General features: G+C 50.8%; 1 protein-coding gene and 1 pseudogene across 1 annotated transcript; both read left to right on the plus strand.

Annotated features, from left to right (window-relative positions):
- The first annotated feature begins 30,347 nt into the window (after nucleotides 1-30,347).
- On the plus strand, nucleotides 30,348-30,578 carry LOC139275440 (U2 spliceosomal RNA; annotated as a pseudogene).
- A 3,834-nt stretch (nucleotides 30,579-34,412) lies between these two features.
- On the plus strand, nucleotides 34,413-121,204 carry slc6a7 (solute carrier family 6 member 7). Its single transcript, XM_070891678.1, has 15 exons — nucleotides 34,413-34,736; nucleotides 62,744-62,966; nucleotides 71,884-72,015; nucleotides 73,083-73,231; nucleotides 78,280-78,329; nucleotides 80,171-80,309; nucleotides 82,126-82,260; nucleotides 87,310-87,413; nucleotides 92,988-93,112; nucleotides 95,753-95,865; nucleotides 101,017-101,151; nucleotides 109,716-109,815; nucleotides 111,924-112,042; nucleotides 117,340-117,513; nucleotides 120,598-121,204. Exons 1-15 carry the CDS (start codon nucleotides 34,653-34,655, stop codon nucleotides 120,757-120,759), a joined length of 1,944 nt encoding a protein of 647 aa, XP_070747779.1. The 5' UTR covers nucleotides 34,413-34,652; the 3' UTR covers nucleotides 120,760-121,204.
- The last annotated feature ends 18,913 nt before the right edge of the window (nucleotides 121,205-140,117 follow it).

Consider the following 140,117-nt stretch of genomic DNA (forward strand, 5'->3'; position numbering starts at 1 on the left):
GGAGTGCTGCACTGTTGGAGGGGCAGTACTGAGGGAGTGTTGCACTGTCAGAGGGGCAGTGCTGAGGGAGTGTTGCACTGTCAGAGGGGCAGTACTGAGGGAGCGCCGCACTGTCGGAGGGGCAGTACTGAGGGAGCGCCGCACTGTCGGAGGGGCAGTACTGAGGGAGTGCCGCACTGTCGGAGGAGCAGTACTGAGGGAGCGCCGCACTGTCAGAGGGGCAGTGCTGAGGGAGTGCCGCACTATCGGAGGTGCAGCACTGAGGGAGCGGTGCACTGTCGGAGGGGCAGTACCGAGGGAGCACCGCACTGTCGGAGGGGCAGTACTGAGGGAGCACTGCACTGTCGGAGGGGCAGTACTGAGGGAGTGCTGCACTGTCGGAGGGGCAGTACTGAGGGAGTGCTGCACTGTCGAGGGGCACTACTGAGGGAGTGCTGCACTGTCGGAGGGGCAGTACTGAGGGAGTGCTGCACTGTCGGAGGGGCAGTACTGAGGGCGTGCTGCACTGTTGGAGGGGCAGTACTGAGCGATCGCTGCACTGTCGGAGGGGCAGTACTGAGGGAGTGCTGCACTGTCGGAGGGGCAGTACTGAGGGAGTGCTGCACTGTCGGAGGGGCAGTACTGAGGGAGTGCTGCACTGTCGGAGGGGCACTACTGAGGGAGTGCTGCACTGTCGGAGGGGCAGTACTGAGGGAGCGCTGCACTGTCGGAGGGGCAGTATTGAGAGAGCGCTGCACTGTTGGAGGGGCAGTACCGAGGGAGTGCTGCACTGTCAGAGGAGCAGTACTGAGGGAGCGCTGCACTATTGGTGGGTCAGTACTGAGGGAGCGCTGCACTATTGGTGGGTCAGTATTAAGAGAGTGCTGCACAGTCGGAGGGGCAGTACTGAGGGAGCGTCGCACTGTCAGAGGGGCAGTATTGAGGGAGTGCTGCACTGTCAGAGGGGCAGTATTGAGAGAGCACTGCATTGTTGGAGATGACATCTTTTGGATGAGACATTAAACTGAGGCCCCGTCTGCTCTCTCAAGTGGACGTAAAAGGTCCCACGACACTATTTCGAAGAAGAGCAGGGGAGTTCTCCCCGTTGCCCTGGCCAAAGATGATCTGGTCATTATCAAACTGCAGTTTGTGGGAGCTTGCTGAGCGCAAAATATCTGCCGCGTTTCCTACATTCCTACTTTACAACTTCAAAAAGTACTTCATTGGCTGTAAAGCACTTTGAGACGTCCTGAGATGGAGAAAGGCATTGTGGAAATGCAGGTTCTTTATGTTATGTATGTAAACCTGTAATTACCAAGTCTAACCACCAGAGGGCTTATCTCCTGGAGTCCCAAGCGATCCCACAATCCCTTGGGAGCACTTGTATATAAGGAGGCCTCACAGGCTGGAGAGGCACTCTGAGATCTGTAATAAAGGACTGCTGTCACACTTACTTTGAGCTTGTAGCATCTAGCCTGACTCTTTATCCAAGACATAACAACTGGCGACGAGATACAGATAATGAACCCCAGCGCAACAATGCAGAGAACTGTGGGCATCCTGGAGAAATTTTCGGAGGGAGATGATTGGAAAACCTTTGTGGAGCGACTTGACCAATACTTCGTGGCCAACGAGCTGGAAGGAGAAGGGAACGCTGCCAAACGAAGGGCGATCCTCCTCACCGTTTGTGGGGCATTAACGCATGGCAACAACCTGCTCGTTCCAGCAAAACCCACAGACAAGTCGTACGATGAGTTGTGCACACTGGTCCGGGAGCATCTAAACCCGAAGGAAAGCGTTCAGATGGCGGGGTATCGGTTCTACACGTACAAGAGGTCTGAAGGCCAGGAAGTGGCGAGCTACATCGCCGAGCTAAGGCACCTTGCAGGACATTGCGAATTTGAAGGACACTTGAAACACATGCTCAGGGACTTCTTTGTACTTGGCATTGGCCATGAAGTAATACGTCGCAAACTTTTGACTGTAGCAACCCCAAACTTGAGTAAAGCCATAGTGACAGCCCAGGCGTTTATCTCCACCAGTGACAATACCAAACACATTTCCCAGCACACTAGTGCTGCTGCAAGTACTGTGAACAAAGTAACATTGTTTTTGAATTAAAATGTACATGGCAGGACTTACACGCCTGTAGCTGCACGGCCGCAGATGACTCAGATCCGCCATCAAGGGTGGTGAATACAAGGCCATTAACACCTTGTTGGTGCTGCGGGGGTGATCATCGATTCCATTCATGCCGCTTCAAAAGATACGTTTGCAAGGGCTGTGGAACAGTGGGACACCTCCAACGCATGTGCAGGCGAGCTGCTAATCCTGCAAACCACCATGCAGCAGAGGAGGACAGATCCACGGTAGATCATGATGATCCAGAGCCTCAGATCGAGGAGGCAGAGGTAAATGGGGTGTATACAATTACCACAACGTGTCCCCCGATAATGCTGAAGGTTGAATTAAATGGACTCCCTGTGCATGGAGTTGGACACGGGGGCAAGCCAGTCCATAATGAGTAAAAAGACTTTCAATAAGTTGTGGTGCAACAAGGCCTCAAGGCCAGTCCTGACTCCCATTCGTACCAAACTTAGAACGTAGACAAAGGAACTGATTCCCGTAATTGGCAGTGCTACTGTAAATGATGGAGCAGTGCACAATTTACCACTCTGGGTGGTACCAGGCGATGGCCCCACGCTGTTCGGCAGGAGCTGGCTGGGAAAGATATGCTGGAACTGGGACAACGTCTGAGCACTTTCGTCCGTCGACGACACCTCATGTGCCCAGGTCCTAAGCAAGTTCCCTTCGCTGTTCAAACCAGGCATCGGGAAGTTCCAAGGAGCAAAAGTGCAGATCCATTTGATTCCGGGGGCGCGACCCATCCATCACAAGGCGAGAGCGGTATCTTAAATGATGAGCGAGAGGGTGGAGTTCGAGCTGGACAGGCTACAACGAGAAGGCATAATTTCGCCGATCGAATTCCATGAGTGGGCCAGTCCGATCGTTCCAGTCCTCAAGGGAGATGGCACCGTAAGAATCTGTGATGATTATAAAGTAACGATCAATCGTTTCTCACGACAGGATCAATATCCGCTACCAAAGGCAGACGACCTATTTGCGACGCTGGCGGGAGGGAAAACGTTCACGAAGCTGGTCTTGACCTCGGCCTACATTACGCAGGAGCTGGAGGAATCTTCGAAAGGCCTCACCTGCATCAACACGCACAAATGTCTTTTGGTTTACAACAGATGCCCGTTTGGGATTCGATTGGCTGTGGCAATATTCCAGAGGTACATGGAAAGCTTACTGAAGTCGGTCCGTGCACCGTGGTCTTCTAGGATGACATCTTGGTTACAGGTCGGGACACCGTTGAGCACCTGCAGACCCTGGAGGAGGTTCTTAGTCGGCTTAATTGTGTGGGGCTCAGGCTAAAACGCTCGAAGTGCGTTTTCCTGGCACTTGAAGTGGAGTTCCTGAGGAGAAAAATCGCGGCGGACGGCATTAGGCCCACCGATTCGAAGACTGAGGCAATCAAGAACGCACCGAGATCACAGAACGTGACGGAGCTGCGGTCGTTTCTAGGACTTCTGAACTATTTTGGTAACTTCTTACCGGGTCTTAGCACATTGTTAGAATCCCTGCACTCTTTACTGCGTAAGGGAGATGAATGTGTCTGGGGTAAAAGCCAAGAAAATGTCTTTGAGAAAGCTAGGAAGCTGTTATGTTCAAACAAATTGCTTGTGTTGTACGACCCATGTAAACGTTTGGTACTAGCATGTGATACGTCGTCATATGGTGTCGGGTGTGTATTGCAACAAGCTAACGAATCTGGGAAATTGCAACTGGTTGCTTATGCATCCAGAAGTCTGTCTAAGGCCGAGAGGGCCTACAGCATGATCGAAAAAGAAGCGTTAGTGTGTGTTTACGGGGTAAAGAAAATGCATCAATATCTGTTCGGGCTCAAATTTGAATTGGAAATCGACCATAAGCTGCTTATATCCTTTTCTGAAAATAAGGGCATCAGCCCGCATCCAGAGATGGGCGCTCACGTTGTCCGCATACAGCTACGACATCCGCCACAGGCCAGGCACAGAAAACTGTGCCAATGCTCTCAGTAGACTACCATTGCCCACCACCGGGGTGGAGATGGCACAGCCGGCAGATTTAGTTATGGTAATGGAAGCATTCGAGAGTGAGCAATCACCTGTTACTGCCCGACAGATTAGAACCTGGACGACCCAGGACCCCTTACTGTCCTCAGTAAAAACTATGTGCTCCGTTAGAGATGCAGGAAGAAATAAATCCGTGCCAGCGGCGCAAAGATGAAATGTCTATACAGGCAGACCGCCTCCTATGGGGTAATCGGGTAATTGTGCCAAAAAAGGGCAGAGACACTTTCATTAGTGATCTCCACAGTATCCACCCAGGCATTGTAATGATGAAAGCGATAGCCAGATCCCACGTGTGGTGGCCCGGTATCGATGCAGACTTAGACTCCTGTGTGCACAAATGTAATACATGTTCCCAGTTAAGCAATGCACCCAGGGACCGCCACTAAGTTTATGGTATTGGCCCTCCAAACCGTGGACTAGGGTTCATGTCGACTATGCAGGCCCATTCTTGGGAAAAATGTTCCTTGTGGTTGTAGATGCGTACTCCAAGTGGATTGAATGTGTGATACTGTCGGCAAGCACGTTCGCTGCCACCATTGAAAGCCTGCGGGCCATGTTTGCCACGCACAGCCTGCCTGATGTCCTTGTGAGTGACAATGGGCCGTGCTTTACCAGTGCCGAATTCAAGGAATTCATGACCCGCAATGGAGTCAAACATGTCAAACAGCGTCCAACGGTCAGGCAGAACGAGCAGTTCAAACAATCAAGCAGAGCTTGAAAAGGGTAACTGAAGGCTCACTGCAGACTCACTTATCCCGAGTCCTGCTTAGTTACTGCACAAGACCCCACTCGCTCACTGGGATCCCTCCCACAGAACTGCTCATGAAAAGGGCACTTAAGACAAGGCTCTCGTTAGTCCACCCTGATCTATACGAACAGGTAGAGAGCAGGCGGCTTCAACAGAATACATATCATGATCGCGCAAATGTGTCATGCGAAATTGAAGTAAATGATCCTGTATTTGTGTTGAACTATGGACGAGGTCCCAAGTGGATTGCTGGCACAGTTTTGGCCAAAGAGGGGAGTAGGGTGTTTGTGGTGAAACTCGAAAATGGACTCACCTGCAGAAAACACTTGTACCAAACCAAACTCAGATTTACGGACTATCCAGAACAACCCACAATAAACTGTGACAGTTGGAACTGGTGCTCTCCACTCTCCCGTCCTTATATATATCGGTAATTAACTTTTAGCATTGTTGCTGCCAATTTAAGTGTATCTAAGGGTTAAGTCATGGCAGGAGAGCTCGGACACGTGTTATGCTCCTCCTGTACTATGTGGGAAGTCAGGAACACTTCCGCTGTCCCTGACGACGACGTGTGCGGGAAGTGTGGCCGCCTCCAGCTCCTGACCGACCGCGTTGCGGAACTGGAGCTGCGGGTGGATTCACTCTGGAGCATCCACGATGCTGAGAATGACGTGAGTAGCACATTTAGTGAGTTGGTCTTACTGCAGTTAAAGGGTCCACAGCCAGATAGGGAATGGAAGACCAACAGGAAGAGCTGTGCAGGGAAGGTAGTACAGGGGTCCCCTGCGGTCATCCCCCTGCAAAACAGATACACCGCTTTGGGTACTGTTGAGGGGGATGACTCATCAGTGGAGAGCAGCAGCAGCCAAGTTCATGGCACCATGGCTGGCTCTGCTGCACAGGAGGGCAGGAAAAAGAGTGGGAGAGCAATAGTGATAGGGGATTCAATTGTAAGGGGAATAAATAGGCGTTTCTGCGGCCGCAACCGAGATTCCAGGATAGTATGTTGCCTCCCTGGTGCAAGGGTCAAGGATGTCTCGGAGCGGGTGCAGGACATTCTGAAAAGGGAGAGTGAACAGCCAGTTGTCGTGATGCATATAGGTACCAACGACATATGTAAAAAATGGGATGAGATCTTACGAGACGAATTTAGGGAGCTAGGAGTTAAATTAAAAAGTAGGACCTCAAAAGTAGTAATCTCAGGATTGCTACCAGTGCCACGTGCTGGTCAGAGTAGGAATCGCAGGATAGCTCAGATGAATACGTGGCTTGAGCAGTGGTGCAGCAGGGAGGGATTCAAATTCCTGGGACATTGGAACCGGTTCTGGGGGAGGTGGGACCAGTACAAATTGGACGGTCTGCACCTGGGCAGGATCGGAACCAATGTCCTAGGGGAGTGTTTGCTAGTGCTGTTGGGGAGGAGTTAAACTAATATGGCAGGGGGATGGGAACCTATGCAGAGAGACAGAAAGAAATAGAAGGGGGACAGAAGCAAAAGATAGAAAGGTGAATAGTAAAAGTGGAGGGCAGAGAAACCCAAGGCAAAAAGCAAAAAGGGTCACATTACAGCAAGATTCAAAAAGGGCAAAGTGTGTTAAAAAGACAAGCCTGAAGGCTCTGTGCCTCAATGCGAGGAGTATTCGCAATAAGGTGGATGAATTAACTGCGCAGATAGCAGTTAACGGATACGATGTGTTTGGCATCACGGAGACATGGCTCCAGCGTGACCAAGGCTGGGAACTCAACATCCAAGGGTATTCAGTATTTAGGAAGGATAGACAGAAACGAAAAGGAGGCGGGGTGGCGTAGCTGGTTAAAGAGGAAATCAATGCAATAGTAAGGAAGGACATTAGCCTGGATGATGTGGAATCGGTATGGGTGGAGCTGCGGAATTCTAAAGGGCAGAAAACGCAAGTGGGAGTTGTGTATAGACCACCAAATAGTGGTAGTGAGGTTGGAGACAGCATCAAACAAGAAATAAGGGATGTGTGCAATAAAGGTACAGCAGTAATCATGGGCGACTTTAATCTACATATAGATTGGGCTAACCTAACTGGTAGCAATGCGGTGGAGGAGGATTTCCTGGAGTGTATTAGGGATAGTTTTCGAGACCAATATGTCGAGGAAACAACCAGGGAGCTGGTCATCCTAGACTGGGTGATGTGTAATGAGAAGGGACTAATTAGCAATCTTGTTGTGCGAGGCCCTTTGGGGAAGAGTGACCATAATATGGTAGAATTCCTTATTAAGATGGAGAGTGACAAAGTTAATTCGGAAACTCGGGTCCTGAACTTAAGGAAAGGTAACTTTGCCGGGATGAGGTGTGAATTGGCTAGATTAGACTGGCAGAAGATACTTGACGGTGGATAAGCAATGGCAAACATTTAAAGATCACATGGATGAACTTCAGCAATTGTACATCCATGTCTGGAGTAAAAGTAAAACTGGGAAGGTGGCTCAACCGTGGCTAACGAGGGAAATTAAGGTTAGTGTTAAAACCAAGGAAGAGGCATATAAATTGGCAAGAAAAAGCAACAAACCTGAGGACTGGGAGAAATTTAGAATTCAACAGAGGAGGACTAAGAGTTTAATTAAGAAGGGGAAAATAGAGTACGAGAGGAAGCTTGCAGGGAACATAAAAACTGACTGCAAAAGCTATAAATATGTGAAGAGAAAAAGTTTAGTAAAGACAAACGTAGGTCCCTTGCAGTTGGATTCAGGTGAATTTATAATGGGGAACAAAGAAATGGCAGACCAATTGAAGCAATACTTCGGTTCTGTCTTCACAAAGGAAGATACAAATAACCTTCCGAATGTACTAGGGGACAGTGGGCCTAGTGAGAATGAGGAACTGAAAGATATCCTTATTTGGCGGGAAATTGCGTTAGACAAATTGATGGGTTTAAAGGCCGATAAATCCCCGTGTCCTGATAGTCTGCATCCCAGAGTACTTAAGGAAGTGGCCCGAGAAATAGTGGATGCATTGGTGATCATTTTCCAACAATCTATCGACTCTGGATCAGTTCCAATGGACTGGAGGGTAGCTAATGTAACACCACTTTTTAAAAAAGGGAGAGAGAAAACAGGTAATTATAGACCGGTTAGCCTGACATCAGTAGTGGGGAAAATGTTGGAATCAATTATTAAAGATGAAATAGCAGCGCATTTGGAAAGCAGTGACAGGATCGGTCCAAGTCAGCATGGATTTATGAAAGGGAAGTCATGCTTGACAAATCTTCTGGAATTTTTTGAGGATGTAACTAGTAGAGTGGACAAGGGAGAACCAGTGGATATGGTGTATTTGGACTTTCAAAAGGCTTTTGACAAGGTCCCGCACAAGAGATTGGTGTACAAAATTAAAGCACATGATATTGGGGGTAATGTACTGACGTGGATAGAGAACTGGTTGTCAGACAGGAAGCAGAGAGTCGGGATAAACGGGTCCTTTTCAGAATGGCAGGCAGTGACTAGTGGGATGCCGCAGGGTTCAGTGCTGGAACCCCAGCTCTTTACAATATACATTAATGATTTAGATGAAGGCATAGAGTGGAATATCTCCAAGTTTGTGGATGACACTAAGCTGGGTGGCGGTGTGAGCTGTGAGGAGGACGCTAAGAGGCTGCAGGGTGACTTGGACAGGTTAGGCGAGTGGGCAAATGCATGGCAGATGCAGTATAATGTGGATAAATGTGAGGTTATCCATTTTGGGGGCAAAAACACAAAGGCGGAATATTATCTGAATGGCGGCAGACTAGAAAAAGGGGAGGTGCAACGAGACCTGGGTGTAATGGTTCATCAGTCACTGAAAGTAGGCACGCAGGTACAGCAGGCAGTAAAGAAGGCAAATGGTATGTTGGCCTTCATAGCTAGGGGATTTGAATATAGGAGCAGGGAGGTCTTACTGCAGTTGTACAGGGCCTTAGTGAAGCCTCACCTAGAATATTGTGTTCAGTTTTGGTCTCCTAGTATGAGAAAGGACGTTCTTGCTATTGAGGGAGTGCAGCGAAGGTTCACCAGACTGATTCCAGGAATGGCTGGGCTGTCATTTGAGGAGAAACTGGATCAACTGGGCCTTTATTCACTGGCGTTTAGAAGGATGAGAGGGGATCTCATAGAAACATATAAGATTCTGACGGGACTAGACAGGTTAGATACGGGAAGAATGTTCTCGGTGTTGGGGAAGTCCAGAACCAGGGGACATAGCCTTAGGATAAGGGGTAGGCCATTTAGGACTGAGATGAGGAGAAACTTCTTCACTCAGAGAGTTGTTGACCTGTGGAATTCCCTGCCGCAGAGAGTTGTTGATGCCAGTTCATTGGATATATTCAAGAGGGAGTTAGATATGGCCCTTACGGTTAAGGGGATTAAGGGGTATGGAGAGAAAGCAGGTAAGGGGTACTGAAGGAATGATCAGCCATGATCTTATTGAATGGTGGTGCAGGCTCGATGGACCGAATGGCCTACTCCTGCACCTATTTTCTATGTTTCCATGTTTCTACCTTTTGCGACCCTCCAACATACACACACAAGCGGCAACCAACCCAGCGGTTGACCACGAAGCAGAACCCATCACCCGCAGCAGCCCAGCGAGGGCCCAACAAACGGCTCACCAACACCAGCATTTGCACCGAGACGATCAACCAGGGAAAGGAAGGCCCCAGATCGACTCACATTGTAAATAGTTACACTATTGACTTTGCGGGGTGGGGGGAGTGTTGTTATGTATGCAAACGTGTAATTGATGCAATAGTAAGAAAGGACATTAGCTTGGATGATGTGGAATCGGTATGGGTGGAGCTACGGAATACCAAGGGGCAGTAAACGGTAGTGGGAGTTGTGTACAGACCACCAAACAGTAGTAGTAACGTTGGGTACAGCATCAAACAAGAAATTAAGGATGCATGCAATAAAGGTACAGCAGTTATCATGGGTGACTTTAATCTACATATTGATTGGGCTAACCAAACTGGTAGCAATGCGGTGGAGGAGGATTTCCTGGAGTGTATTAGGGATGGTTTTCTAGACCAATATGTCGAGGAACCAACTACGGAGCTGGCCATCCTAGACTGGGTGATGTGTAATGAGAAAGGACTAATTAACAATCTTGTTGTGCGAGGCCCCTTGGGGAAGAGTGACCATAACATGGTAGAATTCTTTATTAAGGTGGAGAGTGACACAGTTAATTCAGAAACTAGGGTCCCGAACTTAAGGAAAGGTAACTTCGATGGTATGAGGCGTGAATTGGCTAGAGTAGACTGGCAAATGATATTAAAGGGTTGACGGTGGATAGGCAAAGGCAAACATTTAAAGATCACATGGATGAACTTCAGCAATTGTACATCCCTGTCTGGAATAAACATAAAACAGGGAAGGTGGCTCAACCGTGGCTAACAAGGGAAATTAAGGATAGTGTTAAAAACAAGGAAGAGGCATATAAATTGGCCAGAAAAAGCAACAAACCTGAGGACTGGGAGAAATTTAGAATTCAGCAGAGGAGGACAAAGGGTTTAATTAAGAGGGGGAAAATAGATTACGAGAAGAAGCTTGCCGGGAACATAAAAACTGACTGCAAAAGTTTCTATAGATATGTGAAGAGAAAAAGATTAGTGAAGATAAACATAGGACCCTTGCAGTCAGATTCAGGTGAATTTATAATGGGTAACAAAGAAATGGCAGACCAATTGAACAAATACTTTGGTTCTGTCTTCGCGAAGGAAGACACAAATAACCTTCCGGAAGTACTAGGGGACAGTGGGTCTAGTGAGAAGGAGGAACTGAAGGATATCCTTATTAGGCGGGAAATTGTGTTATGGAAATTGATGGGATTGAAGGCCGATAAATCCCCGGGGCCTGATAGTCTGCATCGCAGAGTACTTCAGGAAGTGGCCCTAGAAATAATGAATGCATTGGTGATCATTTTCCAACAGTCTATCGACTCTGGATCAGTTCCAATGGACTGGAGGGTAGCTAATGTAACACCACTTTTTAAAAAGCGAGGGAGAAAGAAAGCGAGTAATTATAGACCGGTTAGCCTGACATCAGTTGTGGGGAAAATGTTGGAATCAATTATTAAAGATGAAATAGCAGCGCATTTGGAAAGCAGTGACAGGATCGGTCCAAATCAGCATGGATTTATGAAAGGGAAGTCATGCTTGACAAATCTTCTGGAATTTTGTGAGGAAGTAACAAGTAGAGTGGACAAGGGAGAACCAGTGGATGTGGTGTATTTGGACTTTCAAAAGGCTTTTGACAAGGTCCCGCACAACAGATTGGTGTACAAAATTAAAGCACATGGTATTGGGGTTAATGTACTGACGTGGATAGGGAACTGGTTGTCAGACAGAAAGCAGAGAGTTGGGATAAACGGGTCCTTTTCAGAATGGCAGGCAGTGACTAGTGGGGTACCGCAGGGTTCAGTGCTGGGACCCCAGCTATTTACAATATACATTAATGATTTGGATGAAGGAATTGAGTGTAATATCTCCAAGTTTGCAGATGACACTAAACTGGGTGGCGGAGTGAGCTGTATGGGGGACGCTAGGTGGCTGCAGGGTGACTTGGACAGGTTAGGTGAGTGGGCAAATGCATGGCAGATGCAGTATAATGTGGATAAATGTGAGGTTATCCACTTTGCGGGCAAAAACGCAAAACAGAATATTATCTGAATGGCGGCAGATTAGGAAAAGGGGAGGTGCAACGAGACCTGGATGTCATGGTTCATCAGTCATTGAAAGTTGGCATGCAGGTACAGCAGGCGGTGATTAAGGCAAATTGTATGTTGGCCTTCACAGCAAGAGGATTTGAGTATAGGAGCAGGGAGGTCTTGGTGAGGCCTCAGCTGGAATATTGTGTTCAGTTTTGATCTAATCTGAGGAAAGACGTTCTTGCTATTGAGGGAGTGCAGCGAAGGTTCACCAGACTGATTCCAGGGATGGCTGGACTGACATATGAGGAGAGACTGGATCAACTGGGCCTTTATACACTGGAGTTTAGAAGGATGAGAGGGCATCTCATAGAAACGTTTAAAATTCTGACGGGACTGGACAGGTTAGATGCAGGAAGAATGTTCCCAATGTTGGGGAAGTCCAGAACCAGGGGTCACAGTCTAAGGATAAGGGGTAAGCCATTTAGGACCGAGATGAGGAGAAACTTCTTCACTCAGAGAGTTGTTAACCTGTGGAATTCCCTACCGCAGAGAGTTGTTGATGCCAGTTCATTGGATATGGCCCTTACGGCTAAAGGGATCAAGGGGTATGGAGAGAAAGCAGGCAAGGGGTATTGAAGGAATGATCAGCCATGATCGTGCTGTTGTTACCTTTTGCAGAAGAAGCTTTCGAAGAATCGGGCCGAGCAGCGGTGCACGGGTGGGGCCCACCAGTGATGTGTGAGCTGACCGACCTTGAGGACTCATGGCGATCCACCCCCGGCAAGCACCAGCAGAACCTGATGTGATGCCACTTGAGTAAAGTACACACCATTGCGTGATGTAAAGTCATTAGATGGCACTCCCACTCATATCCGATCAATATATGATAGATGATCGATGAAAGTGTTATCTAATTAATGATGGGCTCATGAAAATCATGGTAATGCAGAATTTGGTTATGTTCATTAAATGTGATGTCTGTGATTATTTTTGTGGCGGTAGAGCTGTTGTTGTGCATATGCTGTGTGTAGTGTTTGAAACACCCTGTGATCCTAGCACCCCCTTCTCCTCTAATAACCTCATTTATATTTTGTAGCTCAGCCAACAACATAGTCACAGGCAACACCACCGAGGCAAGGTGCGAATCCAGCGCTGGCTTCGGTGGGGGATCAGCATTCTGCAGGGGAGGAGCCCCGAATCTCGGCCGTGGAGCTGCAGGGTGCCCTCTCCACTGTCGACAGTGCAGAGTTTGAGGAGCCTGCAGCAACAAGTTCCCTCATGTCTCCAACACTGATGTCATTTAGTCCTCCTGCAGCCACGTTCTCCTCCACCCTGGAGGTAGCGGGCCCGAGCACTTTGCCGCAGGGCACCCCAAGTGTCTCCATGCCAGCGCCGACCCCGTGGAGGTTGGTCGGACACAACAGGACTGCTCCACGAGCGGCAGATCGAATGGGGGGCATGGTTAATTTGTCCAGGAGTGTTGACATAGGTCAGCAGATCCTCCAGACAATGGGGGCATATCCCAACAGTTGGCCATATCCACGACCATGACAGAGTACGTGCCGCGGATAGCGGTGGCCCTGGAGGTGATAGCCAGGAACACTGGTGCCACAGGGCTTTCAGTGGTCCCAGAACGCGGCACTGAACCCCAAGGTGCCGCACCCCTATTGCCAACGACACATGCGAGCCAGGAGGAAGTTCTTGCTTCTGGCTCAGAGGCCGTTCGCTCCTCGGGACCATCCTCTCCAGCATCCGGCCAACCAGCGGATCCACCGTCATTCCCCCCCCCCCGCAATGAAGCAGCATCTGAGGAGCACTTCGGCAAGTCGGCTTGGAGTCGGGAGGGGAAAGGGTAGAGGTGGGGAGGAGAAGCGGGCGTGGCGGGGGATGGGAAGTGAGGTGCATGGCCGTCGGAGTTGTAGTTCTGAGAGTACTTTGATGTTGTTGTTGCTATTGAATAAATGTTGAGGTTTGGGGGAGGGGGGGGGTACCTTGTCTTTTTGCATTTGTGTTCTGTGTTTGAAGTCTTGTTGGAAGTGTTAAAAATGTAATAGATGATATAAATGTTTTCATTTTGTTGTGGGGTGGGGTTTTTTGTATAGTTCTCAGTATGAATTAATACACATATTAAATTAATTTTATTTCACATAACATTGTTGCGCATTTTCACAGGTAAGACCGCTTCTCCCGGTAAGCGCGTGGGGTGTAAGTTCTCCTCCTCCTCAGTCTGCCACCTCTTTGAATAGGCACATAATGCTCTTCAATAAACCTTCTGTCATCTCTAGTCTGCAGCATGTGCGTAGTCATCGAGACAGGCTGAGAAATGACAGGCCCCATTACAATAACTATCAGTATTAGACCTATTGGTCACAAACAATAAATTTACCTACTAAAACAAATGAAATAAATTCAATTCGTCCACAGTATGATAAGGTGTTTGTTCAGATGTTCAAATCACCTTAAAATAACTCCCAAATTACATCAAAACTCCCCAGAAGTTGAAGAAGCTTTTTTTATGAAAACTCCTCCGATTTACAAAATGGCGTCCATGCCGCTGGGTTTAGTACAGGTGAGGGCAACTTTTTCTCAGCGTTTGGTTCGGCAAGCAATATTTTCGACGATATGTGGGCGAGATACCGAAAGTAACGTTCGGCGATATTATGGGCGTTAGTTTCCATTTTTCCGACTTTTACGGCAGGAAAAAATGGGCGGGCGATATTATTAATTCTCGGCATTAACTAAATGCCGAAAGTAATGCTGGGCAATAAGTGAGCGATAAATGGGCGTTAGTTTCCATTTTTTTGCGTAATGGGCGATATCTGCGCGGTATACCTCATCTCAGCGTTAAAATGGATGTTGAGTGAGCAGTAGCAATGCAAAACTAATGGAAAGTCTAGCCCATAGTCTTTTATATCACTGTTCAGTCCTGTCCAGTAAACGGATTCTCTGGCACGTCGAAGAGTGCTTTTGACGTCAGTGTGAGCAGCATGAAGTTGCTGACGGATGTCGGATCTCTGGGATTTTGGTATGACACGGCGATAGCCTTTGAAAACTATGCTATCCTGTGTTGTGAGTTTATCATGAACTTTGAAATATGCATGTGTTTCAGGCGGGCATTCATGTGTGGTCTTTGGCCATCCCGTTGTGATTTGTTGTATGACCAGTTGTCGTGTGGAGTCGCTTGCAGTTGTGTGTTGTATGGTAGTCAGTCCTTGTTTGGAGAGTGGGAGAAAGTCCACCATGTGGATGCATTCCATTGCAATTTCTGTCAGTGATCTCTCGAGGTATGTGCCCGAGAGGATGTCTGCTAGGTACATTTCTTTTCCTGGTTCATACTTTATTTTTACATCACATTGGTTGAGCCGAATGAGCAGACGTTGCAGTCGCTTGGGTGCTGCAGATAATGGCTTGTGTCGTATAGCAACCAAAGGCTTATTGTTATATATGCAGACTATAGATATACTCTCTATGTAGTCACTGTATAGTTGCACAAGATGGAGACTTGTTTACCTGATGTACTATCAATAAGGTTTACACGGTGTATATACTATGCTGGCACCACTAGAGGGTGCAACTGGTGGGGACCGGGGTTTCCTGCCCTGGTGGCAGGGGCTGTACAAAAGGGGAGCCACCATGCGGCTGCCTCACTCTGGAGTTACGAATAAAGGACCAAGGTCACTACAGTTTGAGTACAACACATTGCCTCGTGGAGTCATTCGTAGGTACATTATAGACATAATACTTATGGTCTGTCCATAGCGTGATCTTGCGACCATATACATATTAATGGTTTAGTTCCATTCCTTTTTGATTTGAGAGTATCACGTTTCTGCTGGAGTGAGCGCTGGGCTCGCGTAAGCGATTGGTTGTCCCTGTTGCAGAAGGACGAACCCAAGACCCTTGCTCAAAGCATCTCCTTGACCTTCGGTTGCAAGTTTGTGGTCAAAGTACCTGAGCACCGGAGAATCTGTCACGCGCTGTTTGATAGCTTCAAACGCTTTGTCTTGATCTTCAGTCCATTTCCAGACCGTGTCTATGAGTAAGCCGTCGCAGAGGCTCGCTGAGGTCTGAAAGATCTGACAAGAATTTTGCGAGGTATTTTGTCATGCCAACAAATCCGCCAGTCACCTGCGATGGAGGTGGGAGAGGAATGTGCACAGGAGTTGGCACCGTGGTGGTCATGATAGCTCGCTACAGTTTAGGACTTTGAGTTTGTCATGTATGCAGTTCAAGTACCCAGAGGACCAGAACAAGTCTTAATAGTAAAATATCGTGGCCATGTAATTGTAGAAATACTTTTTCAATCGAGGCTCCACAATAACTTATGCAACTTTAAGTTTACTTTACTAATGCCTCTAGATTATTTTACAAGCTTATGACGATTTATCGCCTTTCACGGATCCACGAGCAACGTGTTGCAAGCACGCTCTGCACTGCATTGATTAACGTCGATTTCGATCGGCTCGAAAAAGTCTTACTGTTCCAATATTTTGGTTGTAGATGCGTTCAACGAAAGATCGGAAGTATCCCACTTCTGACACTGTAGTGAAGTATTTCACATAAACACGCGACACTAGGTCTGTGTTCGAAGATTCAAGCAATCTTTATTCGCACCGGTGGGGGGTGATCTCCTATGGGTCTAGCCAGGTCACTGTACAACGATACGTAGTTTCAAACAACTTTTTATACATTTAAATGTACATGCTCAACCTTGTGCACGATCCTTTGGCACAATGCGATTAGTTTAAAGCCCGCGTGCACAGTGATTGGTCAATTTCCTTCCACGTCACATAACGTCACTCACCTCTGTTTTCTGCCTAGCTCACATAACATTAAGGTACCACCTCCATAACTGAAGAAGCGCATGACTGATGTGGCCACAATCTATTGTCATTAGCCCGACCTTTGCTCAGGCCAGGTGCTATCCTGTTCACAGTTCACTTCTGCCCCATTGTTCTGCTTTCCTACCCTCCTAGGGCCCCCTGCGGTTCCAACTCTAAGTCATGCAGCTTACCTCGGGTAGTTGTTGCAAAGTCAACATATTATTCTCAGCATTAGCTCAACTGCCTTTTAAGTGATCTAGAAGCTGACCACTGCAAACTGCCCGTTAGTTCATCTGAGCCCCGAGACTCCTTCTTAACCCTCATCATCACGGGCAGTCCCTTGAAATCGAGGAAGACTTGCTTCCACTCCAAAAGTGAGTTCTCGGGTGACTGAACAGTCCAATACTGGAATTACAGTCTTTGTCACAGGTGGGACAGACAGTGGTTAGAGAAAAGGGTGGGTGGGGAGTCTGGTTTGCCCACTGCCTGCGGTTGGTTTCTGCATGCTCTTGGCGACGATAACCCTTTAATTATAGCAGAGCTCGAAATCTCCATTTCACACACTATGTTTTTTATAGCCTCTTGAACACTCTGAGTTCAACATTATTGATTTCGGAGATCTCAGACTGCTATGTGGAGCTTAAGATGGCATTCCTTCACTGACCCTCTCATTACAGTTCCCTATACCTCCTAGCTAGAGGGCGCTCTACATTATATCGATACCTCCTAGCTAGAGGGCGCCCGACATTATATCGATACCTCCTAGCTAGAGGGCGCTCTACATTATATCGATACCTCCTAGCTAGAGGGTGCTATACATTATATCAATCCCTCCTAGTCAACATGTGGACCATTTCCCATATCTCGGGACCTCTTATCAACAAAGAGCAGACATTGATGCAGAGATTCAACATCGCCTCCAGTGCGCCAGTGCAGCCTTCGTCTGTCTGAGAAAAAGAGTGTTTGAAGACCAGGCCCTCAAATCTACCACCAAGCTCATGGTCTACAGGGCTGTAGTAATACCCGCCCTCCTGTATGGCTCAGAGACATGGACGATGTAACATAGAAACATAGAAATAGGTGCAGGAGCAGGCCATTCAGCCCTTCTAGCCTGCACCGCCATTCAATGAGTTCATGGCTGAACATGAAACTTCAGTACCCCCTTCCTGCTTTCACGCCATACCCCTTGATCCCCCGAGTAGTAAGGACTTCATCTAACTCCCTTTTGAATATATTTAGTGAATTGGCCTCAACTACTTTCTGTGGTAGAGAATTCCACAGGTTCACCACTCTCTGGGTGAAGAAGTTTCTCCTTATCTCGGTCCTAAATGGCTTACCCCTTATCCTTAGACTGTGACCCCTGGTTCTGGACTTCCCCAACATTGGGAACATTCTTCCTGCATCCAACCTGTCCAAACCCGTCAGAATTTTAAACGTTTCTATGAGGTCCCCTCTCACTCTTCTGAACTCCAGTGAATACAAGCCCAGTTGATCCAGTCTTTCTTGATAGGTCAGTCCCACCATCCCGGGAATCAGTCTGGTGAATCTTCGCTGCACTCCCTCAATAGCAAGAATGTCCTTCCTCAAGTTAGGAGACCAAAACTGTACACAATACTCCAGGTGTGGCCTCACCAAGGCCCTGTACAACTGTAGCAACACCTCCCAGCCCCTGTACTCAAATCCCCTCGCTATGAAGGCCAACATGCCATTTGCTTTCTTAACCGCCTGCTGTACCTGCATGCCAACCTTCAATGACTGATGTACCATGACACCCAGGTCTCGTTGCACCTTCCCTTTTCCTAATCTGTCACCATTCAGAAAATAGTCTGTCTCTCTGTTTTTACCACCAAAGTGGATAACCTCACATTTATCCACATTATACTTCATCTGCCACGCATTTGCCCACTCACCTAACCTATCCAAGTCACTCTGCAGCCTCATAGCATCCTCCTCGTAGCTCACACTGCCACCCAACTTAGTGTCATCCGCAAATTTGGAGATACTACATTTAATCCCCTCGTCTAAATCATTAATGGACAATGTAAACAACTGGGGCCCCAGCACAGAACTCCGCGGTACCCCACTAGTCACTGCCTGCCATTCCGAAAAGTACCCATTTACTCCTACTCTTTGCTTCCTGTCTGACAACCAGTTCTCAATCCACGTCAGCACACTACCCCCAATCCCATGTGCTTTAACTTTGCACATTAATCTCCTGTGTGGGACCTTGTCGAAAGCCTTCTGAAAGTCCAAATATACCACATCAACTGGTACTCCTTTGTCCACTTTATTGGAAACATCCTCAAAAAATTCCAGAAGATTTGTCAAGCATGATCTCCCTTTCACAAATCCATGCTGACTTGGACCTATCATGTCACCATTTTCCAAATGCGCTGCTATGACATCCTTAATAATTGATTCCATCATTTTACCCACTACTGAGGTCAGGCTGACCGGTCTATAATTCCCTGCTTTCTCTCTCCCTCCTTTTTTAAAAAGTGGGGTTACATTGGCTACCCTCCACTCGATAGGAACTGATCCAGAGTCAATGGAATGTTGGAAAATGACTGTCAATGCATCCGCTATTTCCAAGGCCACCTCCTTAAGTACTCTGGGATGCAGTCCATCAGGCCCTGGGGATTTATCGGCCTTCAATCCCATCAATTTCCCCAACACAATTTCCCGACGAATAAAGATTTCCCTCAGTTCCTCCTCCTTAATAGACCCTCTGACCACTTTTATATCCGGAAGGTTGTTTGTGTCCTCCTTAGTGAATACTGAACCAAAGTACTTGTTCAATTGGTCTGCCATTTCTTTGTTCCCCGTTATGACTTCCCCTGATTCTGACTGCAGGGGACCTACGTTTGTCTTTACTAACCTTTTTCTCTTTACATACCTATAGAAACTTTTGCAATCCGCCTTAATGTTCCCTGCAAGCTTCTTCTCGTACTCCATTTTCCCTGCCCTAATCAAACCCTTTGTCCTCCTCTGCTGAGTTCTAAATTTCTCCCAGTCCCCAGGTTCGCTGCTATTTCTGGCCAATTTGTATGCCATTTCCTTGGCTTTAATACTATCCCTGATTTCCCTTGATAGCCACGGTTGAGCCACCTTCCCTTTTTTATTTTTACGCCAGACAGGAATGTACAATTGTTGTAATTCATCCATGCGGTCTCTAAATGTCTGCCATTGCCCATCCACAGTCAACCCCTTAAGTATCATTAGCCAATCTATCTTAGCCAATTCATGCCTCATACCTTCAAAGTTACCCTTCTTTAAGTTCTGGACCATGGTCTCTGAATTAACTGTTTCATTCTCCATCCTAATGCAGAATTCCACCATATTATGGTCACTCTTCCCCAAGGGGCCTCGCACAATGAGATTGCTAATTAATCCTCTCTCATTACACAACACCCAGTCTAAGATGGCCTCCCCCCTAGTTGGTTCCTCGACATATTGGTCTAGAAAACCATCCCTTTTGCACTCCAGGAAATCCTCCTCCACCGTATTGCTTCCAGTTTGGCTGGCCCAATCTATGTGCATATTAAAGTCATGTATAGAAGGCACCTCAAGTCGCTGGAGATATATCACCAACAATGACTCCACAAGATCCTGCAAATCCCCTGGGAGCACAGGCGTACCAACATCAGTGTCCTCGACCAGGCTAACATCTCCAGTAATGAAGCACTGACCACACTTGATCAGCTTTGCTGGGCAGGCCATATAGCTCGCATGCCAAATACGAGACTCCCGAAACAAATGCTTTATGCGGAGCTCCTTCATGGTAAACGAGCCAAAGGACGACAGCAGAAATGTTATAAGGACACCTTCAAAGCCTCCCTGGTAAAGTGCGACATCACCACTGACACCTGGGAGACCCTGGCTGCAGACCGCCCGAGCTGGAGAAAGTACATGCAGGAGGGCGTTGAGCTCTTCGAGTCCCAACGCAAGGAGCATGAAGAGGCCAAGTGCAGGCAGCGGAAGGAGCGCGCGGCAAACCAGCCCCACCGCCCCCTTCCCTCAACGAATGTCTGTCCCACCTATAACAGGGTCTGTGGCTCTCATATCGGACAGCTCGGTCATCAAAGAACTCACTTTGGGAGTGGAAGCAAGTCCTCCTCGATTCTGAGGGACTACCTATGATGATGATGATGATGACCTCCTAGCTAGAGGGTGCTATAAATTATATCGATACCTCCTAGCTAGAGGGCGCACTACATTATATCGATACCTCCTAGCTAGAGGGTGCTATACATTATATCGATACCTCCTAGCTAGAGGGCGCGCTACATTATATCGATACCTCCTAGCTAGAGGGTGCTATACATTATATCAATACCTCCTAGCTAGAGGGTGCTATACATTATATCGATACCTCCTAGCTAGAGGGCGCGCTACATTATATCGATACCTCCTTGCTAGAGGGCGCTGTACATTATATCGCTACCTCCTCGCTTGACGGCGCTATACATTATATCGATACCTCCTCGCTAGAGGGCGCTATAAATTATATCTACCTCCGAGCTCGAGGGCGCTATACATTATATCGATACCTCCTAACCAGATGGCGCTGTACATTATATCGATACCTCCTAACTAGAGGGCGCTGTACTTTATATCGATACCTCCTCGCTTGGCGGCGCTATACATTATAGTGATACCTCCTAGCTAGAGGGCGCTCTACATTATATCGATACCTCCTCGCTTGGTGGTGCTATACATTATAGAGATACCTCCTAGCTAGAGGGCGCTCTACATTATCTCGTTACAGTGGCCTCTGTTGGAGAGGGTGAGGCGGTACATGTAAAAATCGCTCCATTCACCACCGCCAACAGAGCCTTACCCCGACACTCAGTCTGCTGCAGATTTGCCTGCCCTATAGAATCACAGAATAACACAGCGCAAGAGGAGGCCATTCGGCCCATTGTTCCTGTGCCGGCTCTTTGAAAGAGCGATCCAATTAGTCCCACTCCCCCCATCACTTTCCTTTGCAAGTATTTATCCAATTACCTTTTGAAAGTTACAATTGAATCTGCTCCCACCGCCCTTTCAGGCAGCGCTTTCCCGATCAAAACAACTCGCTGCGTAAAAACATCTGCCCTCCGGTACTTTTGTCAATTATTATCAATCTGTGTCCCTCTGGTTACCGACCCTCCTGGCCCCGGGAACAGTTTCTCCCTCTATACTCGATCGAAGCCCCTTATGATGTTGAAGGCCTCTATCAAATCCCTCCTTAACCTTCTCTGCTCTGAGGACAAAATGCAAAATAAAAATAAAATCAACAGTTAGAATTGAAACGAGCAGAGCTGACAATAAACGCCTTATCCCAGTGAGGTGGGTGTCGCCAGCGCAGTGTGCTGAACTCCACTAATTTACAGTATGTTGCTGAACAAGTTTTACAATTGGCCTCAAGCAGAGCAGGTTCCAGAAAGCACAATAAGCTGGGCTTTGTGGAGAGACAGTAATCTGGGACAAAACTAGTTGGTCCTCGGAAAAATATGGGTCAATAAATGAAAGCCAGCCCAAATTTGTTAAAGGCAAATCGTGTTTGACTAACTCGATCAAGTTATTTGATAAAGTAACGGAGAGGGTTGATGAGGGTGATGGCTTAAGGGGAGATTTGATCAAGGTGTTGAAAATGTGTTTGATGGAGTAAATAAGGAGAAACAGTTTCCAGTGACGGGAGGGTCAGTAACCAGAGGGACACAGATTGACGATAATCGGCGATGGAACCAGAGGGGGAGATGGGGAGAATGTTTTTACGCAGCGAGTTGTTGTGATCGGGAACGCATTGCCTGAAAGGGTGGTGGGAGCAGATTCAATAGTAACTTTCAAACGGGAATTGGATAAATAGAAACATAGAAAATAGGTGCAGGAGCAGGCCATTCGGCCCTTCGAGCCTGCACCACCATTCAATATGATCATGGCTGATCATGCAACTTCAGTTCCCCATTCCTGCTTTCTCTCCATACTCCTTGATCCCTTTAGCCGTAAGGGCCACATCTAACCCCCTTTTGAATATATCTAATGAACTGGCCTCAACAACTCTCTGTGGCAGAGAATTCCACAGGTTCACAATTCTCTGAGTGAAGCAGTTTCTCCTCATCTAGGTTCGAAATAGCTTACCCCTTGATAGAGAATTCAAACAGGCTGCATTCAGACAGGCTGTGAGAATAAACAGACTTCCCAGTCAGAGCTGCTATGTGAGTGGGAGCATGTTGCATTAAGTCATTAATCAACTTGACATTTTAGGACCTTTGGTAGCGAGCCAATTAAAGGTTAACAGAATAGCAATTGAGCCAATAAGGTCAAAGAAGGCGCGTTCTTTTCTGTAAACTGATCAGGTATATGAACAGCCATTTTATACATGTGGTCTCAGTAAGACAAAGGAACTGGCAATCAGCCAGAAACTTGCTGCTGCCAGAATAAAAGTTATGTTAAAACTACAACCGAAAATTAAGAGATCTAACAATTTTGGCGTCATGAAAAGGATCGCTGAGGGAAGAAACTGAATTTTGGACATCGGACCTACATACTGAGGTAAGGACTCCTCTTTATAAAAGTCCTCGGTCAAAAGTCTAAATTCGCCTCTCCTTCTACGCGATTTCGAAAGCCTCCGGTTTGCGAACCCTCCGGTTGGTAGTCGGCTCGAGCTCCCATAGACGTCTAAACTTCGGCGGTGTGTTAGTTAATTAATCACCGACCCACTGATCGGCTGGAAAGCCTACGACTCGAGACCCCAGTAAAGAAATCAGTATTATGGCAGCAGGAGATAAGAGCAAAGAATTGCCTACAACTGTTAAACGTGGGCAGGTACCACCTGAACTTTCGATAGATGAAATCCTCCAACAGTTGAAAGAATACATAGAGCAACAATTCGACTTATCTAAAACCTGTATTAAGATCGAACAAAAGTACGGAACCTCCAAAGGACAATGGTCCTTGGATGAGATTAAAAGGGTCTGGGGAAAAACGACCCGTATGAAATGTCATGTATCTTACATTATTATATATAACTGTATCCTAACATGCTATACATGACTGTAATAAGATATGACCTGTAACCACCAGCATACCTTACCACCAGGGGTGTACTTGCAAGAGACAGGTATATAAGGACATGTCTCAGGCAAGTGCAGCATTCCAGAGCTGTGAAATAAAGGTGCAGGTCCAGAGTGACCTTGATTCACTACATGCCTCGTGTGAATCTGTACTGAGGGGACAGGACTTTACAGTGGCGACGAGTTATGGGATTACAGAATCCACAGAATGGCGAACAATGGATCAGATGAAAAGTACAATGCGAGAGACAATTGGGAGGACTTTATAGAAAGGCTCCAGCAAAGCTTTGTAACCAAAGACTGGTTAGGTGACGATAAGGCAAACAAGAGAAGAGCCTATTTCTTGACCAGTGGCTCGAAAACATACGCTTTAATGAAGGATCTGTTGGCACCCGAGAAACCATCAAGCAAGTCGTTTGAAGAATTGAGCACACTGGTAAGCGACCACCTGAAGCCAGCGAGCAGCCTACACATGGCCAGACACAGGTTCTACAACTACAGACGCTGTGTGGGCCAGAGCATACCCGACTTCGTGGCGGAACTTCGGAGGTTGGCTAGTTTATGTGAGTTCTCCGATGAACTGAGGAGAGAAATGCTGAGAGACTTTTTCATTGAAGGAATAGGCCACGCAGGCATATTCCGAAAGCTCATAGAGACCAAGAACCTGACCTTAGAGGCAGCAGCACTGGTTGCACAGACATTCTTGGTCGGGGAAGAAGAAACAAGGTTGATTTACAATGCAGGTACGACAACTAACGAAATATCGGAACAAGAATTTCACAGCACTAAACAAGCTGCTACCCCCACACACAGACAAAACCGGGAGAACAGGCTCTCGACAGGAGGCAGAAGCCATCAAGGGCCACAGGAACGGCCGTTCACACCTCATCAACCCACAATGTGAGCAATCAACTACAAACTGAGAGAAGCTCAAGAGAGATCAGCCAGACGCAGCTCATTCTTTGGGAACACTTTGAACAATGGAACAGGTCTGTGCTGGAGGTGTGGGGGTGGGCGCTCGTCAAGGGGATGTCGATTTCAGCAGGCTGTTTGCAGAAATTGTGAATATACAGGGCATTTGGCCCGCATGTGCAAAAAAACGGCAGCTCTGCTGGTAGACAAATCGGATGGGTCGGAAAGCGGACCAGAAGATGGTGGGGACAGTACCCGGGACACTGATGTACAGCGGGTCAACACAATCAATGGCCGCTGCTCCTACAACAGGACGTCTCCTATAATGATGAGAGTCCTACTCAACGGGATATCTGTCAACATGGAGCTGGATACGGGAGCGAGTCAATCTCTCATGGGCGCTCAACAATTTGAACATCTGTAGCCGCATAAAAGAGACAGACCAAAACTCACAAGGGTCGACACCAAACTAAGGACCTATACCAAAGAAATCGTACCAATCCTCGGCAGCGCCATGCTCTCTGTCACACACAAAGGGACAGTGAACCGACTTCCCCTGTGGATTGTCCCTGGAGACCCCCCAGCACTGCTGGGGAGAAGCTGGCTGGCAAAACTAAACTGGAAATGGGATGGTGTCCATGCCATGTCATTAGAGGAATGGACCTCCTGCTCAACAGTTATAAAGCGATTTGAACATCTCTTTCAGCCAGGTGTGGGCATTTTCAAAGGGGCCAAAGTCAAAATCTACATCACACAGGATGCTAGACCGGTCCATCACAAGGCCAGAGATGTATCCTATGTGATGAGGGAAAAGATTGAACACGAACTAGACAGGCTACTGTGGGAAGGCATTATATCACCTGTGAAATTTAGCGACTGGGCAAGTCCCATCGTCCCAGTCATGAAGCCTGATGGATCCATACGAATCTGTGGGGACTACAAATCTACCATAAACAGAGTCTCCCTACAGGACCAGTACCCGCTGCCCAGAGTGGAGGACTTATTTGCCACATTGGCTGGAGGTAAACTTTTCTCAAAATTAGACCTCACATCTGCGTATATGATGCAAGAATTGACCGAGGAATCCAAGCTACTCATCACCATCAACACATATCGAGGCCTTTTCATGTACAATCGATGCCCATTCGGCATCAGGTCAGCAGCTGCCATATTCCAGCGCAACATGGAGAGTCTGCTCAAGTCCATCCCGGGGACGGTTGTATTTCAAGACAACATACTTATCACAGGCAGGGACACCGATGCCCATCTCCATAATTTGGAGGAAGTACTAAAGTGGTTGGATCGGGTAGGCCTACGAGTCAAGAAATCCAAGTGCCTGTTTCTCGCACCCGAGGTTGAATTTTTGGGCAGAAGGATTGCCGCTGATGGAATCCGCCCAACAGAGTCCAAAATAGAAGCAATTCGCCTGGCACCCAGGCCCCGGAATGTCTCAGAATTGCACGCCTTTCTCGGGCTACTCAATTACTTTGGGAACTTTATGCAGAACTTAAACACACTGCTGGAGCCTCTCCATGCGCTACTCAGGAAGGGGTGCGATTGGTTTTGGGGGGACGCCCAGTAACTCGCCTTCAATAAGGCACGCAACCTTCTGTGTTCCAACAGTGTTTTGACTTTCTTTGACCCAGGTAAAAAGCTAGTTCTCACATGCGATGCATCAGCGTATGGGGTCGGGTGCATTTTACAACATGTCAATAGTGCGGGCAAATTACAACCCATAGCTTATGCCTCCAGGTCACTTTTGCGGGCGGAGCGTGGGTACGGAATGGTAGAGAAGGAGGCGCTCGCGTGCGTGTACGGTGTCAAAAAGATGCACCAATACCTTTTCGGGGCCATGTTCGCGTTAGAAACTGACCACTAGCCCCTCACGTCCCTCCTATCTGAGAGCAAGGCAATAAACGCCAACGCCTCGGCGCGAATTCAACGGTGGGTGCTCATGCTGGCATCCTACGACTATACCATAAGCACAGACCAGGCACAGACAACTGTGCCGACGCGCTCAGCAGGCTACCCCTGGTGACCACGGAAGGGTCTGACAAACAGGACTGTGAGATAGTCATGGCAATCAATGCCTTTGAGTCCACAGGTTCGCCCATGACGGCTCACCAAATCAGAGCCTGGACGGCCAGCGACCCCACGTTATCCTTAGTAAAAAGATGTGTCCTAACCGGTGACTGGGCAGAGGCTCGCGAAGCCTGCCCCGAGGAATTTAAACCCTTTCACAGGCGCATGCATGAGCTATCACTACAAGCAGACTGCCTGATGTGGGGCAGCCGAGTAGTCATGCCTCTGCGAGGCAGAGAGGCATTTGTTCTGGAGCTCCACCGCGAGCACCCGGGGATCATTCTTATGAAGGCCATAGCCAGATCTCACGTCTGGTGGCCTGGTATTGACGCGGACTTGGAGCTCTGCGTCCGAAGGTGCACCATTTGTGCCCAACTCAGCAATGCCCCAGGGAGGCTCCACTGAGCCCCTGGCCCTGGCCTACCAAACCGTGGTCGCGGGTGCACGTAGACTATGCGGGCCCATTAATGGGCAAAATGTTCCTCGTAGTTGTAGATGCATTTTCAAAGTGGATCGAATGCACCATTTTAAACTCAAGCACAACCTCCACCACTGTGGAGAGCCTCGCAACCATGTTTGCAACGCATGGAATCCCTGACATATTGGTCAGTGACAATGGTCTGTGCTTCACCAGCGCAGAATTCCAAGACTTTATAATTGATCACGGCATAAATCACATCAAGACGGCACCGTTCAAGCCGGCCTCCAACGGCCAGGCGGAGATAGCAGTGCAAATCATTAAACAAGGCATGCTTAAAATCCAAGGTCCCACACTGCAGGGTCGCCTGTCGCGACTGCTGCTGGCATACAGATCTCGTCCGCACTCACTAACTGGGATCCATCCCCCCACCCGTGCAACTGTTGATGAAAAGGACTTTAAAAACAAGGCTCTCATTAATCCTCCCAGACATGCACGAAATCGTTGAGGCAAAGCGCCGTAAGCTGACTGAGTACCATGACAGAAATTCGAGGGGGAGATGGAATGAGATAGGGGACAAAGTGTTTGTACTAAACTATGGCAGGGGTCCCAAATGGCTTGCAGGGACAGTAACAGGAAAGGAAGGAAACCGGCTACTGGTAGTACAAATGGACAATGGCAAAACCTGCTGGAGGCATGTAGACCAAGTCAAAATCAGATTTACCAACACCACTGCGGAACCAGAGGCAGACTACAATGTGGAACTCGCACCACACCTGGTGGACAGACAGAGGGAACAACCTGAGGAAAGGGCAATCCCAACAGACAGCCCAGGCGAGTCAACAACAATCACACCAATCGAAACAGACAGCCCAGGTGAGATATCAGCAACCACACCCAAAGCAAAACAGACACCAAGGCAAACAACTGAACCACAACTCAGACGCTCCACGCGAGAACATAGACAACCTGAGAGACTGAACCTATAAAGACAATAAGACCTTGGGGGAGGGTGATGTCATGTATCTTACATTATTATGTATAACTGTATCCTAACATGCTATACATGACTGTAATAAGATATGACCTGTAACCACCAGCATACCTTACCACCAGGGGTGCACTTGCAAGAGACAGGTATATAAGGACAGGTCTCAGGCAAGTGCAGCATTCAGAGTGACCTTGACTTCACTACATGCCTCGTGTGAATCTGTATTGAGGGGACAGGACTTTACATGAAAAATAAAGAGCGAATCAGATGGTCCCTAGCCATGAAACCCGTTCCCAACATGATCGAGAACTGACCAGTACAAAGGACCAATTGCAAGCGGTTTGTGAACAGCTGCGACAGAAAAAGCTTGAAAATGAAAAGTTGGAAGTGGAAGTTAAAGATCTTAAAGGTGAAATTAAAGAATGGAAAAAATTATTAGGTCAAGAGACAGTAATAGGAAAAGGAAAATGTATCGGTCAATTCCCAGGGTACCCATGTTTGGATAAATTAAAAGCGCAAACCCGAAGACACGACCGAGGAATAGATGCGGTTTCTGAATCCTTCGACAATACAGTGTCGGAGGAGGATGAAGAATTAGGGGTGCGCTTTGCCCCGTTTAAAAAAAGACGAGTTGTAGTCAAATCAGAAGAGACTGCGGATGAGGGCGGAACCAAAAAAACGAGGAAAAGGGTGTATGGAGAATATTTAGTTCATGATCCGGCAGACCCAGAGAAAATTGATAAATGGTCCAAGGAATTGCCCAATCCAAAGAAAGGGGGAGTGAAAAAGTGGGACCAATTGGACCGCTTAAGAAATATATATCATCTTCATCCCTTGGACGGAGTGCAAATTTTGACCATAATGGTGCCAAAAACACAGGGAAGAAAATTGCACGACAAGGTAGAAGAAGCTTTGGGGCAGGATGATCAAGAATTAGACGCAGGATGGGAGGCGATTAAACACTGGCTGCAAGCCTTCAGTCCAGCTAAGAGAGACTGGGGAAAAATTGCAGCCTGCCAACAGAAAGGAACAGAGGAGGTCCTGGAGTATGACGAGCGGTTTAGATGCATGTGGCTAGAACATTCGGGTATGAATAATACGGATGAGGAAATGGATGAACAAGTGTTTGGACCCCTGAAAGCAGCTTTCGTGGCAGGTCTAAAGCCAGAACTGTCCAAAATGCTTAAGGTAGTGTTACCGGGCTGGGAAGGTAGAGGAACTAGCTTTGCAGCATTGGTGGATCGATGTAACCAATTAGAACGGGATATGGGAGCTAAAGTCCGAGCTGTCCAGGCTATGGGATGGAAATCCCAGGATTCCGATAAACAGTCATTAGCAAAATTACCCGGAAAATGTCATTATTATGGGAAAGAAGGTCACTGGGCCAAGACGTGCAGGGCAAAACAGCAAGGTCGTGGCCGGGGAAGAGGACGCAGCCAGGGATACAATTCAGCCAACAAGCCGGGCTTGTCATAGGATAACGACCTTATAGAAGCATTTAAGCGACTGACAATACAATAGAAGGAGTTACTTGGGATAGCAAAAAACGATTAGAGCCCGCCCTGGCCCCCCTCCTCGCATTAATACAACAAAGGGGAGATGGGCTATATATAACTGTGAGGGTGGGTGATAAGGATGTGGACTGTCTTTTAGACACAGGGGTGGAATTCAAATGCTTACCCCTACAATATGGAGACACCTTGCCGTTGGATGGTAGGGCACGTACAGCCTATGGAGTTGGAGGCCATAAAATGGAAATTAAAAGGACACCACCAATACTTATCGGGCTGGGTCCACATGAACTAACCACGCCGGTCTGGATAGGCCCAGTAGATCAACCCCTTTTGGGAATGGATGTTCTAATCTAAGTAGATTCATCGTTGCATTTTGAGGATGGTCGGGTGACATGGTCAATTAGAACTTTGAAGAAAAAGGAATTGAAGGAATACCTGATATGGGCTAAAGATAAGAACGATTGTGGCCTACTCCAGATGAAGCCTGTGGCATTTACAGGGACCAAGCCTCCATGTACTAAACAGTATCCCATCAGTCCAACTGCCATCGCGGGAATCTTACCGGTTATTCAGCAATTGGAGAAACAAGGGGTGCTTATTAAAACACATAGCTCCTCCAATAGTCCCGTGTGGCCGGTTCAAAAATGTAATGAGACTTGGCGTTTGACTGTCGATTATAGGAAAGCTAACCAGTGTATTGATCAAAAAGCTCCTTTGGTCGCAGATCCCTCCACCATTTTTAATGCCCTCAAACCGGAACATAAATATTTCTCGGTTATAGATATGGCCAACGGATTTTGGTCGGTGCCTCTGGCACCGGAGGTTCGACAGTGGTTTGCTTTCACGGTCCAAGGACAACAGTATACTTGGACCCGATTACCGCAGGGTTTCCACAACAGCCCTACAAAGCCATTTGCGAGAATTACCTCCCCTGTCATCCACAGTCATCCAATATGAAGACGATCCCAGGAGTCTGGGTGTATGTGAAAAAGTAACATAAAGAATCTCGGCCTTTTGGCTAAGATCTGCATAACTAACCTGACCAGCCACCATGACCTCCGGGTGGTTTCTCCCTGGTCAGGAAGGTATATGCTTACATTTTTGTAAACAGGAGGTGGGTGGGATGGCTTGACCCATCCACCTCCACGGAGGTGTGTGGGGGACCTGACCCATCCACCTCCATGGCACGAACCTGGTATTGCAGTACTTCCAGGAACGGTGCAGTGGCTCTAGGCCTTTTGGCTAAGAGCATTGGCGCAGAGTGATCCTTGACTGGTGCAGGGTGACCTCTGGCGTTTGTGACTTGACAAAGAATTGGAAACGATTGGCTACGAATTTATTTTAAAAAAAAAAATTAAAAAAAAAGTAACATAAAGAACCTTTGAGTGCCAAGTGCGAGGGACCTTACCAAGTGTTATTGACCACCTAGGCAGCTGTTAAAGTCCAAAGAAAGAAAGCCTGGATCCACGCCTCACACATTAAACGAGCACCCGTAACTGAAGCTGAAACCTAATAAGGACAATTACTTTTTGCCAAAATGTATAAATTTACTGTATTACTGACTGTAGGTATTCTAGGCATAGGCCTACTTCTTACTAGCCGACCCTCTGCACCAAAGGGAAATAGTAGGGTAGCAAGGGAATTACATGTAAATACCTTTTTATATATGTCATACATTTATGCCAAACAAGATAACATTTCTAGTTGTTGGGTGTGTGCGCATATTCCTATTCACTCAAAGGGAGGGATTCCCTTGAGGCCAGTTCCCTTGAATATCTCGGAAATGGCTGAGTGGATAATTAATCAAAACAAAACAGGCAATGCGTTTCAGAATACGGAAGCCTGGGCACGTAAATGGAAGTCAGCAGGTTACAATCTCACTACCTTTGAAGGGGGATACTAACCGTGGTACAATAATTCCAAACGGCCCCCATTTTTTGTTATCACTAATACAACGGGAATAGAAGACCGGGGGAATCAGTCTGTCTGATTAGAAACATCAAAGGAGGCCAAAATATGGGGCATAGTAACTGCTCCCGGAATTATAATGTAATCAAGCCACGGAACCGTCCAAACTGGGCCGACATGGGAGTTTTTAATGTAACGGGGATTCTGAATAAAACAGATGGAAAAGCCTGGACAGGCCCCGGAGTGTTGCTGACAAAGAAACAGCTAACATTCATTGCCTATTATGGCACCTATTGGGTGTGTGGTCACAAGGCCTACCCTTGGCTGCCCCAGAATTGGATGGGATCCTGCTATTTAGCCTACATTGTGCCTTATATTTATCATATAAAGTCACTGTCGGAACATTTACACCGTCCTAAGAGAGCTATCACAGAAACAGAGAGGTTCTTTGCCATTCTGATCCCCAGGTATGGGACCGCCAAACTGGCAAGGGAATCCATTAACATGGCATTCGTTGTGGAACGAGTAGCCAATGATACCTCAGAGGCCCTCGTTAAAATCAATGCAGAAATGGTAGCAATCCGCACAGTAGCCCTACAGAATAGACTGGCCCTTGACTACATCCTGGCTGAAAAGGGAGGTACTTGCACCCTACTCGGAACTGAGTGTTGCACATATATCCCAGATAGCTCCGAAGAAATTACCCACTTAGCGGAGCATATCCAAAAAGAGGTAGAAAAACTTAAGCAACCCCCATCATTCACTTTGTGGAGCGGAGCCACTGAATGGCTAAGTTCAATAGGAACTTCATTGGTGGAAGGTTTAATTCTATTCGTTGTAATTATTTTACTTTTATATTGTTTGTTTATGTTGATTAAATGTTGTTGCGACCAGGCGGCTGTAGCTGCTGTCCCGCAGGTGAGACACCTTGCAGGTCCCAGCAGACCGTCTGTACGTGGCACAGGGGTATGTTATGCTTAAGGGAAGGTTGTTTACTGGTTGAATTAAGATATTGATTTGGATTAAATTGGAATAAGGTTAATTAAGCTACTAAAACCAGACTTCCATTGTGGCCACGATGGAATTCGGGTTGGTGTAAATTTGTGTGGAAGCGACTAGTCCGGACATGTGGCAAAACACATCAACAAATTTTAGAAGGAAACTCTATTAACATGTATGAAATTATTTTGTAGAATGTTTAACCAGTGATTCCTGATGTTTTATGATTCAGTTTGTGAAAGAATCAAAGGGGGGATTGATAGAGAATTCAAACAGGCTGCATTCAGATAGGCTGTGAGAATAAACAGACTTCCCAGTCAGAGCTGCTATGTGAGTGGGAGCATGTTGCATTAAGTCATCAATCAACTTGACATTTTAGGACCTTTGGTAGTGAGCCAATTAAAGGTTAACAGAATAGCAATTGAGCCAATAAGGTCAAAGAAGGCGCGTTCTTTTCTATAAACTGATCAGGTATATGAACAGCCATTTTGGCCATGTGGTCTCAGTAAGACAAAAGAACTGGCAATCAGTCAGAAGCTTGTTGCTGCTGCCAGAATAAAAGTTATGTTAAAACTACAACCGGAGTTCACATTTCATTGAAAATTAAGAGATCTAACACCCCTTATCTTTAGACTGTGACCCCTGGTTCTGGACTTCCTCAACATCGGGAACATTCTTCCTGCATCTAACCTGTCCAATCCCATCAGAATTTTATATGCTTCTATGAGATCCCCTGTCATTCTTCTAAACTCCAGTGAATATAAGCCGAGTCGATCCAATCTTTCTTCATATGACAGTCCTGCCATCCCGGGAATAGAAACATAGAAACATAGAAAATAGGTGCAGGAGTAGGCCATTCAGCCCTTTGAGCCTGCACCACCATTCAATAAGATCATGGCTGATCATCCACCTCAGTACCCCTTTCCTGCTTTTTCTCCATACCCCTTGATCACTTTAGCCATAAGGGCCGTATCTAACTCCCTCTTGAATATATCTAACGAACTAGCCTCAACAACTCTCTGCGGTAGACAATTCCACAGGTTAACAACTCTCTGAGTGAAGAAATTTCTCCTCATCTCGGTGCTAAATGGCTTACCCCTTATCCTTAGACTGTGACCCCTGGTTCTGGACTTCCCCAACATCGGGAACATTCTTCCTACATCTAACCTGTCCAATCCCGTCAGAATCAGTCTGGTGAACCTTCGCTGCACTCCCTCAATAGCAAGAATTGCAATACTTGAAAAGGAGAAATTTGCCTTGCTGTGGGGAAAGAGCGGGGGGAGTGGGACTGATTGGATCGCTCTCTCACAGAGCCGGCACAGGCTCGATGGGCCGAATGGCCTCCTCCTGTGCTGTATGATTCTATCTCACTTTCTGAATACTTTTCAGAAATAAGAAAGGGCACAGCCAATTAAATACTTTTGAAGTGTTGTGATGTGGGGAACATTAGCCAATTTGCATGCAGCAAGATCCTGACAATCAGCAAATGAGCGCAATGACCTGTTTCAGTAGTTTTAGCCAACTTCTTGACTTCTCTGCAGCTTTGACACGGTCGACAGCACCATCCTCCACCAACCAACAGTGCAGAGCTCCCTCAGTACCGCCCCTCCGACAGTGCAGCACTCCCTCAGTACTGCCCCTCCGACAGTGCAGCGCTCCCTCAGTAATGCCCCTCCGACAGTGCGGCGCTCCCTCAGTACTGCCCCTCCGACAGTGCAGCGCTCCCTCAGTACTGCCCCTCCGACAGTGCGGCGCTCCCTCAGTACTGCCCCTCCGACAGTGCGACACTCCCTCAGTACTGCCCCTCCGACAGTGCGACACTCCCTCAGTACTGCCCCTCCGACAGTGCGGTGCTCCCTCAGTACTGCCCCTCCGACAGTGCGGCGCTCTCTCAGTACTGCCCCTCCGACAGTGCAGTGCTCCCCCAATACTGTACTGAAAGTGTCAGCCTTGATTTTGTGCAAGGACTCGGGAGTGGGACTCTAGGGGTGAATGGCCTCCTCCTGTTTTTAAACGATTCCATTTCGGTGAACATACTGTTATTTTGTGTGTTTTGTATTTTCGCCCTCCTGCTACAGAATTAAAATGTTCGATAGACTCCAAACATATAACTAATGCAGAAGAGTTGTTGTAAAAGCAGTTCCGCCCTCTCCTGCTTTGCATTATAATACCTGTGATAAACACAGTGGCCTCCAGGTGTTTATTACTGTCTCCGTGGAGACAGGTGTGGGATCGATTTACAGGTGAGACAGTGTTATCAGTGTCTGGTTGGTGCTGGGTGTAGTTTCCTGTCACCATCACACTCTCTGGCTCTACCTGTGGATTCTGTTCCCCCCTCCACCTCCATCTTATTTATCTCTTTGATGTCAAACGGGAGCAACTCACAGACGTTCTAAATGAGGCTTCTTGAAAAATGGGCCAGTTACATGAAGAACACAGACAGCATCAGCCAGGAAATCAAACCATCAGGAGCTCAACAGGTGAGAGGGAAACGGGGAGGGAGGGAGGGAGACGGGGTTGTCAAGGTAGATGGAGATGGGGGGAGGGGGAGAGGAGAGGAACAGGGGGTGGGAGAGGAGGTGGGCAAGGGAGATGGAGGAGGGGGAGAGGAGAGGGACGAGGAAGGGAGAGGGACGAGGGAGGGAGAGAGTGATGGAGGGGGGCAGGGGGAGAGAGAGAGGGAGGGGGGCGGGGGGGAGAGGGAGAGAGTGATGGAGGGGGCAGGGAGAGCAAGGGGGGAGAGAGTGATGTAGGGGGCAGGGAGAGGGAGAGAAAGAGGGGGAAGAGGAGATAGTGATGGAGGGGGAGAGAGTGATGGAGGGGGGTAGGGAGAGCGGATGGAGGAGGGAGGAGAGAGAGCGAGAGAGTGATGGGGGGAGGGAGGGAGAGGGTAATGGAGAGGAGAGGGAGAGGGTGTGTGTTTGCTCAGTCTGCCTTGAATCGTGCTGACTCCCATCAACATTCAGTCAGTTCGAGGATCACTTGTAAACAGGTTAAGGAAGCAGGGCGTGACTGGCGATTGGTCAGACGTATATTGCAGCAGCAGTGTCTTTGCTGGGAACTGTTTGGAAGAGTGCAGTGAGGGAGGCAGAAACAATAACCCCGGGGGTATTTGCAATGCAGAGAGGGAGGGGCTTTGACAGAAGCTGTGTTGCAGTTTTAGAGGGTGCTAACTCGCTATTGGAGGGGTAGGGGGTGAAGTGGCTGGTGTTGGCGGGGGGGGAACGGCTGATCACCATTGCTCGTCACGCACAGAGGACTCGTTTACCTCCTCGCCTGTGGTTTAGCATTTAATGACTGCAGGATGATCAGGGCGGGTTTACAAAACGTGTTTGGGGGACACGTCACAGGTAGTGACTCACCGGGTGCGATTGAAGTTGTGAATGTGAACCGGTCTGATCACTGGCCCGTGCTCATTCCTATGCATGAGAAAAGGAACACTAATCTCATTTTCAGTAACTAGTAGGAACAAGCAGGTGACCTTGCATCAGCACATGCCTGCGGCTGGAATTTGCTCACCAGAGAAAGAAACACCTGGCTTTATACAATCATAGAGCGACACAGCACAGAAGGGGGCCATTCGGCCCATCGAGCCTGTGCCCGCTCTGTGAGAGAGCGATCCAATCAGTCCCACTCCCCGCTCTTTCCCCATAGTCCTGTTTAAAAAAAAAACATTATTTTCAAGTATTTATCCAATCCTCCTTTTGAAAGTTACTATTGAATCTGCTTCCGGCTGCCCTTTCAGGCAGTGCGTTCCTGATCACAACATTCACAGCCCCAGGATGGCCCAAAATATTTGACAACCAATGAAGTACTTCTTGGAATTCTCGTTGTCATCATCATCATAGGCAGTCCCTCGAAGCGAGGATGACTTGCTTCCACGCCAAAAAGGGATGCGTTCACAGGTGTTTCAATGAAGGACCTAATATTCCAGATCCCGAACTACATCCTGAAGGGTGGAAGATGCCTGTGCGTGGATTTTTTTAACGTGGTGTGACCGTTGCACACCAGCCACCACACGGGCTTGACAGAGCTAGGTCTTGGTCCAGTGGCAAGGATTACCCAAGACAACTGGAGACCAGCTCTGCTGCACAGACCTAGTGCGCACATATCGCAGTGTGGGCTGGGCCCGTGCTGCCCCTGGGCCCCTGGCCCTGAACTCACGCATCTCCAGGGCCCCCATCACATCCCTCCACAGTCTCTCGCCGCTCCTGTGTACCTGCCCACACTCCAATCACCGACCTGGACCTTGCTGACGTCACAGTTCTGGTTGTAATTCCGTGCAGCAAGCTCCCACAACCAGCAGTGTAACAATAGAAACATAGAAAATAGGTGCAGGAGTAGGCCATTCGGCCCTTCTAGCCTGCACCGCCATTCAATGAGTTCATGGCTGAACATGCAACTTCAGTACCCCATTCCTGCTTTCTCACCATACCCCTTGATCCCCCTAGTAGTAAGGACTTCATCTAACTCCTTTTTGAATATATTTAGTGAATTGGCCTCAACAACTTTCTGTGGTAGAGAATTCCACAGGTTCACCTCTCTCTGGGTGAAGAAATTCCTCCTCATCTCGGTCCTAAATGGCTTACCCCTTATCCTTAGACTGTGTCCCCTGGTTCTGGACTTCCCCAACATTGGGAACATAAATGACCAGGTAATCTGTTTTCTTAAGTGGTGGTGGTTGAGGGATAAATATTGGCTAGGACACTGCGGAGAACTCCCCCTACTCTTCTTCGAAATAGTGGCCATGGGATCTTTTACGTACGCCTCAGAGAGCAGACGGAGCCTCGGTTAAACGAATACTGAGGGAGCGCAGCACTGACGGAGGTCTTTCGGATGAGACGTTAGACCGAGGCCTCATATGTCTTCTCAGGTGGATGTAAAAGATCCCATGACACTTTTTGAAGAAGAGCAGGGGAGTTCTCCCTGATGTCCTGGGCCAATCTTAGGCAGTTCCTCGGAGTCGAGAATGACTTGACTCCACGCTAAAAGTGAGTTCTCAGGGGACTGAAGAGTCCAATGCAGGACCTACAGTCTCTGTCACAGGTTTTGCCCTCCCGGATGCTCTTCCTCCACTTTGAGCAATCTTGGGCCAGGGACTCCCAGGTGTCGGTGGGGATGTTGCACTTTATCAGGGAGGCTTTGAGGGTGTCCTTGAAAAGTTTCCTCTGCCCACCTGGGGCTCACTTGCCGTATAGGAATTCCGAGTAGAGCGCTTGTTTTGGGAGTCTCGTGACTGGCATGCGGACAATGTGGCCCGCCCAACGGGTCTGGTTGAGTGTGGTCAGTGCTTCGATGCTGGGGATGTTGGCCTGAGTGAGAACACGGACGTTCCCTGACGACTACATGTGCGGGAAGTGTATCCGCCTCCAGCTCCTGACGGACCGCGTTGCGGATTTGGAGCTGAGGGTGGATTCACTCTGGAGCATCCACGATGCTGAGAATGACGTGAGTAACACGTGTAGTGAGTTGGTCTTACCGCAGGTGAAGGGTCCACAGCCAGATAGGGAATGGGTGACCAGCAGGAAGAGCAGTGCAAGGAAGGTAGTGCAGGGGTTCCCTGTGGTCATCCCCCAGATACACCGCTTTGAGTACTGTTGAGGGGGATGACTCATCAGGGGAGGGCAGCAGCAACCAAGTTTATGGCACCATGGCTGGCTCTGCTGCACAGGAGGGCAGGAAAAAGAGTGGGAGAGCGATAGTGATAGGGGATTCAATTGTAAGGGGAATAGATAGGCGTTTCTACGGCCGCAACCAAGACTCCAGGATGGTATGTTGCCTCCCTGGTGCAAGGGTCAAGGATGTCTTGGAGCGGGTGCAGGACATTCTGAAAAGGGAGGGTGAACAGCCAGTTGTCGTGGTGCACCTTGGTACCAACAATATAGATTTAAAAAAAGGGATGAGGTCCTACGAGACGAATTAAAGGAGCTAGGAGCTAAATTAAAACGTAGGACCTCAAAAGTAGTAATCTCAGGATTGCTACCAGTACCACGTGCTAGTCAGAGTAGGGATCGCAGGATAGCTCAGATGAATACGTGGCTTGAGCAGTGGTGCAGCAGGGAGGGATTCAAATTCCTGGGGCATTGGAACCGGTTCTGGGGGAGGTGGGACCAGTACAAACCGGACGGTCTGCACCTGGGCAGGACCGGAACCAATGTCCTAGGGGGAGTGTTTGCTAGTGCTGTTGGGGAGGAGTTAAACTAATATGGCAGGGGGATGGGAACCAATGCAGGGAGATAGAGGGAAACAAAAAGGAGACAGAAGCAAAAGACAGAAAGGAGATGAGTAAAAGTGGAGGGCAGAGAAACCCAAGGCAAAAAACAAAAAGGGCCACTGTACAGCAAAATTTTAAAGGGTCAAAGTGTAATAAAAAGGCAAGCCTGAAAGCTCGGTGCCTCAATGCGAGGAGTATTCAGAACCCAGGAGAGGGCTCTGAGCTAGTTAGAGTGGGTGAGAGCTCAGATGAACAGGACCCCAAGAAAGAATGCAAAAGGCAGGAGGCAACAGAGCAGAGTAGCACAGGGATAAGTGTAAACCACAAGGTGATAGGAAGGGACAATATGTAAGAATATAAAGGGGCTGCAGGAGGGGTCAAAACTAAAAATCATGGTTTAAAAACTAGTATTAAAACATTCTACCTAAATGCACGCAGCATTCGAAAGAAAGTAAATGAGTTGATGGCACAAATCATTACAAATGGGTATGATTTGGTGGCAATTACAGAAACGTGGTTGCAGGGTGGCCAAGACTGGGAATTAAACATACAGGGGTATCTGACGATTCGGAAAGATAGGCAAGAAGGGAAAGGAGGTGGGGTAGCTCTGTTAATAAGGGATGATATCAGGGCAGTTGTGAGAGACGATATTGGCTCTAAGAAACAAAATGTTGAATCATTGTGGGTGGAGATTAGAGATAGTAAGGGGAAAAAGTCACTGGTGGGCGTAGTTTATAGACCCCCAAATAATAACTTCACGGTGGGGCAGACAATAATCAAGGGAATAATGGAGGCAGGTGAAAAAGGAACGGCAGTAATCATGGGGGATTTTAACCTACATATCGATTGGTCAAATCAAATCGCACGGGGTAGCCTTGAGGAGGAATTCATAGAATGCATATGGGATTGTTTCTTAGAACAGTATGTTACAGAACCTACAAGGGAACAAGCTATCTTAGATCTGGTCCTGTGTAATGAGACAGGAATAATAAACGATCTCCTAGTAAAAGATCCTCTCGGATGAATGATCACACATTGGTTGAATTTGTAATACAGATTGAGGGTGAGGAAGTAGTGTCTCAAACGAGCGTACTATGCTTAAACAAAGGGGACTACAGTGGGATGAGGGCAGAGTTGGCTAAAGTAGACTGGGAACACAGACTAAACGGTGGCACAATTGAGGAATAGTGGAGGACTTTTAAGGAGCTCTTTCATAGTGCTCAACAAAAATATATTCCAGTGAAAAAGAAGGGTGGGAAGAGAAGGGATAACCAGCCATGGATAACCAAGGAAATAAAGGAGAATATCAAATTAAAAACCAATGCGTATAAGGTGGCCAAGGTTAGTGGGAAACAAGAAGATTGGGAACATTTTAAACGACAACAAAGAATGACTAAGAAAGCAATAAAGAAAGGAAAGATAGATTTCGAAAGTAAACTTGCGCAAAACATAAAAACAGATAGTAAAAGCTTTTACCGATATATAAAATGGAAAAGAGTGACTAAAGTAAATGTTGGTCCCTTAGAAGATGAGAAGGGGGATTTAATAATGGGAAATGTGGAAATGGCTGAGACCTTAAACAATTATTTTGCTTCGGTCTTCACAGCGGAAGACACAAAAACCATGCCAAAAATTGCTGGTCACAGGAATGTTGGAAGGGAGGACCTTGAGACAATCACTATCACTAGGGGGATAGTGCTGGACAGGCTAATGGGACTCAAGGTAGACAAGTCCCCTGGTCCTGATGAAATGCATCCCAGGGTATTAAAAGAGATGGCGGAAGTTATAGCAGATGCATTCGTTATAATCTACCAAAATTCTCTGGACTCTGGGGAGGTACCAGCGGATTGGAAAGCAGCTTATGTAACGCCTCTGTTTAAAAAAGGGGGCAGACAAAAGGCAGGTAACTATAGGCCAGTTAGTTTAACATCTTTAGTGGGGAAAATGCTTCAAGCTATCATTAAGGAAGAAATAGCGGGACATCTAGATAGGAATAGTGCAATCAAGCAGACGCAACATGGATTCATGAAGGGGAAATCATGTTTAACTAATTTACTGGAATTCTTTGAGGATATAATGAGCATGGTGGATAGAGGTGTACCGATGGATGTGGTGTATTTAGATTTCCAAGAGGCATTCGATAAGGTGCCACACAAAAGGTTACTGCAGAAGATAAAGGTACGCGGAGTCAGAGGAAATGTATTAGCATGGATCGAGAATTGGCTGGCTAACAGAAAGCAGAGAGTCGGGATAAATGGGTTCTTTTCGGGTTGGAAATCGGTGGTTAGTGGTGTGCCACAGGGATCGGTGCTGGGACCACAATTGTTTACAATATACATAGATGACCTGGAAGAGGGGACAGAGTGTAGTGTAACAAAATTTGCAGACGACACAAAGATTAGTGGGAAAGCGGGTTGTGTAGAGGACACAGAGAGGCTGCAAGGAGATTTAGATAGGTTAAGCGAATGGGCTAAGGTTTTGCAGATGGAATACAATGACGGAAAATATGAGGTCATCCACCTTGGAAAAAAAAACAGTAAAAGGGAATATTATTTGAATGGGGAGAAATTACAACATGCTGAGGTGCAGAGGGACCTGGGGGTCCTTGTGCATGAAACTCTTTTTGGGTCCTTGTGCATGAATCCCAAAAAAAAGTTAGTTTGCAGGTGCAGCAGGTAATCAGGAAGGCAAATGGAATGTTGGCCTTCATTTCGAGAGGGATGGAGTACAAAAGCAGGGAGGTCCTGCTGCAACTGTACAGGGTATTGGTGAGGCCACACCTGGAGTACTGCGTGCAGTTTTGGTCACCTTACTTAAGGAAGGATATACTAGCTTTGGAGGGGGTACAGAGACGATTCACTAGGCTGATTCTGGAGATGAGGGGGTTACCTTATGATGATAGATTGAGCAGACTGGGTCTTTACTCATTGGAGTTCAGAAGGATGAGGGGTGATCTTATAGAAACATTTAAAATAATGAAAGGGATAGAAAAGATAGAGGCAGAGAGGTTGTTTCCACTGGTCGGGGAGACTAGAACTAGGGGGCACAGCCTCAAAATACAGGGGGAGCCAATTTAAAACCGAGTTGAGAAGGAATTTCTTCTCCCAGAGGGTTGTGAATCTGTGGAATTCTTTGCCCAAGGAAGCAGCTGAGGCTAGCTCATTGAATATATTCAAATCACCAGATAGATAGATTTTTAACCAATTAAGGGTTATGGGGAGCGGGCGGGTAAGTGGAGTTGAGTCCACGGCCAGATCAGCCATGATCTTGTTGAATGGCGGAGCAGGCTCGAGGGGCTAGATGGCCTACTCCTGTTCCTAATTCTTATGTTCTTATATGGTGCGCCTATCCTGCCAATGGATTTGCACGATCTTGTGGAGGCAGCATTGGTGGTACTTCTCCTACGCTTTGAGGTGCCTGCTGTACATAGTCTGAGGAAAGGAGTGTTTGAAGACCAGACCCTCAAAACTGCCACCAAGCTCATGGTCTACAGGGCTGTAGTGATACCCGCCCTCCTGTATGGCTCAGAGACATGGACCATGTACAGTAGACACCTCAAGTCGCTGGAGAAATATCACCAACGATGTAGCCGCAAGATCCTACAAATCCCCTGGGAGGACAGACGCACCAACATTAGCATCCTCGACCAGGCCAACATCCCCAGTATTGAAGCACTGACCGCACTTAATCAGCTTCGCTGGGCAGACCACATTGTTCGCATGCCCGACACAAGACTCCCAAAGCAAGCGCTCTACTCGGAACTCCTTCACGGCAAACGAGCCAAAGGTGAGCAGAGGAAATGTTACAGGGACACCGTCAAAGCCTCCCTGATAAAATGCAACATCTCCACCGACACCTGGGAGTCCCTGGCCAAAGACTGCCCTAAGTGGAGGAAGAGCATCCGGGAGGGCGCTGAGCACCTCGAGTCTCGTCGCCGAGAGCATGCAGAAAGCAAGCGCAGGCAGCGGAAGGAGCGTGCGGCAAACCAGACTCCCCACCCACCCTTTCCCTCAACGACTATCTGTCCCACCTTTGTCAGAGACTGTGTGCTTCTCGTATCAGACTGTTCAGCCACCTAAGGACATATTTTAAGAGTGGAAGCAAGTCTTCCTCGATTCCGAGGGACTGCCTATGATGATGATGATGTACATGGTCCACGTCTCTGAGCCATACAGGAGGGCGGGTTTAACTACTGCCCTGTAGACCATGAGCTTGGTGCCGGGTTTGAGGTCCTGGTCTTCAAACACTCTCTTCCTCAGGCGACCGAAGGCTACTCTGGCACACTGGAGGCGGTATTGGACCTTGTCGTTGATTTCTGCCCTTGTTGACAGTAGGCTCCCGAGACATGGAAAATGGTCCACGTTGTCCAAGACCTCGTTGTGGATTTTGATGACCGGGGGGCAGTGCTGTCTGGTGGGTAAGATTGGTAGAGGACATTTGTCTGGTGTAAGGTCCATGCTCTCGTACGCCTCAGTGAAGGTGTTGACGGTGGCTTGGAGTTCGGCCTCCGAGTGTGCGTAGACGCAAGCGTCGTCTGCATACTGTAACTCGATGACGGAGGATGGGACAACCTTGGATCTGGTCTGGAGGCAGCGGAGGTTGAACGGATTCCCGTTTTCCTGGGGCCAATATTTATCTCTCAACCAACATCACTAACTCAGATGATTTGGTAATTATCATGTTGTTTGTGGGAGCTTGCTGTGTGCAAATACTCTGCCGCATTTCCTAAATTACAAGTGACTACACTTCGAAAAGTACTTCATTGGCTGTAAAACATTTGGGACGTTCTGAGATTGTTAAAGGCGCTTTTATATAAATAAGAAAATTTAGAAAGACTTTCATGACCACCAGACATCCTAAAGCATTTTACAGCCAATTAAGTACTGTTTTTTAAGTTATCACTGTTGCAATGTGGGAAACGCGGCAGGTAATTTGCGCACAGAAAGCTCCCTCAAACAGCAATGTGATAACTTGATCTTTTACATCCACCTGTCGGGGCAGATGGGACCACAGTTTTATGTCTGATCCGAAAGATTGCCCCTACGACAGTGCGGCGCTCCCTCAGTACTGCCCCTCCGACAGTGCGGCGCTCCCTCAGTACTGCACCTACGACAGTGCGGCGCTCCCTCAGTACTGCCCCTCTGACAGTGCGGCACTCCCTCAGTACTGCCCCTCCGACAGTGCGGCACTCCCTCAGTACTGCCCCTCCGACAGTGCGGCGCTCCCTCAGTACTGCCCCTCTGACAGTGCGGCACTCCCTCAGTACTGCCCCTCCGACAGTGCGGCACTCCCTCAGTACTGCACCTACGACAGTGCGGCGCTCCCTCAGTACTTCCCCTCCGACAGTGCAGCGCTCCCTCAGTACTGCCCCTCTGACAGTGCGGCACTCCCTCAGTACTGCCCCTCCGACAGTGCAGCGCTCCCTCAGTACTGCCCCTCCGACAGTGCGGCGCTCCCTCTACACTGCCCCTCCGACAGTGCGGCACTCCCTCAGTACTGCCCCTCCGACAGTGCGGCGCTCCCTCAGTACTGCCCCTCCGACAGTGCGGCACTCCCTCAGTACTGCCCCTCTGACAGTGCGGCACTCCCTCAGTACTGCCCCTCCGACAGTGCGGCGCTCCCTCAGTACTGCCCCTCCGACAGTGCGGCGCTCCCTCAGTACTGCCCCTCCGACAGTGCGGCGCTCCCTCAGTACTGCCCCTCCGACAGTGCGGCGCTCCCTCAGTACTGCCCCTCCGACAGTGCGGCGCTCCCTCAGGAAACGCTTCAACAACACCTTCAAAGTGTCCTTGAAAACATCCCCACCGACACCTGGGAATCCCAGGCCCAAGACGGTACAAAGTGGAGGAAAAGCATCCGGGAAGGTGCTGAACACCTTGAGTCTCTACGCCGAGAGCAAGCTGAAGCCACGCGTTGTCAGCGGAAGGAGCGTGCGGCAACCCAGGTTCCCACCGGTCCCTCCCACTGTCTGTCCCACCCGTGACAGAGACTGTAGGTCCCGCATCAACCACGTGAGAACTCATTTCTCGTGTGGAAGCAAGTCATCCTCGACTCCGAGGGCCTGCCTAAGAGAGAGCGAGAGAGAGAGAGAGCTCCCTCAGTATTGCACTGGGAGTGTCAGCGTAGATTTTTGTATTCAAGAATCTGGAGTGGGACTTGAACCCACGATCTACAGCAGGCGGTGAAGAAGGCAAATGGTATGTTGGCCTTCATAGCTAGGGATTTGAGTATAGGAGCAGGGAGGTCTTACTGCAGTTGTACAGGGCCTTGGTGAGGCCACACCTAGAATAGTGTGTTCAGTTTTGGTCTCCTAATCTGAGGAAGGACGTTCTTGCTATTGAGGGAGTGCAGCGAAGGTTCACCAGACTGATTCCCGGAATGGCAGGACTGACATATGAAGAAAGACTGGATCGACTGGGCTTATATTCACTGGAATTTAGAAGAATGAGAGGGGACCTCATAGAATCATATAAAATTCTGACGGGACTGGACAGGTTAGATGCAGGAAGAATGTTCCCGATGTTGGGGAAGTCCAGAACCAAGGGACACAGTCTAAGGATAAGGGGTAAGCGATTTAGGACTGAGATGAGGAGAAACTTCTTCACCCAGAGAGTGGTGAACCTGTGGAATTCTCTCCCACAGAGAGTTGTTGAGGCCAGTTCGTTAGATATATTCAAAAGGGAGTTAGATGTGGCCCTTACGGCTAAAGGGATCAAGGGGTATGGAGAGAAAGCAGGAATGGGGTATTGAAGTTGCATGATCAGCCTTGATCATATTGAATGATGGTGCAGGCTCGAAGGGCCGAATGGCCTACTCCTGCACCTATTTTCTATGTTTCTGTGTTCTTTCTTTGCTTGTCCTGGTCCATATGTGACTCCAGTCCCACATTACATCGTTGAGTATAAATGTGCTGTGGAGTGACCTAGCAAGACACTCAGAGATGGACCACGAAGTGTTGCCCACAATCAAAGAACAAATAAAAATACTTGGCGGTTGTGCTGGTTGCTGAAGGGTCCCTGTGTTGGTGGGGACAGGACTGGGCTCAGTTGTGCTGCCCTCCACAGTTCAGCAGCCTGTTAATGTTCAGTCTCTGGACTCGGGTTTTTGAAGAATGGAGGGGGCGCGACCAAAATCCACCAGTGCCTGTGGAACTGTGCAACAGCATCATCAGCAGAGAAAGAAGGAGATTTATCAAAAAGGAGATAGATTGTTAAAAGTGCAAGAGGAGATGATTTAAAAAATGCATAGTACCTGGACTCCAGGGGTTACATTACAAGGAGAGATGACACAAACTAGGGATGTATTCCCTGGAATTTAGACGGTTAAGGGGCGTTCTGATCGAAGTTTTCAGGATATTAAGGGGAACAGAGAGGGTAGATAGAGCGAGACTATTCCCGCTGGTTGGGGATTCAAGGACCATAACCTTAAAATTCAATCCAGACCTTTCAGGAGTGAAATTCGGAAACACTTGTACACACACAGGGCGGTAGGAGTTTGGAACTCTCTTCCACAAACGGCAGTTGATGCTGGGTCAGTTGTTCATTTTTCATCGGAAATTGATAGCTTTTTGTTAACCAAAGGTATTAAGGGATAGATTTGGCGATCAGCCAGGATCTCACTGAATGGCAGAACAGGCTCGGGGGGCTGAATGGCCTCCTCCTGTTCCGATGTTCCTGTGTGAGAGTTGTCGGGTTTGGCTTAAACATCTGCTGCGTAGTGTACAGATTGGCTCAGTTCAGCGCTCGCTATCCTGTCAGCCAAACCAAGGACAAAGCAGCCGCTTGATCGTCACCCCATCCACCACCTTCAACACTCACTCCCTCCACCACCGGCGCCCCCTGGCTGCAGTGTGTACCATCTACAAGATGCACTGCAGCAACTCGCCAAGGCTTCTTCGGCAGCACCTCCCAAACCCGCGACCTCTACCCCCTAGAAGGACAAGGGCAGCAGGCGCATGGGAACACCACCACCTCCACGTTCCCCTCCCAGTCACACACCATCCCGACTTGGGAATATATCGGCCGTTCCTTCATCGTCGCTGGGTCACAATCCTGGAACTCCCTCCCTAACAGCACTGTGGGAGCACCTTCACCACACGGACTGCAGCGGTTCAAGAAGGCGGCTCACCGCCACCTTCTCAAGGGGCAATTCGGGATGGGCAATAAATACCGGCCTTGCCAGCGATGCCCACATCCCGTGAATGAAGTTTTAAAAAGAGAGCATTGGGTTGGCGCCGTACTCTGGGAGCTGCGACTATAATCTGAACAAAACTGTGGCAGATGGAATTGAGAAAGCTCGATCGGAGAAGCTGGGAACTGTGGAGGAGCCGGATAGTCGGGGTCCAGGTACAGGAATCACTGAAAGCGAGTGGACAGGTAAAAAGATAATGAAATAGGCTAATGGAATGTTGCCCTTTATATCGAGGGGGCTGGGATACAACAGGGGAGGGGGCCAGATGTTCCAGCTGTACAGAGCTCAGGTCAGACCCCGTCTGCAGTAACTGGGTCCAGTGCGTGCCCCGCCCCTCCGGGAGAGTATATTGCCCTTGGAGAGGAAGTAGAGCAGGTTCCCCAGGATGATACCGGGGCTGAAAGGGTTAAATCCCGAGGGCAGGCTGCACAGACTGGGCCTGTATCCCTCGAGTGTAGAAGATTGAGGGATGATCTGATCGAGGGGTTTACGATGATTACAGGATTCGATCGGGTGGATCGAGAGAAACTGTTCCCTCTGGTGGGGGGAGTCCAGAACAAGGGGCAGGACCTTAAAATTAGAGCCCGGCCGTTCAGGGTGATGTCAGGGAGCACTTCTTCACACAAAGGGTGCTGGGAATCTGGAACTCTACCCCCCAAAACACTGTTAAGGCCGGGGGTCAATTGATAAATTTCAACACTGGGATGGATACATTTTTGTTGGGTAAGGGGTATTAAGGGATAAAGAACCAAGGCGGGTAGATGGAGTTAAGGTACAGATCAGCCACAATCTAATTGAATGGTGGGACAGGCTGGAGGGGCAGAATGGCCTCCTCCTATTCTACAATGGTTGTGATGTAGAATCTTGCAGTTTCACAGTGCTGAAGGAGGTCATTCAGCCCCTGCATCTTAAGGGCTATTGAGGGTGAAGTTCAACATCGGCAGGGACACCAAACAGGTAGCAACCGAACAGCTCCATTATTGTTTCCATGGACTTCATCAGGGCTGGAGATGGGTAATGGGCGCTCCCACTGAATTCAATTACACCCCCACCCCAGCCCAACACCATCTCCCGCCCCCCCCACCCCATCTCCCCCACTCCCCCCGCCCCACACCATCTCCCTCCGCCCGCCCCATCTCCCCCACTCCCCCCGCCCCACACCATCTCCCCCCCCCCCAAACCGCTCCACCCCCCTGGCCCATCTCCCCCACTCCCCCCCACCCCATCTCCACCCCACCCCCCCGGCCCATCTCCCCCACTCCTCCCCCCGTCCCATCTCGCCCCTCCCGCCCCATCTCCCCCATCTCCCCCCCGCCCCATCTCCCCCCACGCCCCCCCCCATGCCCCACTTCCCCCACTCCCACCCCGCCCCATCTCCCCCACTCCCCCCGGCCCACACCATCTCCCTCCCCCCCTGGCCCATCTCCCCCTTGCCCCACTCCCCCCCCCATGCCCCACTTCCCCCACTCCTGCCCCGCCTCATCTCCCCCACTCCCCCCGGCCCACACCATCTCCCTCCGCCCGCCCCATCTCCCCCACTCCCCCCGGCCCACACCATCTCCCTCCCCCCGCCCCATCTCCCCCCTGCCCCATCTCTCCCACTCCCCCCTCATGCCCCACTTCCCCCACTCCCGCCCCGCCCCATCTCCCCCACTCCCCCCGCCCCACACCATCTCCCTCCCCCCCGCCCCATCTCCCCCCTGCCCCATCTCTCCCACTCCCCCCTCATGCCCCACTTCCCCCACTCCCGCCCCGCCTCATCTCCCCCACTCCCCCCGCCCCACACCATCTCCCTCCCCCCCGCCCCATCTCCCCCCTGCCCCATCTCTCCCACTCCCCCCTCATGCCCCACTTCCCCCACTCCCGCCCCGCCCCATCTCCCCCACTCCCCCCGCCCCACACCATCTCCCTCCCCCCCGCCCCATCTCCCCCCTGCCCCATCTCTCCCACTCCCCCCTCATGCCCCACTTCCCCCACTCCCGCCCCGCCCCATCTCCCCCACTCCCCCCGCCCCACACCATCTCCCTCCCCCCCGCCCCATCTCCCCCCTGCCCCATCTCTCCCACTCCCCCCTCATGCCCCACTTCCCCCACTCCCCGCCCCGCCCCATCTCCCCCACTCCCCCCGCCCCACACCATCTCCCTCCCCCCCGCCCCATCTCCCCCCTGCCCCATCTCTCCCACTCCCCCCTCATGCCCCACTTCCCCCACTCCCGCCCCGCCCCATCTCCCCCACTCCCCCCGCCCCACACCATCTCCCTCCCCCCCGCCCCATCTCCCCCCTGCCCCATCTCTCCCACTCCCCCCTCATGCCCCACTTCCCCCACTCCCGCCCCGCCCCATCTCCCCCACTCCCCCCGCCCCACACCATCTCCCTCCCCCCCGCCCCATCTCCCCCCTGCCCCATCTCTCCCACTCCCCCCTCATGCCCCACTTCCCCCACTCCCGCCCCGCCCCATCTCCCCCACTCCCCCCGCCCCACACCATCTCCCTCCCCCCCGCCCCATCTCCCCCCTGCCCCATCTCTCCCACTCCCCCCTCATGCCCCACTTCCCCCACTCCCGCCCCGCCCCATCTCCCCCCGCCCCACCCTAAATCCCCCCCACCCCATGTATGGATCGTGCCCCACCCCACTAGTTCCAGTCGGCCATTCCATGTCCTGACAACACACTGCCACTGCCGGATGATAATCTTATCACACTGCAGGAGTGCTGCAGTGCCGGCAGTACCGTGCTTCAGGTGGGAGGTTTGGGCCGAAGCTCCTGGTGCAGAGCTGCTAATTTTGTCACTGTCCTGACCACCATTCCTCCCTTCGCTCCTCCTATCTCATGTACAAAGATGCGGTTATTCCCCACACGGCTGCTTATGGCTGTATCTAAAAATAGTTCAGTCTGCAGCCTGCTTTCCAACACTTCTGACGACATCATGAATAGAAGTACCTGTTTCTTTAGTTTCTGTCCTTCTCCATTCCTACCCGAATAATACACAGAATGATCATTGTGCATTCTTGATTTATTTACCTCAGTGGGCAGCACTCTCACCTCTCAGTCTCAAGGTCATGAGTTCAACCTGAACTCCAGAGACTTGAGCATAAAAATCCAGGTCGACACTCCCAGTGCAGTACTGAGGGAGTGCCGCACTGTCGGAGGGGCAGTACTGAGGGAGCGCCGCACTGTCGGAGGGGCAGTACTGAGGGAGTGCCGCACTGTCGGAGGGGCAGTGCTGAAGGAGCGCTGCACAGTCGGAGGGGCAGTACTGAGGGAGTGCCGTACTGTCGGAGGGGCAGTACTGAGGGAGTGCTGCACTGTCGGAGGGGCAGTACTGAAGGAGCGCTGCACAATCGGAGGGGCGGTACTGAGGGAGTGCCGCACTGTCGGAGGTGCAGTACTGAAGGAGCGCTGCACTGTTGGAGGTGCAGTACTGAGGGAGCGCCGCACTGTCGGAGGGGCAGTACTGAGGGAGCACTGCACTGTTGGAGGTGCCACCTTTCGGATGAGACATTAAACCCAGGCCCTGTCTGCCCTCTCAGCTGGATGAAAAATCCCACGGTCAAGTTATCCCCAATGTCCTCACCCAATATTTATCGCTCAATCAACATCACTAAAAACAGATTATCCGGTCATTATCACATTGCTGTTTGTGGGAGCTTGCTGTGTGCTAATTGGCTGCTGCGTTTCCCACATTACAACAGTGACTGCACTCCAAATGTACTTCATTGGCTGTAAAGCGCTATGGGACGTCCTGAGGTCATGAAAGGCGCTATATAAATGCAAGTCTTTCTTTAAGTTGCCCAGCCCATCATGCCGGAGTATGTGATAGGATTGTCCTGCTGTGTGAACGCTCAGTACTGGCAGGTAAGTACGTCACCGGGAATATCTGTGGAGCGCACTCACTGGAAAACGCACAAGACATTTGACTAAATTCACTGTAGATACAGCAATGTCATCATCATAGGCAGTCCCTCGGAATCGAGGAAGACTTGCTTTCACTCCCAAAGTGAGTTCTTTGATGGCTGAACAGTCCGATACGAGAGCCACAGACCCTGTTACAGGTGGGACAGACATTCGTCGAGGGAAGGGGTGGGTAGGGCTGGTCTGCCGCGTGCTCCTTCCGCTGCCTGCGCTTGGCCTCTTCACGCTTTTTGCGTTGAGACTCGAAGAGCTGAACACCATCCTGGATGGACTTTCTCCACCTCGGGCGGTCTGCGGCCAGGGTCTTCCAGGTGTCAGTGGTGATGTCGCACTTTACCAGGGAGGCTTTGAGGGTGTCCTTATAACGTTCCGCTGTCCTCCTTTGGCTCGTTTACCATGAAGGAGCTCCGCATAAAGCATTTGCTTAGGGAGTCTCGTATCTGGCATGCGTACTATGTGGCCTGCCCAGTGAAGCTGATCGAGTGTGGTCAGTGCTTCAGTACTGGGGATGTTGGCCTGGTCGACGACACTGATGTTGGTGCACCAGGGGATTTGCAGGATCTTGCGGAAACATCGTTGGTGATATATCTCCAGTGACTTGAGGTGCCTTCTGTACATGGTTCATGCCTCAGACCTATACAGGAGGGTGGGTATTACTACAGCCCTGTAGACCATGAGCTTGGTGGTAGATTTGAGGGCCTGGTCTTCAAACACTCTTTTCCTCAGACGGCCGAAGGCTGCACTGGTGCACTGGAGGCGGTGTTGAATCTCTGCATCAATGTCTGCCCTTGTTGATAAGAGGGCCCGAGATATGGGAAATGGTCCACGTTGTCCAGGGTCGCACTGTGGATCTTGATGATTGGAGGGTAGTGCTGAGTGGTGAGGACAGGCTGGTGGAGGACCTTTGTCTTACGGATGTTAAGTGTAAGGCCCATGCTTTCATATGCCTCAGTGAATACATTGACTATATCCTGGAGTTCAGCCTCTGAATGTGTGCAGACGCAGGCATCGTCCACATACTGCAGTTCAATGACAGAGGTTGGGGGTGATCTTGGACCCGGCCTGGAGGCGGCGTAGGTTAAACAGCTTCCCACTGGTTCTGACAGCAATGATGCCAAGAGACGCACCTCTGTGACGCAAGAGCAGTGAAGCTGAGGAGCGGGCGGGGCGGATGGAATGATGTACGTCAATCAGTGAGGTCAGGAGCAAGGAATCTAACTCTGCACTCGCTCTTCATCTCCCCTCCTCTCCCTCAGGTAGCGATCGGCACCAGGGTGCAGTGCCCCGTGTAACAGCTCACCTCCTGTACCCTCGCCAAAGGACCAACGATGACCCCTCGCAGGGCGCTTGGTATGGATGTGGCAGGCAAGTGGTTACTGCGTCCAAAACTGCCAAACCAGAAGTTGTTGGTTCAATTCCCACCATGGCAAGTTGTGACAATGAATTCCGCCAGTTGTAGTATACGCTGCATCCAATTCTGCTCAGTGCACCTCGGTCTTGTAGCGGGAGCAGCACAGATTCACCAGGATGATACCGGAGCAAGACTTAGCTTGCATTCCTTGAGTTTATACGGTTGAGGTGTGATCTAACTGAGGCATTTAAAATCATTAATGGATTCAATGGTGCAGAAACTATATCCTCTAGTGGGAGGAGTGTGTCAATGAGTAAAGCTACACTCCCAGAGTTATGGCATACTTCCTTAAATGTCTGCCACTGCTTATCTAATGTCTGCCATTTTATTTTAATCTATTTTGCCAGAGCACTTTAGCGAACTCTGTCTTCATACCATTGTAATCGTCCTTATTTAGGTTGCATGTTCAGCCATGATCACATTGAATGGGGGTGCAGGCTCGAAGGGCCGAATGGCCTACTCCTGCACCTATTTTCTATGTTTCTATGTTTCTATATAGCGTAAAGCTCCCTCTACACTGTTCCATCAAACACTCCCAGGGCAGGTACAGCACGGGGTTAGATACAGAGTAAAGCTCCCTCTACACTGTTCCATCAAACACTCCCAGGGCAGGTACAGCACGGGTTAGATACAGAGTAAAGCTCCCTCTACACTGTCCCATCAAACACTCCCGGGGCAGGTACAGCACGGGGTTAGATACAGAGTAAAGCTCCCTCTACACTGTTCCATCAAACACTCCCAGGGCAGGTACAGCACGGGTTAGATACAGAGTAAAGCTCCCTCTACACTGTCCCATCAAACACTCCCGGGGCAGGTACAGCACGGGGTTAGATACAGAGTAAAGCCCCCTCTACACTGTCCCATCAAACACTCCCAGGGCAGGTACAGCACGGGTTAGATACAGAGTAAAGCTCCCTCTACACTGTCCCATCAAACACTCCCAGGGCAGGTACAGGGGGTTAGATACAGAGTAAAGCTCCCTCTACACTGTCCCATCAAACACTCCCAGGGCAGCTACAGCACGGGGTTAGATACAGAGTAAAGCTCCCTCTACACTGTCCCATCAAAGACTCCATCGCAAATACTGAGGAAGCGGTCAATTGCTGGAGGTGAAGCAAAAGACCCATGGCACTGAGCAGGAATTCCCCCGGTGTCCTGGGGCCAACATTCATCTCTCAACCAACATCACCAAAAATTGATGAACTGATCATTCTTCCCATATGGTGTTTGTGGGCTCCTGTTGTGCACTAATTGGCTTCAGCAGTTACATTATAACAACAGTGATTGCAGTTAAAGGTAATTCATCAGTTGTGACAGGCTTTAGCATGTTGTGAGAATGAAATGAAGCACCACGTACTTTCCCCAGAGAGGGGTGAGAATGTGGGACTCGCTGCCACAGGGAGGGGTTGAGGCGAATAATATTGATGCATTTAAGGGGAAGCTGGATAAACACTTGGGGGAGAAGGGAATAGAGGGATATGGTGATGGGGTGAGATGGAGAGGGTGGGAGGGGGCTGGTGTGGAGCATAAACCCTGGCACGGAGCGGTGGGGCCCAATGGCCTGTTTCTGTGCTGGACACTCTGTGGGCCTCTACTCTCTGGAGTTTAGAAGATTGATAGGTGATCGCATTGAAACATACAAAATTCTGAGGGGGATTGACAGGGTAGATGCTGAGAGGTTGTTTCCCCCGGGCTGTGGAGTCTAGAACCAGGGGTCACAGTCTCAGGATAAGGGGTTGGCCATTTAGGACTGAGATGAGGAGGAGTTTCAGAGGGTGATGAATCTTTGGAATTCTCTGCCCCCAGAGGGCTATGGAGGCTCAGTTGTTGAGTATTTTTAAGGCTGAGATCGATGGATTTTTGGACTCTCGGGGAATCGAGGGATATGGGGATCGGGCGGGAAAGTGGAGTTGAGGTCAATGATCAGCCATGATCTTATTAAATGGCGGAGCAGGCTCGAGGGGCCGAATGGCCGACTCCTGCTCCTAATTGATATGTTTTTATGTAATTCTATATCAATACAAGATCTTTCTTTGAGGGAACGAATGGGCTTTTCTCGTTCCTACTTTCTTACACACATCCCACTTGAAGAGTGCTCCATTTACAATCCCCTTTCCACCCGACCCGAGGCTAACCACCACAAGCCTTTGGGAGCCGTAATGCGGATTTTCATTAATGCCGTTCTCTTCTCAATCGCCGTGAGTGGGAGAGGCTGATTTTCTCCACCCGCCGAGTTGGGTCACTGGTGGGCAGGGCAGATCTGCCTGTTCCACACGCGTTGCGTCAGAGCCCAGACACGAAAGGTCGTTGCGTGAATGAATGTCTTTGTTGAACAGTGGCTGTCCAAACACGCCCGGACTGTGAGAAGCACAGCGCTCGCCCGCATTGTCAGTCTCCAAGGAACGCCTGCTCAGCCTTGTCTTAAGCTGCACGACATAGTGTGGTGGTTCTGTCACTGGACCAGTAATGTAACGATCGTTAGTTCAAATCCCACCAGGGCAGTTCGGGAATTCAAACTCAGTTTAATAAAACCTGGAAGTAAAAAATCTGGTGTCAGTACCAGTGACCCTAAATCTGTTAGATTGTTGTAAACACCCAGCTGGTTCACTGATGCCCTTTCGGGAAGTAAACCTGCCGCCCTTACCCGGGCTGGGCCGATATGCGACTCCAGTGTTTGAAACCAACGTCATCATCATCATCATAGGCGGTCCCTCGAACGAGGATGACTTGCTTCCACAAGAGATCAGATGTTTCAATGAAGGACCCGATGTTCCAGTCCTGAACTCCAATTGAGGGGGTGGAAGATGCCTGTGGGTGGATTTTTTTAACGTGGGGTGACCGTTGCACACCAGCCACCACACGGGCTTGACAGAGCTTGGTCTTGGTCCAGTGGCAAGGGTTAACCAAGACAACTGGAGACCTGCTCTGCTGCACAGGCCTAGCGCGCGCACACATATCGCAGTGTGGGCTGGGCCCTCGCCTCTTCTGGGCCCCGTACCCTCATTCGTTGTACCTCCGCCACGATCTCTCGCCACTCCTCCGCCACAAACATCAACGTTGTTAACTCCTAACTGCCCTGTAAAGTGGCCTGGCGAGCCCTCAGTTCAAGACAGTTAGAGAGCAGCAATAAATGCCAGTGATCGCCATATCCTGAGCACAAAACCAAACACTGAGGTAGGTCCAACTGAGAGAAGGTGAAGGGGAGATTTAATAGAGGTGTTGGAAATTATGAGGGGTTTTGACAGAGTGGATAATGAGAAACTGTTTCCAGTGGTAGGAGGGTCAGTAACCAGAGGGCACAGATTGAAGACCAGAGAGCCAGAGGGGGAGGTGTAGGTACAGCAAGTGATCAGGAAGGCAAATGGAATGTTGGCCTTTATTGCCGGGGGGATAGAGTATAAAAGCAGGGAAGTCCTGCTACAACTGTACAGGGTATTGGTGAGGTCACACCTGGAGTACTGCGTAGTTTTTGTTATATATGTAAACTTTTAATTACTCTGTACAACCACCAGAGGGCTCATCCACTGGAGTCTCAAGGGATCCCATAATCCCTTGGGAGCACAGGTATTTAAGGAGGCCTCACAGGTTGGAGAGGCACTCTGGAGACCTGCAATAAAAGACTAGGATCACACTTTACTTTGAGCTCACAGTATTCAGCCTGACTCTCTCTTCATACATAACAGTTTTGGTCTCCATATTTAAGGAAAGATATACTTGCATTGGAGGCTGTTCAGAGAACATAAGAACATAAGAATTAGAAACAGGAGTAGGCCATCTAGCTCCTCGAGCCTGCTCCGCCATTCAAAAAGATCATGGCTGATCTGGCCGTGGACTCAGCTCCACTTACCCGCCCGCTCCCCGTAACCCTTAATTTTTTTCTTGGTAAAAAATCTATCTATCTGTGATTTGAATACATTCAACTGCTTCCTTGGGCAGAGAATTCCACAGATTCACAACCCTCTGCGAGAAGAAATTCCTTCTCAACTCGGTTTTAAATTGGCTCCCCCGTATTTTGAGGCTGTGCCCCCTCGTTCTAGTCTCCCCGACCAGTGGAAACAACCTCTCTGCCTCTATCTTGTCTATCCCTTTCATTATTTTAAATGTTTCTATAAGATCACCCCTCATCCTTCTGAACTCCAACGAGTAAAGACCCAGTCTACTCAATCTATCATAAGGTAACCCTCTCATCTCCGGAATCAGCCTAGTGAATCGTCTCTGTATCCCCTCCAAAGCTAGTATATCCTTCCTTAAGTAAGGTGACCAAAACTGCACGCAGTACTCCAGGTGCGGCCTCACCAATACCCTATACAGTTGCAGCAAGACCTCCCTGCTTTTGTACTCCATCCCTCTCGCAATGAAGGCCAACATTCCATTCGCCTTCCTGATTACCTGCTGCACCTGCAAACTAACTTTTTGGGATTCATGCACAAGGACCTGCAATTTCTGCGGTCTGGAGGAGTCCGTGTTCCATGTTTTTATTGAGTGCACAAGGTTGCAGCCCCTGTTCCATTATTTGAAGGGGCTGCTCCTGAAATTCTGGCTGCACTTCAGTCCCACTCTCCTGATCTTTGGGCACCCTGTGCGGAGGGGAGCGGGTAGGTCCGAAGGCCTCCTCGTAGGACTGCTCCTGGGCACGGCCAAGGGTGCCATCAGCCGGTCCAGGCAGCGGGCGGTCGAGGGGGTCGTTCAACCTGACTGCCTGCCTCTCTTCCGCTCTTACATCCGGTCCAGGGTGTCCTTGGAGATGGAGCACGCGGTGTCCACCGGTACGCTCGCGGCCTTCCGCGAGAGGTGGGCACCGGAGGGACTGGAGTGCATCATCACGCCCGGCAACCAAATTTTAATTTGATTTTACGTTTTAAAGTTAATTTGTTTTAATTGCCGGTGCTTTTAGTGTCCCCTTCCCTTTTTTATAGGGGGCACTGGGGAAAAATTGTGATTTTAGTGCCCAAAAAAAAAAAAAAAAAAAAAAAAAAAAAACACACAAAAAAAAAAACAAAAAAAAGGAAAAAAGGGCCTTGTAAATGTCTGGTGTGTCACCCAGGTCGGGTGGCACAGTTTAATGTTTATGTTTTGCAGGTAGACTCTAAAAGAGTTTCATGCACAAGGACCCCCAGGTCCCTCTGCACCTCAGCATGTTGTAATTTCTCCCCATTCAAATAATATTCCCTTTTACTGTTTTTTTTCCAAGGTGGATGACCTCACATTTTCCGACATTGTATTCCATCTGCCAAACCTTAGCCCATTCGCTTAACCTATCTAAATCTCTTTGCAGCCTCTCTGTGTCTTCTACACAACCCGCTTTCCCACTAATCATTGTGTCATCTGCAAATTTTGTTACACTACACTCTGTCCCCTCTTCCAGGTCATCTACATATATTGTAAACAGTTGTGGTCCCAGCACCGATCCCTGTGGCACACCACTAACCACCGATTTCCAACCCGAAAAGGACCCATTTATCCCGACTCTCTGCTTTCTGTTAGCCAGCCAATTCTCTATCCATGCTAATACATTTCCTCTGACTCCGCGTACCTCTATCTTCTGCAGTAACCTTTTGTGTGGCACCTTATCGAATGCCTTTTGGAAATCTAAATACACCACAACCATCGGAACACCTCGATCCACCATGCTCGTTATATCCTCAAAGAATTCCAGTAAATTAGTTAAACATGATTTCCCCTTCATGAATCCATGTTGCGTCTGCTTGATTGCACTATTCCTATCTAGATGTCCCGCTATTTCTTCCTTAATGATAACTTCAAGCATTTTCCCCACTACAGATGTTAAACTAACCGGCCTATAGTTACCTGCCTTTTGTCTGCCCCCTTTTTTAAACAGAGGCGTTACATTAGCTGCTTTCCAATCCACTGGTACCTCCCCAGAGTCCAGAGAATTTTGGTAGATTATAACGAATGCATCTGCTATAACTTCCGCCATCTCTTTTAATACCCTGGGATGCATTTCATCAGGACCAGGGGACTTGTCTACCTTGAGTCCCATTAGCCTGTCCAGCACTACCCCCCTAGTGATAGTGATTGTCTCAAGGTCCTCCCTTCCCACATTCCCGTGGCTAGAAATTTTTGGCATGGTTTTTGTGTCTTCCACTGTGAAGACCGAAGCAAAATAATTGTTTACGGTCTCAGCCATTTCCACATTTCCCATTATTAAATCCCCCTTCTCATCTTCTAAGGGACCAACATTTACTTTAGTCACTCTTTTCCGTTTTATATATCGGTAAAAGTTTTTACTATCTGCTTTTATGTTTTGCGCAAGTTTACCTTCGTAATCTATCTTTCCTTTCTTTATTGCTTTCTTAGTCATTCTTTGCTGTCGTTTAAAATTTTGCCAATCTTCTAGTTTCCCACTAACCTTGGCCACCTTATATGCATTGGTTTTTAATTTAATACTCTCCTTTATTTCCTTGGTTATCCACGGCTGGTTATCCCTTCTCTTACCGCCCTTCTTTTTCACTGGAATATATTTTTATTGAGCACTATGAAAGAGCTCCTTAAAAGTCCTCCACTGTTCCTCAATTGTGCCACCGTTTAGTCTGTGTTCCCAGTCTACTTTAGCCAACTCTGCCCTCACCCTTTGTAGTCCCCTTTGTTTAAGCATAGTATGCTTGTTTGAGACACTACTTCCTCACCCTCAATCTGTATTACAAATTCAACCATACTGTGATCACTCATTCCGAGAGGATCTTTTACTCGGAGATTGTTTATTATTCCTGTCTCATTACACAGGACCAGCTCGAAGATAGCTTGCTCCCTTGTAGGTTCTGTAACATACTGTTCTAAGAAACAATCCCGTATGCATTCTCTGAATTCCTCCTCAAGGCTACCCCGTGCGATTTGATATGACCAATCGATATATAGGTTAAAATCCCCCATGATTACTGCCGTTCCTTTTTCACATGCCCCCATTATTCCCTTGATTATTGTCCGCCCCACCGTGAAGTTATTATTTGGGGGTCTATAAACTACGCCCACCAGTGACTTTTTCCCCTTACTATCTCTAATCTCCACCCACAATGATTCAACATTTTGTTCATTGGAGCCAATATCGTCTCTCACAACTGCCCTGATATCATCCTTTATTAACAGAGCTACCCCACCTCCCTTCCCTTCTTGTCTATCTTTCCGAATTGTCAGATACTCCTGTATGTTTAATTCCCAATCTTGGCCACCCTGCAACCACGTTTCTGTAATGGCCACCAAATCATACCCATTTGTAGTGATTTGTGCCGTCAACTCATTTACTTTATTTCGAATGCTGCATGCATTTAGGTAGAGTGTTTTAATACTAGTTTTTAAACCCTGATTTTTAGTATTGACCCCTCCTGCAGCCCCTTTATATTCATACATATTGTCCCTTCCTATCACCTTGTGGTTTACACTTATCCCTGTGCTACTCTGCTCTGTTGCCTCCTGCCTTTTGCATTCTTTCTTGGGGTCCTGTTCATCTGAGCTCTCACCCACTCTAACTAGCTCAGAGCCCTCTCCTGGGTTCCGAATACTCCTCGCATTTAGGAACCGAGCTTTCATGCATGCCTTTTTATTACACTTTGACCCTTTAGAATTTTGCTGTACAGTGGCCCTTTTTGTTTTTTGCCTTGGGTTTCTCTGCCCTCCACTTTTACTCATCTCCTTTCTGTCTTTTGCTTCTGTCTCCATTTTGTTTCCCTCTGTCTCCCTGCATAGGTTCCCATCCCTCTGCTATATTAGTTTAACTCCTCCCCAACAGCACTAGCAAACACTCCCCCTAGGACATTGGTTCCGATCCTGCCCAGGTGCAGACCGTCCGGTTTGTACTGGTCCCACCTCCCCCAGAACCGGTTCCAATGCCCCAGGAATTTGAATCCCTCCCTGCTGCACCACTGCTCAAGCCACGTATTCATCTGAGCTATCCTGCGATTCCTACTCTGACTAGCATGTGGCACTGGTAGCAATCCCGAGATTACTGCTTTTGAGGTCCTACGTTTTAATTTAGCTCCTAGCTCCTTTAATTCGTCTCGTAGGACCTCATCCCTTTTTTTACCTATATCGTTGGTACCAATGTGCACCACGACAACTGGCTGTTCACCCTCCCTTTTCAGAATGTCCTGCACCTGCTCCAAGACATCCTTGACCCTTGCACCAGGGAGGCAACATACCATCCTGGAGTCTCGGTTGCGGCCGCAGAAACGCCTGTCTATTCCCCTTACAATTGAATCCCCTATCACTATCGCTCTCCCACTCTTTTTCCTGCCCTCCTGTGCAGCAGAGCCAGCCACGGTGCCATGAACTTGGCTGCTGCTGATGAGTCATCCCCCTCAACAGTACTCAAAGCAGTGTATCTGTTTTGCAGGGGGATGACCGCAGGGGACCCCTGCACTACCTTCCTTGCACTACCCTTCCTGCTGGTCTTCCATTCCCTATCTGGCTGTAGACCCTTCACCTGCGGTAAGACCAACTCGCTACACGTGCTACTCACGTCATTCTCAGCATCGTGGATGCTCCAGAGGTTCACTAGGTTGATTCCGGAGATGAGGGGGTTAACCTATGAAGATAGGTTGAGCAGGTTGGGCCTATACTCACTGGAATGCAGAAGAATGAGAGGTGATCTTATCAAAACATGTAAGATAATGAGGGGGCTCAACAAGATGAATGCAGAGAGGATGTTTGCACTCATAGGGGAAACTAAAACTAAGGGACATAGTCTCAGAATAAGGGGCCGCCCATTTAAAACTGAGATGAGGAGGAATTTATTCTCTCAGAGGGTTGTAAATCTATGGCATTCTCTGCCTCAGAGAGCTGTGGAGGCTGGGTCACTGAATATATTTAAGGTGGAGATAGACAGATTTTTGAGCGTTTATTAATCCTGTCTCATTACACCAGATCTAAGATAGCCTGCTCCCTGGTTGGTTCCGCAACGTACTGTTCAAGGAAACTCTATGATCTCTTCCTCAAGGCTACCCTGGCCAATTTGCTTTGTCCAATCAATATGAAGATTAAAATCGCCCCATGATTATTTGATCTAAGTTTCTATTAAAGTGCTTTTTGGAAATTTGTGTGTTCTAGTGCCAAAAGTGGGGACTTGATTTAAAGTTTAGTTTAAAATAGTTGTAGAGCTGTTGAGAATTCTTCATCGGCACCAAGCCCCAAAACCTCCCTCGGGATCTAGTGCCTCACAGTTTGAGCTGCCTCCGGAAAATTTTAAAAAAGGAGGGAGAGAGAAAACAGGGAATTATAGACCGGTCAGCCTGATCTCAGTAGTGGGTAAAATGATGGAATCAATTATTAAGGATGTCATAGCAGTGCATTTGGAAAGAGGTGACATGATAGGTCCAAGTCAGCATGGATTTGTGAAAGGGAAATCATGCTTGACAAATCTTCTGGAATTTTTTGAGGATGTTTCCAGTAGAGTGGACAAGGGAGAACCAGTTGATGTGGTATATTTGGACTTTCAGAAGGCTTTCGACAAGGTCCCACACAAGAGATTAATGTGCAAAGTTAAAGCACATGGGATTGGGGGTAGTGTGTTGACATGGATTGAGAACTGGTTGTCAGACAGGAAGCAAAGAGTAGGAGTAAATAGGTACTTTTCAGAATGGCAGGCAGTGACTAGTGGGGTACTGCAAGGTTCTGTGCTGGGGCCCCAGCTGTTTACATTGTACATTAATGATTTAGACGAGGGGATTAAATGTAGTAGACACTAGATTAGATGACACGAAGTTGGGTGGCAGTGTGAGCTGCGAGGAGGATGCTATGAGGCTGCAGAGTGACTTGGATAGGTTAGGTGAGTGGGCAAATGCATGGCAGATGAAGTATAATGTGGATAAATGTGAGGTTATCCACTTTGGTAGTAAAAACAGAGAGACAGACTATTATCTGAATGGTGGCAGATTAGGAAAAGGGGAGGTGCAACGAGACCTGGGTGTCATGGTACATCAGTCATTGAAGGTTGGCATGCAGGTACAGCAGGCGGTTAAGAAAGCAAATGGCATGTTGGCCTTCATAGCGAGGGGATTTGAGTATAGGAGCAGGGAGGTCTTACTGCAGTTGTACAGGGCCTTGGTGAGGCCTCACCTGGAATATTGTGTTCAGTTTTGGTCTCCTAATCTGAGGAAGGACGTTCTTGCTATTGAGGGAGTGCAGCAAAGGTTCACCAGACTGATTCCCGGGATGGCATGACTGAAATATGAGGAGAGACTGGATCGACTGGGCCTGTATTCACTGGAGTTTAGAAGGATGAGAGGGGATCTCATAGAAACATATAAAATTCTGATGGGACTGGACAGGTTAGATGCAGGAAGAATGTTATCGATGTTGGGGAAGTCCAGAACCAGGGGTCACAGTCTAAGGATAAGGGCTAGGCCATTTAGAACTGAGATGAGGAGAAACTTCTTCACCCAGAGAGTTGTTAACCTGTGGAATTCCCTGCCGCAGAGAGTTGTTGAGGCCAGTTCGTTAGATATATTCAAAAGGGAGTTAGATATGGCCCTTACGGCTAAAGTGATCAAGGGGTATGGAGAGAAAGCTGGAAAGGGGTACTGAGGTGAATGATCAGCCATGATCTTATTGAATGGTGGTGCAGGCTCGAAGGGCCGAATGGCCTACTCCTGCACCTATTTTCTATGTTTCTATCTTTCTATCACTTCACCCCTTAGTATTCCAGCCCTCGAGATAAAGGCTGACATTCCATTTGCCTTTTTAATGAGTGTGGTTCTGTGATCATATTGCAGTACTAACATGCATTTTTCTCTTTACTTTGCCTGTACAGGCTCCTGCGACTGTGAGCAGCGGACACTTGGAGAACAATGTCAGGGCCCAGGGGGGCCCCGAGCCCCAGCCCCCCGCTGACAACCCAGTGCTGGCCCCCGAGGCAGTGTCTGCCCGAGGCACCTGGGGGGGAAAGCACGAGTTCCTGCTGTCCTGTATCGGATACTGCGTGGGACTGGGCAACGTCTGGAGGTTCCCCTACCTCTGCTACCGCAACGGAGGAGGTAGGACATGGGCCTTGCACTGCGCGGGGTCATCACAGGGTTCCGCTCTCCCGAACCTTCCTCTCTGCTCAGTGGCAACTGTCCCCCCCCCAAACCCCTCCCCCACTCACCCCCAAACCCCTCCCCCACTCACCCCCCTAACCCCCCAACCCCCCAACCCCTCCCCCTCTCACCCCCTAACCCCCCAACCCCTCCCCCACTCACCCCTCACCCCCCAAACCCCTCCCCCACTCACCCCTCAAACCCCTCCCCCACTCACCCCTCACCCCCCAAACCACTCACCCCCTAACCCCCCAACCCCCCAACCCCTCCCCCACTCACCCCCCAACCCCTCCCCCTCTCACCCCCTAACCCCAAACACCCCAACCCCTCCCCCACTCACCCCCTCACCCCCCCAACCCCTCCCCCTCTCACCCCCCAACACCTCTCACCCCCTCACCCCCAACCCCTCCCCCACTCACCCCGCTCACCCCCCAAACCCCTCCCCCTCTCACCCCTCACCCCCCAAACCCCTCCCCCACTCACCCCCCAAACCCCTCCCCCACTCACCCCCTCACCCCCCAACCCCTCCCCCTCTCACTCCCTCACCCCCCAACCCCTCCCCCTCTCACCCCACTCACCCCCCAACCCCTCCCCCTCTCACCACCTCACCCCCAACCCCTCCCCCTCTCACCCACTCACCCGCCAAACCCTCCCCCTCTCACCCCCCAACTCCTCCCCCTCTCACCCCCTCACCCCCAACTCCTCCCCCTCTCACCCACTCACCCGCCAAACCCCTCTCACCCCCCAAACCCTCCCACTCTCACCCACTCACCCCCCAAACCCTCCCCCACTCACCCCCAACCCCTCCCCCACTCACCTCCTCACCCCCCAAACCCCTCCCCCTCTCACCCACTCACCCGCCAAACCCCTCCCCCTCTCACCCCCTCACCCGCCAAACCCCTCCCCCTCTCAACCCCTCCCCCACTCACCCCCTCACCCCCCCCAAATCCCTCCCCCTCTCACCCCGCTCACCCCCAAAACCCCTCCCCCACTCACCCCCTCACCCCCCAACCCCTCCCCCTCTCACTCCCTCACCCCCAACCCCTCTCACCCACTCACCCGCCAAACCCCTCCCCCTCCTCACCCCCTCAACCCCTCAACCCCTCAACCTCTCACCCCCCCGCAACACCTCCCCAACCTCTCACCCTCTCAACCCTGCACACCCCTCCTCTCAACCCCCTCACCACCCAAACCCCTCCCCCTCTCACCTACTCACCCCCTCACCCCCTCAACCCCCCAACCCTCCTCCTCTCACCCTCCCACCCCCCCAACCCCTCCCCCTCTCACCCCCGCACCCCCCCAACCCCTCCCCCTCTCACCCCTCACCCCCCCAACCCCTCCCCCTCTCATCCCCCCAAACCCTCCCTCACCCACTCACCCCCTCAACCCCCCTCTCACACACTCACCCTCCTTAACCCTCTCAACCCCTCACCCCCAACCCCTCCCCCTCTCACCCCTCCCCCTCAACCTCCCACCCCCTCAACCCCTCCCTCACTCATCCCCACATCCCCCCAACCCCTCACCCCCAATGCCTCACCCCCAAACCCTCATGCCCCCACTCACCACTCAACCCCCCTCCCCCTCTGAACCCCCTCACCCCCAACCCCTCACCCTCTCACTCTCTCACCCCCCCCAAACCCCTCACCCTCTCACCCCCCCTCACCACCCCCAAACCCCTCACCCTCTCACCCCCCCAAACCCCTCACCCTCTCACCCCCCAAACCCCTCACCCTCTCACACCCCCAACCCCTCACCCTCTCACCCCTCCAACCACTCATCCCCAACCCCTCAACCCCCAACCCCTCAACCCCACCCTCACCCCTCTCACCACACATTTGTACTCTATTTATGAAGCCCAGGATCCCGTAAACTGCTTTCTCAACCTGCCCTGCCACCTTCAATGTCCGTGTACCTCCTTTAGGACTGTACCATTTAGTTTCAGAGACCATGGTCCAGAACTTAAAGAAGGGTAACTTTGAAGGTATGAGGCGTGAATTGGCTAGGATAGATTGGCGAATGATACTGAATGGGTTGACTGTGGATGGGCAATGGCAGACATTTAGAGACCGCATGGATGAACTACAACAATTGTACATTCCTGTCTGGCGTAAAAATAAAAAAGGGAAGGTGGCTCAACCGTGGCTATCAAGGGAAATCAGGGATAGCATTAAAGCTAAGGAAGTGGCATACAAATTGGCCAGAAATAGCAGCGAACCCGGGGACTGGGAGAAATTTAGAACTCAGCAGAGGAGGACAAAGGGTTTGATTAGGGCAGGGAAAATGGAGTACGAGAAGAAGCTTGCAGGGATCATTAAGACGGATTGCAAAAGTTTCTATAGATATGTAAAGAGAAAAAGGTTAGTAAAGACAAATGTAGGTCCCCTGCAGTCAGAATCAGGGGAAGTCATAACGGGGAACAAAGAAATGGCGGACCAATTGAACAAGTACTTTGGTTCGGTATTCACTGAGGAGGACACAAACAACCTTCCGGATATAAAAGGGGTCGGAGGGTCTAGTAAGGAGGAGGAACTGAGGGAAATCCTTATTAGTCGGGAAATTGTGTTGGGGAAATTGATGGGATTGAAGGCCGATAAATCCCCAGGGCCTGATGGACTGCATCCCAGAGTACTTAAGGAGGTGGCCTTGGAAATAGCATTGACAGTCATTTTCCAACATTCCATTGACTCTGGATCAGTTCCTATGGAGTGGAGGGTAGCCAATGTAACCCCACTTTTTAAAAAAGGAGGGAGAGAGAAAACGGAATTACAGACCGGTCAGCCTGACATCGGTAGTGGGTAAAATGATGGAATCAATTATTAAGGATGTCATAGCAGTGCATTTGGGAAGAGGTGACATGATAGGTCCAAGTCAGCATGGATTTGTGAAAGGGAAATCATGCTTGACAAATCTTCTGGAATTTTTTGAGGATGTTTCCAGTAGAGTGGACAAGGGAAAACCAGTTGATGTGGTATATTTGGACTTTCAGAAGGCTTTCGACAAGGTCCCACACAAGAGATTAATGTGCAAAGTTAAAGCACATGGGATTGGGGGTAGTGTGCTGACATGGATTGAGAACTGGTTGTCAGACAGGAAGCAAAGAGTAGGAGTAAATGGGTACTTTTCAGAATGGCAGACAGTGACTAGTGGGGTACCGCAAGGTTCTGTGCTGGGGCCCCAGCAGTTTACATTGTACATTAATGATTTAGACGAGGGGATTAAATGTAGTATCTCCAAATTTGCGGATGACACTAAGTTGGGTGGCAGTGTGAGCTGCGAGGAGGATGCTATGAGGCTGCAGAGCGACTTGGATAGGTTAGGTGAGTGGGCAAATGCATGGCAGATGAAGTATAATGTGGATAAATGTGAGGTTATCCACTTTGGTGGTAAAAACAGAGAGACAGACTATTATCTGAATGGTGACAGATTAGGAAAAGGGGAGGTGCAAAGAGACCTGGGTGTCATGGTACATCAGTCATTGAAGGTTGGCATGCAGGTACAGCAGGCGGTTAAGAAAGCAAATGGCATGTTGGCCTTCATAGCGAGGGAATTTGAGTACAGGGGCAGGGAGGTGTTGCTACAATTGTACAGGGCCTTGGTGAGGCCACACCTGGAATATTGTGTACAGTTTTGGTCTCCTAACCTGAGGAAGGACATTCTTGCTATTGAGCGAGTGCAGCGAAGGTTCACCAGACTGATTCCCGGGATGGCGGGACTGACCTATCAAGAAAGACTGGATCAACTGGGCTTGTATTCACTGGAGTTCAGAAGAATGAGAGGGGACCTCATAGAAACGTTTAAAATTCTGACGGGGTTAGACAGGTTAGATGCAGGAAGAATGTTCCCAATGTTGGGGAAGTCCAGAACCAGGGGACACAGTCTAAGGATAAGGGGTAAGCCATTTAGGACTGAGATGAGGAGAAATTTCTTCACCCAGAGAGTGGTGAACCTGTGGAATTCTCTACCACAGAAAGTTGTTGAGGCCAATTCACTAAATATATTCAAAAAGGAGTTAGATGAAGTCCTTACTACTAGGGGGATCAAGGGGTATGGTGAGAAAGCAGGAATGGGGTACTGAAGTTGCATGTTCAGCCATGAACTCATTAAATGGCGGTGCAGGCTAGAAGGGCCGAATGGCCTACTCCTACACCTATTTTCTATGTTTCTATGTTTCTATGTTTATACAATGTTCCACATGTCCCAACAACACCTTAACTGGTTTAGCTTCCATTTCCATAGCTCCACCATCGGTGGCCGTGCCTTCTGTTGCCTGGGCCCCAAGCTCTGGAACTCCCTCCCTAAACCTCTCCGCCTCTCTCTCCTCCTTCAAGACGCTCCTTAAAACCGACCTCTTTGACCAAGCTTTTGGTCATTTCAATGATTGATGTACCATGACACCCAGGTCTCGTTGCACCTCCCCTTTTTCTAATCTGCTGCCATTCAGATAATATTCTGTCTTTGTGTTTTTGCCCCCAAAGTGGATAACCTCACATTTATCCACATTATACTGCATCTGCCATGCATTTGCCCACTCGCCTAACCTGTCCAAGTCACCCTGCAGCCTCTTAGCGTCCTCCTCACAGCTCACACCGCCACTCAGTTTGGTGTCATCTGCAAACTTGGAGATATTACACTCAATTCCTTCATCTAAATCATTGATGTATATTGTAAAGAACTGGGGTCCCAGCACTGAGCCCTGCGGCATCCCACTAGTCACTGCCTGCCATTCTGAAAAGGACCCGTTTATCCCGACTCTCTGCTTCCTGTCTGCCAACCAGTTCTCTATCCACGTCAATACATTATCCCCAATACCATGTGCTTTAATTTTGCACACCAATCTCTTGTGTGGGACCTTGTCAAAAGCCTTTTGAAAGTCCAAATACACCACATCCACTGGTTCTCCCTTGTCCACTCTGCTCGTTACATCATCAAAAAATTCCAGAAGATTTGTCAAGCATGACTTCCCTTTCATAAATCCATGCTGACTTGGACCGATCCTGTCACAGCTTTCCAAATGCACTGCTATTTCATCTTTAATAATTGATTCCAACGTTTTTCCCACTACTGATGTCAGGCTAACCGGTCTATAATTACCTGCTTTCTCTCTCCCTCCTTTTTTAAACAGAGGTGTTACATTAGCTACCCTCCAGTCCATAGGAACTGATCCAGAGTCGATAGACAATGCATCCACTATTTCTAGGGCTACTTCCTTAAGTACTCTGGGATGCAGACTATCAGGCCCCGGGGATTTATCGGCCTTCAATCCCATCAATTTCCCTAACACAATTTCCCGCTTTATAAGGATATCCTTCAGTTCCTCCTTTTCACTAGACCCTCGGTCCCTTAGTATTTCCGGAAGGCTATTTGTGTCTTCCTTGGTGAAGACAGAACCAAAGTATTTGTTTAACTGGGCTGCCATTTCTTTGTTCCCCATTATAAATTCACCTGAATCTGACTGCAAGGGACCTACGTTTGTCTTCACTAATCTTTTTCTCTTCACATATCTATAAAAGCTTTTGCAGTCAGTTTTTATGTTCCCAGCAAGCTTCCTCTTGTACTCTATTTTCCCTTTGTCCTCCTACAAATTTCTCCCAGTCCTCAGGTTTGCTGCTTTTTCTGGCCAATTTATATGCCTCTTCTCTGGATTTAACACTATCCTTAATTTCCCTTGTTAGCCACAGTTGAGTCACCTTCCCAGTTTTATTTTTACTCCAGACAGGGATGTACAATTGTTGAAGTTCATCCATGTAATCTTTAAATGTTTGCCATTGCTTATCCACCGTCAACCCTTTAAGTATCATTCGCCAGTCTATTCTAGCCAATTCACGCCTCATACCATCGAAGTTACCTTTCCTTAAGTTCAGGACTCTAGTCTCTGAATTAACTGTGTCACTCTCCATCTTAATAAAGAATTCTACCATATTATGGTCACTCTTCCCCAATTGGCCTCCCACAACAAGATTGCTAATTAGTCCCTTCTCATTACACGTCACCCAGACTAGGATGGCCAGCTCTCTAGTTGATTCCTCGACATATTGGTCTAGAAAACCATCTCTAATACACTCCAGGAAATCCTCCTCCACCGCATTGCTACCAGTTTGGTTAGCCCAATCTATATGTAGATTAAAGTCGCCCATGATAACTGCTGTACCTTTACTGCACACATCCCTAATTTCTTGTTTGATGCTGTCCCCAACCTCACTACTACTGTTTGGTGGTCTGTACACAACTCCCACTAACGTTTTCTGCCCTTTGGTATTCCGCAGTTCCACCCATACCGATTCCACATCATCCAGGCTAATGTCCCTCCTTACTATTGCATTAATTTCCTCTTTAACCAGCAATGCCACCCCACCTCCTTTTCCTTTCTGCCTTTCCTTCCTAAATGCTGAATACCCCTGGATGTTGAGTTCCCAGCCTTGGTCACCCTGGAGCCATGTCTCCGTGATGCCAATTACACCATATCCGTTAACTGCTATCTGCGCAGTTAATTCATCCACCTTATTCCGAATACTCCTCGCATTGAGGCACAGAGCCTTCAGGCTTGTCTTTTTAACACACTTTGCCCCTTTAGAATTTTGCTGTAATGTGGCCCTTTTTGGTTTTTGCCTTGGGATTCCCTGCCCTCCACTTTTACTTTTCTTCTTTCTATCTTTTGCTTCAGCCCCTTTTGCTGTTGGCCTTCATAGCGAGGGGATTTGAGTATAGGAGCAGGGAGATCTTACTGCAGTTGTACAGGGCCTTGGTGAGGCCACACCTTGAATATTGTGTACAGTTTTGGTCTCCTAACTTGAGGAAGGACATACTTGCTATTGAGGGAGTGCAGCGAAGGTTCACCAGACTGATTCCCGGGATGGCGGGACTGACATATGAAGAAAGACTGGATCAACTGGGCCTGTATTCACTGGAGTTTAGAAGAATGAGAGGGGATCTCATAGAAACATATAAAATTCTGACGGGACTGGACAGGTTAGATGCGGGAAGAATGTTCCCGATGTTGGGGAAGTTCAGATCCAGGGGACATAGTCTAAGGATAAGGGGTAAGCCATTTAGGACCGAGATGAGGAGAAACTTCTTCACTCAGAGAATTGTTAACCTGCGGAATTCTCCACCACAGAAAGTTGTTGAGGCCAATTCACTAAATATATTCAAAAGGAAATTAGATGTGACCCTTACAGCTAAAGGGATCAAGGGGTATGGAGAGAAAGCAGGAAAGGGGTACTGAGGGAATGATCAGCCATGATCTTATTGAATGGTGGTGCAGGCTCGAAGGGCTGAATGGCCTACTCCTGCACCTATTTTCTATGTTTCTATATTTCTATCCCTGAACGACATCTTGACTTTGGCACTGATTGGCAAAGGTGGTTTGACAGGCGTCAGGATGGCTGGTATAAGAAGAGGAAATGCCGGAAATACTCAGTGGGTCAGGCTGCGTCTGTGGAGAGAGAGATTTAACGTTTCAGGTGACTGTTCTGACGAAGGGTCACCGACCTGCAACATTAACTTTCCCTCTCTCGCTACAGACGCTGCCCGACCCGCTGAGTATTTCCGCCATTTCCTGCTTATTTCAGATTTCCAACATCCGTAGTATTTTGCTGTTTCACACAATACCTGGTGTTGGAACTGGGTTAAGTACCAGGCGGTGCTTCCTCTGGTGGGGGGTGCGGGGGTCCGGAACAAGGGGGCACCACCTTAAAATTAGAGCTAGGCTGTTCAAGGTGATGCACCTGCCCTGGGAGTGTGTGATGGGACGATGTAGAGGGAGCTTTACTCTGTATCTAACCCGTGCTGTACCTGCCCTGGGAGTGTTTGATGGGACAGTGTAGAGGGAGCTTTACTCTGTATCTAACCCCCTGTACCTGCCCTGGGAGTGTTTGATGGGACAGTGTAGAGGGAGCTTTACTCTGTATCTAACCCCCTGTACCTGCCCTGGGAGTGTTTGATGGGACAGTGTAGAGGGAGCTTTACTCTGTATCTAACCCTCTGTACCTGCCCCGGGAGTGTTTGATGGGGCAGGGTAGAGAGAGCTTTACTCTGTATCTAACCCCGTGCTGTACCTTCCCTGGGAGTGTTTGATGGGACAGTGTAGAGGTAGCTTTACTCTGTATCTAACCCCGTGCTGTACCTGCCCTGAGAGTGTTTGATGGGACAGTGTAAAGAGAGCTTTACTCTGTATCTAACCCCGTGCTGTACCTTCCCTGGGAGTGTGTGATGGGACAGTGTAGAGGGAGCTTTACTCTGTATCTAACCCTGTGCTGTACCTGCCCCGGGAGTGTTTGATGGGGCAGTGCAGAGGGAGCTTTACTCTGTATTTAACCCGTGCTGTACCTGCCCTGGGAGTGTTTGATGGGACAGTGTAGAGGGAGCTTTACTCTGTATCTAACCCGTGCTGTACCTGCCCTGGGAGTGTTTGATGGGACAGTGTAGAGGGAGCTTTACTCTGTATCTAACCCCGTGCTGTACCTGTCCTGGGAGTGTTTGATGGGACAGTGTAGAGGGAGCTTTACTCTGTATCTAACCCTGTGCTGTACCTGCCCCGGGAGTGTTTGATGGGGCAGTGCAGAGGGAGCTTTACTCTGTATTTAACCCGTGCTGTACCTGCCCTGGGAGTGTTTGATGGGACAGTGTAGAGGGAGCTTTACTCTGTATCTAACCCCGTGCTGTACCTGCCCCGGGAGTGTTTGATGGGACAGTGTAGAGGGAGCTTTACTCTGTATCTAACCCCGTGCTGTACCTGCCCTGGGAGTGTTTGATGGGACAGTGTAGAGGGAGCTTTACTCTGTATCTAACCCGTGCTGTACCTGCCCTGGGAGTGTGTGATGGGACAGTGTAGAGGGAGTCCTGTTGTGTTCCTGATGGCGTGCTCTGTGTGTTGCAGGTGTGTTCCTGATCCCGTACTGCATCATGATGCTGTTTACCGGACTGCCACTCTTCCTGATGGAGCTCAGTCTGGGACAGTATGGCGGAGCTGGGCCCATAACCGTGTGGAAATGCTGCCCTCTGCTGAAAGGTTCCGTATATTGCAGCCCGTCAATCTTCCTTCACGGTCATCTTTTGAGCTTTTATATATTTTGGCACCTCCTCCTGCTGGAGGTCAGCTCCCTCTGACACGAACAAGGTCAGAAGGTTGTGGGTTCAAATTGCACCCCAAAGACTTGAGCAGATAATCTAGGCTGACACACCCAGTGCAGTACTGAGGGAGTGCCGCACTGTCAGAGGGGCAGTACTGAGGGAGTGCCGCACTGTCGGAGGGGCAGTACTGAGGGAGTGCCGCACTGTCGGAGGGGCAGTACTGAGGGAGTGCCGCACTGTCGGAGGGGCAATACTGAGGGAGTGCCACACTGTCGGAGGGGCAGTACTGAGGGAATGCCGCACTGTCGGAGGGGCAGTACTGAGGGAATGCCGCACTGTCGGAGGGGCAGTACTGAGGGAGTGCCACACTGTCGGAGGGGCAGTACTGAGGGAATGCCGCAGTGTTGGAGAGGCAGTACTGAGGGAGCGCCGCACTGTCGGAGGGGCAGATCTGCCAGGAGGAATTTCTTCACTCAATGGGCGGTGAATCTTTGGAATTCTCTGCCCCAGAGGCTGTGGAGGCTCAGTCGTTGAGTATATTCAAGACAGCGATTGATAGATTTTTGGACTCTCGTGGAATCAATGGATATGGTCATTGGGCGGTAAAATTGGAGTTGAGGTCGAAGATCAGCCGTGATGTCATTATGCAGGCTCGAGGGGCCAAATGGCCGACTCCTGCTTCAAATTTTAAGTTGATAAACCAGCTGCCAGATTGTAGGAGGAGGCCATTCAGCCCCTCTAGTCTTTATCGCCAGTGAGTTAGATTATGGCTCTGTACCTCAACTTAAGTCTTGGAAAGTCTCAATTGACCCCCAGGGTTTCAGGGAGGAGAGTTTGGGAGTGGCGTTGCCAAGTGTGTGAAGTTCCTCTCCCCCAGCAGCAGGCGGTTCCTGCCAGGCCGGAGCCGGTGAGAGCCGTTATCGCCCAGTGCCGATTGCCCGCGGGCATTAACCCGACCGTGTCACCCGCTGAAGCCTGACGTCACTGCCCTTCCGCTTTCCCCAGGGATCGGCATCGGCATGCTGGTGGTGGCCTCGCTGGTCTCACTCTACTACAACGTGATCATCGCCTGGACCTTCTACTATCTGGGAAACTCCTTCCAGAACCCTCTGCCCTGGTCCTGCGAGGCCCCGGCAAACTTCCACCTGTGCCAGGTATGCAGGGGCGCCGGTCAGGCAATACCGGGGGTGGGGGGGCGATCGCTGGGGGGGGGATCCGGGGGGGAGGCGGGGGGGGAGCGAGATCTATCGAGCGGGTCCGGGGCTTGGTGGGATCTATGGGGAGGGTCCGTGGGACTGGGCGATCGCTGGGGAGGGTCCGGGGCTCGGTGGGATCTATGGGGAGGATCCGGCGGGGGGTGGGGTGAGGAATGGAGAGAGACAGGACCTCCTGCTAGAGAGACATAGAAACATAGAAAATAGATGCAGGAGTAAGCCATTCGGCCCTTCTAGCCTGCACCGCCATTCAATGAGTTCATGGCTGAAAATGCAACTTCAGTACCCCATTCCTGCTTTCTCGCCATACCCCTTGATCCCCCCTAGTGTTAAGGACTACATCTAACTCCTTTTTGAATATATTTAGTGAACTGGCCTCAACAACATTCTGTGGTAGAGAATTCCACAGGTTCACCACTCTCTGGGTGAAGAAGTTTCTCCTCATCTCGGTCCTAAATGGCTTACCCCTTATCCTTAGACTGTGACCCCTGGTTCTGGACTTTCCCAACATTGGGAACATTCTTCCTGCATCTAACCTGTCTAAACCCATCAGAATTTTAAACGTTTCTATGAGATCCCCTCTCATTCTTCTGAACTCCAGTGAATACAAGCCCAGTTGATCCAGTCTTTCTTGATATGTCAGTCCCGCCATCCCGGGAATCAGGCTGGTGAACCTTCGCTGCACTCCCTCAATAGCAAGAATGTCCTTCCTCAGGTTAGGAGACCAAAACTGTACACAATACTCCAGGTGTGGCCTCACCAAGGCCCTGTACAACTGTAGTAACACCTCCCTGCCCCTGTACTCTAATCCCCTCGCTATGAAGGCCAACATGCCATTTGCTTTCTTAACCGTCTGCTGTACCTGCATGCCAACCTTCAATGACTCGTTGCACCTCCCCTTTTCCTAATCTGTCACCATTCAGATAATAGTCTGTCCCTCTGTTTTTACCACCAAAGTGGATAACCTCACATTTATCCACATTATACTTCATTTGCCATGCATTTGCCCACTCACCTAACCTATCCAAGTCACTCTGCAGCCTCATAGCATCCTCCTCGCAGCTCACACTGCCACCCAACTTAGTATCATCCGCAAATTTGGAGATACTACATTTAATCCCCTCGTCTAAATCATTAATGTACAGTGTAAACAGCTGGGGCCCCAGCACAGAACCTTGCGTTACCCCACTAGTCACTGCCTGCCATTCTGAAAAGTACCCATTTACTTGTTACTTGTCCACTTTACTAGAAACATCCTCAAAACATTCCAGAAGATTTGTCAAGCATGATTTCCCTTTCACAAATCCATGTTGACTTGGACCTATAATGTCACCTCTTTCCAAATGCGCTGCTATGACATCCTTAATAATTGATTCCATCATTTTACCCACTACTGAGGTCAGGCTGACCGGTCTATAATTCCCTGTTTTCTCTCTCCCTCCTTTTTTAAAAAGTGGGGTTACATTGGCTACCCTCCATTCTATAGGAACTGATCCAGAGTCAATGGAATGTTGGAAAATGACTGTCAATGCATCCGCTATTTCCAAGGCCACCTCCTTAATTACTCTGGGATGCAGTCCATCAGGCCCTGGGGATTTATCGGCCTTCAATCCCATCAATTTCCCCAACACAATTTCCCGGCTAATAAGGATTTCCCTCAGTTCCTCCTTCTTACTAGATCCTCTGACCCCTTTTATATCCGGAAGGTTGTTTGCGTCCTCCTTAGTGAATACCGAACCAAAGTACTTGTTCAATTGGCCTGCCATTTCTTTGTTCCCCATTATGACTTCCCCTGATTCTGACTGCAGGGGACCTACGTTTGTCTTTACTAACCTTTTTCTCTTTACATATCTATAGAAACTTTTGCAGTCCGCCTTAATGTTCCCTGCAAGCTTCTTCTCGTACTCCATTTTCCCTGCCCTAATCAAACCCTTTGTCCTCCTCTGCTGAGTTCTAAATTTCTCCCAGTCCCCGGGTTCACTGCTATTTCTGGCCAATTTGTATGCCACTTCCTTGGCTTTAATACTCTCCCTGATTTCCCTAGATAGCCACGGTTGAGCCACCTTCTCTTTTTTATTTTTACGCCAGACAGGGATGTACAATTGTTGTAGTTCATCCATGCGGTCTCTAAATGTCTGCCATTGCCCATCCACTGTCAACCCCTTAAGTATCATTCGCCAATCTATCCTAGTCAATTCATGCCTCATACCTTCAAAGTTACCCTTCTTTAAGTTCTGGACCATGGTCTCTGAATTAACTGTTTCATTCTCCATCCTAATGTAGAATTCCACCATATTATGGTCACTCTTCCCCAAGGGGCCTCGCACAATGAGATTGCTAATTAATCCTCTCTCATTACACAACACCCAGTCTAAGATGGCCTCCCCCCTAGTTGGTTCCTCGACATATTGGTCTAGAAAACCATCCCTTATGCACTCCAGGAAATCCTCCTCCACCGTATTGCTTCCAGTTTGGTTTGCCAATCTATATGCATATTAAAGTCACCCATTATAACTGCTGCAGCTTTATTGCATGCACCCCTAATTTCCTGTTTGATGCCCTCTCCAACATCACTACTACTGTTTGTAGGTCTGTACATAACTCCCACTAACGGTTTTTTCCTTTGGTGTTCTGCAGCTCTACCCATATAGATTCCACATCATCCAAGCTAATGTCCTTCCTAACTATTGCATTAATCTCCTCTTTAACCAGCAATGCTACCCCACCTCCTTTTCCTTTTGTTCTATCCTTCCTGAATGTTGAATACCCCTGGATGTTGAGTTCCCAGCCCTGATCATCCTGGAGCCACGTCTCCGTAATCCCAATCACATCATATTTGTTAACATCTATTTGCACAGTTAATTCATCCACCTTATTACGGATACTCCTTGCATTAAGACACAAAGCCTTCAGGCTTGTTTTTTTTAACACCCTTTGTCCTTTTAGAATTATGATATAGTGTGGCCCTTTTTGTTTCTTGCCTTTGTTTACTCGGCCTTCCACTATTGCTTTTTACCTTTCTACCATCTGTTTCTGACTCCATATTACTTCGCCCTATCTTGCTGCATAGGTTCCCATTCCCCCTGCCATATTAGTTTAAACACTCCCGAACTGCATTAGCAAATGTTACCCCCAGGACATCAGTTCCAGTCCTGCCCAAGTGCAGACCGTCCCTTTTGTACAGGTCCCACTTCCCCCAGAACTGGTTCCAATGTCCCAGGAATTTGAATCCCTCCCTCTTGCACCACTGCTCAAGCCACGTATTTATTCTAACTATCCTGCTCCCTCTACTCTGATAGCAATCCAGAGATTACTACCTTTGAGGTCCTACTTTTTAATTTAACTCCTAGCTCCCTAAATTCAGACTGTAGGACCTCTTCCCACTTCTTACCTATATCGTTGGTACCTACATGTACCACGACAACTGGCTGTTCACCCTTCCTCTCCAGAATGTCCTGCACCCACTCCGAGACATCCTTGACCCTTGCACCAAGGAGGCAACATACCATCCTGGAGTCTCGGTTGCGGCCGCAGAAACTCCTATCTATTCCCCTTACAATTGAATCCCCTATCACTATAGCTCTCCCATTCTTTTTCCTGCCCTCCTGTGCAGCAGAGCCAGCCACGGTGCCATGAACTTGGCTGCTGCTGCCCTCCCCTGATGAGTCATTCCCCCCAACACTACCCAAAGCGGTGTATCTGTTTTGCAGGGGGATGACCACAGGGGACCCCTGCACTACCTTCCTTGCACTGCTCTTCCTGCTGGTCTTCCATTCCTTAGCTGGCTGTGGACCCTTCACCTGCGGTGAGACCAACTCGCTACACGTGCTACTCACGTCATTCTCAGCATCGTGGATGCTCCAGAGTAAATCCACCCTCAGCTCCAACTCCGCAACACCGGAAGTGTCCCTGAGTTCCCACATGGTACAGGAGGAGCATATCACGTGACCGAGCTCTCCTGTCATGACTTAAGCCTACCACAGAGCACTGTGCCTCACACACAGCAGTGAGAGCGATCACTGCCCTCTTTGTTGGTTGGGGGAGGCCAGGAGACTTTTTACAGGGATTGACAGGGTAGATGCAGGGAGGATGTTTCCCCCTGGCTGGGGAGTCTAGAACCAGGCGTCACAGTCTCAGGATAAGGAGTCGGCCATTTAGGACTGAGATGAGGAGGAATTTCTTCCCTCAGAGGGTTGTGAATCTTTGGAATTCTCTGCCCCAGAGGGCTATGGAGGCTCAGTCGTTGAGTATATTCAAGGCTGAGATTGATAGATTTCTGGACATTAAGGGAATCGAGGGATATGGGGATCGGGCGGGAAAGTGGAGTTGAGGTCGAAGATCAGCCTTGATCTTACTGACTGGTGGAGCAGGCTCGAGGGGCCGAATGGCCGACTCCTGCTCCTAATTCTTATGTTCTTATGACACCAGGAGAACTCCCAGTTTGTCTTCCAACACTGCTCCGGGATCATTAACGGCCTTTAGATCAGGCAGCAGGACATCGGGATAACGTCGCATCCAGGAATCGACACTTCTGATAGTGCAGGGTCAAGGGTCACAGTGCAGCGTGAGGCCAAGGGTCACAGGGCAGGGTCACAGTGCAGGGCGGAGCCAAGGGTCACAGTGCAGAGCGGAGCTGAGGGTCACAGGGCAGGGCCAAGGACCACAGTGCAGGGTGGGGCCAAGGGTCACAGGGCAGGGTCAAAGGTCACAAGGCAGGGTCACAGTGCAGGGCGGGGCCAAGGATAGTGCAGGGCAGGACCAAGGGTGATAGTGCAGGCCAGGGCCGAGGGTCACAGTGCAGGTCAAAGGTCACAGTGTAGGACAGGTCAAGAGTCACAGCGCAGGGTGAACCGAGGGTCACAGTGCAGGAAGGAAAGGACTGAGAATGGGAGGGTACGGGTGATGATTTGAGCCGGTCAGCGATTTGATGAGGCTAAGATTGGGACTTGAGGTTTTGCACTGTAACCGCTCTCTCTCATTCTCTGCAGAATTTAACTGCTAACCAAAGTCATCAGAGTGCCAGCGAAGTCTTCTGGAAGTAAGTTGTCTCATTTCCTTCCCTCTTGCTGTGGTTTCCTCGCTGATTGTGTTACTACCGCTGTATTAGACCGACAGACAGTCACGTACATCGAATGTACAGCACACAAACAGCCCACTGGGCCCCAGCGCTCCATGCCGGGGTTAATGCTCCACACCAGCCCCCTCCCACACTCCGACAGCTCACAGCATACCGATATCCAAACTCTCGGCCATACTTTCTTAGGTGGGGTAGTGAATTGCCAGCCGGTCTTACATTCCCTCCATCAGCGGGCTGCCATTTGCCGTTTGCCGCTCCCCCCCCCCACTGTGCTTGATGTTCTACCCCACTGAGGGGGTCTGGAAGATATCACATAGAAGTGGGACCAGTATCAGCCGTAGCTCAGTGGGCAGCACCCTCGCCTCCGAGCTCGATGCTTGTGGGTTCGAGTCCCACTCCAGAGATTTCAGTACATAATCCAGACTGGCACTCCCAGTGCAGTACTGAGGGAGTGCCGCACTGTCGGAGGGGCAGTACTGAGGGAGTGCCGCACTGTCGGAGGGGCAGTACTGAGAGAGTGCCGCACTGTCGGAAGGGCAGTGCAGAGGGAGCGCCGCACTGTCGGAGGGGCAGTACTGAGGGAGTGCCGCACTGTCGGAGGGGCAGTACTGAGGGAGCGCCGCACTGTGGGAGGGGCAGTACTGAGGGAGCACCGCACTGTCGGAGGGGCAGTACTGAGGGAGCACCGCACTGTCGGAGGGGCAGTACTGAGGGAGCACCGCACTGTCGGAGGGGCGGTACTGAGGGAGCCCTGCACTGTCGGAGGGGCAGTACTGAGGGAGCACCGCACTGTCGGAGGGGCGGTACTGAGGGAGCGCCGCACTGCCGGAGGGGCAGTACTGAGGGAGCGCCGCACTATCGGAGGGGCAGTACTGAGGGAGCGCCGCACTGTCGGAGGGGCAGTACTGAGGGAGTGCCGCACTGTCGGAGGGGCAGTGCAGAGGGAGCGCCGCACTATCGGAGGGGCAGTACTGAGGGAGCGCCGCACTGTCGGAGGGGCAGTACTGAGGGAGTGCCGCACTGTCGGAGGGGCAGTGCAGAGGGAGCGCCGCACTATCGGAGGGGCAGTACTGAGGGAGTGCCGCACTGTCGGAGGGGCAGTACTGAGGGAGTGCCGCACTGTCGGAGGGGCAGTACTGAGGGAGTGCCGCACTGTCGGAGGGGCAGTACTGAGGGAGTGCCGCACTGTCGGAGGGGCAGTACTGAGGGAGTGCCGCACTGTCAGAGGGGCAGTACTGAGGGAGTGCTGCACTGTTGAAGGTGCTGTCTTTCAGATTAGATGATAAACCGAGGCCCCATCTGCTCTCTCATGGCCACTATTTCAAAGAAGAGCAGGGGAGTTATCGCCGGTGTCCTGGGGCCAATATTTACTCTGCAGCAACATCACTGAAACAGATTATCTGGTCTTTATCACATTGTTGTGTGTGGGAGCTTGCTGTGCACAAATTGGCTGTCGAGTTTCCCACATTACAACAGTGACTTCACTTCAAAAGTACTTCATTGGCTGTAATGCGCTTTGAGATGTCCGGTGGTCGTGAAAGGCGCTATATAAATGCAAGTCTTTCTTTAGCATATTTTGAATAGAATTTTACAGGAGAGACCAGGCCGTTCGGCCCACAGGTCTGTGCCGGTGATTATGCTCCACGTGACGGTGAATCGGCGGGAGGATGGGATTGTGCACCAACTCGGTTTACTGACTCTCTGTAAATGCCGAGACCCTTTGCCCATGTCTCGGTGTCACTCCCTGCTCCAGTGACAGCCGAGGCACAAGCGTCTGATGCAGCGGTTTCCTTGTTTTGCAGCGAGCGAGTCCTGGGACTGACGAGGAGCTCGGGGTTACACGACCCAGGCCCCGTGCGATGGGAGCTCGCCATTTGCCTCCTGGTCGCCTGGGTCATTATCTTCCTCTGCTGCCTGAAGGGGATACGCAGCTCGGGCAAGGTCAGTCGCGCAGAGAGAAAGCTGTATCATGGATAGAAGCCCAGTGATAGAACATAGGCCACATGGCCCATCGAAGCCCATCCCTCCAGTACCCTAACTCTCCCATCGAGGTCCATCCCTCCAGTCCCCTAACCCTCCCATCGAAGCCCATCCCTCCCGTCCCCGAACTCTCCCATCGAAGCCCATCCCTCCCGTCCCCGAACTCTCCCATCGAAGCCCATCCCTCCCGTCCCCGAACTCTCCCATCGAAGCCCATCCCTCCCGTCCCCTAACCCTCCCATCGAAGCCCATCCCTCCCGTCCCCTAACACTCCCATCGAAGCCCATCCCTCCCGTCCCCTAACTCTCCCATCGGGGTCCATCCCTCCCGTCCCCTAACCCTCCCATCGAAGCCCATCCCTCCCGTCCCCTAACCCTCCCATCGAAGCCCATCCCTCCCGTCCCCTAACTCTTCTATCGGGGTCCATCCCTCCAGTCCACTAACCCTCCCATCGAAGCCCATCCCTTCAGTCCCCTAACCCTCCCATCGAAGCCCATCCCTCCAGTCCCCTAACCCTCCCATCGAAGCCCATCCCTTCAGTCCCCTAACCCTCCCATTGAAGACCATCCCCCCAGTCCCCCAACCCTCCCATCGAAGCCCATCCCTCCCGTCCCCTAACCCTCCCATCGAAGCCCATCCCTTCAGTCCCCTAACCCTCCCATCGAAGCCCATCCCTTCAGTCCCCTAACTCTCCCATCGAAGCCCATCCCTCCCGTCCCCTAACTCTCCCATCGAAGCCCATCCCTCCCATCCCCTAACCCTCCCATCGAAGGCCATCCCTCCCGTCCCCTAACTCTCCCATCGAAGCCCATCCCTCCCGTCCCCTAACCCTCCCATCGAAGCCCATCCCTTCAGTCCCCTAACCCTCCCATCGAAGCCCATCCCTTCAGTCCCCTAACCCTCCCATCGAAGCCCATCCCTCCCGTCCCCTAACCCTCCCATCGAAGCCCATCCCTCCCGTCCCCTAACTCTCCCATCGAAGCCCATCCCTCCCGTCCCCTAACCCTCCCATCGAAGCCCATCCCTCCAGTCCCCTAACCCTCCCATCGAAGCCCATCCCTCCCGTCCCCTAACCCTCCCATCGAAGCCCATCCCTCCAGTCCCCTAACTCTCCCATCGAAGCCCATCACCTCCAGTCCCCTAACTCTCCCATCGAAGCCCATCCCTCCCGTCCCCTAACTCTCCCATCGGGGTCCATCCCTCCAGTCCCTTAACCCTCCCATCGAAGCCCATCCCTCCCGTCCCCTAACCCTCCCATCGAAGCCCATCCCTCCCGTCCCCTAACCCTCCCATCGAAGCCCATCCCTCCAGTCACCTAATCCTCCCATCGAAGCCCCGTCCCTCCCGTCCCCTAACTCTCCCATCGAAGCCCCGTCCCTCTTGCCTTCCCAGCTCCTGCACAACAGCCACCTGCTGTTTGTGAGCAATCTACCTGCGTGCCAACCTCACCCACTCTGCGCCCTACTGCACCAATCGGATTGGCAACGTAGTACCAGGTGGGGAGAGATTTGTGCTGGGACCGAGCTCACAGCCAATTGGATTGAGGATTCCACACAGACCTCTGACAGCCGGTGGATAGACCGGACGTTCGTTCCAGTTACCCGGGGCGGGGGGGTTGCGGGGGGTGGGGGGGGGGCAGGTGGGAGTGGCCCGTGTCTAACCCCCCGCCCGTCACTGCGGCCCAACTCCCACTCACCTTTCCCCGGCTGGGTGCCGCACGCTTGCCGTTCCGGTGTGGGTTGGCCCTGAAGTCTTCCCGTCTCTCTCTCTCTTTCAGATCGTCTACGTGACTGCCACCTTCCCGTACCTGGTCCTGATGGTGCTGATTATCCGCGGTGCCACACTCACAGGCTCCTTGCAGGGGGTAAAATTCTACCTCAGCACCAACTGGAAGCGTCTGGGAAGTGCTCAGGTACAGCTTTAGCTTGTCCCCTCTCTCCAACTCTGCAGCAGTAATGTTGTCGTTTTTCCTCTCCTCCCTCTCGAGGTGCTAAGAACATAAGAACATAAGAAATAGGAGCAGGAGTCGGCCATTCGGCCCCTCGAGCCTGCTCCGCCATTTAATACGATCATGGCTGATCCGATCATGGACTCAGCTCCACTTCCCCGCCTGCTCCCCTTAACCCCTTATCCCCTTATCGGTTAAGAAACTGTCTATCTCTGTCTTAAATTTATTCAATGTCCCGGCTTCCACAGCTCTCTGAGGCAGAGAATTCCACAGATTTACAACCCTCTAAGAGAAGAAATTTCTCCTCATCTCAGTTTTAAATGGACGGCCCCCTTATTCTAAGATCATGCCCCCTAGTTCTAGTCTCCCCCATCAGTGGAAACATCCTCTCTGCATCTACCTTGTCAAGCCCCCTCATAATCTTATACGTTTCGATAAGATCACCTCTCATTCTTCTGAACTCCAATGAGTAGAGGCCCAACCTACTCAACCTTTCCTCATAAGCCAACCCTCTCATCCCCGGAATCAACTGAGTGAACCCTAGAAAATAGGTGCAGGAGTAGGCCATTCGGCCCTTCGAGCCTGCACCGCCATTCAATGAGTTCATGGCTGAACATGCAACTTCAGTACCCCATTCCTGCTTTCTCTCCATACCCCTTCATCCCCCGAGTAGTAAGGACTACATCTAACTCCTTTTTGAATATATTTAGTGAATTGGCCTCAACAACTTTCTGTGGTAGAGAATTCCACAGGTTCACCACTCTCTGGGTGAAGAAGTTTCTCCTCATCTCAGTCCTAAATGGTTTACCCCTTATCCTCAGACTGTGACCTCTGGTTCTGGACTTCCCCAACATTGGGAACATTCTTCCTGCATCTAACCTGTCTAAACCCGTCAGAATTTTAAACGTTTCTATGAGATCCCCTCTCATTCTTCTGAACTCCAGTGAATACAAGCCCAGTTGATCCAGTCTTTCTTGATATGTCAGTCCCGCCATCCCAGGAATCAGTCTGGTGAACCTTCGCTGCACTCCCTCAATAGCAAGAATGTCCTTCCTCAAGTTAGGAGACCAAAACTGTACACAATACTCCAGGTGTGGCCTCACCAAGGCCCTGTACAACTGTAGCAACACCTCCCTGCCCCTGTACTCAAATACCCTCGCTATGAAGGCCAACATGCCATTTGCTTTCTTAACCGCCTGCTGTACCTGCATGCCAATCTTCAATGACTGATGTACCATGACACCCAGGTCTCGTTGCACCTCCCCCTTTCCTAATCTGTCACCATTCAGATAATAGTCTGTCCCTCTGTTTTTACCACCAAAGTGGATAACCTCACATTTATCCACATTATACTTCATCTGCCATGCATTTGCTCACCTAACCTATCCAAGTCACTCTGCAGCCTCATAGCATCCTCCTCGCAGCTCACACTGCCACCCAACTTAGTGTCATCCGCAAATTTGGAGATACTACATTTAATCCCCTCGTCTAAATCATTAATGTACAATGTAAACAGCTGGGGACCCAGCACAGAACCTTGCGGTATCCCACTAGTCACTGCCTGCCATTCTGAAAAGTACCCATTTACTCCTACTCTTTGCTTCCTGTCTGCCAACCAGTTCTCAATCCACGTCAGCACACTACCCCCAATCCCATGTGCTTTAACTTTGCACATTAATCTCTTGTGTGGGACCTTGTTGAAAGCCTTCTGGAAGTCCAAATACACCACATCAACTGGTTCCCCCTTGTCCACTCCATTGGAAACATCCTCAAAAAATTCCAGAAGATTTGTCAAGCATGATCTCCCTTTCACAAATCCATGTTGACTTGGACCTATCATGTCACCTTTTTCCAAGTGCGCTGCTATGACATCCTTAATAATTGATTCCATCATTTTACCCACTACCGATGTCCGGCTGACCGGTCTATAATTTCCTGTTTTCCCTCTTCCCTCCTTTTTTAAAAAGTGGGGTTACATTGGCTACCCTCCACTCCATAGGAACTGATCCAGAGTCTATGGAATGTTGGAAAATGACTGTCAATGCATCCGCTATTTCCAAGGCAACCTCCTTAAGTACTCTGGGATGCAGTCCATCAGGCCCTGGGGATTTATCGGCCTTCAATACCATCAATTTCCCCAACATCATTTCCCGACTAATAAGGATTTTCCTCAGTTCCTCCTTCTTACTAGATTCTCTGACCCCTTTTATATCCGGAAGGTTGTTTGTGTCCTCCTTAGTGAATACCGAACCAAAGTACTTGTTCAATTGGTCTGCCATTTCTTTGTTCCCAGTTATGACTTCCCCGGATTCTGACTGTAGGGGACCTACGTTAGTCTTTACTAACCTTTTTCTATTTACATAGCTTTAGAAACTTTTGCAGTCCGTCTTAATGTTCCCTGCAAGCTTCTTCTCGTACTCTATTTTCCCTGCCCTAATCAAACCCTTTGTCCTCCACTGCTGAGTTCTAAATTTCTCCCAGTCTCCGGGTTCGCTGCTATTTCTGGCCAGTTTGTATGCCACTTCCTTGGCTTTAATACTATCCCTGATTTCCCTTGATAGCCACGGTTGAGCCACCTTCCCTTTTTTATTTTTACGCCAGACAGGAATGTACAATTGTTGTAGTTCATCCATGCGGTCTCTAAATGTCTGCCATTGCCCATCCACAGTCAACCCCTTAAGTATCATTCGCCAATCTATCCTAGCTAATTCACGCCTCATACCTTCAAAGTTACCCTTCTTTAAGTTCTGGACCATGGTCTCTGAATTAACTGTTTCATTCCCCATCCCAATGTAGAATTCCACCATATTATGGTCACTCTTCCCCAAGGGGCCTCGCACAATGAGATTGCTAATTAATCCTCTCTCATTACACAACACCCAGTCTAAAATGGCCTCCCCCGTAGTTGGTTCCTCGACATATTGGTCTAGAAAACCATCCCTTATGCACTCCAGGAAATCCTCCTCCACCGTATTGCTTCCAGTTTGGTTAGCCCAATCTATGTGCATATTAAAGTCACCCATTATAACTGCTGCACCTTTATTGCATGCACCCCTAATTTCCTGTTTGATGCCCTCCCCAACATCACTACTACTGTTTGGAGGTCTGTACACAACTCCCACTAGCGTTTTCTGCCCTTTGGTATTCCGCAGCTCCACCCATACCGATTCCACATCATCCAGGCTAATGTCCCTCCTTACTATTGCATTAATTTCCTCTTTAACCAGCAACGCCACCCCACCTCCTTTTCCTTTCTGTCTATCCTTCCTAAATGTTGAATACCCCTGGATGTTGAGTTCCCAGCCTTGGTCACCCTGGAGCCATGTCTCCGTGATGCCAATTACATCATATCCGTTAACTGCTATCTGCGCAGTTAATTCATCCACCTTATTCCGAATACTCCTCGCATTGAGGCACAGAGCCTTCAGGCTTGCCTTTTTAACACACTTAGACCCTTTAGAATTTTGCTGCAAAGTGGCCCTTTTTGTTCTTTGCCTTGGGTTTCTCTGCCCTCCACTTTTACTCATCTCCTTTCTGTCTTTTGCTTCTGTCTCCAATTTGTTTCCCTCTGTCTCCCTGCATTGGTTCCCATCTCCCTGCCATATTAGTTTAACTCCTCCCCAACAGCACGAGCAAACACTCCCCCTAGGACATTGGTTCCGGTCCTGCCCAGGTGCAGACCGTCCGGTTTGTACTGGTCCCACCTCCCCCAGAACCGGTTCCAATGTCCCAGGAATTTGAATCCCTCCCTGCTGCACCACTGCTCAAGCCATGTATTCATCTGCGCTATCCTGCGATTCCTACTCTGACTATCACGTGGCACTGGTAGCAATCCTGAGATTACTACTTTTGAGGTCCTACTTTTTAATTTAGCTCCTAGCTCCCTAAATTTGTCTCGTAGGACCTCATCCCGTTTTTTACCGATATCGTTGGTGCACTGGATTCTCCTGCTCTCTGTCCTTACATTAAAAATCTTGTCTCAGCGTCCCCGTGTTCCAGACCCCGCAATCACCGGGACCGCTCATCATCATAGGCAGCCCCTCGGAATCGAGGAAGGCTTGCTTCCACTCTTATCGTGAGTCCTTAGGTGGCTGAACAGTCCAATACGGGAGCCACAGTTTCTGTCACAGGTGGGACAGACAGTGGTTGAGGGAAAGGGAGGGTGTGCCGATGTGCAGCGACCACCCTACGTTAAAAGGACTCACGCACAGGCATCTTCCATTCCGGGACCACTCCGGGACCACTCCGGGAGCACTCCGGGACCACTCCGGGAGCACTCCGGGAGCACTCCGGGAGCACTCAGGGACAACTCCGGGACCACTCCGGGACCACTCCGGGAGCACTCCGGGAGCACTCCGGGAGCACTCAGGGACAACTCCGGGACCACTCCGGGACCACTCCGGGACAACTCTGGGAGCACTCCGGGACCACTCCGGGACCACTCCGGGAGCACTCCGGGAGCACTCCGGGAGCACTCCGGGACCACTCCGGGACCACTCCGGGACCACTCCGGTACAACTCTGGGACCGCTGGCAGTGTGCGACACTGGAAAGCGAGTGTAACGTCGCTGCCGGGTTTTATTCCCGTTCAAGTCGTTCCTTGATCTGATTTTACATTACTTGTTTTCCCGTGAATGTTGTCTCGTCGGAGCTCACTCCTCATTTCTTTATCTTGGTCTGCTCTCTGCTTATAAATGCTCAAAATGATCATCCTCCTCCAGCCCCTTCTCCCCTGATCAATCCTTATTCACGTCATTCTTTATCTGTCTTTCCCTTCCCTCTGTTTCCACCGATGCCAATCGCTCTTTTATTTTGAGCCATTTTTGATGTTGCGGTGGAGAGGTGCCGAGCAGAAGCAGGTGGGAGACGGGGCTCATTCACTGAGTCCCGACTCTCCCACACACACTCCCCCAGTGAGTGCGGCTCCCGGAGGGGGTGTGGGATCTGGGCTCAGTCCCCGCTGTCCCCTACCACTGCAGGAATTCTGCTCTAACCCTTTCACTCTTGGTCCTAGGTGTGGAACGACGCTGCCTCCCAGATATTCTACTCCCTGGGGATCGGTTTTGGAGGCTTGCTTTCAATGGCATCTTACAACAAGTTCGACAACAACGTTGTCAGGTATTAAAGGCATAGAGAGAGGAAGGTACAGCACGGGGTTAGATACAGAGTATAGCTCCCTCTACACTGTCCCATCAAACACTCCCAGGGCAGGTACAGCACGGGGTTAGATACAGAGTAAAGCTCCCTCTACACTGTCCCATCAAACACTCCCAGGGCAGGTACAACACGGGGTTAGATACAGAGTAAAGCTCCCTCTACACTGTCCCATCAAACACTCCCAGGGCAGGTACAGCACGGGGTTGACACAGAGTAAAGCTCCCTCTACACTGTCCCATCAAACACTCCCAGGGCAGGTACAGCACGGGGTTAGATACAGAGTAAAGCTCCCTGAACACTGTCCCATCAAACACTCCCAGGACAGGTACAGCACGGGGTTAGATACAGAGTAAAGCTCGCATACAGGTACAGCACTGGGTTAGATACAGAGTAAAGCTCCCTCTACACTGTCCCATCAAACACTCCCAGGGCAGGTACAGGGGGTTAGATACAGAGTAAAGCTCTCTCTACACTGTCCCATCAAACACTCCCAGGGCAGGTACAGGGGGTTAGATACAGAGTAAACATCCCTCTACACTGTCCCATCAAACACTCCCAGGGCAGGTACAGGGGATTAGATACACAGTAAAGCTCCCTCAACACTGTCCCATCAAACACTCCCAGGGCAGGTACAGCACGTGGTTAGATACAGAGTAAAGCTCCCTCTACACTGTCCCATCAAACACTCCAGGCCAGGTACAGCACAGGTTAGATACAGAGTAAAGCTCCCTCTACACTGTCCCATCAAACACTCCCGGGGCAGGTACAGCACGGGGTTAGATACAGAGTAAAGCTCCCTCTACACTGTCCCATCAAACACTCCCAGGACAGGTACAGCATGGGGTTAGATACAGAGTAAAGCTCCCTCTACACTGTCCCATCAAACACACCCAGGGCAGGTACAGCACGGGGTTAGATACAGAGTAAAGCTCCCTCTACACTGTCCCATCAAATACTCCCATGGCAGGTACAGCACGGGGTTAGATACAGACTAAAGCTCCCTCTACACTGCCCCATCAAACACTCCCAGGGCAGGTCCAGCACGTGTTTAGATACAGAGTAAAGCTCCCTCTACACTGTCCCATCAAACACTCCCAGGGCAGCTACATCACGGTGTTAGATACAGAGTAAAGCTCCCTCTACACTGTCCCATCAAACACTCCCAGGGCAGGTACAGCACGGGTGAGATCCAGAGTAAAGCTCCCTCTACACTGTCCCATCAAACACTCCCAGGGCAGGCACAGCACGGGGTTAGATACAGAGTAAAGCTCCCTCTACACTGTCCCATCAAACACTCCCAGGGCAGGTACAGCACGGGGTTAGATACAGAGTAAAGCTCCCTCTACACTGTCCCATCAAACACTACCAGGGCAGGTACAGCACGGGGTTAGATACAGAGTAAAGCTCCCTCTACACTGTCCCATCAAACACTCCCAGGGCAGGTACAGCACGGGGTTAGATACAGAGTAAAGCTCCCTCTACACTGTCCAATCAAACACTCCCAGGGTTGGTACAGCACGGGTTAGATACAGACTAAAGCTCCCTCTACACTGTCCCATCAAACACTCCCAGGGCAGGTACAGGGGGTTAGATACAGAGTAAACCTCCCTCTACACTGTCCCATCATACACTCCCAGGGCAGGTACAGCACGGGGTTAGATACAGAGTAAAGCTCCCTCTACACTGTCCCATCAAACACTCCCAGGGCAGGTACAGGGGATTAGATACACAGTAAAGCTCCCTCTACACTGTCCCATCAAACACTCCCAGGGTAGGTACAGCACGGGGTTAGATACAGAGTAAAGCTCCCTCTACACTGTCCCATCAAACACTCCCAGGACAGGTACAGCATGGGTTAGATACAGAGTAAAGCTCTCTCTACACTGTCCCATCAAACACTCCCAGGGCAGGTACAGGGGGTTAGATACAGAGTAAACATCCCTCTACACTGTCCCATCAAACACTCCCAGGGCAGGTACAGGTGGTTAGATACAGAGTAAAGCTCCCTCTACACTGTCCCATCAAACACTCCCAGGGCAGGTACAAGGGATTAGATACACAGTAAAGCTCCCTCTACACTGTCCCATCAAACACTCCCAGGGCAGCTACATCACGGTGTTAGATACAGAGTAAAGCTCCCTCTACACTGTCCCATCAAACACTCCCAGGGCAGGTACAGCACGGGTGAGATCCAGAGTAAAGCTCCCTCTACACTGTCCCATCAAACACTCCCAGGGCAGGTACAGGGGGTTAGATACAGAGTAAAGCTCCCTCTACACTGTCCCATCAAACACTCCCAGGACAGGTACAGCACGGATTAGATACAAAGTAAAGCTCAGCAGTTATAATGGGTGACTTTAATATGCACATAGATTGGGCTAACCAAACTGGAAGCAATACGGTGGAGGAGGATTTCCTGGAGTGCATAAGGGATGGTTTTTTGGACCAATATGTCGAGGAACCAACTAGGGGGGAGGCTATCTTAGACTGGATGTTATGTAATGAGAGAGGATTAATTAGCAATCTCGTTGTGCGAGGCCCTTGGGGAAGAGTGACCATAATATGGTGGAATTCTGCATTAGGATGGAGAATGAAACAGTTAATTCAGAGACCATGGTCCAGAACTTAAAGAAGGGTAACTTTGAAGGTATGAGGCGTGAATTGGCTAGGATAGATTGGCGAATGATACTTAAGGGGTTGACTGTGGATGGGCAATGGCAGACATTTAGAGACCGCATGGATGAACTACAACAATTGTACATTCCTGTCTGGCATAAAAATAAAAAAGGGAAGATGGCTCAACTGTGGCTATCAAGGGAAATCAGGGATAGCATTAAAGCCAAGGAAGTGGCATACAAATTGGCCAGAAATAGCAGCGAACCTGGGGACAGGGAGAGATTTAGAACTCAGCAGAGGAGGACAAAGGGTTTGATTATGGCAGGGAAAATGGAGTATGAGAAGAAGCTTGCAGGGAACATTAAGACGGATTGCAAAACTTTCTATAGATATGTAAAGAGAAAAAGGTTAGTAAAGACAAACGTAGGTCCCCTGCAGTCAGAATCAGGGGAAGTCATAACGGGGAACAAAGAAATGGCAGACCAATTGAACAAGTACTTTGGTTCGGTATTCACAAAGGAGGACACAAACAACCTTCCGGATATAAAAGGGGTCGGGGGGTCTAGTAAGGAGGAGGAACTGAGGGAAATCCTTATTAGCCGGGAAATTGTGTTGGGGAAATTGATGGGATTGAAGGCCGATAAATCCCCAGGGCCTGATGGACTGCATCCCAGAGTACTTAAGGAGGTGGCCTTGGAAATAGTGGATGCATTGACAGTCATTTTCCAACATTCCATTGACTCTGGATCAGTTCCTATAGAGTGGAGGGTAGCCAATGTAACCCCACTTTTTAAAAAAGGAGGGAGAGAGAAAACAGGGAATTATAGACCGGTCAGCCTGACCTCAGTAGTGGGTAAAATGATGGAATCAATTATTAAGGATGTCATTTGGAAAGCGGTGACATGATAGGTCCAAGTCAGCATGGATTTGTGAAAGGGAAATCATGCTTGACAAATCTTCTGGAATTTTTTGAGGATGTTTCCAGTAGAGTGGACAAGGGAGAACCAGTTGATGTGGTATATTTGGACTTTCAGAAGGCGTTCGACAAGGTCCCACACAAGAGATTAATGTGCAAAGTTAAAGCACATGGGATTGGGGGTAGTGTGCTGACATGGATTGAGAACTGGTTGTCAGACAGGAAGCAAAGAGTAGGAGGAAGGATATAGTTGCCTTGGAGGAAGTGCAACAAAGGTTCACCAGATTGATCCCTGGGATGAGAGGGTTGTCCTATGAGGAGAGATTGTGTAGATTGGACCGATACTCTGGAGGTTCGAAGAATGAGAGGAAATCTCATTGAAACATACACAATTCTTACAGGGATTGACAGGGTAGATGCAGGGAGGGTGTTTCCCCTGGGCTGGGGAGTCTAGAACCAAGGGTCACAGTCTCAGGATAAGGGGTTGGCCGTTTAGAAACATAGAAACATAGACAATAGGTGCAGGAGCAGGCCATTCGGCCCTTCGAGCCTGCACCGCCATTCAATGAGTTCATGGCTGAACGTGCAACTTCAGTACCCCATTCCTGCTTTCTCACCATACTCCTTGATCCCCCTAGTAGTAAGGACTTCATCTAACTCCTTTTTGAATATATTTAGTGAATTGGCCTCAACAACTTTCTGTGGTAGAGAATTCCACAGGTTCACCACTCTCTGGGTGAAGAAATTTCTCCTCATCTCGGTCCTAAATGGCTTACCCCTTATCCTTAGACTGTGACCCCTGGTTCTGGACTTCCCCAACATTGGGAACATTCTTCCTGCATCTAACCTGTCTAAACCCGTCAGAATTTTAAACGTTTCTATGAGATCCCCTCTCATTCTTTTGAACTCCAGTGAATACAAGCCCAGTTGATCCAGTCTTTCTTGATAGGTCAGTCCCGCCATCCCGGGAATCAGTCTGGTGAACCTTCGCTGCACTCCCTCAATAGCAAGAATGTCCTTCCTCAAGTTAGGAGACCAAAACTGTACACCATACTCCAGGTGTGGCCTCACCAAGGCCCTGTACAACTGTAGCAACACCTCCCTGCCCCTGTACTCTAATCCCCTCGCTATGAAGGCCAACATGCCATTTGCTTTCTTAACCGCCTGCTGTACCTGCATGCTAACCTTCAATGACTGATGTACCATGACACCCAGGTCTCGTTACACTGAGATGAGAAGGAATTTCTTCACTCAGAGGACGGTGAATCTTTGGAATTCTCTGCCCCACAGGGCTGTGGAGGCTCAGTCGTTGAGTATATTCAAGGCTGAGATCGATAGATTTTTGGACTCTCGGGGAATCGAGGGATATGGGGATCGGGCGGGAAAGTGGAGTTGAGGTCAATGATCAGCCATGATCTCATTGAATGGCGGAGCAGGTTCGAAGGGCCGAATGGCCGACTCCTGCTCCTAACTTTTAGGTTCTTATGTTTAAAATCCAAGGTGACAATCCAGTGCAGTACTGAGGGAGTGCCGCACTGTCGGAGATGCCGTCTTTCAGATAATATGTTAAACCGAGGCCCGTCTGCCCTCTCAGTTGGACATAAAAGATCCCACGGCCACTATTGGAAGAAGAGCAGGGGAGTTATCCCCGGTGTCCTGGGGCCAATATCGATCATTCAACCACCATCACTAAAAACAGATTATCTGGGTCATTGTCACATTGCTGTTTGTGGGAGCTTGCTGTGCGCAAATTGGCTGCCGCGCTTCCTATATTACAACAGTGGCTACTCTCCAAAAGTACTTCATTGGCTGTAAAGCTCTTTGGGATGAGCTGAGATGGTGAAAGGTGCTATAGAAATGCAGGTCTTTCATGCTGTTCCTGAGAGTGACTGCGATTCGGAGGCCAGGCGGTGAGGGAGCGGGCGAGAGGGAGGTGGGGGTGCAGGCGGATCTTGCGCTGCCCGTTCACCGTAACCATCGGTAACCGAGGCTCTCTCTCCCAGGGACACGCTGATCATCGTGACGGGCAACTGCGTGACCAGCTTCTTCGCGGGGTTTGCCATCTTCTCCATCCTGGGTCACATGGCGTGGAAGAAAGGCGTGGCGGTGGAAGATGTGGCAGACTCTGGTGAGGACATCGGTCAACCGTCATCCCCGCGGTCTCTCGCGGCACCTGCCGTGCCGTGCACTGACAGCCTTCGTCACACTGGCTTTCCATTTAAACACTCTGCAGGATGAGCGCTTCCAGAGCCCATCACCCACGCCCATGGCAGGTCCTCATCATCATAGGCGGTCCCTCGTATCGAGGATGACTTGCCTCCACGCCAAAAGGGATGAGTTCACAGGTGTTTCAATGAAGGACCTAATATTCCGGATCCTGAACTACATCCTGAAGGGTGGAAGATGCCTGTGGGTGGATTGTTTTAACGTGGGGTGACCGTTGCACACCAGCCACCACACGGGCTTGACCGAGCGAGGTCTTGGTCCAGTGGCAAGGGTTAACCAGGACGACTGGAGACCAGCTCTGCTGCACGGACCCAGTGCGCCCACATATCGCAGTGTGGGCTGGGCCCGTGCTGCCCCTTGGGCCCCTGGCCCCAAACTCTCGCCTCTCCTGGGCCCCGATCACGTCCCTCTACAATCTCTCGCCGCTCCTTCGCCCCGACCTCGCCGCTCCTGCTGTACCTGCCCACGCTCCAATCACCGACCTGGACCTTGCTGATGTTCCTCTTCGCTGCCGTCGCCCTCCTGCACCAGCTCACTCTGTACCTTGCCGTGGTACACTGCCCACGGTCACCGCTCACCGCTCCTTGTATGGTCCCGACCTGCCACTGATGGTCTCTCACCAAGAATAACTTTCTCCCCGCTCGATCTGTGGAAGCTCTGTGAATCGGAAGGTTCTCTCTGGTTAGTGCTCTCACGATCATGGACTGGTTCACCTGCTGTTGTTCCTCTGTCTACAATCCCTGTTTACTTCCAGCTATGGACCTTCCTCAATCTCTCCTCCATCAGCGGGAGATATTGTCCAACTGATGTACTCCCAGGGCAGGTACAGCACGGGGTTAGATACAGAGTAAAGCTCCCTCTACACTGTCCCATCACACACTCCCAGGGCAGGTACAGGGGGTTAGATACAGAGTAAAGCTCCCTCTACACTGTCCCATCAAACACTCCCAGGGCAGGTACAGCACGGGGTTAGATACAGAGTAAAGCTCGCTCTACACTGTCCCATCAAACACTTCCAGGGCAGGTACAGGGGGTTAGATACAGAGTAAAGCTCCCTCTACACTGTCCCATCAAACACTCCCAGGACAGGTACAGCACGGGGTTAGATACAGAGTAAAGCTCCCTCTACACTGTCCCATCAAACACTCCCAGGGCATGTACAGGGGGTTAGATACAGAGTAAAGCTCCCTCTACACTGTCTCATCAAACACTCCCAGGGCAGGTACAGGGGGTTAGATACAGAGTAAAGCTCCCTCTACACTGTCCCATCAAACACTCCCAGGGCAGGTACAGGGGGTTAGATACAGAGTAAAGCTCCCTCTACACTGTCCCATCAAACACTCCCAGGGCATGTACAGGGGGTTAGATACAGAGTAAAGCTCCCTCTACACTGTCTCATCAAACACTCCCAGGGCAGGTACAGGGGGTTAGAGACAGAGTAAAGCTCCCTCTACACTGTCCCATCAAACACTCCCAGGGCTGGTACAGCATGGGGTTAGATACAGAGTAAAGCTCCCTCTACACTGTCCCATCAAACACTCCCAGGGCATGTACAGGGGGTTAGATACAGAGTAAAGCTCCCTCTACACTGTCCCATCAAACACTCCCAGGGCAGGTACAGGGGGTTAGATACAGAGTAAAGCTCCCTCTACACTGTCCCATCAAACACTCCCAGGGCAGGTACAGGGGGTTAGATACAGAGTAAAGCTCCCTCTACACTGTCCCATCAAACACTCCCAGGGCAGGTACAGTGTTAGATACAGAGTAAAGCTCCCTCTACACTGTCCCATCAAACACTCCCAGGACAGGTACAGCACGGGTTAGATACAGAGTAAAGCTCCCTCTACACTGTCCCATCAAACACTCCCAGGGCAGGTACAGCACGGGTTAGATACAGAGTAAAGCTCCCTCTACACTGTCCCATCAAACACTCCCAGGGCAGGTACAGGGGTTTAGATACAGAGTAAAGCTCCCTCTACACTGTCCCATCAAACACTCCCAGGGCAGGTACAGGACGGGGTTAGATATGAGGGATTACTGCTCCAGTAACACAACCCTCTGAACCAGCAGCCCCATGAGTACCAAAGCAGATTGTGTGCCCGGACCACCATTTAACTGACCCCAGCACTGACCGTCTGAACCTGCTGGCTGGAGCCCTCCTCTCCTCTCCCTCGCTCTGGGCTGGATTGGAGATACAGGGCAGAGTCTGAGCTGCTCCACCTCTCAGGCTCTGTGAATAATGGTCCTTACGTTGAAACTCGTCGTTATCGCAATGACTCAGGCATTGCCTTGAGCTCCGTCTCTCTATCTGTTGGTGTGTGGTGAGAATGTGGGGCTGGCTGCCACAGGGAGGGGTTGAGGCGAATAGTATCGATGCATTTCAGGGGAAGCTGGACAGACACACGAGGGAGACAGGAGTAGAAGGAGATGTTGATGGGGTGCGATGACGGGGTGGGGGTTGGGGAGGATGGGGTAGGCGGGTGTGGCCTGTTCCCGATCTGTGTGTGTGGACGCTCTGTAACCGGATGTTTCTTCGCTCTAGGTCCAGGGCTGGCGTTCGTTGCTTACCCAGAAGCCCTTGCTCTGCTGCCCGGTTCCTTCATTTGGTCGATACTCTTTTTCCTGATGCTCTTCACTCTGGGGATCGATACGCTGGTAACTATGGCACCACCAAGGGGGAGACCCTGCTCTCACTGAGAACATTGAGGTGCAGCCTGCTTGCCCAATCAAGTCGCTGCTTCTGCAATTCAGGAGCCATGGTAATGGATGGGATGGCCTAGGGAGCCATTACCTTGGATGGGATGGCTCAGGGAACCATGGCGATGGATGGGATGGCCCAGGAAACCATGGTGATGGATGGGATGGCCCAGGGAGCCATGGCATTGGATGGGATGACCCAGGGAACCATGGCTATGGATGGGATGGCCCAGGGAGCCATGGCGATGGATGGGCTAGCCCAGGGAGCCATGGTGATGGATGGGATGGTCCAGGGAGCCATGGCGATGGATGGGATGGCCCAGGGAGCCATAGCGATAGATGAGATGGCCCAGGGAGCCATGGTGATGGATGGGATGGCCCAGGGAGCCTTGGTGATGGATGGGATGGCCCAGGGAGCCATGGTGATGGATGGGATGACCCAGGGAGCCAAAGCGATAGATGGGATGGCCCAGGGAGCCATGACGATGAATGGGATGGCCCAGGGAGCCATGGTGATGGATGGGATGGTCCAGGGAGCCATGGCGATGGATGGGATGGCTCAGGGAGCCATGATGATGGATGGGACGGTCCAGGGAGCCATGGAGATTGTCCCTCACCAATCCAATCATTCTACTTACCAGCGACGAGACAGTGATTGCTAGCAAGCCCTTCAGGTGTTGGGTGGGGGATAATGGGTCAATGGGTTATGACCCAGTGTCTTCACACCCTGTACTTCCCACCTGGGGTCACGGGATGGAGATGAGGCGCAAGAACTCTGGCTGGTTTTCCTTCCTCTCTAACCCAGCGGGCGCTGTCTGTTGACAGGGTATTTCTTGAAGTCTTTGGTTCATCATGGTTCAGGGGACACTGATGGGTCACACCAAGGGTTTGCCCAAAGAGCTGTAAAAATCAGCACAAGATCACATTCTGACCCGGCACATTGAACTCAAAGGCTTGATAACAATAAAAACAGAGAATGCGGGAAATCTCAGCGGGTCAGGCAGTGTCTGTGGAGAGGGAGCAGAGTTAACGTTTCAGGTCGATGACCCTTCGTCAGAACTGGAGAGTGATCGGAAAGAACGGATTCTTAACCTGCACTGAAAGTGGGGGGGGGGGGGGGGAGGGAAGAGTACAAAAGGGGAAGGTTTGTGATAGGGTGGAAGACAGGAGAGATTAGAGACAAAAGGGATGATGGGCCGAATTCAAATGGTAATGGCCAGAATTAGAAAATCATTAGTCGCGATCGGGTGTGAATGGTGGGATAATGACCCGCTGCCTTTAGTGACAGAGAGAGAGAGAAAAGAAACAGGCTCTGGGGGGGGGGAGAGCGGGGGGTGGGGAGGGGAGGGGAATGGGGGGGAGGGGGGCCAAAGATTGGCAGTGGTTATGCTCTGAAAGAGTTGAACACTTGGTAAGACGTTGTGTGAAGCTGTGTGTTGACCTCGTGGGGCGAGGCAGGGCTGAGAACCCCTCACCCTCAACCGCACCCAGGAAATTCACCTCCACCGGCTTACAGTCAGCCTCCATCGGATGGGGACAGGAGGAGGACATTCGGCCCCTGTAGCTTGTCCCACCATTCTGTCATGGCTGATCTGTATCTCAACTCCATCTGCCCGCCTTGGCCCCATATCCCCCCGATACCCTGACCCAACCAACATCTCTCAATTTCAGTCTGGAAAGCTCCAATTCACCCCCAGTCTCCACAGCGTTTGGGGGGAGAGAGTTCCAGATTCCCAGCACCCTTTGTGTGAAGAAGTGCTCGCTGACATCACCCTGAACGGCCGGGCTCTAATTTTAAGGCCTTCCCCTTGTCCTGGACTCCCCCCACCAGAGGGAACAGTTTCTCTCGATCCACCCGATCAAATCTTTTACACCTCTTTTACGTCCACCTGAGAGAGCAGAAGGGGCCTCGGTTTAACGTCTCATCCGAAAGACAGCACCTCCAACAGTGCGGCGCTCCCTCAGTACTGCCCCTCCGACAGTGCGGCGCTCCCTCAGTACCGCCCCTCCGACAGTGCGGCGCTCCCTCAGTACTGCCCCTCCGACAGTGCGGCTCTCCCTCAGTACTGCCCCTCCGACAGTGCAGCACTCCCTCAGTATTGCCCCTCCGACAGTGCGGCACTCCCTCAGTACTGCACTCGTTTAGATCGCCCCTCAGTCTTCTAAAACCGTGGGAATACAGGCCCAGTCTGTGCAACAGCTACAAAGGATAAAATGGTGTGTTCGCCAGGGGCCCTGCTGATCTGTGAGGGATGACGGCTGACAAACCTTCGCTGCTGTAAGTCAAGAGACAACAAAAATCCAGCTTCAGATTAACTTCAATACCAAAGCAAAACTCTGTGGAGGGTGGAACTCTGAAACAGGAACAGGAGAGGCTGGAATCCTCGGTGGCTCAGGCAGCGTCTGTGGAGAGAGAGAGAGAGAGAGAGGCGGAGGTAATGTTCCCCCCCGTTCCTCTCCCCTGCCACACTGCCGGACCCACCGAGCAACGTTCCCGTGAAGCCTCGCGTCCGAGCATCGGTCTGGATATCTCTCGCCCGCATTTAAACCGGACGAACCCCGCACACGGACATTCGAACGGGCCGTGCAGCCCGTTAAAGGACCCAGGCACCAAACAAACACAATAAGGGCGACCGTTGCTGCCCGATTACTCCCAGATATTTTTTGTTTCAGATTAACCGTTACCGATTCCTCTTCAGCGGGCAGTGCTGGCCTGTGGCCACCAGGCACCAGCAGTACTCCACGTTCAGTCTCTGACTGCAGCACACACGAGTCCTTTCACACCCCGACCTGGCCTCTTGAGATTGGGGCAACCGCTTACATTTTCGGGACCAAAATGGGGGAGGGGTTTTGCAGAGGAGAGACCTGCGGAAACGAGCCCTGTGTGACTCCTTCCCATTGAAAGGTTTCTGTCTGCGGGGAGGCTGCGCTGAGGGAGGGTGAGGGGCCCATCGCGTCTCCGCCTTTCATCATCAGAGTGTTTGACTCGGGCTGTCAGCCAAGACCGAGAGGGCACGGATGCAAAGGGAGATAAGATGCGATGAGATTAGACGAGGTGTTGCTTTTTCCAAGCAAGTGCCAGCTGAGGTTCAGTGGGTGTCACTATCGGCTCTCAGCCACATGTTTGTGAGATCGAGTCCCGCCTCAGAGACGCGAGCACACAAATCCTGGCTGACGCTGCCAGTGCAGTATTGGGGGAGTGCTGCACTATCAGAGGGGCAATACTGAGGGAGCACCGCACTGTCAGAGGGGCAAGACTGAGGGAGCACCGCACTGTCAGAGGGGCAAGACTGAGGGAGCACCGCACTGTCAGAGGGGCAGGACTGAGGGAGTGCCGCACTGTCGGAGTGGCAGGACTGAGGGAGTGCTGCACTATTGGAGGGACAGTACTGAGGGTGTGCTTCACTGTCGGAGGGGCAGTACTGAGGGAGTGCCGCACTGTCGGAGGGGCAGTACTGAGGGAGCGCCGCACTGTCGGAGGGGCAGTACTGAGGGAGCGCCGCACTGTCGGAGGGGCAGTACTGAGGGAGCGCTGCACTGTCGGAGGTGCAGTACTGAGGGAGTGCCGCACTGTCGGAGGGGCAGTACTGAGGGAGCGCCGCACTGTCGGAGGGGCAGTACTGAGGGAGCGCTGCACTGTCGGAGGTGCAGTACTGAGGGAGCGCTGCACTGTCGGAGACGCTGTCTTTTGGATGAGACGTTAAACCGAGATCCCGCCTGCTCTCTCAGGTGGATTTAAAAGTTCCTAAAAGTTACTATGTCAAAGAAGAGCAGGGGAGTTCTCCCCGGTGTCCTGGGGCCAATATTTATCCCTCAATCAACATCACTAAAACAGATTATCCGGTCATTATCACATTGCTGTGTGTGGGAGCTTGCTGTGCGCCAGTTGTGTTTCCCACATTACAACAGTGACTACATTCCAAAAAATACTTCATTGGCTATAAAGCGCTTTGGGACGTTGATGGTTGTGAAAGGCGCTATATAAATTTCTTTAAACAGAATGGCGGATGTTACACCGGATATACGGCACAGAAATGGGCCAGTCGGCCCAACCAGTCCATACCGGTGTTTATGCCCCACTCGAGCCTCCTCCCGTCTTTCCTCATCTAAATCTATCGGCATAACCCTCTATTCCCTTCTCCCCCATGTGTTTATCCAGCTTCCCCTTAAATACATCGATACTATTCACCTCAACCCCTCCCTGTGGCAGCGAGTCCCACATTCTCATCGCTCTCTGGGTAAAGAGGTTTCTCCTGAATTCCCCAGTGGGTTTATTAGTGACTGTCTGATATTGATGGCCCCTAGTTCTGGTCTCCCCCACAAGTGGAAACATCTTCTCTACATCCACTCGAATGAGGTCACCCCTCAGCCTTCGATTTTCAAGAGCAAAGAGGCCCAGCCTGTTCATCCTTTCCTGATATGTATACCCTCGCATTTCTGCTATCATCCTCGTAAACCTTCTCTGCACCCTCTCCTGTGCCTCGATATCTGAATGTGGAATCGATTCCAAGACTAAAAGGCAGTGGATTCTGCGTGTCCCGTCAGCGGGAGCTGGATCAGTACCCGGCTGGGAATGGGATCCGAGGATTATCGGGACAGGGACAGGCTGAAGGACCCATGTCCTCAAATAGACCAGGCTGATCGAGTCTTACACGCCTGGGGGGGGCGGGGGAAAGGATTATTCCTGGAGGCCAGCAGGTTTGAGGGGCGGGGGGGGGGGGGGGGGGAGGGGCGCAGGGGAGGCGGGGGGCGGGGGGGAGGAGGGGGGGGAAGAGGAGGAGGGAGGAGGGGGTTGCGGGATTTGTGGAGGAAGGGGGAGGGGGGAAGGGAGGGGAGGGCTGAGTACGTGAATGATCTGACAGTTTGATCGATTGCCTTTAGGGAATAAGAAATATTCGTAAAGGACAATTCTTTAGATGATTCAATGGATGGGGAGAGTCGGTGGTCGTAGAGGGTGTACACAGACCTGGCCAGGCCCAGTGGGCCTGTGGATGAGCATGGCCATACCCAGCACGATGTAGGTTACAGCGCGTAGGACATTGCGTACGAATGGAATCTCACGGACAGGCTCTGTCTCACTGTGGATAGTGTCTGTGTTTTGTTTTGCAGTTTGGGAATATGGAAGGAATCACCACGGCGTTCCTGGATGAGTTCCCGATGTTGCGGGAAGGGAAGCGGAAGGTGATGTTCCTGGCTGCGCTCTGCTTCGTGTTCTACCTCCTGGGGCTGCTGCTCATCACTGAGGTACATCACCGAGTCAGCCCACAACATGGGGGCAGTCCCATCATCACCGAGTCAGCCCACAACATGGGGGCAGTCTCATTGTCGCAACTAGGGGGAATATAGAGCTTAAACCCAACATCGCAACCAGTAGGAATAAGAACATGGGAATTAGGAGCACGACTCCGCCATTCAATATGATCATGGCTGATCATCAACCTCAACTCCACTTTCCCGCCCAATCTCTATATCCCTCGATTTAATAGAAACATAGAAAATAGGTGCAGGAGTAGGCCATTCGGCCCTTCGAGCCTGCACCACCATTCAATATGATCATGGCTGATCATTCCCTCAGTACCCCTTTCCTGCTTTCCATACCCCTTGATCCCTTTAGCTGTAAGGGCCATATCTAACTCCCTCTTGAATATATCCAATGAATTGACCTCAACAACTCTCTGCGGCAGGGAATTCCACAGGTTAACAACTCTCTGAGTGAAGAAGTTTCTCCTCATCTCAGTCCTAAATGGCTTACCCCTTATCCTTAGACTGTATCCCCTGGTTCTGGACTTCCCCAACATCGGGAACATACTTCCTGCATCTAACCTGTCCAGTCCCGTCAGAATTTTATATGTTTCTGTGGGATCCACTCTCATTCTTATAAACTCCAGTGAATAAAGGTCCAGTCGATCCAGTCTCTCCTCATATGTCAGTCCAGCCATCCCGGGAATCAGTCTGGTAAACCTTCGCTGCACTCCCTCAATAGCAAGAACATCCTTCCTCAGATTAGGAGACCAAAACTGAACACAATATTCCAGGTGAGGCCTCACCAAGGCCCTGTACAACTGCAGTAAGACCTCCCTGCTCCTATACTCAAATCCCCCAGCTATGAAGGCCAACATACCATTTGCCTTCTTCACCGCCTGCTGTACCTGCATGCCAACGTTCAATGATTGATGTACCATGACACCCAGGTCTCGTTGCACCTCCCCATTTCCAAATCTGTCACCATTCAGATAATAATCTGCCTTCCTGTTTTTGCCACAAAGTGGATAACCTCACATTTATTCACATTATGCTGCATCTGCCATGTATTTGCCCACTCACCTAACCTGTCCAAGTCACCCTGCAGCCTCTTAGCATCCTCCTCTCAGCTCACACTGCCACCCAGCTTAGTGTCATAGAAACATAGAAACATAGAAAATAGGTGCAGGAGCAGGCCATTCAGCCTGCACCGCCATTCAATGAGTTCATGGCTGTACATGAAACTTCAGTTCCCCCTTCCTGCTTTCTCGCCATACCCCTTGATCCCCCGAGTAGTAAGGACTTCATCTAACTCCCTTTTGAATATATTTAGTGAATTGAACCCAACTACTTTCTGTGGTAGAGAATTCCACAGGTTCACCACTCTCTGGGTGAAGAAGTCTCTCCTCATCTCGGTCCTAAATGGCTTACCCCTTATCCTTAGACTGTGACCCCTGGTTCTGGACTTCCCCAACATTGGGAACATTCTTCCTGCATCTAACCTGTCTAAACCCGTCAGAATTTTAAACGTTTCTATGAGGTCCCCTCTCATTCTTCTGAACTCCAGTGAATACAAGCCCAGTTGATCCAGTCTTTCTTGATATGTCAGTCCCGCCATCCCAGGAATCAGTCTGGTGAATCTTCGCTGCACTCCCTCAATAGCAAGAATGTCCTTCCTCAAGTTAGGAGACCAAAACTGTACACAATACTCCAGGTGTGGCCTCACCAAGGCCCTGTACAACTGTAGCAACACCTCCCTGCCCCTGTACTCAAATCCCCTCGCTATGAAGGCCAACATGCCATTTGCTTTCTTAACCGCCTGCTGTACCTGCATGCCAACCTTCAATGACTGATGTACCATGACACCCAGGTCTCGTTGCACCTTCCCTTTTCCTAATCTGTCACCATTCAGATAATAGTCTGTCTCTCTGTTTTTACCACCAAAGTGGATAACCTCACATTTATCCACATTATACTTCATCTGCCATGCATTTGCCCACTCACCTAACCTATCCAAGTCACTCTGCAGCCTAATAGCATTCTCCTCGCAGCTCACACTGCCACCCAACTTAGTGTCATCCGCAAATTTGGAGATACTGCATTTAATCCCCTCGTCTAAATCATTAATGTACAATGTAAACAGCTGGGGCCCCAGCACAGAACCTTGCGGCACCCCACTAGTCACTGCCTGCCATTCTGAAAAGTCCCCATTTACTCCTACTCTCTGCTTCCTGTCTGACAACCAGTTCTCAATCCATGTCAGCACACTACCCCCAATCCCATGTGCTTTAACTTTGCACATTAATCTCTTGTGTGGGACCTTGTCGAAAGCCTTCTGAAAGTCCAAATATACCACATCAACTGGTTCTCCTTTGTCCACTTTACTGGAAACATCCTCAAAAAATTCCAGAAGATTTGTCAAGCATGATTTCCCTTTCACAAATCCATGCTGACTTGGACCTATCATGTTACCATTTTCCAGATGCACTGCTATGACATCCTTAATAATTGATTCCATCATTTTACCCACTACTGAGGTCAGGCTGACCGGTCTATAATTCCCTGTTTTCTCTCTCCCTCCTTTTTTAAAAAGTGGGGTTACATTGGCTACCCTCCACTCCTTAGGAACTGATCCAGAGTCAATGGAATGTTGGAAAATGACTGTCAATGCATCCGCTATTTCCAAGGCCACCTCCTTAAGTACTCTGGGATGCAGTCCATCAGGCCCTGGGGATTTATCGGCCTTCAATCCCATCAATTTCCCCAACACAATTTCCCGACTAATAAAGATTTCCTTCAGTTCCCCCTCCTTACTAGACCCTCTGACCCCTTTTATATCCGAAAGGTTGTTTGTATCCTCCTTAGTGAATACCGAACCAAAGTACTTGTTCAATTGGTCTGCCATTTCTTTGTTCCCCGTTATGACTTCCCCTGATTCTGACTGCAGGGGACCTACGTTTGTCTTTACTGACCTTTTTCTCTTTACATACCTATAGAAACTTTTGCAATCCACCTTAATGTTCCCTGCAAGCTTCTTCTCGTACTCCATTTTCCCTGCCCTAATCAAACCCTTTGTCCTCCTTTGCTGAGTTCTAAATTTCTCCCAGTCCCCAGGTTCGCTGCTATTTCTGGCCAATTTGTATGCCACTTCCTTGGCTTTAATACTATCCCTGATTTCCCTAGATAGCCACGGTTGAGCCACCTTCCCTTTTTTATTTTTACGCCAGACAGGACTCCTCATCTTGGTCCTAAATGGCTTACCCCTTATCCTTAGACTGTGACCCCTGGTTCTGGACTTCGCCAATATTAATAAGAACATAAGAATTAGGAACAGGAGTAGGCCATCTAGCCCCTCGAGCCTGCTCCGCCATTCAACAAGATCATGGCTGATCTGGCCATGGACTCAGCTCCACTTACCCGCCCGCTCCCCGTAACCCTTAATTCCCTTATTGGTTAAAAATCTATCTATCTGTGACTTGAATACATTCAATGAGCTAGCCTCAACTGCTTCCTTGGGCAGAGAATTCCACAGATTCACAACCCTCTGGGAGAAGAAATTCCTTCTCAACTCGGTTTTAAATTGGCTCCCCCGTATTTTGAGGCTGTGCCCCCTAGTTCTAGTCTCCCCAACCAGTGGAAACAACCTCTCTGTCTCTATCCTGTCTATCCCTTTCATTATTTTAAATGTTTCTATAAGACCACCCCTCATCCTTCTGAACTCCAACGAGTAAAGACCCAGTCTACTCAATCTATCATCATAAGGTAACCCCCTCATCTCCGGAATCAGCCTAGTGAATCGTCTCTGTACCCCCTCCAAAGCTAGTATATCCTTCCTTAAGTAGATGACCAAAACTGCACGCAGTACTCCAGGTGCGGCCTCACCAATACCCTGTACAGTTGCAGCAGGACCTCCCTGCTTTTGTACTCCATCCCTCTAGCAATGAAGGCCAACATTCCATTCGCCTTCCTGATTACCTGCTGCACCTGCAAACTAACTTTTTGGGATTCATGCACAAGGACCCCCAGGTCCCTCTGCACCTCAGCATGTTGTAATTTCTCCCCATTCAAATAATATTCCCTTTTACTGTTTTTTTTCCCCAAGGTGGATGACCTCACATTTTCTGACATTGTATCCCATCTGCCAAACCTTAGCCCATTCGCTTAACCTATCTAAATCTCTCTGCAGCCTCTCTGTGTCCTCTACACAACCCGCTTTCCCGCTAATCTTTGTGTCATCTGCAAATTATGCTACACTACACTCTGTCCCCTCTTCCAGGTCATCTCTGTATATTGTAAACAGTTGTGGTCCCAGCACCGATCCCTGTGGCACACCACTAACCACCGATTTCCAACCCGAAAAGGACTCATTTATCCCGACTCTCTGTTTTCTGTTAGCCAGCCAATTCTCGATCCATGCTAATACATTTCCTCTGACTCCACGTACCTTTATCTTCTGCAGTAACCTTTTGTGTGGCACCTTATCGAATACCTTTTGGAAATCTAAATACACCACATCCATCGGTACACCTCTATCCACCATGCTCGTTATATCCTCAAAGAATTCCAGTAAATTAGTTAAACCAGATTTCCCCTTCATGAATCCATGTTGCGTCAGCTTGATTGCACTATTCCTATCTAGATGTCCCGCTATTTCTTCCTTAATGATAGCTTCAAGCATTTTCCCCACTACAGATGTTAAACTAACTGGCCTATAGTTACCTGCCTTTTGTCTGCCCCCTTTTTTAAACAGAGGTGTTACATTAGCTGCTTTCCAATCCGCTGGTACCTCCCCAGAGTCCAGAGACTTTTGGTAGGTTATAACGAATAACTTCCGCCATCTCATTTAATACCCTGGGATACATTTCATCAGGACCAGGGGACTTGTCTACCTTGAGTCCCATTAGCCTGTCCAGCACTACCCCCCGAGTGATAGTGATAGTGATTATCTCAAGGTCCTCCCTTCCCACATTCCTGTGACCAGCAATTTTTGGCATGGTTTTTGTGTCTTCCACTGTGAAGACCGAAGCAAAATAATTGTTTAAGGTCTCAGCCATTTCCACATTTCCCATTATTAAATCCCCCTTCTCATCTTCTAAGGGACCAACATTTACTTTAGTCACTCTTTTCCGTTTTATATATCGGTAAAAGCTTTTACTTATGTTTTTATGTTTTGCGCAAGTTTACTTTCGTAATCTATCTTTCCTTTTTTTATTGCTTTCTTAGTCATTCTTTGCTGTTGTTTAAAATTTTCCCAATCTTCTAGTTTCTCATTAACCTTGGCTACCTTATACGCATTGGTTTTTAATTTGATACTTTTTTTTATTTCTTTGGTTATTTACGGCTGGTTATCCCTTCTCTTACCGCTCTTCTTTTTCACTGGAATATATTTTTGTTGAGCACTATGAAAGAGCTCCTTAAAAGTCCTCCACTGTTCCTCAATTGTGCCACCGTTTAGTCTGTGTTTCCAGTCTACTTTAGCCAACTCTGCCCTCATCCCACTGTAGTCCCCTTTGTTTAAGCATAGTACGCTCGTTTGAGACACTACTTCCTCACCCTCAATCTGTATTACAAATTCAATCATACTGTGATCACTCATTCCGAGAGGATCTTTTACGAGGAGATCGTTTATTATTCCTGTCTCATTACACAGGACCAGATCTAAGATAGCTTGTTCCCTTGTAGGTTCTGTAACATACTGTTCTAAGAATCCCGTATGCATTCTATGAATTCCTCCTCCAGGCTACCCCGTGCGATTTGATTTGACCAATCGATATGTAGGTTAAAATCCCCCATGATTACTGCCGTTCCTTTTTCACATGCCTCCATTATTCCCTTGATTATTGTCCGCCCCACCATGAAGTTATTATTTGGGGGCCTATAAACTACGCCCACCAGTGACTTTTTCCCCTTACTATCTCTAATCTCCACCCACAATGATTCAACATTTTGTTCATTAGAGCCAATATCATCTCTCACAACTGCCCTGTTATCATCCTTTATTAACAGAGCTACCCCACCCCCCTTCCCTTCTTGTCTATCCTTCCAAACTGTCAGATACCCCTGTATGTTTAATTCCCAGTCTTGGCCACCCTGAAACCACGTTTCTGTAATGGCCACCAAATCATAGCCATTTGTAATGATTTGTGCCGTCAACTCATTTACTTTATTTCGAATGCTGCGTGCGTTTAGATAGAGTGTTTTAATACTAATTTTTAAACCTTGATTTTTAGTTTTGACCCCTCCTGCAGCCCCTTTATATTCATACATATTGTCCCTTCCTATCACCTTGTGGTTTACACTTACCCCAGTGCTACTCTGCTCTGTTGCCTCCTGCCTTTTGCATTCTTTCTTGGGGTTCTGTTCATCTGAGCTCTCACCCACTCTAACTAGCTCAGAGCCCTCTCCTGGGTTCCCATCCCCCTGCCAAGCTAGTTTAAAGCCCTCCCAACCATACTATCAAAACCACCCGCGAGAACATTGGTCCCGTCTCTGTTGAGGTGTAACCTGTCCGACTTGTACAGGTCCCCCTACCCCAGAAGCGGTCCCAATTGTTCAGGAAACTAAAGCCCTTCCTCCTACACCAACGGGAGAGTGGAGAGCACTAGTTTCCAAGAGTCCAACAATCTATCGATCTCTGTCTTGAATATACTCAATGACTGAGCCTCCACAGCCCTCTGGGGCAGAGAATTCCAAAGATTCACCACCCTCTGAGTGAAGAAATTCTTCCTCATCGCAGTCCTAAATGGCCGACCCCTTATCCTGAGACTATGTCCCCTGGTTCTAAACTCCCCAGCCCGGGGGAAACTGCCTCCCTGCATCTACCCTGTCAATCCCCCTCAGAATCTTGTTTATTCAATGAGACCATCTCTCATTCTTTAGAAGGTTGTGGGTTCAAGTCCCACTCCAGGGACTTGAGTACAAAAATCAAGGCTGACACTCCCAGTGCAGTACTGAGGGAGTGCTGCACTGTCGGAGGGGCAGTACTGAGGGAGAGCCGCACTGTCGGAGGGGCAGTACTGAGGGAGTGCTGCACTGTCGGAGGGGCAGTACTGAGGGAGAGCCGCACTGTCGGAGGGGCAGTACTGAGGGAGTGCTGCACTGTTGGAGGGGCAGTACTGAGGGAGTGCTGCATTGTCGGAGGGGCAGTACTGAGGGAGCACCGCACTGTCGGAGGGGCAGTACTGAGGGAGTGCTGCACTGTCGGAGGTGCCGTCTTTCGGATGAGACGTTAAACCGAGGCCCCGTCTGCTCTTTCAGGTGGATGTAAAAGATCCCAGGGCACTATGTCGAAGAAGAGCAGGGGAGTTATCCCCGGTGTCCTGGGGCCAATATTTATCCCTCAACCAACATCACTAAAACAGATCTGGGTCATTATCACATTGCTGTGTGTGGGAGCTTGCTGTGCACAAATTGGCTGCTGCGTTTCCCACATTACAACAGTGACTACACTTCAAAAAGTACTTCATTGGCTGTAAAGCGCTTTGGGACATCCGGCGGTTGTGAAAGGCGCTATAGAAATGCTTTCTTTCTTTCTTTAAACTCCAGAGAGTATCGGCCCAATCTACTCAATCTCTCCTCATTGAACAGCTCTCTCACCCCAGGATTACAGGGGTTAAACCCAATATAGGAACCAGTCGGAATGTGGGGTCGATCCTAACATGAAAACCAATGGGACCATGGGCGGGAGTCAATCCGAAATACCGGTCCGTGTAAGATTGTCGGGCAGTCATTGCAACATGGTAACCCACAGAAGTATGGGCTATCCACAAATAACATAACGGAAGATAATGTAGGGGTGCCCGAGATGTTGAAGGCTGGTTCCCCAGGCACAGCCCTGGGTGATCTCCTGGACTAGTTTCGATCGCCTGGATGGATCGGAGAGGAATTTTCCCAGATTTTTCTCTCCCTAAATTGGCCTGGGTGTTTATCTGGTTTTTGCCTCTCCCAGGAGATCACATGTCTCCGGTTGGGGTGGAGTGCAGAATGTTTCAGTATAAGGAGTATCGCAGTTGTGTGGGGCGGACTGGTTGGGCCGGGTGCTCTTTACCTTTCCGCCATTGTTTATAGGTTTATATGTAACCTTCAGGGCTGTTGACCGAGGGCTGTGCGGCTCTTTGTCGGTCGGTGTGGACACGATGGGCCGGAATGGTCTCCTTCTGCGCTGTAAATTTCTATGTTACTATTGGAGGCTGGTTTCCCAAGCACAGCCCTATAGAAACATAGAAAATAGGTGCAGGAGTAGGCCATTCGGCCCTTCGAGCCTGCACCATCATTCAATAAGATCATGGCTGATCATTCACCTCAGTACCCCTTTCCTGCTTTCTCTCCATTACCCCTTGATCCCTTTAGCCGTAAGGGCCATATCTAACTCCCTCTTGAATATATCCAATGAACTGACATCAACAACTCTCTGCGGCAGAGAATTTCACAGGTTAACCACTCTCTGAGTGAAGAAGTTTCTTCTCATCTCGGTCCTAAATGGCCGACCCCTTATCCTTAGACTGTGACCGCTGGTTCTGGTGTGGGTGTGTTTGCCCACAGCTCTGACTCTTGTTCTCCTGCCACAGGGCGGCATCTACTGGTTCACGTTGATCGACGCGTACAGCACCAGCTTCGGACTCATCATCATCACTCTCTTCATGTGCCTGGGGATGGCTTTCTTTTACGGTAAAGACTCACTCGCGGACCGGGAGAGGGGCAATACCTGGCCAGCGGGATTGAAGGGGTTGAGGAAAAATTCAGCCCTCACCCTTCCTCAGCACAGACCTTTATTGTTAGCGTTCTCCGTACCCGTCAATGAAGGATGTTAGAGAGGGGGACCGGGATAATTTGTTGTGATCGGGAACGCGCTGCCTGAAAGGGCGGTGGGAGCAGATTCAATAGTAACTTTCAAAGAATTGGATAAATACTTTGTGGAAAGATTTGCCGGGCTGTGGGGAAAGAGCGGGGGGAGTGGGACTAATTGGATCGCTCTCTCGCAGAGCCGGTACAGGAACGATGGGCCGAATGGCCTCCTCCTGTGCTGTGAGGTTCTGTGATTTAATGCCCCATTTAGACACCCATGGGTGAAATTGCCCATTTTGATAGCCCCATTATCGCCTCCAAACAGGGTGCGGGGCAATTTCGCAGTCCAGTGTCGCTATTGTGCTCCCCCACCCCTGCAGGAGACAATATCACCAACTGCATGTATTTATACAGAGCCTTTAGTGTAGAAAAATATCTCCAGAGACAGAGCGAGAACATTAGCACGAGCCACACACAGAGATATTGGGGCAGGTGACAAGAGCTTGGTCAAAGCGATGGGTTAAGGAGTGTCTTGAAGGAGGAGAGCGAGGTAGAGAGGTGCAGAGGTTTAAGGAGGGAGTTCCAGAGCTTGGGGCCCAGGCAACAGAAGGCACGGCCACCGATGGTGGAACGATTATAATCAGGGATGGTCAGGAGGGCAGAATTAGAGGAGCGCAGATATCTCGGGGAGGGCGGGGGGGGGGGTGTTGTGGGCCTGGAGCAGGTTAGAGATAGGGAGGGACGAGGATGAGAATTTTGAAATCGGGTGTTGCTTAATCGGGAGCCAATGTAGGCCAGTTAGCTCACAGGGTGATGGGTGAGCGGGACTCGGTGCGAGTTAGGACACGGGGCACAGGGGGTGATGGGTGAGCGGGACTCGGTGCGAGTTAGGACACGGGGCAGCGAGCACAGGGGGTGATGGGTGAGCAGGACTCGGTGCGAGTTAGGACACGGGGGCAGCAGCGTTTTGGATGAGCTGAAGGTCAGGCAGGGTGAAGATGGAAGGATGGGGATCATTCCCTGCAGCGTTTACCTTCAGTGGTACCAGTTGAGGGGCATGTCAGCCGTGGCTCAGTGGGCAGCACCCTCGCACCTGGGTAAGAGGGACGTGGGTTCGAGCCCCACTCAACTGACTTGAGCACATAATTCTAGGCTGACACTCCCAGTGCAGTACTGAGGGAGTGCCGCACTGTCGGAGGGGCAGTACTGAGGGAGTGCCGCACTGTCGGAGGGGCAGTACTGAGGGAGTGCCGCACTGTCGGAGGGGCAGTACTGAGGGAGTGCCGCACTGTCGGAGGGGCAGTACTGAGGGAGCCCCACACTGTCGGAGGGGCAGTACTGAGGGAGTACCGCACTGTCGGAGGGGCAGTACTGAGGGAGCCCCACACTGTCGGAGGGGCAGTACTGAGGGAGTGCCGCACTGTCGGAGGGGCAGTACTGAGGGAGCCCCACACTGTCGGAGGGGCAGTACTGAGGGAGCACCGCACTGTCGGAGGGGCAGTACTGAGGGAGCCCCACACTGTCGGAGGGGCAGTACTGAGGGAGTGCCGCACTGTCGGAGGGCAGTACTGAGGGAGCGCCGCACTGTCGGAGGGGCAGTCCTGAGGGAGTGCCGCACTGTCGGAGGGGCAGTACTGAGGGAGCGCCGCACTGTCGGAGGGGCAGTACTGAGGGAGCGCCGCACTGTCGGAGGGACAGTACTGAGGGAGTGCCGCACTGTCGGAGGGGCAGTACTGAGGGAGTGCCGCACTGTTGGAGGTGCAGTACTGAGGGAGTGCCGCACTGTCGGAGGGGCAGTACTGAGGGAGCGCCGCACTGTCGGAGGGGCAGTACTGAGGGAGTGCTGCACTGTCGGAGGGGCAGTACTGAGGGAGCGCCGCACTGTCGGAGGGGCAGTACTAAGGGAGTGCTGCACTGTCGGAGGGGCAGTACTGGGTGGTGGCGAAAGGTGCTATCGAAATGCAAGCCTCACTCTGCTGTCTCTCCCTCAGGTGTGAACCAGTTCTGTAACGACATCATCGACATGCTCCGTCTCTGCCCACCATGGTGCAGCAAACTCTTGCTGTATTTCAAGGCCTGCTGGGCCTTCTTCACACCTCTGCTGCTCCTGGTAAGTCCCGAAACACACTCCCTTTGTAAAAGGAATCCCGAGATGAGGGGGTTGACTGATGAGGAAAGGTTGAGGAGGTTGGGCCTCTACTCATTGGAATTCAGAAGAATGAGACGTGATCTTATCGAAACGTATAAGATGATGAGGGGGCTTGACAAGGTGGATGCAGAGAGGATGTTTCCACTGATGGGGGAGACTAGAACTAGAGGGTATGATCTCAGAATAAGGGGCCACCCATTTAAAACTGAGATGAGGAGAAATTTCTTCTCTCGGAGGGTTGTAAATCTGTGGAATTCTCTGCCTTAGAGAGCTGTGGAAGCCGGGACATTGAATAAATTTAAGGTGGAGATAGACAGATTTTTGAGCGATAAGGGAGTGAAGGGTTATGGGGAGCGGGCAGGGAAGTGGAGCTGAGTCCATGATCAGATCAGCCATGATCGTATTAAATGGCGGAGCAGGCTCGAGGGGCCGAATGGCCGACTCCTGCTCCTATTTCTTATTAATCGCACCTCTTTTCAATCTGAGTTCCCCGCCCCCTCAATCCTCCATTCCTGAAGGCCTTTGCCGTGCTGGTGTCTGGTGCCACGAGATCAACGGCCATTCTCCGTGCAGACACTCAGCCAGACAAGGTCCCCAGGGAAAGGGGGGAGCACCCTCTCCGAACCCGTCTGTCACCTGACTATCATACGGCCACACAACGAGCAGAGCCCATTGGCTCGTAGTCACCAGCTGGAACCCAGCCTGACCTTTACCCTTCTCGTGACCCGGGGGCACTGGGGCAAACTTACCTCGGGCAGGGTGGCCCATCGGCCATAGTGCGGGCCAGGCCAACGAGAGGTCAGAGTTGAAATCCCACCATGGGCTCCTCGTGAAATTGAATTCAACGAAACCCCAAGCACTGACCACACTCGATCAGCTCCGCTGGGCGGGCCACATTGTCCGTATGCCAGACACGAGACTCCCAAAGCAAGCGCTCTACTCGGAACTCCTTCACGGCAAACGAGCCAAAGGTGGGCAGAGGAAACGTTACAAGGACACCCTCAATGCCTCCCTGATAAAGTGCAACACCCCCACCGACACCTGGGAGTCCCTGGGCCAAAGACCGCCCTAAGTGGAGGAAGTTCATCCGGGAGGGCGCTGAGCACCTCGAGTCTCGTCGCCGAGAGCATGCAGAAACCAAGCGCAGGCAGCGGAAGGAGCGTGCGGCAAACCAGTCCCACCCTCCCCTTCCCTCAACCACTGTCTGTCCCACCTGTGACAGAGATTGTAATTCCCGTATTGGACTGTTCAGTCACCTGAGAACTCACTTTTAGAGTGGAAGCAAGTCTTCCTCGATTCCGAGGGACTGCCTATGAATGACAGGGCAGAAGAAGGTTAGAGATCGGAGGAGCGAGGGATGATGGAATTTAAACACGAGGATCGGAATTCTAACCGGGACCGGGAGGTCAGTGAGCACAGGGGGTGATGGGTGAGCGGGACTCGGTGCGAGTTAGGACACGGGGCACAGCGGGTGATGGGTGAGCGGGACTTGGGGCGAGTTCGGACACGGGGCACTGAGCACAGGGGGTGATGGGTGAGTGGGACTGGGTGCGAGTTAGGACTCAGGGCAGTGAACACAGGGGGTGATGGGTGAGTGGGATTCGGTGCGAGTTAGGACACGGGGCACAGGGGATGATGGGTGAGCGGGACTCGGTGCGAGTTAGGACATGGGGCACAGGGGGTGATGGGTGAGCGGGACTCGGTGCGAGTTAGGACACGGGTCAGTGAGCACAGGGGGTGATGGGTGAGCGGGACTCGGTGTGAGTTAGGACACGGGGCAGTGAGCACAGGGGGTGATGGGTGAGTGGGACTTGGTGTGAGTTAGGACACGGGGCAGTGAGCACAGGGGGTGATGGGTGAGCAGGACTCAGTGCGAGTTAGGACACGGGGCAGCGAGCACAGGGGGTGATGGGTGAGTGGGACTCGGTGTGAGTTAGGACACGGGGCAGTGAACACAGGGGGTGATGGGTGAGTGGGACTGGATGCGAGTTAGGACACGGGGCAGTGAGCACAGGGGGTGATGGGTGAGTGGGACTCGGTGCGAGTTAGGACACGGGGCAGTGAGCACAGGGGGTGATGGGTGAGCGGGACTCGGTGCGAGCTAGGACACGGGGCAGTGAGCACAGTGGGTGATGGGTGAGTGGGACTGGGTGCGAGTTAGGACACGGGGCAGTGAGCACAGGGGGTGATGGGTGAGCGGGACTCGGTGCGAGTTAGGACACGGGGCAGTGAGCACAGTGGGTGATGGGTGAGTGGGACTGGGTGCGAGTTAGGACACAGGTGGGAGAGTTTTGGATGAACTGGTTTATGGAGGATGGAACATGGGAGGCCAACAGAGCGGTGGCATAATCATGAAAGGAATAGTTCGAATAGAGGGTGGAAGGTGGGAGGTTTGGCACCAGCGGTTGAGGGGCACGTCAGCCGTGGCTCAGTGGGCAGCACCCTCGCCTCTGGGTCAGCAGGTCGTGGGTCCATGTCCCACTCCGGAGACTTGAGCCCAAAATCCAGGCCGACACTCCCAGTGTAGTGCTGAGTGAGCGCCGCACTGTCGGAGGGGCAGTACTGAGGGAGCGCCGCACTGTCGGAGGGGCAGTACTGAGGGAGTGCCGCACTGTCGGAGGGGCAGTACTGAGGGAGTGCCGCACTGTCGGAGGGGCAGTACTGAGGGAGTGCCGCACTGTCGGAGGGTCAGTACTGAGGGAGCGCTGCACTGTCGGAGGGGCAGTACTGAGGGAGTGCCGCACTGTCGGAGGGTCAGTACTGAGGGAGCGCTGCACTGTCGGAGGGGCAGTACTGAGGGAGTGCCGCACTGTTGGAGGGGCAGTACTGAGGGAGTGCCGCACTGTCGGAGGGGCAGTACTGAGGGAACGCCGCACTGTTGGAGGGGCAGTACTGAGGGAGTGCCGCACTGTCGGAGGGGCAGTACTGAGGGAGCGCCGCACTGTCGGAGGTGCAGTACTGAGGGAGTACCGCACTATCGGAGGTGCAGTACTGAGGGAGCGCCGCACTGTTGGAGGGGCAGTACTGAGGGAGTGCCGCACTATCGGAGGTGCAGTACTGAGGGAGCGCCGCACTGTTGGAGGGGGTTACTGAGTCGATCCTCCAACTAAAGTGGTTTGTAGAATCTTCCCCCCTGACCCCGGTCTGGGCCAACTCGGGTCTGTAGACCATATTCTGAGTTTACCCCTGCACAGTGGCCAAGCAAGTCACTCAGTTGTCAGGGATGGATATAAATGTGTTGCCCACATCCTGAGAAGTGGTGTTACAATCACACTTTCTCACCCTGTGTTGCCTGAGCTCCCACCTGTTAATTCAGCAGCATTGAGTAGAGCTCAGCTCCCCACAGCCTTAACTCCCTGCGCCAGGCAGAACGACCCAGGTCGGCTCATCCATCACCTTGTGAATTCTGGCCTAATCCCTCATTGCTAAACTGGCTTGCAGCCGTTCGTATGTTGTGCTTCTCATAGAATCTCACAGCACAGCAGGAGGCCATTCAGCCCATCGAGCCTGTGCCGGCTCTATGACAGAGCGATCCAATCAGTCCCACTCCCCGTTCTTTCCCCACAGCTCTGTGAATTTTTCCCTCCAACTATTTATCCAATTCCCCGTTTGAAAGTTACTATTGAATCTGCTCCCACCGCCCTTTCAGGCAGCGTGTTCCCGATCACAACAACTCGCTGTGTAAACACATTCTCCCCATCTCCCCCTCTGGTTCCATCGCCGATTATCGTCAATCTGTGTCCTCTGGTTCTCGACCTTCCACCAATGGGAACAGTTTCTCTCTCTCTACTCTGTCCAGACCCCTCATGATTTTGAACACCTCGATCAAATCTCCTCTCAACCTTCTCTGCTCCAAGGAGAACAACCCCAGCTTCTCCAGTCTATCCACGTCACTGATGTCCCTCATCCCTGGAACCATTCTGCTCCCTCTCTAAGGCCTTCACATCCTTCCTAAAGTGCGGGGCCCAGAATTGGACACAATACTCCATCTGGGGCCGGACCAGTGATTTATACAGGTTCATCATAACTTCCTTGCTTTTGTACTCTGTGCCTCTATTTATGAAGCCCAGGATCCCGTAAGCTGTTTAACCGCTGTCTCAACCTGACCCACCTTCAGTGATTTGTGCCCACACAAATTGCCGGAAGGGTCGAGAACTAGAGAGCACAGATTTAAGGCCATGAGGGAAAATATTTTTATGCAGCAAGTGATTAGGATCTGGAAGTGGAGTGATGTGTGTTGATGGTATGCGGGTGTGGGGAGTAAGGGCGGGTGTGGGGAGTAAGGGCGGGTGTGGCGAGTAATGGCGGGTGTGGGGAGTAATGGCGGGTGTGGGGAGTAAGGGCGGGTGTGGGGAGTAAGGGCGGGTGTGGGGAGTAAGGGCGGGTGTGGGGAGTAAGGGCGGGTGTGGGGAGTAAGGGCGGGTGTGGGGAGTAAGGGCGGGTGTGGGGAGTAAGGGAGGGTGTGGGGAGTAAGGGCGGGTGTGGGGAGTAATGGCGGGTGTGGGGAGTACGTGCGGGTGTGGGGAGTAAGGGCGGGTGTGGGGAGTAAGGGCGGGTGTGGGGAGTAAGTGCGGGTGTGGGGAGTAAGGGCGGGTGTGGGGAGTAAGGGCGGGTTTGGGGAGTAATGGTGGGTGTGGGGAGTAAGTGCGGGTGTGGGGAGTAAGGGCGGGTGTGGGGAGTAAGGGCGGGTGTGGGGAGTAAGGGAGGGTGTGGGGAGTAAGGGCGGGTGTGGGGAGTAATGGCGGGTGTGGGGAGTAATGGCGGGTGTGGGGAGTAATGGCGGGTGTGGGGAGTAATGGCGGGTGTGGGGAGTAATGGCGGGTGTGGGGAGTAAGGGCGGGTGTGGGGAGTAAGGGCGGGTGTGGGGAGTAAGGGCGGGTGTGGGGAGTAAGGGAGGGTGTGGGGAGTAAGGGCGGGTGTGGGGAGTAACGGCGGCAGTGGGGAGTAAGGGCGGCAGTGGGGAGTAAGGGCGGGTGTGGGGAGTAAGGGCGGGTGTGGGGAGTAAGGGCGGGTGTGGGGAGTAAGGGCGGGTGTGGGGAGTAAGGGCGGGTGTGGGGAGTAAGGGCGGGTGTGGGGAGTAAGGGCGGGTGTGGGGAGTAAGGGCGGGTGTGGGGAGTAAGGGCGGGTGTGGTGAGTAAGGGCGGGTGTGGGGAGTAAGGGCGGGTGTGGGGACTAACGGCGGGTGTGGGGAGTAAGGGAGGGTGTGGGGAGTAATGTTATATCTGATCCCCTATGATACATTTCTCTCTCTGTTTCAGTTCATCCTGATGTACATATTTATTGAGATGTACAACACGCCACTACACTATGGAGCCTATGAGTTCCCGCTGTGGGGGAAGGCGCTGGGGATCTGCCTGGGGGTCTTGTGCTGTATACAGATCCCAGTCTGGGCCGGCTTTGCTGTACTGAAGGAGTCAGGGACATTGCGAGATGTAAGGACCTCTTCTCATTCCTGCGGGCGGTGTGTCGCGATAAGACCCGATAGCCTGCCCCGGCCCTGTCAGACAGGACGGATACGAGGCAGTTAGAGAGAGCTGTACCATGTGGGAACATCACTCATACCATCACGTATTATCCAGGCGAAGTGACGGCTGTTCTTAACTATAAATAGCATCCAATCGCCCCAAAAACGTGACATGAAAGACCAATGGATCTGTTTCTTGACGAGGGACAAGTGTTGGCCAAGTCACTGGGAGAAGCTTCCTGCAGTGGTGTCCCTGGTACTTTTAACCTCCGTATGAACAGGCAACCAGGCATCGCCCACACTGCGGCACTCCCTCAGTACTGCCCCTCCGACAGTGCGGCACTCCCTCAGTACTGCCCCTCCGACAGTGCGGCACTCCCTCAGTACTGCCCCTCCGACAGTGCGGCACTCCCTCAGTACTGCCCCTCCGACAGTGCGGCACTCCCTCAGTACTGCCCCTCCGACAGTGCATCACTCCCTCAGTACTGCCCCTCCGACAGTGCGGCACTCCCTCAGTACTGCCCCTCCGACAGTGCGGCACTCCCTCAGTACTGCACTCCCTCAGTACTGCCCCTCCGACAGTGCAGCACTCCCTCAGTACTGCCCCTCCGACAGTGCGGCACTCCCTCAGTACTGCACTCCCTCAGTACTGCCACTCCGACAGTGCGGCACTCTCTCAGTACTGCACTCCCTCAGTACTGCCACTCCGACAGTGCGGCACTCCCTCAGTGCTGCATTCCCTCAGTACTGCCCCTCCGACAGTGCGGCACTCCCTCAGTACTGCCCCTCCGACAGTGCGGCACTCCCTCAGTACTGCACTCCCTCAGTACTGCCACTCCGACAGTGCGGCACTCCCTCAGTACTGCATTCCCTCAGTACTGCCCCTCCGACAGTGCGGCACTCCCTCAGTACTGCACTCCCTCAGTACTGCCACTCCGACAGTGCGGCACTCCCTCAGTACTGCATTCCCTCAGTACTGCCCCTCCGACAGTGCGGCACTCCCTCAGTACTGCCCCTCCGATGGCCAGGAGTTGGCCATTCAGCCCCTCGAGCCTGCTCCGCCATTCAATAAGCTCACGGCTGATCATTGACCTCAACTCCACTTTCCCGCCCGATCCCCATATCCCTCGATTCTCCGAGAGTTCAAAAATCTATCGATCTCAGCCTTGAATATACTCAATGACTGAGCCTCCACAGCCCTCTTGGGCAGAGAATTCCAAAGATTCACCACCCTCTGAGTGAAGAAATTCCTCCTCATCTCAGTCCTAAATGGCCGACCCCTTATCCTGAGACTGTGACCCCTGGTTCTCGACTCCCCAGCCCCGGGGGAAACATCCTCCCTGTATCTACCCTGTCAATCCCCCTCAAACGTTTAACGTGATTGTGTCAAGTTCCTATTGCCCACCATTTCAGCGCAGGCGCGTTTGCAACACATGGGCTGAGGCCGCCTGTCAGTTTCGTGGTGAACCGCGGGAGGGAGAATCTCTGGTGGTGGGACAGCGGAGTTTGTGATCCGACTAATGCATTGGTTGTAATTTACCAAAATTCCCGGGATTCTGGGGCGGTTCCAGCAGATTGGAAAACCGCAAATGTAACGCCCCTATTTAAAAAAGGAGGCAGACAGAAAGCAGGAAACTATAGACCAGTTAGCCTAACATCTGTGGTTGGGAAAATGCTGGAGTCCATTATTAAGGAAGCAGTAGTGGGACATTTGGAAAAGCATAATTCAATCAAGCAGAGTCAGCATGGTTTTATGAAAGGGAAATCATGTTTGACAAATTTGCTGGAGTTCTTTGAGGATGTACTGAGCAGGGTGGGTAAGGGGGAACCAGTGGATGTGGTGTATTTGGATTTCCAGAAGACATTCGATAAGGTGCCACATAAAAGGTTACTGGACAAGATAAAAGTTCATGGGGTTGGGGGTAATATATTAGCATGGAGAGAGGATTGGTGAACTAACAGAAAACAGAGAGTCGGGATAAATGGGTCATTTTCCGGTTGGTAAACAGTGACTAGTGGGGTGCCGCAGGGATCAGTGATGGGTCCTCAACTATTTACAATCTATATTAATGACTTGGATGAAGGGACCGAATGTAATGTGGCCAAGTTTACTGATGATACAAAGATTAGCGGGAAAGCAAATTGTGAAGAGGTCACAAATAATCTGCAAAGGGATATAGACAGGATAAGTGATGGGCAAATATTTGGCAGATGGAGTATAATGTGGGAAAATGTTATCCACTTTGAAAAAATTAGGAAAGCAAATTATAATTTAAATGGAGAAAAATTGCAAAGTGCTGCAGTACAGAGAGACCTGGAGGTCCTTGTGCATGAAACACAAAAAGTCAGTATGCAGGTACAGCAAGTGATCAGGAAGGCAAATGGAATGTTGGCCTTTACTGCAAGGGGGATAGAGTATAAAAGCAGAGAAGTCCTGCTACAACTGTACAGGGGATTGGTGAGGCCACACCTGGAGTACTGCGTGCAGTTTTGGTCTCCGTATTTAAGGAGGGATATACTTACATTGGAGGCTGTTCAGAGAAGGTTCACTCGGTTGATTCCGGGGATGAGGCGGTTGATTTATGAAGAAAGGTCGAGTAGGTTGGGCCTATACTCATTGGAGTTTAGAAGAATGAGAGGTGATCTTATCGAAACATAGAAGATAATGAGGGGGCTCGACAAGGTGGATGCAGAGAGGATGTACCGAGCAGGGTGGGTAAGGGGGACATAGTCTCAGAATAAGGGGCCGCCCATTTAAAACTGAGATGAGGAGGAATTTCTTCTCTCAGAGGGTTGTAAATCTGTGGAATTCTCTGCCCCAGAGAGCTGTGGAGGCTGGGTCATTGAATATATTTAAGACAGAGATAGACAGATTTTTGAACGACAAGGGAGTGAAGGATTATGGGGAGTGGGCGGGGAAGTGGAGCTGAGTCCATGATCGGATCAGCCATGGTCTTATTGAATGGCGGAGCAGGCTCGAGGGGCCGAATGGCCGACTCCTGCTCCTAGTTCTGATGTTCTAATGCTGAGTCCTGTTCCCGTTCCCCTCCAGCGGTTTCACAAAGCCATCCGACCCCTGAAAACCTGGAAGGTGACCGGGGGCGACCGGACCTTCACCCATGACACGGTGGACGTTCCGTTCTCGGTGACGCTCACCGACCATGACTTCAACGAGACACCGACCTCGGCCCCCGACCTCCGCCACCAGTCCTGAGGGTCCTCGCAACGGGGAGGGTCCGAGCCGCAGCTCCCGGGGAGCGAGAGAGCGAGCGAGAGCGAGGGCGGAGTGACGAGCTCCTGTCGGTATCGCCGCGGTTACACGGTCCCCGGCGACACAGGACGGCCGGAGTACCGGGGGAGGGCAGCGGCGGGTTACATCGGCCGAGCGGAGTGTGCCGGACAGTGCAGGACTGTCGGTGCGCTGCCCACCCGGGAGCGGGGAGACCCCCGGACCCCCTCCCCCCGCACCACCCTCCCGCGGGACCAGCTCCGTCATTCACCCACCGCCGTCGGGGCCCGCCGGCAACGCCAACGCACCGCGAGGGGACCTTCCCGCCGACATCGCCGTGCAACACGGGCGGGATGCGCCAGACACGCGGGGGGGTCTGGCCCCGCTCCCCGACCCTGCTCCGTGTCGTCCCGCCGAACTTTATTAAATAAACAAGACACGTTACCGTTTTCTCCGCCCACTTTGTGGGGTTTGGTGCCGCTCCCCCCTGTGGCCGCGGTGCTTTACATTGTCACCCCGCACCGCGCCCCCCACCCTCCCCCCCCCCCCGAGCTCAGCGCCGCACACAGGAGGCCAGCGATACGCGGACTCTGCATATAGCGCTGGGCGCTGATCGCGGGGCGGCACGGAGGCGGCCATTGTCAGGCTGATGCAAGATGGCGGCCCCAGGGTGCTGAAGGCCGCCCCGTTAATCAGCGCCCTGGCGGCGGATGTCGGCCAGCATCGCGACCCACGGGGAAATTTCCCCCCCCCCCCCGCGGCGCGGTGACATCATCGGCGGTAGTGCGCCGGGCACTGGGCGGTAATCGCGAGGCGGGGCCCAGGACAGCGCCTTCTAAATCTCCCCCGCGGGGCGTTAACGGGGCAATAAAATGGGGGAATTTCGGCCCCCGAGAGGGTTAATCGGTGCCATTCCATCTCAGCGATGTGTGCCGTCGGCAAAACACTTGCCCTGGGTGGTTTTACCGCAGGTCACTTACTTGAATATTCTCCCTTCCTGTGAATCTGACTGTGAATGGAGAAGTCGCTCTGCCTGGCCTTCCCTGTGTGCTATTCTGTACTCTCCATGATCGAGAATACACTCACCGGCCCAGCGTCCCGAGAAGCCCCGATCCCACGGTAAGGTTTGCATTCGACCCTCTGTACCGCACGGGTTCCCGGCCTTTACCCTCTGAGCCCCCCCGCTCCCCCCCCACCACTGTGTTGTAAAAGACCCAAGGACCCCCCCTCCAACACAAGTATTTGTGTCTCTCATTGTCGCTCCCACTCACAGCGTCAGTGCTCAGTCCCAGCACTGCAGAGAATCCTAGTCCCTCCCCCTTCCTCGCCCGTCCCACTCCCTCCGTCCCTCCACACGAGCCTCAGTCACCTGCCTCCCCCTCCCCGCCCGTCCCACTCCCTCCGTCCCTCCACACGAGCCTCAGTCACCTCCCCCCCCCTTCCTCGCCCGTCCCACTCCCTCCGTCCCTCCACACGAGCCTCAGTCACCTGCCTCCCCCTCCCCGCCCGTCCCACTCCCTCCGTCCCTCCACATGAGCCTCAGTCACCTTCCTCGCCCGTCCCACTCCCTCCGTCCCTCCACATGAGCCTCAGTCACCTTCCCCCCCCTTCCTCGCCCATCCCACTCCCTCCGTCCCTCCACATGAGCCTCAGTCACCTTCCTCGCCCGTCCCACTCCCTCCGTCCCTCCACATGAGCCTCAGTCACCTTCCCCCCCCTTCCTCGCCCATCCCACTCCCTCCGTCCCTCCACATGAGCCTCAGTCACCTTCCCCCCCCCTTCCTCGCCCGTCCCACTCCCTCCGTCCCTCCACATGAGCCTCAGTCACCTGCCTCCCCCTCCCCGCCCGTCCCACTCCCTCCGTCCCTCCACACGAGCCTCAGTCACCTGCCTCCCCCTCCCCGCCCGTCCCACTCCCTCCGTCCCTCCACACGAGCCTCAGTCACCTGCCTCCCCCTCCCCGCCCGTCCCACTCCCTCCGTCCCTCCACACGAGCCTCAGTCACCTGCCTCCCCCTCCCCGCCCGTCCCACTCCCTCCGTCCCTCCACACGAGCCTCAGTCACCTTCCCCCTCCCCCTCCCCGCCCGTCCCACTCCCTCCGTCCCTCCACACGAGCCTCAGTCACCTTCCCCCTCCCCCTCCCCGCCCGTCCCACTCCCTCCGTCCCTCCACACGAGCCTCAGTCACCTTCCTCCCCCTCCCCAAGTCTCCCTCTTCTCCCCGCAACCCCCGACTCCCTCGCCGACAGTTTGAGTCACGTCCGCCCCTCCCTGCTCCCCTCCGGACTTGTAGCCAAATGGCCTTTTCCTCCCCCGTCCCCGATCAACAAAAGTGCAGGATGAAAATGAAAACACACCATTTTGTTTTTGAGGCCGGTTAGACTTTTCTCCCATATTGCTCACACCATCGTGTGCAGATTGAAGTGTTATTGCTGGCGATTCCAGGACGACCCTGGGGGGTGGTTTGAAAGCCCAGCTGGAGGCCCACGTTGGGTGAACAGTCGGGATGGCCTGTGCCGAGCTCCTGGGGAGAGCAACACTCCAGGTACAGCCTCACAGGTGACGGATGGAGGAACTGAGGCACCCCAAGGGCAGACAGGGAACTGTACAACTTGGAATCAGAACGGTTACAGCACAGGAGGAGGCCATTCGGCCCGTCGAGCCCGTGCCGGCTCTCAGCCAGTCCCCCTCCTCGGAGCCCTGCAAAATTTTTCCTTCAGATACTTATCCAACTCCCGTTTGAAAGCCACGATTGAGTCTGCCTCCACCACCCTCTCAGGCAGCGCATTCCAGATCCTAACCACTCGCTGCGTAAAAACGTTTGTCCTCATGTCGTCTTTGGTGCTTCTGCCAATCGCCTTAAATCTGTGTCCTCTGGTTCCTGACCCTTCCACCAATGGGAACAGTCTCTCTCTCTCTACTCTGTCCGGACCCCTCATGATTTTGAACACCTCGATCAAATCTCCTCTCAACCTTCTCTGCTCCAAGGAGAACAACCTCAGCTTCTCCAGTCTATCCCCATCACTGAAGTCCCTCATCCCTGGAACCATTCTCGTAAATCTTTTCTGCTCCCTCTCTAAGGCCTTCACATCCTTCCTAAAGTGTGGTGCCCAGAATTGGACACAATACTCCATCTGGGGCAGACCCAGTGTTTTATACAGGTTCATCATAACTTCCACATCACTAAAACAGATTATCTGGTCATTATCACAATGTGGTTTGTGGGAGCTTGCTGTGCGCTAATTGGCTACCGTGTTTCCTACATTACAATTGATACGTCCTTACTATACAGTATAAATGCACACGAGGCCCATGCTTGAGAGAAGGTCAGTCTGTGACCTGTCCTTTATTCCATAGCACTCAAGTGATGAAGGTGGGTGGAGCTTCCACTTTTATACCTGAAGGTCCAGGTTAGGAGTGTCTCCCACAAGTTCGCCCCTTGTGGTCATTGTTCTCACGGTGTACAACTTAGGTCAGTTTATACATGGGTACAATGATAGTTGAATACATGACATCACCTCCCCCCCCAAAGTCTTATTGGGATCACAGGTTGAGTCTCTCTGGTGGTTTACGCTCCCTTGTAGAGCGCCTGAGTTGGGGCTCCGGTTGTTGGGCGCTGGCCTGAGTGTCTGCTGTTTGCGGTGCCTCAGGCCTGTCCGGACTGCCCACAGTGACTGGGCTCTCCTCCACTTGGTTCTGGTGTTCGGTCACCTGTGGTGGAGTGAACTCTACATCGTGTTCTTCCTCTGCTTCTTCTATGGGGTTGCTGAACCTCCTTTTAGTTTGATCCACGTGTTTATGGCAGATTTGTCCTTGGGTAAGTTTAACTACCAGAAACCTATTTTCCTCTTTTGCAATCACAGTGCCTGCGAACCATTTGGGCCCTGCAGCGTAGTTGAGGACAAAAACAGGATCATTTACATCAATACATCGCGCCCTCGCATTCCTGTCATGGTAGTCACATTGTGACTGGCTCCTGCTCTCGACAATTTCTTTCATGGTGGGGTGTATAAGGGATAACCTGGTTTTGAGCGTCCTTTTCATTAGCAGCTCTGCGGGTGGAACCCCTGTGAGCGAGTGTGGTCGGGATCTATAGGCCAACAGGAGGCGTGATATGCGTCTTTGTAGGGAACCCCTTGGATTCTGAGCATCCCCTGTTTGATTATCTGCACTGCTCGTTCTGCCTGGCCGTTTGAGGCCGGCTTGAACGGTGCCGTTCTGACATGGTTGATTCCATTGCCTGCCATGAAGTCCTGGAATTCAGTGCTTGTAAAGTACGGGCCATTGTCGCTAACCAAGACGTCCCGTAGACTTTCTACCGTGGCAGAGGATGTGCTTGAATTTAAAATGTCACACTCGATCCATTTGGAGTAACATAGAAACATAGACATACAAAATAGGTGCAGGAGTAGGCCATTCGGCCCTTCTAGTCTGCACCGCCATTCAATGAGTTCATGGCTGAACATTCAACTTCAGTACCCCATTCCTGCTTTCTCGCCATACCCCTTGATCCCCCTAGTAGTAAGGACCTCATCTAACTCCTTTTTGAATATATTTAGTGAATTGGCCTCAACAACTTTCTGTGGTAGAGAATTCCACAGGTTCACCACTCTCTGGGTGAAGAAGTTCCTCCGCATCTCGGTCCTAAATGGCTTACCCCTTATCCTTAGACTGTGACCTCTGGTTCTGGACTTCCCCAACATTGGGAACATTCTTCCTGCATCTAACCTGTCTAACCCCGTCAGAATTTTAAATGTTTCTATGAGGTCCCCTCTCATTCTTCTGAACTCCAGTGAATACAAGCCCAGTTGATCCAGTCTTTCTTGATAGGTCAGTCCCGCCATCCCGGGAATCAGTCTGGTGAACCTTCGCTGCACTCGCTCAATAGCAAGAATGTCCTTCCTCAGGTTAGGAGACCAAAACTGTACACAATACTCCAGGTGTGGCCTCACTAATGCCCTGTACAACTGTAGCAACACCTCCCTGCCCCTGTACTCAAATCCCCTTGCTATGAAAGCCAACATGCCATTTGCTTTCTTAACCGCCTGCTGTACCTGCATGCCAACCTTCAATGACTGATGTACCATGACACCCAGGTCTCTTTGCACCTCCCCTTTTCCTAATCTGTCACCATTCAGATAATAGTCTGTCTCTCTGTTTTTACCACCAAAGTGGATAACCTCACATTTATCCACATTATACTTCATCTGCCGTGCATTTGCCCACTCATCTAACCTATCCAAGTCGCTCTGCAGCCTCACAGCATCCTCCTCGCAGCTCACACTGCCACCCAACTTAGTGTCATCCGCAAATTTGGAGATATTACATTTAATCCCCTCATCTAAATCATTAATGTACAGTGTAAACAGCTGGGGCCCCAGCACAGAACCCCGCGGTACCCCACTAGTCACTGCCTGCCATTCTGAAAAGTACCCATTTACTCCTACTCTTTGCTTCCTGTCTGACAACCAGTTCTCAATCCATGTCAGTACACTACCCCCAATCCCATGTGCTCTAACTTTGCACATCAATCTCTTGTGTGGGACCTTGTCGAACGCCTTCTGAAAGTCCAAATATACCACATCAACTGGTTCTCCCTTATCCACTCTACTGGAAACATCCTCAAAAAATTCCAGAAGATTTGTCAAGCATGATTTCCCTTTCACAAATCCATGCTGACTTGGACCTATCATGTCACCTCTTTCCAAATGCACTGCTATGACATCCTTAATAATTGATTCCATCATTTTACCCACTACCGATGTCAGGCTGACCGGTCTATAATTCCCTGTTTTCTCTCTCCCTCCTTTTTTAAAAAGTGGGGTTACATTGGCTACCCTCCACTCCATAGGAACTGATCCAGAGACAATGGAATGTCGGAAAATGACTGTCAATGCATCCGCTATTTCCAAGGCCACCTCCTTAAGTACTCTGGGATGCAGTCCATCAGGCCCTGGGGATTTATCGGCCTTCAATCCCATCAATTTCCCCAACACAATTTCGTGGCTAATAAGGATTTCCCTCAGTTCCTTTTCCTTACTAGACCCCCCGACCCCTTTTATAACCGGAAGGTTGTTCGTGTCCTCCTTCGTTAATACCGAACCAAAGTACTTGTTCAATTGGTCCGCCATTTCTTTGTTCCCCGTTATGACTTCCCCTGATTCTGACTGCAGGGGACCTACGTTTGTCTTTACTAACCTTTTTCTCTTTACATATCTATAGAAAGTTTTGCAATCCGTCTTAATGTTCCCTGCAAGCTTCTTCTCGTACTCCATTTTCCCTGCCCTAATCAAACCCTTTGTCCTCCTCTGCTGAGTTCTAAATTTCTCCCAGTCCCCAGGTTCGCTGCTATTTCAATTTGTATGCCACTTCCTTGGCTTTAATACTATCCCTGATTTCCCTTGATAGCCACGGTTGAGCCACCTTCCCTTTTTTATTTTTATGCCAGACAGGAATGTACAATTGTTGTAGTTCATCCATGCGGTCTCTAAATGTCTGCCATTGCCCATCCACAGTCAACCCCCTAAGTATCATTTGCCAATCCATCCCAGCTAATTCACGCCTCATACCTTCAAAGTTAGCCTTCTTTAAGTTCTGGACCATGGTCTCTGAATTAACTGTTTCATTCTCCATCCCAATGCAGAATTCCACCATATTATGGTCACTCTTCCCCAAGGGGCCTCGCACAACGAGATTGCTAATTAATCCTCTCTCATTACATAACACCCAGTCTAAGATGGCCTCCCCCCTAGTTGGTTCCTCGACATATTGGTCTAAAAAACCATCCCTTATGCACTCCAGGAAATCCTCCTCCACCGTATTGCTTCCAGTTTGGTTAGCTCAATCTATGTGCATATTAAAGTCACCCATTATAACTGCTGCACCTTTATTGCACGCACCCCTAATTTCATGTAGGCGTCTACTACAACCAAAAATATTTTTCCCATGAAAGGACCTGCGTAGTCCACATGGATGCGTGACCAAGGCTTGGCGGGCCATGACCAGGGGCTAAGGGGGGCTTCCCTGGGTGCGTTGCCCAGCTGGGCACACATGTTGCACCTGCAAACACGAAGTTCCAGATCTGCGTCTATCCCTGGCCACCAAACGTGTGACCTGGCAATTGCCTTCATCGTGACAATGCCCGGGTGCCCTTTGTGGAGTTCTCTGATGAACACCTCTCTGCCCATCTGGGGCATGACTACGCGGTTTCCCCACAGTAGGCAATCGGCCTGAATCGAGAGTTCATCCCTGCGCCTGTGAAATGGTTTAAATTCCTCAGGGCATGCCCTGTACGTAGCTGCCCAGTCCCCATTCAGGACACATTTCTTGACTAGAGACAATAGCGGGTCTCTATTTGTCCAGACTTTAATCTGACGGGCTGTCACGGGTGAGCCTTCGCTTCCAAAAGCTTCAACAGCCATGACCATCTCAGCACCATGCTCAGTAGCCCCCTCAGTGGTGGCTAGTGGGAGCCTGCTGAGTGCATCGGCGCAGTTTTCGGTGCCCGGTCTGTGCTGAATGGTATAGTCATAGGCAGCTAACGTGAGTGCCCACATCTGTATGTGGGCCGATACGTTTGCATTTATGGCCTTGTTGTCGGCCAAAAGGGACGTTAGGGGTTTGTGATCTGTCTCCAGCTCAAATTTCCTGCTAAACAGGTACTGGTGCATTTTCTTTACCGCATATACACATGCGAGCGCCTCCTTTTCTACCATCCCGTAGCCCCTTTCTGCCTGGGACAGACTCCTGGAGGCATAAGCTACCGGCTGTAACTGACCCTTGACATTGACATGCTGCAACACACACCCGACACCATAGGACGACGCATCGCACGTTAACACAAGTTTCTTACATGGGTCGTATAGTGTTAACAGAGTGTTGGAACATAACAAATTGCATGCTCTATTAAAAGCCTTTTCCTGGCTGTCCCCCCAGACCCATTCGCGACCTTTGCGTCGGAGCACATGTAGCGGCTCTAGCAGCATGCTCAATTTGGGAAGAAAGTTACCAAAATAGTTCAGGAGCCCCAGGAACGAACGCAGCTCCGTCGTGTTACGGGGTCTGGGTGCTCTCTGGATCGCTTCTGTCTTGGACGCAGTAGGGCTGATCCCGTCTGCTGCTACCCTCATCCCCAGGAATTCTACCTCTGGAGCTAGGAAGACTCACTTCGCCTTTTTCAGTCGCAGCTCTACCCAGTCCAGTCTGCGTAGCACCTCCTCCAGGTTGTGGAGGTGTTCTTCAGTATCGTAACCCGTGATGAGGATGTCGTCCTGAAAAACCACCGTCCCTGGAATCGACTTGAGGAGGCTTTCCATATTTCGTTGGAAGATCGCGGCGGCCGAGCGAATCCCGAATGGACATCTGTTGTACTCAAACAACCCCTTGTGTGTCGTGATGGTGGTCAGCTTCTTCGACTCACTCGCCAGCTCCTGGGTCATGTAAGCTGAGGTCAGGTCCAATTATGAAAAAAGTTTGCCACCAGATAGCGTCGCAAAGAGGTCCTCCGCTCTCGGTAGCGGGTACTGGTCTTGGAGTGACACCCGATTGATGGTGGCCTTGTAATCGCCACATATCCTGACCGACCTATCCGCCTTGAGCACCGGCACGATCGGGCTCGCCCAGTCACTGAATTCGACTGGCGAGATGATGCCTTCCCTCAGCAGGCGGTCCAATTCGCCTTCTATCTTTTCCCGCATCACGTACGGCACCGCTCTGGCCTTGTGGTGTACTGGTCTGGCATCGGGTTTATGTGAATCACTACCTTGGCCCCCATGAAAGTGCTGATGCCGGGTTGAAATAATGAGTCAAATTTGTCCAGGATCTGTGAGCATGATACTCGCTCCACAGAGGAAATTGCCTTGACATCGCCCCATTTCCAGTTCATGACAGCAAGCGAACTCCTCCCCAGTAGTGCGGGACCGTCCCCTGGGACAACCCAGAGTGGCAACCTGTTCTCCGAATCTTTGTGGGTCACAACTACCGTGGCGCTGCCAAGCACCGGAATGATCTGCTTTGTATATGTCCGTAGCTGTGCGTCAATCGGCGATAATTTTGGCCTCCTGGCCAAGGACGCCCACAACTCTTCAAACTGTTTGATACCCATCAGGGCCTGGCTGGCCCCCGTGTCTAGCTCCATTGATACTGGGATGCCATTGAGGAGCACTTTCATCATTATCGGTGGCGTCCTGGTGTATGAACTGTATACGTGCTCCACATGAACTCGCTGAACTTCAGCTTCCAGCGATTTCCCCCAGCATTCATTTCTGCAATTTCTGCAGGTATTTTGCTCATCTCTGCAAACTCCGGCTGAGTGTGTGCCTCCACGCCTCCAGCATGAGCTGTTGTTGGAAACAAAAGGTCCCTTGCCAGTCGATCGTCCCTGACTGCCCCTGTTATTGTCCTTGAGTGCGCCATTAACAGGTGTTGATGGCCCCATTACTGGCCGCATTGTCCCTTGCAATGGCATGAATCGCTGTTCAACTTGCCATTGTCTCTGTCAAACTGCCCCTCTGGGTTCTCACAGTGTACAACTTAGGTCAGATTATACATGGGTTACAATGCTGGTTGAATACATGACAACAACAGTGACTACATTTTAAAAAAGTACTTCATCGGCTGTAAAGCGCTTTGGGACGTTCGGTGGTCGTGAAAGGCGCTATATAAATGCTTTTCTCTCCCTTCTCCGCAGCTGCCGCCATCATCGCACAGACATTCGGGGAGGGAAAGGGTGGGGAGGGGAGAGGAGGGGAGGGTTGGGGAGGGGAGGGATGGGGGGGAGTGGAGGGCATTACTGGGGCTCGAGCCATCAGTTTGCTCCCCCCTTAATGCAATGGTGAATTTTTAGTTTTAAATGCGGGAGGTTTTTTCTGGCGGACCCTCTGGTTGGGCAGCCCTGCTGTACATCACAACGATCCAGCAAGTGGACACGCCCCACAATTAATATTTCAATGAGATGCCCAAGTCACGTGAGCAGGAGTAGGCTTCGCCCGTATCCCTGGATACATCTGTCCTGGGGAAGGGTAGCACAGTGGTTATGTTACTGGGCCAATAATCACGAGGCCTGAACTAGTGATCCAGAGACATGAGTTCAAATCCCACAACGGCAGCTGGGGAATTTAAATTCAGTTAATTAAATAAATCTGGAATTTAAAAAAAACTAGTATCAGTAATGGTGACCCTGAAACTATCAGATTGTCATAAAAACCAATCGGGTTCATTAATGTCCCTTTAGGGAAGGAAATCTGCTGCCTGTATGTGACTCCAGACCCACAGCAATGGGGTTGACTCTGAATGGCCCAGTGAGACACTCAGTTGGAAACAAGAAGGGAGCTTCACCACCCTCTCAAGGACACCCCCCCCCCCCCCTTAGATGCCAGGCCACTCCCTGGTGGCCCAGTGTTTGCCATGAGAGTGGCTGCAGAGTTTGCAGTGGCCTGCCCCTTTAACTGAAGGGGAGGGATGTTGTGATGTGTTAGTGTGATGACATCACCAGCGCAGTGCTGATGACTGACAGCCTTGGCCACTCTGCCCCGCCCCCACTTCCACCCCGCTCCCCAATAAAACCCAGCAGGACCTGACTTTGTCCGGATTGTCTGCACCGTGCCGTACATTGGGGCGAACGGAGCCCTTTGCAAACAGTAGGTGTGCCCTGTTTATTTTGGCCCCTGTGTCACTTTTGTTACTGCCCCAGTGATTTTACTCCCGGATTTTGCTCCCAGCAGTGTCTGGGGCGAGGGCCCAGGGGCAGCACGGGCCCAGCCCACACTGTGCGATATGTGGGCGCACTGGGTCCGTGCAGCAGAGCAGGTCTCCAGTCGTCCTGGTTAACCCTTGCCATTGGACCAAGACCTCGCTCTGTCAAGCCCCGTGTGGTGGCTGGTGTGCAACGGTCACCCCACGTTAAACAAATCCACACACAGACATCTTCCACCCTTCAGGGTGTAGTTCGGGATCTGGAATGTTAGGTCCATCATTGAAACACCTGTGAACTCATCCCTTTTCGGCTTGGAAGCAAGTCATCCTCGCTTCGAGGGACTGCCGATGATGATGGGGAGGTTAACCGTTCATTCCTGGAGACTCCAGTCCCTCCACGGAGAGTTGGAGACAGGAGGGCCTTGGAAATATTGCCCATGGAAGGGAAGGCGGGCATTAATGCTGCCCGCATTTCGACCAGACTGCAACTCTGTGTCACTGGCTTCTCTTTACACAGATACAGCTTGTCTATCTCTCCGACAGCAGACTTCCTGTCAGCCAGTACCATTGTACCCCTGAGCAGCAAGGCCCAAAGGCACGACTCCTCCGTTAAAGGCATTGTGTGATCTGCATGCATATCGCTATCGGCGGCCTGGATACTACAGCTGGCCGGCCCATAAACTCTGCAATCTACGCCTCATCCCACAACACACAACACAGCACAGTGAGCTCCTCGCTCTCTCACCGAGGCTCCACTCCCGAGAGAATACTCCCCCACCTAGACCCAGTCATCATCATCATCACAAGCAGTCCCTCGGAATCGAGAAAGACTTGCTTCTACTCCAACAGTGAGTTCTCAGGTGGCTGAACAGTCCAATACGGGAATTACAGTCTCTGTCACAGGTGGGACAGACAGTGGTTGAAGGAAAGGGAGGGTGGGACTGGTTTGCCGCACGCTCCTTCCGCTGCCTGCGTTTGGTTTCTGCATGCTCTCGGCGATGAGACTCGAGGTGCTCAGCGCCCTCCCGGATGCTCTTCCTCCACTTGGGGCAGTCTTTGGCCAGGGACTCCCAGGTGTCGGTGGGGATGTTGCACTTTATCAGGGAGGCTTTGAGGGTGTCCTTGTAACGTTTCCTCTGCCCACCTGGGACTCGCTTGCTGTGTAGGAGTTCCGAGTAGAGCGCTTGGTTTGGGAGTCTCGTGTCGGGCATGCGAACAATGTGGCCCGCCCAACGGAGCTGATCGAGTGTGGTCAGTGCTTCGATGCTGGGGATGTTGGCCTGGTCAAGGACGCTAATGTTTGTGTGTCTGTCCTCCCAGGAGATTTGTAGGATCTTGCGGAGACAGCGTTGGTGGTATTTCTCCAACGACTTGGTGTCTACTGTACGTGGTCCATGTCTCTGAGCCATACAGGAGGGCGGGCATTACTACAGCCCTGTAGGGCCCCGAGCTGTATTTCGAGTCAATGCTCAGGCCAGAGTCCTGTTACAGTGCAGCCAGTTAGTTGATAGAATGAAGGACTTGCATTTCTATAGCGTCTTTCACGAACACCGGACGTCTCAAAGCGCTTTACAGCCAATGAAGTACTTTTTGGAGTGCAGTCACTGTTGTAATGTGGGAAACGTGGCAGCCAATTTGCGCACAGCAAGCTCCCACAAACAGCAATGTGATAATGTCCAGATAATCTGTTTTAGTGATGTTGGTTGAGGGATGAATATTGGGCCAGGACACCGGAGATAACTCCCTGCTCTTCTTCGAAATAGTGCCGTGGGATCGTTTACACCCACCTGAGAGAGCAGACAGGGCCTCGGTTTAATATCTCATCCTAAAGACCTCACTTCCAACAGTGCAGCACTCCCTCAGTACTGCCCCTCTGACAGTGCGGCACTCCCTCAGGACTGCCCCTCCTACAGTGCGGCACTCCCTCGGTACTGCCTCTCCGACAGTGCGGCACTCCCTCAGTACTGTCCCTCCGACAGTACGGCGCTCCCTCAGTACCGCCCCTCCGACAGTGCGGCACTCCCTCAGTACCGCCCCTCCAACAGTGCAGCCTATATTTATGTGCTCAAGTTCCTGGAGTGGGTCTTGAACCCACAACCTTCTGACCCAGAGGTGAGAGTGCTGCCCACTGAGCCACAGCTGGCACTGTATCCCTGAGTATCACCAATATTGTATCACTGAGGGAGCTTTGCACGGGTCGTATGATCTCGGGATGTGGGTGTCTCTGGCAAGGCTGGCATTTATTGCCCATCCCTAACTGCCCCTTGAGAAGGTGGTGGTGAGCTGCCTTCTTGAACCGCTGCAGTCCGTGTGGTGAAGGTGCTCCCACAGTGCTGTTCGGGAGGGAGTTCCAGGATTGTGACCCAGCGACGATGAAGGAACGGCCGATATATTTCCCAGTCAGGATGGTGTGTGACTGGGAGGGGAACGTGGAGGTGGTGGTGTTCCCATGCACCTGCTGCCCTTGTCCTTCTAGGCGGTAGAGGTCGCGGGTTTGGGAGGTGCTGCTGAAGAAGCCTTGGCGAGTTGCTGCACAGTGCATCTTGTAGATGGTGCACACTGCAGCCAGGGGGCGCCGGTGGTGGAGGGAGTGAATCCAGTGGGATTGAGGGATATGGGGGTGAGGGTGGGTGGGTGGGTGAGGGTAATCTATGAAAAAGGAATGGGTTTGTTGAGCCAGTTCTTATAACGGAATCAAGGCTGGGAATGTGATTTTATTAAATGGTGGAGCAGGCTCGAGGGGCCATGTGACCGACTCCTGCTCCCAGTTCTTACGTTCCTCTGTGTATTGGTGTTGATTTTACCATTTGCCCCGGACTGGGCCACTCAGGGTACATTTACGGGACGTTTTGCAGCAGGATCTCCCGGTGACACCGAGCCGCGATGCTGCCGCCCCAGGAGTCGGTGCCGTGGAGCTGAGCCCATCCCCGCGGGACAAGCCGGCCACAACCGTATCTGCACCATTCATTAATACAGTTACAGGGCGCCCGACCCCGGGCTCCCCGACCCTGGGCTCCCCGACCCCCGACCCCGGGCTCCCCGACCCTGGGCTCCCCGACCCCCGACCCCGGGCTCCCCAACCCCGGGCTCCCCGACCCTGGGCTCCCCGACCCTGGGCTCCCCGACCCCCGACCCTGGGCTCCCCGACCCCGGGCTCCCCGACCCTGGGCTCCCCGACCCCCGACCCCGGGCTCCCCAACCCCTGGGCTCCCCGACCCCCGACCCCGGGCTCCCTGACCCCCGACCCCGGGCTCCCCGACCGCGGGCTCCCTGACCCCCGACCCCGGGCTCCCCGACCCCGGGCTCCCCGACCCCCGACCCCGGGCTCCCCGACCCTGGGCTCCCCGACCCCTGACCCCGGGCTCCCCTACCATGGGCTCTGACCCCCTGACCCCGGGCTCCCTGGGCTCTGACCCCCTGACCCCGGGCTCCCCGACCCTGGGCTCTTCGACCCTGGGCTCCCCGACCCCTGACCCCGGGCTCCTCGACCCCCGACCCTGGGCTCCCCTATCCTGGGCTCTGACCCCCTGACCCCGGGCTCCCTGGGCTCTGACCCCCTGACCCCGGGCTCCCCGACCCTGGGCTCTTCGACCCTGGGCTCCCCGACCCCCGACCCCGGGCTCCTCGACCCCCGACCCTGGGCTCCCCTACCATGGGCTCTGACCCCCTGACCCCGGGCTCCCCGACCCCCGACCCCGGGCTCCTCGACACCCGACCCTGGGCTCCCCTACCCTGGGCTCTGACCCCCTGACCCCGGGCTCCCTGGGCTCTGACCCCCTGACCCCGGGCTCCCCGACCCTGGGCTCCCCGACCCTGGGCTCCCCGACCCCCGACCCTGGGCTCCCCTACCCCGGGCTCCGACCCCCTGACCCTGGGTTCCCTGACCCTGGGCTCTGACCCCCTGACCCCGGGCTCCCCGACCATGGGCTCTGACCCCCTGACCCCGGGCTCCCCGACCCCTGACCCTGGGCTCCCTGGGTCTGTCACTCGGTGTGCCTGCGTTTGTCGGTAGTCAGCTGGTTGGTGTTGTTGTGTTGGGTGGGTATATTATGGGCAGTTCCTGACCCTGGTGCTGGTATGGGTCAATGAGATAGGGGTGGGGTGGTGTGTGCAGGAAAGGGCAGTTCCTGAGCCCTGGTTGGTCCCAATGCATGGGTCGCTGTACGAGGATGGAGGAAGGGGAGGGGGAGGGTTCGGGGGTGAGGAGAGGGAGGGGGTGGTTGGGGGCCTACTCTGGTTGGACAGCAGTCCAGGAGGTTTCATCACATGACCTCCAACAGCCTCGCTCCCACACACCCGCCATTGGTCACCCAAGGCGGCAATAATGGCGGCAGTGACCACCCCAAACGGAAGGGGGAGCTGACAGAGGTCTTTAAAATTATGAAAGGGTTCATTAGGGTCAACATAGAGAAGATGTTTCCACTTGTGGGGGAGACCAGCACTAGGGGCCATCAGTATCAGACAGTCACTAATACATCCACTGGGGAATTCAGAGAGCGGTGAGAATGTGGAACTCGCTGCCACAGGGAGGGGTTGAGGCGAATAGTATCGATGTATTTAAGGGGAAGCTGGATAAACACATGAGGGAGAAGGGAATAGAGGGATATGGGGATAGGGTGAGATGGAGAGGGTGGGAGGGGGCTGGTGTGGAGCATAAACCCCGGCACGGAGCGGTGGGGCCCAGTGGACCTGTTCCTGGCCAGACACTCTGTGTCACTCTGCGTTCTCATCCTCGTTTTCAAATCCCTCAAAGTCCCGGGATGGCAGGACTGACATATGACGAGAGACTGGATCGACTAAGCTTATATTCACTGGAATTTAGAAGAATGAGAGGGGATCTCATAGAAACATATAAAATTCTGACAGGACTGGACAGGTTAGATGCAGGAAGAATGTTCCCGATGTTGGGGAAGTCCAGAACCAGGGGTCATAGTCTAAGGATAAGGGGTAAGCCATTTAGGACTGAGATGAGGAGAAACTTCTTCACTCAGAGAGTTGTTAACCTGTGGAATTCCCTGCCGCAGAGAGTTGTTGATGTCAGTTCATTGGATATATTCAAGAGGGAGTTAAATATGGTCCTTATGGCTAAAGGGATCAAGGGGTATGGAGAGAAAGCAGGAAAGGGGTACTGAGGGAATGATCAGCCATAAGAACATAAGAATTAGGAACAGGAGTAGGCCATCTAGCCCCTCGAGCCTGCTCCGCCATTCAACAATATCATGGCTGATCTGGCCGTGGACTCAGCTCCACTTACCCGCCCGCTCCCCGTAACCCTTAATTCCCTTATTGGTTAAAAATCTATCTATCTGTGACTTGAATACATTCAATGAGCTAGCCTCAACTGCTTCCTTGGGCAGAGAATTCCACAGATTCACAACCCTCTGGGAGAAGAAATTCCTTCTCAACTCGGTTTTAAATTGGCTCCCCTGTATTTTGAGGCTGTGCCCCCTAGTTCTAGACTCCCCGACCAGTGGAAACAACCTCTCTGCCTCTATCTTGTCTATCCCTTTCATTATTTTAAATGTTTCGATAAGATCACCCCTCATCCTTCTGAACTCCAACGAGTAAAGACCCAGTCTACTCAATCTATCATCATAAGGTAACCCCCTCATCTCCGGAATCAGCCTAGTGAATCGTCTCTGTACCCCCTCCAAAGCCAGTATATCCTTCCTTAAGTAAGGTGACCAAAACTGCACGCAGTACTCCAGGTGCGGCCTCACCAATACCCTGTACAGTTGCAGCAGGACCTCCCTGCTTTTGTACTCCATCCCTCTCGCAATGAAGGCCAACATTCCATTCGCCTTCCTGATTACCTGCTGCACCTGCAAACTAACTTTTTGGGATTCATGCACAAGGACCCCCAGGTCCCTCTGCACCGCAGCATGTTGTAATTTCTCCCCATTCAAATAATATTCCCTTTTACTGTTTTTTTTTCCCAAGGTGGATGACCTCACATTTTCCGACATTGTATTCCATCTGCCAAACCTTAGCCCATTCGCTTAACCTATCTAAATCTCTTTGCAGCCTTTCTGTGTCCTCTACACAACCCGCTTTCCCACTAATCTTAGTGTCATCTGCAAATTTTGTTACACTACACTCTGTCCCCTCTTCCAGGTCATCTATGTATATTGTAAACAGTTGTGGTCCCAGCACCGATCCCTGTGGCACACCACTAACCACCGATTTCCAACCGGAAAAGGACCCATTTATCCCGACTCTCTGCTTTCTGTTCGCCAGCCAATTCTCTATCCATGCTAATACATTTCCTCTGACTCCGCGTACCTCTATCTTCTGCAGTAACCTTTTGTGTGGCACCTTATCGAATGCCTTTTGGAAATCTAAATACACCACATCCATCAGTACACCTCTATCAACCATGCTGGTTATATCCTCAAAGAATTCCAGTAAATTAGTTAAACATGATTTCCCCTTCATGAATCCATGCTGCGTCTGCTTGATTGCACTATTCCTATCTAGATGTCCCGCTATTTCTTCCTCAATGATAGTTTCAAGCATTTTCCCCACTACAGATGTTAAACTAACCGGCCTATAGTTACCTGCCTTTTGCCTGCCCCCTTTTTTTAAACAGAGGCGTTACATTAGCTGCTTTCCAATCCGCTGGTACCTCCCCAGAGTCCAGAGAAGTTTGGTAGATTATAACAAATGCATCTGCTATAACTTCCGCCATCTCTTTTAATACCCTGGGATGCATTTCATCAGGACCAGGGGACTTGTCTACCTTGAGTCCCATTAGCCTGTCCAGCACTACCCGCCTAGTGATAGTGATTGTCTCCAGGTCCTCCCTTCCCACATTCCCGTGACCAGCAATTTCTGGCATGGTTTTTGTGTCTTCCACTGTGAAGACTGAAGCAAAATAATTATTTAAGGTCTCAGCCATTTCCACATTTCCCATTATTAAATCCCCCTTCTCATCTTCTAAGGGACCAACATTCACTTTAGTCACTCTTTTCCATTTTATATATCTGTAAAAGCTTTTACTATCTATTTTTATGTTTTGCGCAAATCTATTTTTCCTTTCTTTATTGCTTTTTTAGTCATTCTTTGCTGTTGTTTAAAATTTTCCCAATCTTCTAGTTTCCCACTAACCTTGGCCACCTTATACGCATTGCTCTTTGATTTGATACTCTCCTTTATTTCCTTGGTTATCCACGGCTGGTTATCCCTTCTCTTACCGCCCTTCTTTTTCACTGGAATATATTTTTGTTGAGCACTATGAAAGAGCTCCTTAAAAGTCCTCCACTGTTCCTCAATTGTGCCACCGTTTAATCTGTGTTCTCAGTCTACTTTAGCCAACTCTGCCCTCATCCCACTGTAGTCCCCTTTGTTTAAGCATAGTACGCTCATTTCTGACACAACTTCCTCACCCTCAATCTGTATTACAAATTCAACCATACTGTGATCACTCATTCCGAGAGGATCTTTAACTAGGAGATCGTTTATTTTTCTTGTCTCATTACAGAGGACCAGATCTAAGATAGCTTGCTCACTTGTAGGTTCTGTAACATACTGTTCTAAGAAACAATCCCGTATGCATTCTATTAATTCCTCCTCCAGGCTACCCCGTGCGATTTGAGTTGACCAATCGATATGTAGGTTAAAATCCCCCATGACTACTGCCGTTCCTTTTTTACATGCCCCCATTATTCCCTTGATTATTGTCCGCCCCACCGTGAAGTTATTATTTGGGGGCCTATAAACTACGCCCAGCAGTGACTTTTTCCCCTTACTATCTCTAATCTCCACCCACAATGATTCAACATTTTGTTCATTAGAGCCAATATCGTCTCTCACAACTGCCCTGATATCATCCTTTATTAACAGAGCTACCCCACCTCCTTTCCCTTCTTGTCTATCTTTCCGAATCATCAGATACCCCTGTATGTTTAATTCCCAGTCTTGGCCACCCTGCAACCACGTTTCTGTAATGGCCACCAAATCATACCCATTTGTAATGATTTGTGCCATCAACTCATTTACTTTATTTCGAATGCTGCGTGCGTTTAGGTAGAGTATTTAAATCCTAGTTTTTCAGCCATTATCTTATTGAATGGCGGTGCAGGATCGAAGGGCTGAATGACCCGCTCCTGCACCTATTTTCTATGGGCCCAAGTTTCCACATGATTTGCGCCTGATTTTTAGGAGCAACTGGTGGAGAACGGACTATTTTAGAAATCGCAATTCTCCACATTTTTTTTTCTGCAGTTCTAGTCAGGTAGAACAGTTCTAGTTTAGAACAGAATTTTTTCTTCAAAAGGGGGCGTGTCCGGCCACTGATGCCTGATTTGAAAGTTTCCACAGTGAAAACGTACTCCAAACTAAAGTAGAATGGAGCAAGTGAAGATTTTTGTAGAACTGAAAAAACCTGTTCTACACATTAAAAAATCAGACGCAGGTTACAAATTAGGCGTCCAGAACGAGGTGGGGGGAAGGGAAGTCATTACATTCTACAATAAATCCTTATTTATACTTCTACAAATATTATACAAATAAATCCAACCTGAATAAACATTTATAAGCAAAGAAAAGATTAAATAAACCATCTTCCTACCTGTGTGAAAGTGCTTCAGCCATCGTTCGTTCCCGCGGGGAGGGGGGGGGGAGAGAGAGAGGGGGGGAGGGAGGGAGAGAGA

This window comes from Pristiophorus japonicus, chromosome 10 (genome assembly GCF_044704955.1).
Source record: "Pristiophorus japonicus isolate sPriJap1 chromosome 10, sPriJap1.hap1, whole genome shotgun sequence".
Classification (NCBI taxonomy): Eukaryota; Metazoa; Chordata; class Chondrichthyes; family Pristiophoridae; genus Pristiophorus; species Pristiophorus japonicus.

Bases quoted from the DNA above. Each gene is read 5' to 3' on its own strand.
- slc6a7 (XM_070891678.1), top strand. From the start codon at position 34,653: ATGAGGCTTCTTGAAAAATGGGCCAGTTACATGAAGAACACAGACAGC. The intron at 95,866-101,016 runs GTAACTATGGCA...TTTGTTTTGCAG, and splicing joins CTCTGGGGATCGATACGCTG to TTTGGGAATATGGAAGGAAT. The intron at 109,816-111,923 runs GTAAAGACTCAC...TCTCTCCCTCAG, and splicing joins GGGGATGGCTTTCTTTTACG to GTGTGAACCAGTTCTGTAAC.